The 144,179-nt window shown below is 36.4% G+C and overlaps 1 protein-coding gene across 1 annotated transcript; it reads right to left on the bottom strand.

Annotated features, from left to right (window-relative positions):
• Nucleotides 1–24,233: 24,233 nt before the first annotated feature.
• LOC149225803 (abietadienol/abietadienal oxidase-like) lies at nucleotides 24,234–142,721 on the bottom strand. The gene is made up of 9 exons (XM_089375150.1): nucleotides 142,458–142,721; nucleotides 140,835–141,162; nucleotides 140,584–140,733; nucleotides 25,704–25,946; nucleotides 25,477–25,563; nucleotides 25,257–25,335; nucleotides 24,971–25,086; nucleotides 24,766–24,884; nucleotides 24,234–24,550 (listed from the first exon to the last, which is right to left on the bottom strand). The coding sequence occupies exons 1-9, from the start codon at nucleotides 142,679–142,681 to the stop codon at nucleotides 24,457–24,459; spliced, it is 1,440 nt and encodes a 479-aa protein (XP_089231276.1). The 5' UTR covers nucleotides 142,682–142,721; the 3' UTR covers nucleotides 24,234–24,456.
• Nucleotides 142,722–144,179: the final 1,458 nt, after the last annotated feature.

Here is a 144,179-nt window from a genome sequence, read left to right as displayed (position 1 = left end):
GTTGAATTTCATGAGGAATGTTTGATGAAGATTTTTATGGAAACCTTAGAAGAAGATTCACGATCTTGGTATGAAGGATTACTAGTTGCTAATATATATTCCTTAAAGAATTTCCACACAATTTTCTTTGAACATTTTAAGGAATCTTATCCATCATTATTGTTGGTTCAATAATTGTTCTCAATATGTTGAAAGTTTCATTCAACATATGGAAAGTGTTTATGAAGATTATCAATTTATGGATGATGAGATTATAGAGGCCTTTCATGAGAATCCTTTTCAACATCAGGAGGAAATAGTAGAGGACAGTTTCCATGATATTAAGATTTGTCATCATAAGCTTGAGGAACATATTCAACAAATTTCAAATGATCAATAAAATGAAATAGACAGTCAATCGGTTTATTCATATTTTGGGTTAGTGATTGAAGAAGAGAGGATTACAAATCCTTTTGAAAATTCTTATTCTCAACAGAATGAGAATTCAACCCAAGACAATGAGATTAAAAATCTGTGACATAGAATTGCATCTTACTATGCCATTTATTGAAGAATGCACTAAAATAAATCTTTTTCAAATGTGTTTTAAACCTGTTGCTCTAGAAACTCTCAATTTAGACTCATAAAGGATTACTCATGCATCCATTTTCTCGAGGTGATACACATGAAGCTTTAGATTTTGAGGATGCTAGGCTTCAAATTGACCATCATAAGCTGCAAGAAAACAATGAAAAAGAAAGGGTTGTTCTAGAGCCTTTTGAAAATGAAGACTTTATTAAGGAAAATATATCTCTTGAAGTAACAAACATAGAATGTTTTGAAAATCAAGATCATATTTTTGCTAAAGCACATAAATATTTAATTCTTGACACTCTTGTTATACATGATGTAGCTGTTCCATTTGCAGTCTTTCAAGAAAATTCAAAGCTTTTTCTTGTGGACGAGAAGAGTGAAAAACATACTATTATTTCACTTAGAAATAATTATGAGTTTTATGGTGAAAAAGAGGACATAGAACAAGAAATAGTTGTAAAGGTGGATTTTGTGTTATTCATGAACTTAGGGATTCATTTCAGTTATCATGTTGCATTGTCATCAGCTGAATACAAACATGAGCTAAGAAGTCATTTACTTGATTGATTGCACTGACATTTTAGTATTGCTTGATTCAACAAATTTTTCGTAGCTTGGCGTAGGTAGGAGTGATTATGAATAAGATCATAGTTCTGAGCATCCCTTTTAGCAGTATGTAATTTAATATTGCAGTGGTAGCCTTTTCAGTTTGCAGTGTGCAATTGTGGTTTTCAGTTTGTACATTGATTTTGGTTTCAATGGATTTGGTTACATAATAAGTTGGTTGCAGTTAAGAGAAACAATCAAGTTGCAGGGTTATGATTGGGAATATCCCAAGGGATAGGCACATGGTATATGATGTTCTTTGGCACCTCACAGGGAGGATGGAATGCTCATTGGATCCAATGTTAGTGTCCTATGTTATAGTAATCAAAGACAAGCTTAGTCTTTTTATTATTTGGGTCATTTTGTAAATTCTTTCTATGATCTCTTAGAGATCAAGTTATTAGCATTTTGAGTGAAGATAATAACGGATTTGGATTTTTCATCATTGAGTCGAATCAATTGGTGTCTTGGTAAAATCAGTTGCAAGGTAAAATCATCAAATCATCATCATTACATGTTGTTGGTTCACTTTCCCTTTGCATTGTGCTTCTGTAAATCAAAGATTTTCTTGCTACTATGACTATCCTCAGGTTCCAAATTTCTATTTTCTAGTATAATTCATGTCATCTACTAATAGAATCATCTTTAGAAATTGAGGAGAGAACCCAATAAATCTTGCAACCCTCATAAACTTTAACTTGTTGCGCTACTGTCAAAGGATATCAAATGGAAGGAATAATAGTGTTATTGCTCTTCTTTTGACATGTGAGGGTTCAAAGGAAGTTTTTAAGGCTGAAAACATCATCTTCCAACTATTTTACTCAGATAGAGGCTCCAACATCTAATCAAACATATGCAAATGAAATTCATTGTGCTTTGGCATTGCGCTTCTTCTATAGGTGATGGTCTTTATGAATGGAAGTCTATAGTTTAGACAAGTGTTTTCCAATGGGTGTATGATGATTTGGGAGTTGTCTTCTACTTGATTGGCACATCAAGAAGTACATGGAATGATCATAAGTATGCAAAAGATGACATCATGGAGTTCAGTCGTTGTGCTTTCGACGCAGGGGATTTGCTATGTTTTTTACTTTTTTAGAAGTTAACTTCAAAATCGGATTCTAAAGAATTGGAAATGGATTTTGAAAAACCAAACGATTTTTTTGTCAAACACGAGATGAATAAAAAAAAATCCTCCTTTATTTTTGTAACAGGTATCATATATTGGATTATTCAAATGAATCTTTACAACCTATTTTGAATATTTCGCCATTCCTTGTTTTAATCATGATATTTGGGCACGGATTTCGAGGATCCAGAGAATAATTTTCAAAAATTGAGAGACATTTATCTTAAGTAGAAGATCATCTACAAAAACCTTCTTTGGTTTTTGTAACAAATTTCATGATTCGAGAGATATGATCTAATTTTTTACCCCTATTTTTCAGAAATTCGGTTCCTATTTCCTGGTAGACAATTTCTAAATCTAATGTAACTAACTCTATCTTTGGGGAAATGGTTGAGCTCAACCCCCTAAGTCGAGGGATGAGATAACTGTATATATTTCATGAATTTTAGTGTGCAAAAGGTTGGTTGGTCAGGGTTAGAGAAAAAAAAACACTTTGCATTGTACTTTTGTATTTAAACATTTTCAGGGAATGATGAAGGTTGAGGTCTTCTTTTTTGAGGGATTCATGTGTCAATTTATGATGATGATGTTTTCTCCTATGTGTGTGAGTTTCTCTCTTGTTACAATCATGATTTAAATGTTAGGTCTTCATGTTTAATTAAGCAGACTCTTTGTTTTAGAATTCACTTTTTAAGTGCTTTGTTATGGCTTATTGAACATTTTAGTGTTTTTCTTCCATTGTGACATCTAAAATTCATCCTCAGCTAGATTCTTTAGATGTTATCAATTCCACTACTCCCCTACTCACCTATCTACAATGAAATTTGACAAAATACCATAAGGATTTCCTACCTTGTCCCTATATAAGGTTTCCTCATTTCCCCCATCATATCACTGAAAATCATAGCTCCGTATGACTCCATGCCCAATGGATTTTCCCTCCTCCCTGCCATCAAACTGTTAAACGTGTTCCTCTCTTACCTTAATACCTAACCTAAGACCTAAGTGACTAAATAATCATATAGAGATCCCTATCTAAAACCAGAAGAGCTAGATTCCATTTTTAAAGTGTTTTGTGATTACCTTTGGGTTCCTCCCCTAAGTCTAGAGAAATTACGAAGTGCTAACAAGATCAACAACAACTATGTAGTTGACTACACTGTGCATATAGATTTTATCTAATCCATGTTTTTAAGGTATGGATATGCAGGTGGTGTGGCTTTCTAATTTGATATTTATCTTACCCTTTCATGGGTTTATAAAGTAGCATCACATTCAACTAAAATATATGGCGCCATATCAACGGAGTTGTTCTTCCTCAATTGCTTTAAAATGGAATTTTGTTTTGCTTTGATAATACCATCCTCTAAATCAACACCTAGTTTTATCATTTCCCCACATCATTTAGAACTTTCAATATGATGTTCAACACTAACCACGGTTTGTCCATAATTATCAACAACATTTGATCTCTTCCTCTTATTATTTAAAGGATTTTTTTAGACAATAATATATATATATATATATATATATATATATATATATATATTTTTAACTGTAACGGTTATGAATTTTATTTATTTGAAAAAGAAAGGAGGGGTCTTTGCCGAGGCAGCCCCAATTACACAGTCAACATCCAGCAAATTCAGCTTTTAAATTGCATCATTTTCAAGGAATTTGAGAGGAATTATCATCGTTTATAATTAGCTGCCCTTTCATGAGAGAGCATCCTTTGTTCACCATCTGGTTCGCTTCACTATTCAGGTTTCTGAGGATATGATAGAACTTGCAGGAGGTGAAGTCTTGAAGAACTCTTTTCAATCTGCCCAGAATTTTGTTGAGACTAGCGTTGCTGAAGAGATCCTCAGAGTTTAATTTTTTTATTAGAATCTCAGAATCTCTGAAAACTTGGAGGTCTTTGACACCCTTTTCTCTTGCTATGAGGCAAGCTTTGAGAAGACCAAATATCTCTGCTTGGTTGTTGGTTTTCTGGCCTAAACCCCAGCAGTAACAGTCTCTTGAACTCCCATCCGAAGCATAAATGACCCCTCCAGCGCCAGCAATCCTGGGGTTTCCTTTGGAGGCCCCATCGAAGAAGATTGTGGTTAGATTTTTGGACCTCCACCAGTTTATGAAAGAATCCTCAGAGTCTCGTTTGCACCAATCAGGATTTGCTATTTGAGGAGTAAGAAGGAACTTTCGGGGAGAAGGCTCAAGGGGGCGGAGCCATCTCCTTTCCTCGGGGAGGAGCAAAGAATCTTCTTTGAAAAACTGCTGTTGGGCTGCTTCCAAGAGAAAGGCTTTAGCTTTAACTGCGACCTGTAGAGGGGAATGTCGAACTCCGTGAAAGATCTGTTCATTATGGACTAACCAGAGCTGCCAACAAACAAATTTGGGAATAGTTGTCCACACTTTACGCTAGAAAGATTTGATGGGGATGATATGAGGATAGTAATTGCTCCAGGAGGTGAACAGGTCAGCAACAGAACTCTGAGGGAAAGCGGAGATCTGAAGATCCAACAGAGTAAGACCCCACACATCCTTAGCAAAATTGCAATCCAAGAATAAATGTTGGGCAGTTTCAAGGTTGCTTCTGCATAGCTCGCATCTATGAGGCCCTGCAATGTTCCTTTTCTCTAAGTTGTCTCTTGTTAGAATTTTGTTATGTACCAGAGTCCAGAAAAAGAAATTCACTTTTGGAAGAGCTAGATTGTCCCAGACTAGTTTCCAGAAGGCCGGAGTGTGACTGCTGTTCTTTGAATCCTGAAGAGCTTTGTAGCCTGCTGCTGTAGAGTATATGCCTGACTACCCCCAAGCCCATCTGTCTTTCATGTATTGATTTTCAGGAGTAGATTCTTCCAATAGCTCGATCAACAGATTTTTTTGGGGCGTTAACCAGTCAGGGACACCATGGAAGTCCCATCCGGCCCATTCTCCCCGGTGATCCCAAATAGAGAGGTCGTATAAGTTGTTGATACCTGCACGGGTCAACCAATCTCTGATGTCTGAAATATCCTCATTCTCCTCCAAAGGATTGCGCCCCATGATTCGGTCATGCCACAGATTGGTTCGCTTGCCATTGCCTGACATTCTGTACAAAGATTTTTTAAAGAAGGTGTTGATTTTACAACAGAGACGCTAGACCTGCGAGCAGTTGACAGACGGGTCAAAATGCAGGTTTCTGAAAGACAAGTTGTGGGCATATTTGGACAGCAGAGTTTTGCTGATCGGATGGTTGGGCTCATGCGCCAATTTCCACAGGATTTTTCCTCCCAACGCGAGGTTAACGAGGAAGGGATCACATATTTGGAGGCCACCATCTGTGATCGGCCTTTTTACCAATTCCCAATTAGCTAAGTGCATTTTTCTTTCGTTACCTTTCCCTCCCTGCCATAAAAAATCTCTTAAAAGTTTAGATATCTGATCCATAACGTTTCTGGGGGCTAATAAGAATGCAGCTTGATAAATTGGGAGCGCGGACAACAACGACTTGATTAAAATAACTTTGCCTCCTTTGGTTAGCCAGAAGCCACCCCAGGCAGTTATTTTAGTTTTGATTTTGCATATGATGTCCGTCCAGAGCAACCTCCTGTTAGATCCATTTGTGATGGGGAGTCCAAGGTATTTGATCCGATCCCAGTGAACATGTCCTCTGAACCCAAGGAGGTTCGAGATGCTTATGAGCTCTTGTTGATCAATGTTCCAGCTGTAGATTTCACTCTTACTCTCGTTGACCAGAGCCCCTGAAACTCTACAGTAGCTTTTTAGGACAGTATCGAAAGCTTTGGCAATTCTGGAAGACGCACCTCCGAGGAGTAGTGAGTCATCTGCAAAAAGCGCATGGTTAAGAGGGTCGGCACCTGTGGAGGGTTTAAGACCAGGAAGAGAGCCAACAATTCTTTCAACTGTGAGTTTTCTACTGAGGGAGTCAGCCATTAAGATATACAGGAAGGGAGAGAGAGGGCATCCCTGCCTGATGCCTCTCCGAGCTTGAAAAAAGTTTGAAGGGCGGCCATTGACAAGGGGGGCGATCCACGGATTGTCGATACAGGCATTTATAAGTTGGACAAAGTGGGGAGAGAAGCCAAAGGAGAGGAGAACTTTAATGAGGAAAGAGCGATTTACTCTGTCAAACGCATTCGCCATATCTAATTTTATCAACATGCCTTTCTCTTTTCTCTATTTGCTGGAGTGGATTGTCTCCTGAACTTGAATGACATTGTCGAGGATATGCCTACCTTCCACAAAACCACCTTGGGGACTGGAGATCAGCCTTTTGAGCAGAGGCTTGATCCTATTTGCTAATAGTTTGGCCAGAATTTTGTAAGATGCATTACAAAGCGATATAGGTCTGAATCTAGCAAATGTTTCAGGATTGGATTCTTTGGGGATTAAGGCTAAATAAGTGGAGTTGGTTCCTCCTCCGATCTTGGCTTTTTTCATGAACCCCTTTATCATTTTTTGGAGATCAGTTTTAATGATATTCCAACAAGCTTTGTAGAAATGTATTGTAAATCCGTCTGGGCCCGGAGCCTTGTCTGATTCCATGGACCAGATAACTTTGATGATTTCCTCCTCTGTTACCTCGCTGGAGAGAGCAACATTATCTTCAGGCCTGATGAGGTGAGGGATGTTAGAGAGGAAGTTTGTTGTTTCCTCCTCAAAGACCTGGGGTCCCTCACTGTATAAATTCCTGAAATGGCTATCAGCAGCAGCTTTGACTTGAGTGAAGCCTTTGCTGACATGGCCCTCTGCTGTTTTTATTTCTGAGATATGATTCCTGGACAACCTTGCTCTGTATTGTCTGTGAAAGAAGGAGGTGTTCCGATCCCCTGCTTTTAGCCACAAACTTCTGGACTTGATTCTCCAATATTCTTCTTCTTTTCGGAAGGATCGGTAGGTTGAGCATTGGGCCTTTATTTCTTGTTCCAACAGGTCCGCTGTGATCTCTTTGTTTTCCATGTCGGCTTGCAGGGTCTCCAAAGTATGCACTGCTTCTTTTCTTGTGTTGGTTGGAGTAGGGACTAGTTTCCTTATCCAATCCTTTAGTGCATGTTTTGTGGCCTTAAGTTTTTGCTCCCAAACGAAACTTGAGGACCCTAAGAAGGATTTGGCCCAAGCTTCTTTCACAGTATCATTGAAGCCTCCTATCTCAATCCATAAGGGGCTGAAACGGAAAGGAAGAGGGCCAAAATATTCTTCATCCTCAAGGAGAAGCTGAATCGGCTTATGGTCAGAGGTCAGCTTGGGAAGGATTTTGGTCTTGATAATCTTTTTGTTCATCATTGTTATCGGGAAAAGTGTCTATTTAGAACGACTCTATCCCACTAAGGTGTGACAACTACCTTAGAAACAAACAGAGAAAACTACTTTTGTATTCTTCTTTATGAACTATAAACAAATAGGAATAGGATGAACCAACCTGTGTCTTGCGCTAGTCCTTTGATCCAATCTCTCTCCTCTTTGACAGCTTCCAGCTACCTGCTCTCTCACTTGCCCAGCTTCACCAAGTACCTGTAAGATCACAGAAGAAGGAAACTATACAAAGACATGGGTTTATATTCATAAATAACTTAGGATCAGATTTAAGTTAACCATACAAATGTAACAAGCATCAATGAAACACAAGCATGGAGAAGAAACTCAAATAGTTTTATTGATATACAAGAAGATCCAGGAGGAGTTACAACCGATGATTCCTGACCCAGCATCAACCTCCCAGCAAAGAAGTCCCTTCTTCAACCCCAACAAAGCATAGATCACCCAATTCTCTGATATGTATCTCAAAACCAACAACAATTCCTTACAATGTGCAAAATTCCAGCCTCTGGATCTCTGGGATGAGGGATCCATATATAGATGTATGCAAGGAGGATGAGTCAGCTCATGAATTGATTAGTGGCTTCTCTCTGTCAGTTCTTGCTTCCACTTGGAGACTGAGAGCCTCTTACTCATCCTTGGTTGAATTCAGTGAGGCAAGTGTCATTGGGAAAGATTCTGTAAGCTTCCATTGTCTCTCCACCTCGTGGAATGACTCTGCCACTTGTCATTTCCCGCTCAACGCACCTTGGTAGTGCATTTAGGTGCGTTGCAACGCACCTAGCTAGTGGACTTAGGTGCTATGCAACGCACTTGGCTAGTGGAGCAGCTGAAATGATCCTGATTTGACTTATTTTGAGCAGTTTCTGGTGGAGAACTTCTGGGAGAAGCTGTAATTTGTTGACCTTGTTCCTTTAGGAGTTAGAACAACACTTTTAGGGACTTAGGAGCCCTTGATTTATGGACATTTCATGCTTAGAGTTGTAAGGCACAAAAATGTCTATAACAGTTGCCCCCTAAAGTATGAGGCTGTTTATTGGGTGAAATGCTTTATTAGGAGGGTCCGAAGTTATTTCAATGCTGGGAGGAGACCTGTAATAAGATACAATACAATACATTATCTTCATATTGTTTTCATGATCTAGCTGAGGCGGGCATTCCCATGCTCAGCTTTATAAATTCATTTTCATGTACATAGGACAGACAATTGTCTGATGGTATACTGATGATTCTGATAGAGCCATCATCCTTTTAGTAGGATGATTATCTGTGCTGCAATGTTGTACATTTCAATGTCTTTATTTTCCTGAATATATATCGCAGCCCGGATGGATGAAACTAGATCCGGGGTCTTCAATCTCGTCCGATCTTCACTCGAAGTACAAGTCGATCCATGTGAGAAATGTTTTGAAGTCGAACATGGAAAGACATCGCTTGATTACCAGTCAATGATGCAAACTGTTAACAAGCGCGAGAGGAATCACCGATAATGATAATGACCCTCAAGGTACTGCAGTACAATTCATGTGATGTGAATAAAGGACTTGGCGTCGAACACCACGCAAAATCTTTTGGTCGAAGGTCATTGATGTATACCTGTCGCCGGAAGTGAGAAACTTGCCATTGAGGCATGCAAGCTTCAAAGTACTGAATGGGGTGTTCCTAGATCAACTTCTTGGATAATGAGCTGATGTCGACAAGAAGTGATCCATCATAGGAGGGCCTTAATGAATCCCACATCAATGACATGGAACGGAGTAAATGATTTTGATGGAGGTGAAAACAATCTGATGATATATGGTTCAGGGTGGCGGTCATGAAAGAATGGAGTATAATGTATGGTAGTGGGCGGGACACAGGTGGCCTCTCTGGATGACTTCTCTTGAACATGTCGGCGACACTTATGTGATGGATTGGTAGCATTAACCCCAAATGTGGATGGTATGGCGAGACCATGGCGATGTGACCGGTGAATGAAACAACCCAACCCGACTCGGGCACGGAGTGGAAGTGTCATGTTCAAGAGCGACTTGCTACCAATAAAGATTCTTTGAGTTTTCTTCCCAATTTTTCCCCAGTCATTGCTGACCAGTACCTCTTTATTTTTGTCAAGCTTGAGGAGGATAACATATGCTTGTTCTATAATTTGCCCTTCGGGCAAACCCATCGTTATGTTTTAACAAGCCTAGCGATAGTGAAACTCGTTCTCGTCTAAAGACAAGTTTGTCGCTATTAATCTTTTTAACGAGTCTAACGACAAAGATAACTCGGTCCTTTTCATCTTTAGAGAGTCTGAAAAGGTACGTAAAGGTAACTCCAAAATTCCTTTTTCATCATCTAATCCCTTAAGTCCGAAAAAGTATAAAACAATACAGAAGGGATGAATTTTCGATTAGCTTTAACGAGCCGAACAAAACAAGCGCTCGATCTTTTTGTGCAATAATCCCTCAGGTCCAAAAAGATTAAAATCTAGAGGAGGGATAGCACTTCCTGTCGCTTTAACGAGCTGGAAGGCCAAAACTCGGCAATCTTTTCATATTTTATGAGTCAGTTGAAAAGAGCTTAAAGAAGACTCGTCTTTTGAGGAACGAGTGATAAAATGGGTAGCAGCGGATTCCAGGTAAGGTTTGGAATTTTCCAATCACGGCAGTGTTACAAGGATGCCTAGTGAAATCACTCTTCGCAGCTGTTCCTCAAAATGGGTAAACAATCAAATGGAGGTGAATGATCGGCCAATGGAAAAGTGGAGGTGATGGTGCAAACACGACCAAGGCTTTAATGGCTGAAATGCTACATTCACGGTGATTATTTACCAGGGGATAGTTCATTTTTTAACGAGCTTAAACGTGGGTAGAAACATTTGATCAGTGCGGGTTTATTTTTTAACGAGCTTGAACCTTGCGGTAACACTGCTCGATTAATCCAGTCATATGATAAGAGTGTCTCATATAAAAATGGCAATTTTTAGATTTTTGCCCCACATCCTTTCTTTATGCAAGTTAGGTGACGACTAATCCTACGAGTTTAAAGGGTTAGAGGTCCTAAAAATTTAAAAAATAAATAGCCGCCCATCGCTTGCACTCCAAAAGGTTTGCATGCCCCCAGGTATAAAACAGAGTTTCGAGGTCTCCCTCTATTCGAGCTGACAAAACATTCGTTTAATCAGGAAGGGTCACCCTTTATTCGAGCTGACAAAACATTCGTTTTATCAGGAAGGGTACTACCTCTTACAGGTTACCCAAAGATTGTTCTATTTACGGCGTAAACAAAACACTTCTCCGGCGATGTCTACCAAGATAAACAAAGGTGAGTGGCGGCGCTCGCCAACTCACATAACTTTGACAAGAGAATCCTGTACTAGAATAAACCCCTCTTCCAATTACGGACGGGGGTACAGACTAGGCATATTCTCCCGCGGAAACCTACTCTATACCCGAAGTTTTCCTGCCGAAGCAGACCAGGACGCATGCCCCCTGGGTTTCAGTCATATCCCTCCGAATTACTCGCGCTCATCGGGAGGATGGACTGGGGATTGAGACATTTCTTACGTGAAAAGACCATTTAGGGACGGTATATGACTATTTTCTATGCGTGATCCGGGAAATGAAAGCTGGTCCACAAGCTTGACCACTCTTCCTTCGTGCGGAAAACACATTACTCTAAAGAGTGAGGAGACAATCGCTCCCATGCAATAAATATAGTCTCGTCCAAGGAGTAGGTTATAATCCAAGGGTCCTTGAACTATCATTACGTTCATGCGAACTGTCTTCCTTCTCAATGTTATGGGCACACCGGGAAGGATCCCTAAAGGTCGACTGGTTCCTTTATCAAAGCCTGTCAGATTTCTCATCTCAGGCAAAAGCGATGGCGAACCAAGCGCTTTCCAAGCAGTAGAGGAAAGGATACTCATAGAAGCCCCCTCATCTATGATGGTACCAACCATAACCATTCTATATATTTGGACGATAATTCGGAATGGTACACTTGCTGGTAAGCGGGGTTTGCCTAGTTGATTCCAGTCGAAGGAGACAACTAGGTTGCTTGGAGATGGGACCGAGTAGACGGTCGGGTATGGCTCTGACGAACTTCCTTCCTGCGGTAAAGGAATGGGTAGATTTCCCCCATGTTCGTCGGATTCTGTGTTTATGAAGAGAATTTGGATGGTGTCATCCTTGTTCTCTTCAGTGATTGTATCATCTAAAGATAAAACCTCTGAAGGCAAGACCGGGTCAACTGCCGCCTCGACCTTTTGACTTTCGTCTGGTATGGATTCAGTCGGTTTATCTTCAATGATAGGCGCTTCAGCCGACCACCTGAGCGGGCCAGCTGGATTCTCAACCAGTGACGGACTCGGCAAGAGTTTTTTATATCCAGGAGGAAGTCATAACGGTGAAACCGGGCGATCATCCAAAACTCTTTTAGCTTCGTCTAAGAAGGGACAACGGTGGAGGGCATGATTGCCTTCGCACAGTTTACAAGGAAATCTAGCTTTCCCTTTTTGTCCTGGGGCTTCACTTTCACTAGTCGACGGTGTGCTTTCAACATGATCACCAGAGGTTGACGACACCGGGTTGTGCAAATGAGGAGACCAGTCCCTTAGTATCCGGGGGATGCAAGGACAATCTCTGTGAAAGTGGTCTCCTTTGCAAATGACACATGGCGATTTAGGCCTGGTCAGTGCAGTGTGTGGATTTTCGTTAGACGACACTCATTTTCCCCCATTCGCCTTTGGCTCCTTCTTCTTTTTCTCTTTCTTCTTCTTTTCCTTCTTCTCCTTAGGAACTTGGCTTTTAGCTTTACCAGTTCCATCAAGGGAAGAGGAAGGAGGAGAGGAATAATTAGAGGAAGGAGAAGGCTGGTGGGCAATTCTGGACTCGTCTAATTGCTGATTCGATTGTTCAGGAATGGTGGTGTTCTGAACGACATTGGTTGAGAAGAGCCATACTGGCAAGCCAATTGTCAGTCCTGGAAGTGACAATGTGGCCATATGGGGCGCACCAACATCTCCCCAAGAGGAGAAGGGACTAGGATTTCCACCAAGGGGAATTCCTTGGTTGGTAGGCTCCATTTTCTCAACCCAAGATCAGGAAAAGGGTATGAATATTCCGTTTAAAATAAATTTTAACACGCTTTGACACAACTTGTTTTTTCAGTTTTTAAGAGTCGAGAAAAAACAAAAGATGACTCTAGTCTCCTTCGATTTTTAATGAGCCTGAAGTGACAAGTGCTCAGATGGACCTTTTCCGTTAAGGAGTCTGAAAAGGAACGAAAGGGACTGCTCTGGAGGTCTAGGTAGAGGGAGTACCAAACCAATCGCAAAACTGCAGAATACTTTTTACGGTACGACAGTCAATCTTCCCGAATTTTGTGTTCGGTGCATTGCGATCAGTAGGGCGGCTGACACGGCTTCCTATGGATAAAGGATTTAAGCCTATAGGGGTCTCCCAATATATACTCGACAGTACGTGGGAACACAAGTCCGTACTGGCACTTATCGTTTCAAAGTGGAGGAATCACCCAACCATCAGTGAGGACAATAGTTACCAGGCTTTACGACGCCAGAATACGTCTCTAGCCTAGACCTCTAAATGTTGTGCGTTAAGTTCCAAAGCGTTGTTAAGTTCATTGGATTTATTTTAAGTTGATCTTTCTTATGAAGTTTGCCTTTTGGGATCACCACGAGATGTAGATGTAATTCCTAAAATGCAATCTAAAGATGATAAACAAACTTTTATCTCTTTTCAGCAATGAAAATCCTAGCTACTAGGGGAAAAGAAAGACACAATCTTTTCGCAAAGAGCAAAGAGGACACTGTAAATGCACTTTCCTAAATCAAGCCAAACAGATTGCCAATATGCAAATGCAAATGCATGTGTTTTGTTTTTCACTTTCTTAATATTGATGCCTAAAAAGAAAGTTGTTGTACAAATCTGAATTTGCTTTCAAGTGACAAACACAAACAAGCTTCTTTTCGAAATCAAAAGGTAGAGATGATTACGACACTTTATGATTTTGAAATAAATACTCGTTTCGACACTAGAAAGTCACAAATTCACACCAAAGGCAAAAGTAGAAGCATAATCAACTATCAACAGCAAATAAACTTTCTCCTATGATAAAAATCGACACTTGCGACAGATCTAAATCAAAGGACGACAGTACGACTATTCTACTTTTGTAATGGAAAACTGTAAATGACGCAAAAAACACATAAAAACATCTACAATTTCTTTTGTACAACTGAGGTGGAATATCAGTAAGGAAAAGGGGTTTGAAACAGTGAAATACTGATCACAGGCTGCAAAAATCAGAGACAAAACTGGAAAAAATGAAGCAAAGAACCTCAGCTGCACAAGGCTAGGCTGATCAGCGCACCTGTTACACAGAGAAACTGCATTGCAGCACAGGTAGCCCTCTCGGGAAGTGCGTTGAAATGCAGAACCTCTTCACAGAGCCTGCGTTGGGGCAGAAACGAGAATTCTATCCGGTTTCTGGGTCTTTGTAGTTTAATCTTTGGTTTTTGGCCGAGTAAAAGCAATCAGTAATGCACAATCAGAGGTAGATCTAAGGGGGGTTCTAAGAGCTATCACAAGGGCAATCAGTTAGTTTATGAATCAGCTGTTCAAATCATAAACAGATCCAGTGAATGGATTGAAGCAGTAGATGTCTACTTTGCATTTGTTAATGGCAAATGCAGTTCGATTGCTACTTCTAAGTTTATGAAACAAACAACAAGAGAAACACAAACAAACTAACTAGACACGATCCCCAGCGGAGTCGCCATTTTGTTATCGGGAAAAGTGTCTATTTAGAACGACTCTATCCCACTAAGGTGTGACAGCTACCTTAGAAACAAACAGAGAAAACTACTTTTGTATTCTTCTTTATGAACTATAAACAAAGAGGAATAGGATGAACCAACCTGTGTCTTGCGCTAGTCCTTTGATCCAATCTCTCTCCTCTTTGACAGCTTCCAGCTACCTGCTCTCTCACTTGCCCAGCTTCACCAAGTACCTGTAAGATCACAGAAGAAGGAAATCGATCCAGGCGGGCTAAAATGTGATCCATCCCAGTTCTATTATTTGACCAAGTGAAAAGACCACGGAAAGGATTGAAATCTAAGAGGTCCCATAGCTATGAGAGCTCTTCCACAAAGGCCAACATAGGGTCTCTGCTGCTAGAGCCGCCCCTCTTCTCTTTTGTTTTCAAGACTATATTGAGATCACCTGCTATGATTATGTTACTTGGATTATGCTGTTCTAAAAAAGCTGAGAGAGAGTTCCAGCATTCTCGTTTTTCAGAGTATATGACAGGGACATAAAGATTAAACAGAGAGATGGTCAACTTACTTGCGCAGTGTGTCAGCTCCGTGAAGATCCAATGCTGGGTTTCATGGGATTTTTTTAGCTGAAATAAATCTTCTGTCCAAAGAGTTGCCAGCCCTCCGGAAGATCCCCTTGAGCTTACTGCTTTGCCTGCACTTTTCTTCCATTTTGACTTGCTGATATCTAGAAGAGCTCGCCCTTCTATCTTCGTCTCTTGGAGCATGAGAATGTCTGAGGGTTCTATTTTCAGGAGATCCATAACTACTTCAGCTTTAGAGGCGTTCCCCAGTCCTCTGCAGTTCCAAGAGGCGAGCTTCATTATTTACTTGTGGGGGGGGGATAGGGCCTCCCTTAGAAGGCCTTGGTCTGGTATTTCTTCCAATGGACATTTCTATGGTGGACTGACTTCCTTGAACTTTGAGCCGTTCAACCTCCTCTTCCCTTAGTTCTTTGCGAGATTTCCTGCCTGCTCTTTTGGAAGGACGCTCGAATTCGTCCTCTGATGAACCTGAGCTTTCTGCTGGCTTTTTCCTTGTTACTTCAGCATATGAGGGGTTGGAGGGGCTACCTTGTGAGGCATCGACCTGTATTGCTTCTTCTCCATCTTTGTTGGGAGGAGGGACTTCTATGTGTTCCAGATTTTCCTGGGTCGAGCTTGCAGGATTGGTCTGGGCTTTTTCTGCACCGTTCGGGGTTGCATCCTTTTCTTGATTGAGCTTGGAACTGCTTGGAGCTCCGGACGTGTTACCTTTGCCATTTCCTTTTTTTTGATGGGCAGTTTTTTGGACTAAAGTCCATTGGTCCTCATTTGTTTTGTCTGTCTGCTCCTCGACCTTTTTCTTGCAGTGCTTTGCGAAATGACCATGGCCATGACAATGTCTGCATTTGAAAGGGAGTTGTTTGTAATCTAGTTCCTGAACGTGAGTCCACCCAGCGACAGTGAGATTTATTGCTTCAGGCAAACCCTCTTCTAGATCCACTTCTACACAGATTCGGGCACATGAGTACTGGTCTTTTCTTGCAGCTTGGTCTATGTATTTTCCTAGAGCACTACCAATGATCTAAAGAGTTTTTTGGTTCCAATAGTGAAGAGGCGGGTGGGGAAGATGAACCCAAACCGGGATAGTAGAGGGGACGTCCTGGGAGGGATCAAAATCTGGGGACCATTTGTTTAGATACAAACCTTGCGGTCCCATAAAATAAGGACCATTTCTGAAGATTAGGCTTCTATCATCCAGGCTTTCGAAAATGAATACGAAGAATCCTTTGCCCACAAAATAGCTTTTAACCCCCTCTTTGATCAAGGGAGACCAGTTTCTTTGAGTCCAGTCCTCCACCGACTTGGGGGAAGGCCAGAGGCCCGTGAACTGGCCTATTAGCCCTCTCTCAGCTAGATTCAGAGCAGCTTTGCAAGTTTCTTCTTCAGGGAGGGCAACCGTGGGAATAGAGTCTAATTTCTTGACAAATTTCTGCTGATTGGCAGAGGGAGGGCGCTTTGAGCTTGCAGCCATCATAGCTTTGAACGTGACAACCTCCGGAGGCGGGATGAGGGGGGTGGCAGGGCCCCTGCTGGACTCCATGAGGAGGAAGGCTCCCGAGAGCCCAAAAGAACACTGGTCTCACACCGCATGCAGATCTTGGGCAGGCACAGAGCGCCGCGCCAATGCGTCACGCCACCCAGAGTGCCGCGACACCCTTCCTAAGTGCCGCGCAGGGACAGGAGAAGGAGCAACGATTTCTGACACCTATGAAATGTGTGGTGGAGCCCTCTAGGGCAGCTTCCAGAGGGCCGAGGCTAGCCTACGACCACAAACGCATAGCAGAGCAGCAGAGGCGGCAGCTAGGACCGATGTCCTTTCAATGTTCCAGAACCTGTTGAGAGCTGCGGGGCCGATGGTAAGCAGATCGCGGGGGTTCCAGAAGCCCAGCAGTAGGGGCTGCCAGGCGGGGGCCTGCTGAGAACGTAGGGCCGAAGGGGAGCAAGGCGCGGAAGCTCCAGAGCGCGCACGCGAAACAAAGGTAATGAAAGACAATAATATTTTCATAATAAATAGGAATGGAAATATCTTTGGGCATATTCATTTTCTGTTTTTAATATTTTTTCTTTTCAAGAATATGTTGTTCACTTTTTCGATCAAGGAAAAAATTCAACCTCATATGGTTTATTTCCATATTCCCTTTATATTTTATAGAGGCGGTACTCCTTTATTGACCACACTTTGATATGCATATAACTTGAATATTAAAGATAAATAATTTAATAAATGTACTTGTGAGTGGACCAAGTGTTTTTCAAAGTAAAAATAAAATAAAAGTGAAATAAGTTATATTCATACAAATTCATTCTGCATTTTAATCCATCAACATATATGAGGAATCATGTTTGAAGAAAATTCAGATAGACAAAAATAAAAAGTAATGGTCCATACACTCAGAGAACTATAAAATGATATTAAAACTATAATAGCATAGGAAAAAATTTACAAGATTCTTACTTCTTATTTGGAAATTAAAGTTTCAAAATCTTAAATGAAATAATTTCCTAAAATAAGCTCTCTACGAGAGTCAAAAAATAGTTTACAAAATTAAAGTTTTAGAATAAAGTCAAGCACCTAAAGCACAGTCACAAAATCATGTTACTTAAATGTAAAAATAAAATTATTCATCCCTAAGGGATTGATATTGGGCTCTTGTTGACGAATAGTAATTATAAAGGAACTTGGAAGAAAGAGAGAAAATAAACTCAGGGATTGACTTTCAAAAACATCAAATAGTTCAATAAAGTCAGATTAATTGAAGTGTGAGAAGAGAGTAGGGAATTGCTTCAAAGGAAAACAAACACTCATAAAATTTTAGAAGGAGCACATGTGGAATGAATCCTCTCTCATGCAATTGTTGTAGAAAAAGTTAAATAAAATCATCTCCTCGATTGTTAGTTATCCTTACCACTAACGTAGTTATTTTGGATCAATGACTTCGTTGAAGAAATTCTTGACTGATTTTTCAATGTAATCTTTCATAGGCAGGATGGTTATATTTTGCTTCACTCTTAAAGTAAATATGTCATCTTCTATTTCTTTAGAATATAAATGCAGCTGCAAAATATTAGCCATTTGGTCATTATTATCATTGATGAATGTGACTATCCACTTCTTGATTTGAGCTTTAGGAAACTTTGTTAGATTTTTGAAGTTAGCCTCTAATGGGAAAATTAATTGTCTTAATAAAAAAAATCAATTGCTCACACACAAATTATCAACTAGGATAAGTCTATTTATTTCAAGGTTATCATGCACACTATATGTAGGAATTAAAAACTAACATTGACTAATTCCTAATTGTTGCTAAGCTTTCCTCTAAAAGAACTTGGCACTCAATCAAACCAAAATTTTTTGTAACTCTTCATTCTTGCATAAATGGAAATCAATTCAAAAAAAATCTGATTGTCAAACCCTCATTAGTATGAAAATGACACTCTGCACATGATGCTCGAAATGGAATCACACTTGCAAAATAAAGTAGCATTCATGTACTCTAAGATCACTCTTGCGGGGAAAATAAATAAAACTCCTAGAAATCAATTCATCACTAGTACAAAATTATTCAACCATAAACACACACAACCATCAATCCTTATGTTAACAATCGAAAATCAATCCGCTCATTACTTGCATAACACATTGTATTACTTGTAACAACAACTAACTAATATTTTTTTATCAACAATAGAATATAGATATGTAGAATCAATTAAACTATAATAGCAACACACAATTAGTAAGGATCAATCTAGGAATAACCATGATGACACATAAGCGATCTGTATTACATATTCTGCAAGCCAACTTAACCAAATAGTAGCAACAATACATCAAGCAAGAAATTTGAGACAACATTAAATTTAACTGATAAGAATTAAAATACCATAACCTACAAGTGAATGAAAATAAATTAAATAAACTACCTCTACAGACACAACGATCCCTGTTAAAGATGAGGGCCCTTCCTCCTTAGTAGAGAGTTGGTAAAATCACAACTCACATTAGCACAATGAATCATAAATGAACCATGAACCTATAGAAGATTCCATTAGCACTAAAAATGAAATACAAGATGGACAGTCTAAAAATGATGATGCCATCCCCCAAACAAGGTAGAGGGATCTTGTGTTATCTGTTTATCTTTTTTCTAATCTTGGTATCAAAATCATGAACAACCATGAGAATATTTTGATTCTTAGGATTTTCAAACTAAAAGTATTTTTAAACAATTTACAACAAATTACTGTAATAAAAGTGATGCAATAATGGTGCCTTGTTTAGCGAGTAGCTAAAATAGTGGGGATTATGACTGTTACAACTGAGTTGGCCGCTTTGTCAAGAGAGGTCAAATATTTGTTGGCACAATAGTCTTTGTTGACCTTGTTGAGTAATAGAATACACATCAACTCTCGAGGATGGCAACAAGAAAAAATAGTGCATATCAACACAAAACAGAGTATCAACATCAGAATAACAATTGAGCTATTGGTCTAGTGTGACAACGTCACATTGGAAAAGAAACATTGCATCATTTGGGAAAAAGGGAGTAGTAGCATCATAATTAACTGAGTCATCCTATAAACATCCTTCTGTATTATTTTGTCAATAAATTCACCCAAAAACAATTATCATTTCTTCAAATGCAATAAAAAATACATAAGTTATAGTGACATGAAAGAGTGCCATACTTTAGTAAAAAAGATAATCAATTTAATAAAAGGATGTGGTTATAAAGGAGAAAATGGTAAAAAAGGTAAGGAAATAGTGGTGAAAAGGATGCCAATTCTTAGACCCAACATATCCCCACAACTAAAGCAATGACATGTCCTCATGTAGACCCATGAGTCGGCCTTTAATGCATGCTATGAGTGTAACTCAGTGAAATTATAATCCTTTTCTAGATCCTTAGTGATAACCTTGTATCCATCGAAAGCAATCAAATCTAGCCACCTTGTTTCTACCTTTCCGGGTTTCAACTGAAAATAATGATGATACTTAAGTGATGGAAGGTAAATCAAAGGAAATCAGAACTTCAACCCAAGCCAATTAGGACCACAAAATTTGATACAGTCGACATACACTGGTATTATTAAAAGAGAATGTATAAAATTTGGGTAGCAGCATGGATCTTTTTCCTTCTACTTCTTATCACACACCTCCCATATTAATTTGCTACCTTCCAGTGCACCCTGTCTTAACTACTCAGTACTTCTAGAACATAGGTCCAAAACTTTTATGTGGAGCTGACACACTGCATCCATTCTATCTGGAGATTGATCAAAGTTCCCATAAGTTCTAACCATTTTGCAACAAAACTTGGTTCCTCTCAGATCCACAACACCTTATTCTCTTGGTTTTTTGTTACAACCTCATGGATAATTTCCAACTTACGTAATTTTGAGAAAATGAAGGGAATGCCCTTAGTTGGATGTCTCCCACATAAGGTGGTAGATTGAAACTCTTTTCTCCATAAAAAATGAACTCATGTAGATACAAATTGCACAACAAATTATGTTATGCAAAGTTCCTCGACATAATAGTAGTTATCTTATATGGCCTTCTTTATTTAATAGTTATTAACTGAAAAAATAATGAATTGTTCATGAATAAAGAAGGGGTAATAAGGAGAAGTATTTATACAACTCAATAATTCATGTACAAAATTGTAGATCTTTTCTTTCTCGTCTTGTATCTTTTGGACATTTTTCTTGAAGTTCCTACACTTGTTTCCTTTCTTTCTTCCTTTCCTCCTTCACTTTGTCTCATCTAAGCCTTTGGTTCATTAACTCTTTTTCACTAGCCTCCTTAATATTATGAATGTTTTTCCTATGCTCACTCAGTGGAAATGCCTCTTTTTGGAGCGATAAAGCTAATTGTCTCAATTTACTTAATTTTGAAGTAAAAATACTATGTCCAAGTGATCATCATTCTCCATTTTAGGCCATACAGTCTCAGCTACACATTGTCTTCATTTTTTTTTGTGAATTCTCCTGGGTCTTTGTTTTCTTTTCATTTTCAGGTTGTACTACCTCAGTTATTGGTTCTTATGTTATAATAGAATCGTCGACAGGTTCTTGTGTTCCAACAAATTGATTCTCTATAGGCTTCTCTGCCTCAAATGTTGGTTCTTGTGTGACAACAACATCATCGACAAATTCTTATGTACTTGCCTGTTGGTTCTCCATAGGCTGCTCTACCTTAGATGTTGGTCCTTGTGTGACATCAACATCATTAGTAGGTTCTTCTATACCAACCTGTAATTCCATATCTTCCCCCTCAAGTTCTATTTTTACTCCCACCAAGACAAAATTTGGCTTTTGTAACTCATCACATGCATACCCAACCTCACTATGAATCTCTCCACAAACTTCACATACTAATTTTTCTAGTCCTTTTAGTTTTGGAGGGGAAGAATATGCATTCATCATTTCAACAACCCCAACGAGGGTTTCTAACCTTGAGGGTTTCTTAGGTTGAGTTTTCTCTCTTAATATTGCAAGTTGTTTTCTCAAATCATCATTTTATTTCTTTAAACTATCAACTTGTTTAGACAAGGGGGGTCAAATTGGACTTACCAGAAAGAGAGATGTCAAACTTTTCCTGCTTGAATTCCTCCTTCTTGGGTTTTTCTTTCATCTCATGTATATCAGTTGACATTTGAGATTGTTGAGCTAGTGACATTGTTACAATAGTCCTAACCCTTATTTTCGAAAATCTGCCACCCACATGATTTTTTAGTGATCTTTTCTTGATTCTTTTCTGCATGGATATTCCTATACAATAGAGAAGGCCCCAAATTCCAATTTTTTTGACTACCCATTGGTCATGTGGACTGGTGTGTTAGCATGAAGAACTTCATCATCACAAGAATATATGTAATGTGTATCAATAGGGAGACCTTCATCAAGGATGTCAGCACAAAAGTTCCTAGCAGGTGTATCAATAGGAGAATTTTTAGCATCATTCCTTTTGCTCATTCTTCTCGACGTCCTCACTTTTTTCTTTTGATTCATTCCCTAATTCTTCTTGATCCAACCCTTTGCTAGAGACCAACAATCCTTCTCTTGTTCTCCCTTCTCATTCCAATGTATCAACAATAATGACCTTAATTATGGTTTGCTACAAACCTTTCTAGATGCTTCACTTACTTAACAACATTGGCCATATGCTTCAGTGATTCCAGGGAAAAATATGGGATATTGATCAATTTCCCATGGTGGAGATGGGCCAACAACTGGAAATGGTAATTGAAAACTACTCCAAAACAACCTTCACAAGTGATATACTTCTAGAGGAAGAATGCTACATCCTCCCATAGATGTGGGAGTGAAGTTATATCTACATCTCATCCATTGCTCTTAAGTTGTTCCCCTTTTTCCAAAAAAATGGCTTTCATTATGGAAACCAACATCTTCCTGTTGAACCAATGCATTCTAGTTTGAGGCAAGGTTGTAACTCTAGAACTTGCCTCATCTATAACTGTGATTTCAACTCCTCTCACAGTTGAGCACTGTTCTATCAATTTTTGCGCAAATTCAAGGGAAATGTCTTCGTTAAAGCCTCTCATCTTGTTAAAATACACCAACCACCTTACATTTTGAAAAATCCTATAGACTCTCGAGTGATCGTGTAGTGAATCAGTTGAGTTTGGCTCATGACACACAAAAACTCCTCCCACGGCTTCAATTTTAGATAAAGATGCTGTTGCAATGTCAACAATTGCAATTGCGGAGAAGAATGCCAAGTTTGTAGAATTTGGTAAGCTAAGTTGTGGTAGAGTTTTTAATTGGTATATAGGGCATCATAATTGGCAAGTGAGCTAGGATATACAAATGAATTTCAAAATATTGTATGGGAGTCAGGACGACAAAAAGGTGATAAATGGTGATACTGACAGTGGTGATACATATGTTGAGATTGATTATGTAGCATGCCAAGTCATGGTATTGATGGTGTGGCACGTGGTGTATCACATGATAGTTTGATGTGAAATCTCCCCCCCGCCCCAAACTGAAATGGAGGTTGTCCTCAACCATCATGGAAGGGTGGGTCATGTCATAAAAAAAATGTAGTCATGCAAGCGAGAGAGGTATATCTATTAGGTACTCACTAAATGTGGTGACGCAACAACTAGTTCAGGATAATGTTGACTCAATAGGAGGTTTATATGATCAACCAGAAATCCAAATGACCCCTATAAAAAAATTAGAATAGTTTGGATGATCATTATTAGAACATGAATGCCATGATCATGAAACACATGATAGGGTCCTTACATTTTGAAATAATTGTGTGTTTCCTTATAAAATGAAATAACCACATGCATCCTTCAAGTTAGATAACTTGAAAGTGATTCACTGCGTAAGAGTTGAGAACACGTTAACCCAAGCTAAAGAGGTTTGTTGTACAAGAGGGGAGGTTAATGGCTTTAAAAAGGATTTGATTATTGTTTTTCAAAGAATTAATGTACTTTGTCATGTTAAGTGTAATAATGGGTTTTAGAATTCCCTCAACATTTGAGTGGCATTAAAGATGTTGACTTTACGTGCATTCACTAGAGTGTGTAAAACCTGGTAACTCTTTTCCTCTATATTTTGATGTGGTTTGAATACAAATCTTAGAGAAATCCAAACATAGCACAATTTCATATATATATATATATATAATTTTGAATTTAACAATTTACATAATATTTTATAATATAATGATCACTAATTTCACTAGGCATATTAAAATATAATAATTAATCAAAATAGTTTTTAACCATAATTATGAAATACATAATATTCCTACTTCCAATTTAAAAACGTAAATTTATATATAAAAAATAAACAATTACAAATCACATTCAAATTAAATATATACATACAAGTGCATACATACACATACATATAAATTACCTTATGAACTTTTATGATAAGGGTAATGTTCAGTTTTAGTTCCCCCTAACTCAATATAACTCAATTAAACATACAACCTTAACCCTTCAAAGCTACACATGTCTATACATCTAACCCACACTACTAGTAGCATGCTACATATGGATACTATATGCTTACATACCATATAAGCCACCCATTAGTGTTATTATTGTGCATTTTTTCATTATATATAAACCAAAAAAAATATCAAATACAAAGTATGGAAATTTTTAGATGTTTTGCCATAGTGTATATAACTCACTTTTTCTAACATGCCCACACTACTAATAGCATGCTACATATGGATACTATATGATTACATACCATATAAGCCACCCATTATTATTATTATTGTGCATTTTCTTATTATATATAAACAACAAAATATCAAATACAAAGTATGGAAAATTTTAGATGTTTTGACATAGTGTATATAACTCACTTTTTCTAACATGCCCTTAAATGGAGAGAAACATTGAATCCCTTAGACAATTTAGGAAATTTTTTAAATGTTTTGACATAGTGTATATAACTCACTTTTTCTAACATGCCCTTAAATGGAGAGAAATACGGAATCCCTTAGACAATTTAGGAAAGGGAAAATACGAAACATGGTCATTTCCAAGCACATCCCATCTGCAAAATTTATAATAAAAGATATTATAATTCGTTTTATAAAAAAATTAAATATAAATATATATTTAAAAAAAGATATTAATAATTAAATGAAATAAGATAATAATACCAATTGTTGTAAAGTATTGTTAATATACAAAATGAAACTTATAATGGTTAAATATTTATTAATGAGTTTTAAAAACATTTAATTGTGTTGAAATAGAAAAACAAACCTGAATCTTGTGACAAACATGTGAAGAAAAATAGATAACTCAAGTCTGGTAAGATGATGTCCTGGACAAAGTCTAGGCCCAACTCCAAAAGGTATAAATAATGGTTCATTTGAAATGTCCTACAATATGAATAAGTTTAATGAACTTATTACTTGAAAAAATATTACTATTTAAATCTTAAGGTGCATAATAACTATTTTCATACCTGATTAAATTCCCATCGCCATGGATTAAATTCATGAGCTTTGAAGTAGAAGTTTTCATCTCGATGTGGGGCCATGGTTGAAATAAAAATCAATGACCCTTTAGGAATATCATAATCTGGAAATAAAAGGGATAATATGAATACATTACAATTAATGAATTAGAATCAATAAAATTAATGATACTGAGTACGAAAAATATATTAACCTTAACTGTTTTACATATGATACATATATTTTTAACAAAACCTTTCACAATATAACACTTTTCCATATATTAGACAATACCTTTCACTTTGATGTCTTCCTTATTTTCCTTGTACACACCTTGAGCAAAGTTTTCCAAACGAAGTGTTTCATCTATAACCTACAAAGGCCAACTTCTATATCATTGCAATATGTTTTTATAATGTTTGTATTCATTGAGTTTTCTTTAAAAAAGAGAAGAATAACATTTTTCATATATATATATATATATTTTCATGAAAAATAATAATGTTTTACTCACACATTGAGTGAATTTCATTGATGTGTAGTCATTCCAATCAAGTTTCTTATTATCTCCTTTGTTCCTTAGTATTGTATCATGCTCTTCCTGCCACGACAACATCGAATATTTCATTTTTTTTGACTTTCTAAATTAAATATGTAATATTTTATTTATAATGTTCTAAACTAAATTTTTTAATAAATAAATACAAATGCAAATGAGAATGGGAATTGAATGATGCATACCCTCAATTGTGCCAATGCCTTAGGACAATCACTCAAATGTTTGATGGTAAATAGCATGGCTTTGGAGGAGGTCTCATGGCCAGCTAAAAGTATATTGAGAATACAGTCACAAATAATTTCTTGTGTATTTGCAATGGACCCTTCTTCAAGAATTCGTGCCAACATATCACGATGAATTACTTCTGGATGTTTCCTTCTTTCTTCTATAATGTTTGAAATTTTATTTATGAGGATTCCCCTTGCCTACATGATCACACACCAAAAATAATTTGATCAATTATACAATGATTTTTATGCTAAAAACATACTCTTGATTTTACTATAAAAGAGATCCTTTACATCTTCATTTATAAATTGCATCAATTAAAATGGAAATAATTTGTATTGTTTTGATAACAAAGTAAATAAGTTATCTCCTTGAAGATCAATCTTCAAGGCATCTCCAAAATCTATCCCTTTTATTTTGAATCTTCTTGTATATCATCCCTCCTTTATGGATTGCAAATTGGTGGAAAGATGTAGAGATACCATGAGGTTCACTAATATATAGATTCCATCCATGGCTAAAATGACTCAGGATTCATCTCAATAAATGAACAAAGAGGAGTTTGGAGATATTTTCTAGGCCTAAATGAGCTTGAGGAGAAAATGGAGAACATTCTATAAAATAATAATTCTAGAAGAGAAGACAGCCCCTTATTGGAGAGGAAGCTACACAACTTCAAACTCAACTAGTTGAAAGAGGTAGGTAAGAACTCATTTGGAAGAAAAAATCTAGAATTCAATGGTTGAATGAAGTTGAAAAATATACCAAATTATTTCATCAAATACATGATTCAACATATAAAAAACAAAATAATATCCACCTTCAAGGATAATCAAGTAAACAAGCTCAAAGCCCATGAGGATATTGAGCAAAATTTTGTGACCTTCTATTGGAATATCCTCTTGGAACCTAGGATAAATCATGGATCATTGATTTAAAAGATAACATAGCACATTCCAAGTATATTTACATGAAAATAAAATGATGTCCTCTTAAGTGAAATCACCCTAATGAATTTTGAACAAGTAATCATGGAAATGAACAAAGGAAAGTATCTAGAGCCATATGAATTTACTATATAAAATTTTTCCATGCATGTTGGAAAATCATAAGTCTCAAAGTTTGAGAGATTCTTGAAGACTCCATCCACTTCTCTATTATCCTTCCTAGTATGAATTCTACCTTTATCACCCTCATTTCCAAGGATAATAATGCTAAGGACCTCGATAAATTTCAACCTATTTCCTTTGCAATATTCTCTATAAAATTATTACAAACTTCATAGCGAACCATCTTAAAACACAACTCCCCTCAATTTTTTCTTTGATATGGTTAGGTTATATCAAAAGGACAACTCTAGCCCATGAGATGGTCCATTCATTGAAATTAATCAAGAAACCAAGAATTCTCATTAAGCTTGACAGGTCCAACGATTTTGAGAAGTCGAGTTGGAAATTCATTGAATTGTTAAAGTTATGCTTATATTAGGGTCGTTGAATGTTATACAACCAGCTCACAAAATAAGAGAATTAGATAGATCAATGACTTTAAAAGTAGCTTCTTTGAGGGGGAAACCTCCTTTACATTACAAAAATGAACAATTCTTGGATGACACAAATGACAAGGCCTCCTTTATATATATAGGAGTCTAAGGGGTCACAATATAATCAGAGACGACATAACGATAATAATGTAAGGGCACAACAATAACAATAGTGGGCTTCTATGGGGCACAATAATAACAATATGGGGACACCATGGGCACAAAAATAACAATAAGGGGCTACGATGACAATAATAATAAGGGAATATGTTGGGTCCCTATAATACTAGTGATTACCCCATTACTATTGTAGTTATACCCCTTATTTATATTGTTGTGCCCCTATTACCCCCATATTGTTATTTCTGTGCCCCATAGAATCCCTCTATTGTTATTTTTGTGGCTTTATATTATTATTGTTAGGTCGGCTGGATTATATTGTGACTCCCTAGACTCCTATATATAGAAAGGAGGTTTTGTCATTTGTATCATCCAAGAATTGTTCATTTATGTAATGTAAAGGAGGTTGCCCCCTCGAAGAGGCTGAATTCTAAGGTGTTGATCTATCTTTTCTATCTTTTCTTGAGCTGGGTTCATAACATTTGGTATCAGAGCTTTGGATTCTAGGGTTTCGCTGCTCCAAACAGGTCATCGTGGCATTTTCGCTATAACTTTTTTTCTGTGACGTTTCAGAAGTCGCAAAAAAAACCCATTTGAGAAGAAATCGCGCTGAACCTTGGGTCCGAATTTCAGAGCTTTTCGGGCAATATTTGCGGAGATATGATCTGAGGAAGTTGGTCTTTTTGCAGACTCCTGAATTACATTCAAAACAGGTGACCTGGGGAAAATCATCATAACTTTCTCTCTGGGGATCGGATTGAAATTTCGTAAGAAGGTACAGAAAAAGGACGGATTGTAGTTTCTTTTATGTGTGTTTCAGATTCAAAGGTTGAAACAGTGACTCGTGGCACGTCGTACAAGTTCGCTCTACTGAACCAGTCTAAAAATAGGTCACTGTGGGAGATTTCACATAACTCTTCCTTGGAGAATCCAATTTGGCTCAGACTTGTGGCATTGGAAAGGGGACGCAGAAGGCTACTACAGGTAGCAATTTCAGAATTGGATGATCCGAAATTACAAAGATACATCAGATTCAATATCAGGCTTCTATAAAGTGAAAAAAGGTGTGTAGTTTTTATTTTTTATTTTTGTGTAAGCTTGGTTTAACGGAATTCAAAGGGCATAGTAAATCATTATTATAGGTAACTGATGCCCTGAGGAAAGAAAATGCAAACACCTAGTAAGGAACCTGAAAGCTCTAGCATGACCCATGAAGAAGAGGAAGAAATGCTACATGATATATCAAAATTACAAGAACAAGTGCAACAAATGTCACGCTCACAAAAGCTAACAGAAGCTAAGATAAGTGGCGTGGAATCTAAGATAAATGGCGTGGAATCTAAGATAAATGGAGTGGAATCTAAGATAAAGGGCATGGAAGCTAAGATGGATGATTCGAAGACAGATTTGAAGAGAGACATGGCAGATTTGAAGATAGATATGAAGACAAACATGGAAGAATTGAAGAAGTTGCTACAAGAAAGGGTCACTAATGGTGAAAAGGTAGTAAAGGAAACTCATGATGAGAACAAAAGAAATGTTAATCATGATTCCATAGACGCTAATTTTGGATCGAAGAATCACCATATTCCAAAAATCGATATGAGGAAGTTTGATGGCAAGGATCCCACCACATGGATATTACAGATGGAGCAATTCTTCGATCTCAATAATGTGCAAAACGCACAAAAGGTACGTATGGCAACTGTATATTTGGAACCAAATCAGTTTGTATGGTATCAATGGCTTTGCTCTCGTAAACAATTTATCACTTGGGCAATTTTTACGGAAGAATTGATAGCACATTATGAAGATACAAAAAACAACACTTTTTTTAGCCAATTGATAAGTCTCAAACAAAAGGGTTCAGTAATGGAGCACATTGAGGAGTTCCAAAAATTGAACATAAGGGTAAAAGATATTCCAGAGGAGCATAGGATTGATGTGTTCATAGGGTCTTTAAAGGATAATATCCAACATGATGTTCGCCTTTGGGAACCTGATTCATTAGAGAAGGCATTCAGGTTAGCAAGAAAAATGGAAAGCAAAATTATGGCAACCAGGAAGCATACCACTCACAACTATAAAGACGGAAGTGTTGTTGCCCCTAGTCTTCCACAACCTATAAGGTTGACACCACAACAATTGGAAGAAAAAAGAGCAAAAGGGCTTTGTTACACTTGTGATAGCAAATACACTAAAGGTCATAAGTGTGCTGAGAAGAAATTATTCTACATAGATTGTGAAGAGGAAGAAGAAAAGGAGCAAGAAAGGTCAAAAGAAGAAGATATACTTCAGGAACAAAGCCTAGATGAAGAACAAATAAATCCGACCATATCTTGTAATGCATTGGTGGGAATTACCACTCCTCAAACCATCAAGATAGAAGGACAAATCAAGAAGAAAAAGGTAATAGTGTTGATTGATTCAGGAAGCACCCACAATTTTATTCATTGTAGGGTAGCAAAAGAATTGAATTGCTTCCTATATCCAGCACCAGAGTGTCAAGTGATGATTGCAAATGGAGGAACAATAAATTGCTCTGGAAAGTGCCATAATATCAAGCTATCCATGGGAGAATATGTATTGACTAGCCCAATGCTTTCCATTCCAATGGGAGGTGCGGATGTTGTACTAGGAGTCCAATGGCTACAATCCTTGGGTACAATAGCTTTTAATTTTCAAGAACTTTTCATCAAATTTTCTACGGAAGGAAAGGAAGTTGAATTAAGGGGTATTGCAGGGAAACCAGGAAAGATAATCAGCTCTCATGGTATGACAAAGCTTCTAAAAAAGGAGCAAAGAGGTGTAATTGCACAATTATGCTCGCTAGATGTTTCCACATTGGAATCATCTATTTCTCCAGATCTCCAAAAAGTCTTGGACAATCATTCCAAGGTATTTGAGACTCCCAAGGGTCTCCCACCTATGCGTGATCATGATCATGCTATTCATCTGATTCCAGGAAGTGTTCCTCCAAACATCAGGCCGTACAGATATCCCTATGTCCAAAAAAGTGAAATTGAACGTATGGTTGCAGAAATGCTAGAGGCTGGTATAATTCAACCGAGTCAAAGTTCTTTCTCAGCTCCAGTAGTATTGGTGCACAAGAAGGATGGATCATGGCGCATGTGTCCGGATTATAGGGAGCTCAACAAGCTCACTATTAAAGATAAGTTCCCCATTCCTGTTATTGATGAATTACTTGATGAATTGCATGGATCAATTTACTTCACCAAGTTGGATCTTCGTTCGGGATATCATCAAATCAGAATGAAGGTTGAAGACATTCCGAAAACGGCATTTAGAACTCATGAGGGTCATTATGAATTTTTGGTCATGCCTTTTGGCCTTACCAATGCACCTTCAACATTTCAAGGTTTGATGAATTCAATTTTAAAACCATTCCTTAGAAAATTTGTGTTAGTATTTTTTGATGATATACTAATCTACAGCAAGTCTTGGAAGGATCATGTTGAACATGTTGACAGGGTGCTACAACTATTGGAGGAGAAACAATTATATGCAAAAAGATCCAAATGTTTCTTTGGAGTCCAGGAGGTGGAATATTTGGGTCATATTGTATCTCATGAAGGAGTTAAGGTAGACCCTAGCAAAATTAAAGCCATTAAGGAATGGAAAATCCCCACATCCATAAAGCATCTGCGAGGATTTCTTGGGTTGACAGGGTATTATCGCAAGTTTGTTAAGAATTATGGGAGAATAGCAACACCTCTAACAACATTATTGAAGAAAGATTCATTTTCATGGACTCCGGAAGCAACAAAGGCCTTTGAACATCTTAAAGAGGCAATGTGCCAAGCACCGGTCTTAGCTACACCGGACTTCACAAAAACCTTTATTGTGGAATGTGATGCTTCAGGAAATGGAATTGGTGCTGTTCTAATGCAAGATGAAAGACCCATTGCTTTTGAAAGTCGTCCAATCAAGGGAAAGTTTTTAAGCAAAGCTATTTATGAGAAGGAAATGTTGGCAATACTCCATGCACTTAAGAAATGGCGACCCTACCTAATGGGAAGACACTTCAAGGTAAAAATGGATCATGATAGCCTTAAATACTTTTTAGAACAAAGATTATCCTCTGAAGAGCAACAAAAGTGGGTCACAAAGATGTTGGGTTATGACTTTGAAATCATCTACAAAAAAGGGAAGCAAAATGTGGTGGCAGATGCACTCTCAAGAAAGGATGAGGATGTGGAAGCATTGTTGTGTGCCATTTCTATTATCCAACCAGATTGGATAAACGAAGCAAGGGAGGAATGGAAGAATGACGAAGAAGTGTGGGCACTTATTCGAAAGCTACAACAAGATTCTAGTACTTCTGATACATTTAGCTGGCAAAATGATTCGTTATGGTACAAAGATCGCTTATACCTCTGTAAGAATTCCCAGCTAAAACAAAAGATTCTTATGGAATTGCACACTTCTCCCTTAGGAGGGCACTCAGGATTTTTAAAAACTTACCACAGGGTTAAGAAGGAATTTTTTTGGGATGGCCTTAAATCAGATATTCAAAAGTTTGTGGCGGAATGTTTGGTTTGCCAACAAAATAAAGTTGAAACAATTAAGACACCGGGTCTATTACAACCTTTATCCATTCCAAGCCAACGTTGGGAGGAGGTTTCAATGGATTTTATCACATGTTTACCCAAGTCTGAGGGAAAGAGTGTCATCATGGTGGTAGTTGACAGACTTACCAAGTATGCACACTTTTGTGCATTATCACATCCACTTAAAGCCAGTACAGTTTCTACTGCATTTATGGAAACAGTTCAAAAGCTACATGGAAACCCAAAGATTATTGTAAGTGACAGAGATCCCATTTTCACTGGAAATTTTTGGACAGAATTATTTTCTTGTCTTGGTACTCAGTTAGCTCATAGCTCATCTTATCATCCTCAATCTGATGGGAAAACTGAGATAGTAAACAAATGTTTGGAAGGATATCTTCGTTGCTTTGTATCTGATAAACAGACACAATGGGTCAAATGGTTACCTCTGGCTGAATGGTGGTATAACACTTCCTTCCATACAGCAACAAAAATGACCCCATTTATGGCACTTTATGGGTATCAACCACCATCCATCACATCATATTTAAGAGAAAATTCTAAGGTTCAAGCAGTGGAACATCACATCGAACATCAACAACAAGTCCTCCAACTCTTAAAGGATAACCTCGTGTTGGCACAAAATAGAATGAAACAATAGGCAGATCAACATCGCAGTGAAAGAAGTTTTGATGTCGGTGATTGGGTATTCCTACGGCTACAACCATATAAGCAAATGTCCCTAAAGCAAGCTAAGAAGGATAATAAATTATCACCAAAGTATTATGGTCCATACAAGGTGTTGCAAAAGATTGGTACTATGGCATACAAATTGGAGCTTCCTGCAGCTTCTCGATTGCACCCAGTTTTCCATGTTTCATGTTTAAAGAAGGTTATAGGTGACAAGCTCCCAATTCAAACAATATTGCCAGAACTTGACGAGGAAGGAAAAATTATATTGGAACCGGAAGCAGTCACAGAAACAAGAACTCGACAGCTACGAAATCGATCAATTTCAGAGTATCTTATCAAGTGGAAGAACTTATCTGTTGAAGATTCCACATGGGAGGATGAGAATTTTATGTAGAAGTATCCAGAACTACTCAAGTGTTGAGGACAACACTTTTTTTGAAGGAGAGGGGCATGTTGGGTCCCTATAATACTAGTGATTACCCCATTACTATTGTAGTTATACCCCTTATTTATATTGTTGTGCCCCTATTACCCCCATATTGTTATTTCTGTGCCCCATAGAATCCCTCTATTGTTATTTTTGTGGCTTTATATTATTATTGTTAGGTCGGCTGGATTATATTGTGACTCCCTAGACTCCTATATATAGAAAGGAGGTTTTGTCATTTGTATCATCCAAGAATTGTTCATTTATGTAATGTAAAGGAGGTTGCCCCCTTGAAGAGGCTGAATTCTAAGGCGTTGATCTATCTTTTCTATCTTTTCTTGAGCTGGTTTCATAACAGAATACACTAGTATTATAGGGACCTAACATGACCCTATCCTTAAAAAGGGTGTTGTCCTCATTGCTTGAGTAGTTCTGGATACTTCTGTATAAAATTCTTATCCTCCCATGTGGAATCTTCAACGGGTAAGTTCTTCCACTTGATGAGATACTATGAAATTGATCTATTTCGTAGCTGTCGAGTTCTTTTTTCAACGACAACTTCAGGTTCCAATATGATTTTTCCTTCCTCGTCAAGTTTTGGAAATATTGTTTGAACTGGGAGCTTATCACCTATAACCTTCTTTAAGCATGAAACATGGAAAACTGGGTGCACTGAGGAAGATGCAGGAAGTTCCAATTTGTATGCCATAGTACTAATCTTTTGCAACACCTTGTACAGACCATAATACTTTGGTGATAATTTATTATCCTTCTAAGATTGCTTGAGGGACATTTTTTTGTATGGTTGTAGTCATAAAAATACCCAGTCACCTACATCAAAACTTCTTTCATTGCGATGTTGAGTTGCCCGTTGTTTCATTCTATTTTGTGCCAAAGTCAGGTTATCCTTTAAGAGTTGGAGAACTTTTTGTTCATGCTCGATGTGATCTTCCACTGCTTGAACCTTAGAATTCTCTCTTAAATATGATGTGATGGACGGTGGATGATATCCATAAAGTGACATAATTGGGGTTATTTTTGCTACATTATGGAAGGAAGTGTTATACCACCATTCAGCTAGAGGCAACCATTTGACCCATTGTGTTTGTTTATCAGATACAAATCAATGAAGATATCCTTCCAAACATTTGTTCACTATCTCAATGTGCCCATCAGATTGGAGATGATAAGATGATCTATGAGATAACTGAGTACCCAGATAAGAAAATAATTTTGCCCAAAAGTTTCCAGTGAAAATAGGATCTCTGTCGCTTACAATAATCTTTGGGTTTCCATGTCGCTTTTGAATTGTTTCCATAAATGCAGTAGCAACTGTACTGGCTTTAAATGGATGAGATAATGCACACAAGTGTGCATACTTAGTAAGTCTATCAACTACCACCATGATGACACTCTTTTCTTCAGACTTGGGTACACCTGTGATAAAATCCATTGAAACCTCCTCCCAACGTTGACTTGGAATGGATAAAGGTTGTAATAGACCTGGGGTCTTAATTGTCTCAACTTTATTTTGTTGGCAAACCAAACATTCTGCCGCAAGCTTTTAAATATCAGATTTAAGGCCATCGCAAAAAAAATCCTTCTTAACCCTATGGTAAGTTTTTAAAAATCTTTAATGCCCTCCTAAGGGACATGTGTGCAATTCCAGAAGAATCTTTTGTTTTAGTTGGGAATTCTTACAAAGGTATAAGTGATCTTTGTACCATGACGAATCATTTTTCTAGATAAATGTATTAGATGTACTTGGATCTTCCTGCAACTTTTGAATGATTTCCCACACTTCTTCGTCATTATTCCATTCATCCCTTGCTTCATTTATATGATCTGGTTGGATACTATAAATGGTACACGACAATGCTTCCACATCCTCATCCTTTCTTGATAGTGCATCTGCAACAACATTTTGCTTCCCTTTTTTGTAGATGATTTCAAAGTCATAACCCAACATCTTTGTGACCCATTTTTGCTACTCTTCTGAAGATAATATTTGTTCTATAAATTATTTAAGACTATCATAATCCATGTTTACTTTGAAGTGTCTTCCCATTAGGTAAGGTCGCCATTTCTTAAGTGCATGTAGTATTGCCAAGATTTCCTTCTCATAAATAGCTTTTTGTAAATACTTTCCTTTGATTGGATTAATTTAAAAATAAATGGGTCTTTCTTCTTGCATTAAAACAACACCAATTCCATTTCCTGAGGCAACACATTCCATAATAAAGGTTTTTGTGAAGTCTGGCATAGCTAAGACCGGTGCTTGGCACATTGCTTCTTTAATATGTTCAAAGGCTTTCCTTGCTTATGGAGTCCAAGAAAATGCATCTTTCTTCAGTAATGTTGTTAGAGGTGCTATTATTCTCCCATAATCCTTAACAAACTTGTGATAATACCCTTTCAACCCAAGAAATCCTCGCAGATTCTTTATGGATGTGGGGATTTTCCATTCCTTAATAGATTTAATTTTGCTAGGGTCTATCTTAACACCTTCATGAGATACAATATGACACAAATATTCCACCTCTTCTACTCCAAAGAAACATTTGGAGGTTTTTGCATATAATTGTTTCTCCTCCAATAGTTTGAGCACTCTATCAACATGTTGAACATGATCCTTCCAAGACTTTTTGTAGATTAGTATATCATCAAAAAGAATACAAACACAAATTTTCTAAGGAAGGGTTTGAAAATGGAATTCATCAAAGCTTGAAATGTATAAGGTCCATTGGTAAGGCCAAAAGGCATTACCAACAATTCATAATGACCCTCATGAGTTCTAAATGTTGTTTTCAGAATCTCTTTAGTCCTCATTCTAATTTGATGATATCTTGAACGAAAGTCCAACTTGGTGAAGTAAATTGTTCCATGCAATTCATCCAATAATTCATCAATGATAGGAATGGGAAATTTATCTTTAATAGTGAGCTTGTTGATCTCCTATAATCCAGACACATGCGCCATGATCCATCCTTCTTGTGCATCAATACTACTGGAGCAGATAAAGAACTTTGACTAGGTTTAATTATACCAACCTCTAGCATTTCTGCAACCATACGTTAAATTTCACTCTTTTGGGCATAGGGATATTTGTAAGGCCTGATGTTTGGAGGAACAATTCTTGGAATCAAATGAATAGCATGATCATGATCATGAATAGGTGGCATGCCTTTGGGAGTCTCAAATACTGTGGAATGATTGTCCAAGACTTTTTGGAGATCTAGAGAAATAGATGATTTCAATGTGGGAACCTCTAGCAAACATAATTGTGCAATTACGCCACGTTGTTCTTTCTTTAGAAGTTGTCATGTCGTTAGAGCTAATTATCTTTCTTGGTTTGCCTACGATACCACTTAATTCAACTTCCTTTCCTTCTGAAAAAATCAAGAAAAGTTCTTGAAAATTAAAAGTTATCATGCCCAAAGATTGTAGCCATTAGACTCCTAGTACAACATCAACACCACACATTGGAATGGAAAGCATTGGACTATTCAACACATATTCTCCCATGGATAGCTTGATATTATGGCACTGTATAGGGAAATTTATGGTTCCTCCATTTACAACCATCACTTGACACTCTAGTGCTAGATATAGGAAGCAATTCAATTCCTTCGCTATCTTACAATGTATAAAATTATGGGTACTACTCGAATCAATCAACACTATTACCTTTTTCTTCTTGATATGTCCTTCTATATTGATAGTTTGAGGAGTGGTAATTTTGGCCAATGCATTACAAGATTTGGTCATATTCATTTCTTCTTTATAGGGTTTGTTCCTGGTGTGTATCCTCTTCTTTTGATGTTTCTTGTTCCTTTTATTCTTCCTCTTCACAATCTATGTAAAATAATTTATTTTCAGCACACTTATGACCTTTAGTGTATTTGTTATCACAACTATAAAAAATCCCTTTTTCTCTCTTTTCTTCCAATTTTGTGGTGTCAACCTTGTAGGTTGTGGAAGGCTAGGGGAAACAACACTTCCATATTTATATTTGTGATTGGTAGGCTTCCTTGTTTCCATAATTTTGCTTTCAATTTTTCTTGCCAACCTAAATGCCTTCTATAATGAATCAGGTTCCCAAAGGCGAACCTCATGTTGGATGTTATCCTTTAAAGTCCCTATGAACACATCATTCCGTTGCTCCTCTGGAATATATTTTACCCCTATATTCAATTTTTGGAATTCCTCAATGTGCTCCACCATTAAACCATTTTGTTTGAGATTTATCAATTGGCTAAAATGGTGTTGCTTTTTGTATCCTCATAATGTGCTATCATTTCTTCTGTAAAAATTGCCCAAGTGACAATTTGTATACGAGAACAAATCCATCGATACCATACAAACTAATTGGGTTCCAAATATAAAGTCGCAATGTGTACCTTTTGTGTGTTTTGCACATTATGGAGATTGAAATATTGCTCCATCTATAATGTCCATGTTACGGGTTCCTTGCCATAAAACTTAGTTATATTGGTATTTGGAACATCGTGGGTCTTCAATCCAACGTTAGAGTCTATGAAATCATGACTAACATTTCTTTTGTTCTCATCATGAGTTTATTCTACTACCTTTTCGCCAGTAGGAAGCATTTCTTGTAGCAACTTTGCCAAACCTTCCATGTCTTTCTTCAAATCTTCAATGTTTACTTCTAAAACATCCATATTAGATTCCATGCCATCTATCTTAGCTTCCACGCCATTCATCTTAGCTTTCATGCCTTTCTTTAAACCGTCCATCTTAACTTCTATTACTTTTTGTGAGAGTGAAATTTGTTGCACTTGGTCTCATAATTTTGATATATCATGTTGCATTTTTTCCTCTTCTTCATGAGTCATGCTAGAGATTTTAGGTTGCTTACTAGGTGTTTCTATTTTATTTCTTCGGGGAATCAATTAATGATAAATATGCTTCAATGTTACCTTTGAATCACTTCAAATGAAATTTTCAAACCAAACTTATGCAAATTTTGTAAAAAGAGTACACACCTTTTTTCTCTTTGTAGGAGCTCGACTATTGTATATCTGTAATTTCGGATCTCCAAGGTTTGAAATTTCGTCTTGTGATAGCCCTCTATGTCCTATTTCCAATCCCACAAGTCTGATCCAGATTGGATTCTCCGAGAAAACGTTATGTCAAACACCCCACGATGACCTGATTATAGACTGGTTCAGTAGAGTGAACTTGTACGAAGTGCCATGTGTCACTATTTCGAACTTTGGACCTAAAAACGATAAACATAAAACAAAAGTCCATTATCTTTCTGTTATTGTTTATGAAATTTCAATCTGATGCTCAGAGAAACAATTATAACGATTTTCCCCTGGTGACCTGTTTGAGATCAAATTCGGGAGCTTGCAAAAACCTTAACTTCCTCAGTTCATATCTCTGAAATTATAGCGAGACAAGATATGAAATTTGGTCCCGAGGTTCATCACGATTTCGTTCAAATGGGTTTTAATTTTAGCTTCTGAATCTTTGTAGAAAAATAGTTATAGCGACAATTCCACGATGACCTGTTTGCATCAGCGAAACCCTAGAATCCAAAGCTCTCATACCAATTGTTATGCAACCAAATCACAAAATAGAAGAATGAGATAGATCAACAACTTCAAAAGTAGCCTATTCAAGGGGGAAACCTCATTTACATTACACAAATGAATAATTCTTGGATGATACAAATGACAATACCTCCTTTCTATATATAAGAGTCTAAGGGGTCACAATATAATCAGAGCCAACATAACGATAATAATGTAAGGGCACAACAATAACAATAGTGGCCTTCTATGGGGCACAATAATAACAATATGGGGACAACATGGGCACAACAATAACAATAGGGGGTTACAATGACAATAATAATAATGGAATACACTAGTATTATAGGGACCTAACATTGAGTCTGTATAAGATCCCCCCCACCCTCTTTTTTTTTTTTAATGAGTATTCATCAATCACTCGTTAACTTCAAATATTAAATGCATCTAAAATTAAATCACAGTACACAAAGTTTAACATGGAAACCCTAGTGGTAGAAAACCAAAAAAACTTATATCTATAAATGTTTGTTAGGAACTAACCTTCTAATATAAATCTTGTAGCCACCCACCTAATAGAATTACCAATCTCCTAAGCTAAGAACCAACTTATCAAGATATTATGTATGCACCAACCTACTAGAGATACCAATCTTCTTGGCTAAGCACCAACTTAGCAATATATTATGTATGCACCAACCTACTAGAGATACCAATATTCTTGGCTAAGCACCAACTTAGCAAGACTTGTATAGGCACTAACCTAAGGTCTTCATACATAGAGAGATTCTAAATTCATATGCATGCTTCATACTTCATGTACTTCATATCATCATCATATTCATATGCATGCTTCATACTTCATGTACTTCAAATGCACTGATATATCCTTTATTTCTAGTGTTTTTGCATTCACTTATGGGTCCAACTTGTAAAATTGGCTAAGAAAACTTGTACTTTTTGGCTAGTACAACTTAGAATCTTTCATATATCCTCATTCCTATGGAGTTATAGGGAGTGAAATATACCATTGGATAGGTCTTATAATAATATTTTCAAACATATATCCTATGCTCCCATTTGAGCTATATATTTAGATTAAAAATTTCTTCAAATATAGTGTATATAAACAGGGCAATGAAATTCGAAAAACAATATTCAAACAATCTCCATCTTACAATCTTTATTTTGGAAATTTTTTGTCTCCCCTATCTTTGACATCAATGACAAAAGTATTTCTAACAATATCCCCCTTTTTCATTGATGTAAATGCTTAGTCAATTTCAAAACAATACCACACTACTCCCTTTGTCTACAACTCTCATTGTATGTACAATTCTTCCTCTATTTGTAACTTCTCACCCTTTGACATAAATGGAAAATAGATACTCCCCATGGGATTGTGCTTCCCTTTACCTGTGAGATGACAAAAATATCACTTCCATATTTTTTTTGAGATAGTTAAATGTTTCTATAGTAAGGGGTTTGCAAAAAATTATCTACAACATGTTCCTTGATGGCAATATATTCTAGCTTGACACTTTTTTCAACTACCTAGTTTCTTAGAAAGTGGTACTTGATGTGAATATGCTTCACAATTGAGCGAATAAAAAAATTATTTGAAATGTTGATTACACTTATGTTGTTACAGATGACTGATATTGGATAATAATATTCTACCTTGATATCCTTTAGTGTTTGCTTCATTAAAGAACATGTGAGAAACATGTTATTGTTGAAATATATTAAACTTATATTATGGATAGAGAGATTGAAGTTTGTTTCTTTCTCAACCATCATACTAGAAAGGTCCCTAGAAAGAATTATCCCCCGCTTGTACTTTTCTTATCATCAATACTTCCTTCCCAATCTACATATATATATTCTATTAGAATGAAGTTCTTACTTCTTGAATACCACAAGCCAAAGTCCAATTTTCCCTTTAGAGATTCAAATATTCATTTTGATGCTTGCATATGTGTCTCATTTGGTGCAAATTGAAATCTTGCAACCAATCCTATTGCTTGCACGATTTTTGGACTTTATGTTGGGACATGTAGTAGGCTTCAAATCATTAACATGTACAATGTTTGGTTTGCTTACGGGAAGTCATCATCTTTCCTCAATTTAAATCCTATGATCATGGGTGTACTATAAGTGCATAGTTTTCTGTTCTAAATTTCTCCAACATCTCCTTGATGTATTTGCTATGAGAAATGAATATGCCTTTACTAGATTAAGAAATATTAAAACCTAAAAATAATTATAGTTCTCTAAGCATGGACATTTCAAATTCTTTTTGCGTTTCTTTTGCAAACTTTTGGCTCCTCTATCAACATTACTTCCAAAAATAATATCATCCACATAAACCACAATTATTAACATAGTTTCATTTTTTGTTATAATGTAAATATTGATGTCCATAACTCCTAGTTTGAAACATTATTGTTGTAGGTATTTGTCAAGTCTTGAATACTAAACTCTACGAAATTGCTTTAGTTGATAGAGTTCTTTATTCAGTCTGCATACATGATCTTCATTTTTTGACAATTGAAATCCTTCTAAGTTTTCAATACTTACTCTTCTATATTTCCATTTACAATGGATGACATGAAAACCATTTGATATACTTTAAAGTTCTTGAAATAGGAAAATGCCAAAAACACTATGATTGCATCTAATATTGGAATTGGAGAAAAGGTTTGTTCAAAGTCAACACTCTCAACTTGAGCATACCCTTACAAACCAATATTTATTTATTTCTTACTACTTGTCCATATTCATTCAACTTGTTTTTGAGGACTGATTTGGTGCCAATCATATTCTTTCCTTTCGGTATGGGAAAAGGTCTCATGTCTCAATTTTCTCAAATTGATTAAGTTCTTCTGCCATAGGATTTTGTAAAGTTCTTGGGCTCTATTTTAGATAGTAAAGAAAAGATTAATTTTTTGGTTTACTTACCAATCCTTATCTAGTTTGAAATCATATATTAATATCACCAAAAAATTGATCTTTTGGATGGTACCTTTAGAGAAATATGAATGGTTTCTTTGAATATTGGCATTCTATTTCTTCTTTTTCTTTCTTTTCTTTCTTTTCTTCTTCTTCTTCCTTTTCCTTTTCTTCTTCCTTTTATTTTTCTCTTTAGATTGTCTCCTCTGGATCTTCATTTTTTTATGGCTTTTCTTTTTGAGGTATTGCTTCATCTACTCTTACATCAATAATTTCTACAATCTTTCACAATATTTTGTTATAACATTTGTTGGCCCTACTTCTAGATACATAGCTAAGAATGATACCTTCAAATTGTGGAATCAAACTTCCTTAATTTATCTTCATTTATCTTTATATAACACTTTCTCCTTTATACTTTGAACTATTTTACTGTAACTAATATAACTTTCCTTAATTCCTAGGGTATCTTATTGTTGTGCACTCTAATTATTTTTGTATTCATAAAGCAGACTACTATGCTGACAACTTCTCTCTAAATTGTGTTAGTTTGGCTTGATTTACCATTGTCCCGTCAACTTCCTATATAATTATATTCTTCCTTTCTACAACTCTATTTTGTTTTTGAGTCCTTGCTACTGAAAAATGTCTCTTGACTCCATGACTATCATATAATTCATCAAATTAATTAGAGGTAGCCTCACCTCCTTTGTTTAATATTAAGCACTTGATTTTTAAATCAGTTACATTTGCAAATAGGGATTTGAAATATATAAACTTATCAATTGCTTCAAATTTTTCTTTCGGGAATGCAACCCATGTCATTCTTGTGTAATAATCAATAAGCAACATAAAATGCCTCTCACCTTTTAAATTTTGAGTACTTGTTGGCCCATAGAGGTGTATGTGTACATGTTCTAATGGATTTCATGTTGAGTACTCCTTTGTTTTAAATCAAAATCTTGTCTTCTTACCATGTTTATAGGGCTTGAAAAATAGTGTATGTAGGTTTTGATATCCCTGACATATCTCTTACTACTTGTGTCTTGCTAAGTTTTATTAGATTATCAAAGTTTGTATAATGCATCCTTCTATGCCATAACCAACTTTCATCTTCTTGTCCCATACATCATTTTTCTCCTTTGAATTCATCAAGGATGTATACATTGCTTAGGGTTCTGTATGAATTTTCCACTAATCTTCATAAACTTTCTTTCCTTATCTCACATCCTTTAGAATGAAATGTGAGGTTGTAACCTTGGTCATGCATTTGATTGACACATAGAATATTATGTTTTAGCCCTTAAACATACAAGAAATTCTATGTTTTATTCTTTCCATCATCAAGACTGACCATACATTTTCCAACTATCCTTGCAGAAACATTATCCCCAAAGGTAACTGACAATGGCTTTTAATTACCTTTGTAATTTCTTAGAGAGACAACCAAAAGACCGTTCATTTAATTTTCAACCTAGGGTTTGTAGGGGAACTTTTAAACTATTGTGCACAGTATATGCTATTACAATAGTGTATGTGCCTTGAAGTTGCATCTACTAAATTATTGTCACATTTCAAGATATAAGGTTTCTTTTACAATTAACCAGGTAATAGTAATCACACCTTCAATCCAATCCACACTTGTAGGAATGTAAAGAAAACTATCTAATCTATGTTGTAAGAAATTAAATTGCAGGAAAGTAAATCACACTTACAGGATTAAGTAAATCACACCAACATCTAAAGGTGACTTGGTCAAGTGTTAAGAATGGCCCTGATTGTTGTAACTAATATGAATTTTCACATGAAATGGAAATTCATTCTATCACAAACCATTAACTCACATTTTCTTGTAAATAAATTGAAACCATGAACCAATGTGTAAAATAACCAATCGAAATTTTCCAGGAAAATATAACTATTAAGATTTTGAGAACAGAGTAATGTTAAATCTACAACAGAGTTGCAACAACAACCCTAACTCACACAATGTTGTAATTCCTTCAAAAAATCACTTACTGAGTGAATAAAGATAATATTAACAACTCATTTGTAGCAATACACATATAGTGAAGAGTTGTAGCAATGTGATCTATCAAAGTTGTAAGAATTAGTAATTTATTGGAGTTGCAATAATTAACAATTCAAAGTTGCACCAAAAAAAAGAAAAATTACATATAGAGATAAATGGAAATAGAAATTATAACTACAACTAAGTTATGGATATAGACAATAATTGATTAAGGAGGGGTCCCTACCTCCTTAGGTGAGGCACTGGTTAAAAAATGTTAAATTTTTAGATTGTTCTATTTTATATCAAATACTTTAGCCCAATTCAATAGTTCAATTAGCAATATTTCCAAGTACAATTAGTCCTTCCAATCACCAATCGTAATTGAAGATAGAACAATAAATGAAATTACAAAGAAGAGAACCAAAACATCAACAAGAGACACCAAGTTTGGTCAAAGACCAGGGAAAGACCCACTATGGGGAAAACCCTTTGAAATTCTTCTTCTATTAGATTGTTATAAAATGTTCAACAAAGAGTAAAATTAGCCCAATACAATATCATCTAGAAAAATAACCCAATGACATTCAGTAATATGTTTCTAGCATCAAGATATATCAGAGACAACGTTTCCTTCTGCGACCAATTGTGGTCAACTTCGGCCTTCGGTCAAATATGAGTCAAACTTCCTAGTCACATGGAGGAGGAGTTGTGCGAGAGACTGAAATATTCTAGTCACATCCTTGAGCTTGAAAGACAATGACTGTGGTCTAAATTTCCCTGTGACATGCTTGCGATTGTAACCCAAAAACCCTAAAATGGATGCAAGCCTCAAACCCTATAATTTCGAACATTTGTGAACTTCTTTTGTCATCCCAACATTAGACCTATGCAAACCAATCAATTAAGAAGGTAAGAGGAAGATCTTGGTGATTTCCAAATGAGCTTGAGGTCACTTGTATTTATAGGCTTCCAAGGGTGACCAATTTCCTGTTAGGGCCTACTTGTCCAAATGTGCATATGTGGGCTTTCCTGCATAAGTACACTTTCCTTTATCCAATTTGAGTGATATTTAGGTCAATTTTGGTCCTCTTGAAAAGAGGAATTAAATGCAATCGTCATCTCCATAAAATGAGATGTCCAAAGTGGAATTTGACCGTAGTTTCATAATTTAACAAGAAAAGTGATAAAATGTGAATGCATAGCATGCCATTACCTGAACTAGAGAAATTGAATTGTAGAAATAAAATCCCTAGTTATGATTACAAATTACAAGGTTCAATCTTATAGGTTCCTCTCTCCTCACTCAAGGAGAGGTGGGGGATTTTATGCAAAAGATATTTTATCTAAAACAAACAAAATAGGTTGATGGATAACTATGGAAATTAGGTTGTTCATCTTGTTACATCGATTTCTTCAGAGAATGCTAAAAATAGGCATTGTTTGGCTCAATTCAGTTGTGCAATAGTTTGTGGCTATATTGGATCTTTTTCTTGGTCATCCAATTGTAGAAAGTCATTTACATATGTTAGAAACTATTTTTCTACCCATCTGACCGGTCAAAAATTGAAAATTAGATGATCGAGTGTCGTGTTCACACAACAGGCTTGAAGATGCAATATCGTCGCCAAAGTTGCATCAATGTGCAAAACAAAGAGTTTCAAAGTCACACCACTAGTAGGGGCAGTAAAATTTTTAGCAATGATGTTAGGTATTTCATGAGTCAAAATAATGACCATCACATCAACAATGAGGAGTTATAGTAATAATGAAGAGTTGCAGCAAAAATGAAGATTGTAGCTATTGTGAAGAGTAGTAGCGACAACGGAGAGTTTCAACAATTGTAGTCACATTTTGGAGTTGCAGCCACTAAACCTTACTTGAGCAGAGAGAGTTGCAATGTTGCAAAACCTTCGAGGAGTTTTAACAACTTCAGGAAGTTGAACCATCTATGGGGATTTGTAGTGACTAGCAAGACCTTGTGTTGAGAACTACTTGTGTAGTTCTTGAATCCTATAGGCCACTGTTAGTATAAAAAGGAAATAATTTCCCAAAAAATGCATACAAATAAGAATTAAAATGGAACATAGAAGGATATTCATACGTTGAACAAAAATGTAAATATATAGATGAAAAGGTAATAGGAAAGGGATGAAAAATGGGGAAATGGTGGGCAAGAAGGTATTATATGCAATGAAGATATGCAAATTTAAGAACTCGTCATCTCTCCCTAGACAAACTCGTTGCATGTCCTCATGTAACCAACGACAAGTCCAAATATGAGAAGGATAGGGTCCCATGGAGGTTACTAAGGTTGTGATCAGTCTATCTTTCCTAATATACATGAAAAAAATCCCCCTCTTGCTTAGATTTCCCTCCAACAAGCTACTTCTTCCTTCTTGGTCAACTTATAGTCCTTCCTATACTCCCTAGTTGATAGCCATATCATAGGATAGTGGCATTTTAACCAACTCCATCTAGTACAATTACTACCACAATTCTCCATGCATTTAATGCACTTTTTCACTCTTTCCAATGCTATCTTCAAATTATTGGGGTTAAAAGGGTCTCTTTCTTGGGTGTATTCTATGGCTTACGTCCATATTTCCACACATCCTTCCATGACTATTTTCTCCATTATATTGATCCGTGCCCTGGAATTGTGATGGATACATGCCTATTCTTAGATATAAATTATACATGACGGGCAGAGGAAACCCACTTCTAATGAATGTTAATGACCTATAAAAGCATGTGATATTCTCCTCTGACCAAAAATTAGTAGAAATATTATTTTGTGTAATCTTATGGGCTACAACCCAATAAACATGGTTATTAAGGTAGGACACAAATTCCATCAACTGTACATTCAAATTGATTGGGTTTCCAAACAAGTTCATCAAATAAGAAGACATTGTGCAGATAAATCTTATAAAGGATGTCCTTCTTCTCATTTCTGCAAGCATAGAAATCCTCTAGAAATGTAGTTGGGCTTGTGATTTCAAATGGCTTACTAGTCATGATGGATTTTCTTTGGAACATTATGAATTTTTCTATCAAAAACATGTTTTGATGTGGATAAGGGACCTTCAAACTAAGGATAGATTCTACTAGCAGGCCAAGTTATATTTTTTCTATCTCCAATGCATTGACTTGATTCTCCAACTAAAATAACTTCTTCTTCTCTTTTTTTTCTTCCTCCCATATACTCATGTGGGTTTCATAGAATTTATCCCACTTTTCTCTCATACTTATGACAATTTGGTGATGCTCCTTAATGGGCATCACTCCCTCCTCATATGAAGCCAACAATTGGTTCCATTTTTCTTCCTTTACCTTTATCCATTTTTTGGGGTTATCTACTTTTATATTCTTATCTTCCATTATTTTATGTTCATTTTGAGTGATATCATCAATAAAAATAGCCATGAGTTCTATTTTCCATAAAAATATATTTCATGTTTTTTTCTTGGGGATATGAGTTATCTCTATGGCTCTAGGGTGTGATTCCTTTTCATAAAAAGGGCCTACTACCCGAGCAAGGACGTCAAGCTTCTCAAAGGACCTTATCTCCCCAGACACATCTGTTAGTGTTTCGGTGGTGACTTGAAGCCTCTTATTTACCATTTCTAATTCTGTATTTCCTCTTAAAAGATATGTGTACAATGGAAAAAAGAGAGTGTATTTATTTTCTTAGACTTCCCGACTTTGGGTGTTGCAACAACAATTTCCTTAAGAAAAATAACCTTTTTCTTTTCTTCTTCTTCTTCTAAATAGACTTCTGTTCACGATGTGGGACCCACCAACATGCCAGGGTATCTCCTCAGTAAGAAGTCCCAACAAGACCTCAGACTGTTTGGAGTAGGTGTCCCAACGGTGGGTAGTAAAGTAGTGCCTTGATCGCGGTAGCACGCAGAGGTAAGTATGATAACTTTGTCGAAAGAAATTGTGTGACCTCGTAGCGAGTCAAGTGAGATGCATGGGGGTTATAACACACATAAGGGAAAAGGAAGTGTGTCCCTTAGAAGCCTGTAATAGTATGCAGCTTGAAAGGAACACACGAGCAGAATGACATCATATGCTGGAAGCGGAATAGTCCACAATCCAAAGTGACGGGTTAATACAAAAAAATGTCTTCAACAAGATTCATACAATTGCATACAAAGTATTTCATACACAAATGTGTAAGTTAAACAACATACATTGTTAAAGAAACTAGAATAGTCGAACTACAATAAAAACATATGCATGAAAACATGGTGGCCCAATTATATTATTAAGTGAAAGTTCCATCCATACATACACCATTGACAACTACTAGCTCCAATAGTGGAACATTATAGTCAACATTGCCTGCTCCTCCAAAGATATGTACTCACTCTACGTTGTGGAGAAGCCAAGGCTCATCACAATACTCTCGAAGCCTTCTCTAAGAAATGCATATCCAAAATCTTGGCTCCCAAAAGCTTGTTCTATGAGTTATGAGGTTCTATTTATAACAAAGGTTTGGGTGACCCTTGACATTTCCCTTTGTGACTCTTCGCCTACCCTCATGACTCTTCAAATTCTTTACAAAACTCATTACATTACATAGTGATTGTTCACATTCCACTAGTGACACTTGGGATTTCACCTACAACATATTCACAAATACTATACATTTTGCACATGTACCCATGTGAGAAAAAATAGGCTAGATACAACCCAACAAGACAAACACCATGACTCCGAAGTTTGGGGAATACCAACTCAGAAACCTCCACTTGATGATTCTCGGCCACGTATTGATGCCAAGCTTAGTACTACGCGATGATGTCCCCAAATTGCTTGATGGTGTCTTTCTGATAGCATACTCTTGCCTCCATAGCTTCTAAGTATGTGGTCTTGGAACCTATGTCCAACTCATCTGGAAGCATGTCCAGCATGGTGTTGACCATGAAAGGACCACCAGTGTGCTTCTGCATGTTTGGTACGCTCAACTCCAAGTCATCCCTAGTGGCCTCTCACCTTAGTTGCTCCATGTACTTGTTGATCTCCAACCAGACTTGGTTCTTGTGCTTAGCTTTAGTGAGGGAACCTGCATCTATTCAACCTCTTCTTCCACTGTTGGTTGTTCCAACTGTTCTAACTCATCTACCTGTATTGGGATTGTTTTCTCTGTCACTGCACATTACCTTTGTTCTTCTTCCTGTGTCTGCTTATTTTTCTGTTCTCTCCTTCTCGGCTCTTGTTCTTCCTTCTGTTCTTGTTCTGCTTACTGCGATCTCAGTTCTTCTACCTGCAAGCTTTACTTTTTTCTATTCCTTTGCTTCCTTTTTCTTCTATTGTCTAAGCTACCTGCATGAAGATTGAATTTGCTTTCAGTCTGTAGCTTTGTTCTCCCTCTGTTATGTTAAGAATTCCTTCTTTCCCTGATTCCGTATCAGATTGTTTCCTTCCGCCACTGTTGTTGGTCTTTCTTCCATGTTAGTGTTGACTCATTTTCTGTAAACAGTTGGGCATCTGCATATATTGGTAACTAAACTAGTGCTTGCTCAACTGCTTCCCTAATATTGCTTTCAGTGGTCGCTCTTGAAACAACTCTCTTTGGTGCCATGGTTCAATGACTATCGGAGAGAAGTGCTTCATAAGTGTGGTACCTTTGGGACAAAATGGACACTCCTAGAAAGCAAACATTAGCTCTTACAAATATAACTTCACAACATGATCAAGGAGAAACTAGGGCATCTAATGAGAGGATTTACACAATTTTTACTGACAGGGGTGATTGAATGACTATGGAAAATATGCATTGTGCAGCCACAATAGTCAATGAGGAAGCTTGATGATTAGAACTGCACAATCCGCAGTTCAGTGTGGAATAGGACTCAGGAGAGACTTCACATTACGCAGTCTTAGTGACCAAGTTGGGACACTGGCTCTTGGAACTACGTAGTGTGCAGTTGGAGCCAACCTGGGAAAGACTCTACACAATTCCAGAAGCCAAGGTAGAGGCCTTGAGCTCGTAGATTGTGCAATGCATGTAGTAGAGTGTGAGATCCAGGCAAAGGGGAGACCAAACCTATTCATGGGGAGTGTGTAGACAAGAAGATCTGAAGGATGGTGTGTTGTTGAGTGCAGATCTGATTGTGTATATGTATGCATGTGAAACAAGTGCAACAATTGATTAAACTGAAGGAACACAAAGTGTGTGAAGGGAGTCACCACAACGACGATTGTTGGTGCAAAAACGAGAAAACTCATGTGACACTCAAGAAAGGAAGTCTATAACTTGAAAAAGCACTTCTACAAGCTAAAACAAGTTAAAAAATGAGTGGTCATTCAAAAAAAAAGTGAAACAACACTCTCACAAGCTAAATCAACAAAAGTGACAGAAAAAGCGGCAAAAAAGCGATGATAATGCCTTGAAGGCTCCTTGATCTCCTAAGAAAGCTAGAGCTTGATGATCGAATGTATAAGTAAGCTCTAGAAGTGTCCATTACATAGATTTTAGAAAAATGGAGTTCATGACGTGTATGCTTGATATCAAGGAAAACAACGACATTTGAAAGAAACTTCTAAAGATGTCAATGTGTCACCTTCGAGAAACTAATAATAGATCCCTACTTCCCAGGGATTCTTTTCCTCTTAGCTTCTTTCTTTTTTCGGGAAAACTTCCAAGCACTGCCTGAAAATATTGCATAGTTCCAGGAAGGACTGGGCAACTCTCTGGTTCATGCACTGAGCAGTTTCTGAGCACAATATGTTCTACGCAATTTTTGGGATGAGTGGCTCTGGGCTTCTTGTCAGGCTCTGTGAAATTTCCCAGTTGAAGGCAGGTTATCAGTTGTCTCTATGAAATTCTGGAGCTGAAGGCTCACATGATTTCTTGGACTGCTCTGCGTAGTTTCCCAACTAAAGATAAGTTGTGAGCATCTACACAATTCTGGAGCCAAAGTTCATAGCTGGGTTGCACTTCGCATTTCCTTAGAGCAAGGTTGGTTTCCCTTGAGGATTGCACAAGTTATCGAGGCAGTGCTAGATCTTAGGTCCCTATAGCAATAGGAGTCATAATTTTGAATGACTAAGGTTAAGCCCTGTAATATTGTACATACCTTTACTTTCTACCAATGTTTTCCATATTAAAAATTAAGAAATGTGAAGAGGGTATGTCCTAAAAGAAATATCAAAGGACAAAAAGAATAAGGGAAGGTCAAAAAATGAAAATATATGAACTCCAAAAACAAAAAGAGACCATGAAAGTGTGCAAGTCTAAATGCCACTACTATTTACTTTTATGCATAAAAATGATTGTGTGTAGCTTGTTATTCATGCCAAAATCCATGGTAATCAAACTCTTTAATCTTGATTATATCATGCTTTGAATTTTATGTTTATAATTAGAGAATAAAATCTGACCAAATAGTTTAATATTGGTAGATCATTAGATAGGTAGAGAAAATAAAAGGAGCTCATCAGTTTAATCTGAGCCCTTGGATAATATAAGATTAGAATTAGATAGATTACTTTTCAAAATAAAAATGGATGATAAGGGTTTGCTAGTCTAAATGCACCCAAATAAATGAAGAAAAAATGGTAGGGCAAGTAATGGGTAAGTAGAAGAAAGGTTGTTAAAGTATAAAGTTGATTGGATCAAAACACGTGCATCATGCTTAGACACATATTTAAATATGTATGATCAATTATGGAAGCAAAAACAAATGTTTGCAAGTTAATGTGATTAACTCCCTCTCATTTATTTTCCCCCTTACTTACTAATTTTCTATCCACAAGTAAGTTCTAGTACTTTAAATCCTTCAAGTCAAAGAGGCTCAGAGCATTTCTCTGAATTTTGGTGGGACCAGACCCTCAACTTAATGACTTATGGACATCAAGTGTTAGAATGCCCTTCATAAGATTCATTTTTCCTTCATTACCATAATAAAACCCCTTTCCCTAAGGATAAACTTCATTTTCCTAGGAAAAGTGAAAACCCCTATGTAAATTCTATTTCACTCAAAAAACCTTATCTCGACGAATAGATAAATCCCATCATTAAACCACGCCCGAATGATTAAACCCATGATTAAGTATTAATTAATCCCAAACCGTCGAATATTAAATCCTTGGCACCCTCCGAAGCCCATGCTCTTATCACATGCGCACCTCCCTTGCCTAACTGTCATCCTATCACCATCTCCCTCATCCGACGGTCCACATCCATATCGGTTGCACCTGACGGCCGACCTTTACCCGCCCGATAAGGTGGTTTTCCCCATCCCCCCAACTACTACATGTCGATTGATGGAGTAGATTGGGTGACCCCTCCGAAATACCACTCCCTCCATAAAAGCAGTGTGATGGCCTCGAAAATCGCCTCCCTGCTCAACCCAATAAACCACCTACTATTCATTCATAAAATTGCCTGCCAAAAAGTAACCGTTTCTTAATAAAAGGCCGAGAAGCCCTTTTTCGTCTTTTTTTGCTTGAGCTCTTTGAAAACCTCTAAAAACCTGAAAACTACCAATTAGCCCCATTTCAGTCCTCAAAGAAGCTTTGGAGACCACCGTCAAAGCTCTCAGAGCCCTTTCAACCTTCTACTATCGTCTAGAACACCAATTTGAAGTTAATTCACTAAACTCCAGGTATTTTTGAATGAAATACCAGACACCCTTTCAAAATTTGAAAACGTTCACTCTTAAAGTGCTTTAATTAAGTAAAATTAATCCAAAAATACTTTCAAAGTTAACACCACACACCCAAGCCCTTCTCAAAGTTTCCAAATTTCCTTCCAACCCTTTGACTCTACCCTGCCAAATTCAAATCCACAAGAACTGAATTATGGCTGCCCCTGTTGCCATGGATGTCAGATCTATCACAACTCCCCATTTAGACCTAGACCACCTCCCCCTAGTGGACCGAGACTTTTGAATTAGAGATACCAGTGCATATGAGGTCTTGCTCAAACTTCATTGTTTGAGTAGCGACATATATCTGAACCAGTCTGATGACATTGGTCTTTGGGAATCCAATTTTCCCAAATACCAAATGTCCCCAAGTACATGTTTTTACTGAAATTGTCCATATGTGTCATACCTACTAGATTCCCATCCAAAGAGCTATAATGTCCCCTGACCAAAAAGTCCTGTTTACCATCACAACTAAATCAATCAATGAGATGTTACAAGTCCAACCATGTCCAAAACTAGCCCCACTCTAAATTGGAGATTTGTTAGACCAGTACACCAAGTTGAGTCCATCAAAACTAGCCCAATTGTTTCAAACTTTCATTGTAGAAGAGCAACACATTCCCAAAGATGCCCCTCCATATGTTTCTGCCATTTTTTCTAAAAGAGGCAAGCATATTGTCACTATGATATCATGTATTTTGGGTTGCACCACTGATGAATTTGTTGATGAGCTCATCCTAGCCTTCATGTCCATTTTCACCCCAGGAAAGCCTCTTGCTACTATATAGAATTATGCCCAGTTCATAGCTGATAGGATACATGAACAGTTTACCAGAATGCACAATGAGAGAGTATTCAAATACTCATCTGTATTATATCATATGTTTTTGTATTATCAGTCAGACAGGTTCCATTTCACCCTCTAGAAGCTTGATACTAAAGGCCAACCGAGGTCTGTCAAATTTTGGACACCATTATTCCACAATTATTCCTCACCATACGCTTATACAGACTTCATTGATTCTTTTGTACATCTAGTCATGACCATGCTGACAGGAAGTCCTCGACCTAGAATAAGTCAAGATATCAAAAGAGTCCTCCAGTTGTCCAAGAAAAGTAAAGTGGGAGATTGGTACCTTTACCAAAACCACACCGAAATAAGAATCTATGGGTGCTAACTTGCCCCATACAAAGTCCCCAAATACCTCCCCATGAGGTTATTTGCTCTAGAGTATTATATGTAAATAATGAATTCTGATGAAGTCAATTTTGTCCCAGCCAAGAAAAGAACATAGTTCAGAGTCAAAAACCAGTTAGGCCCTTTCATTTGCAATTCTAGAGAAGCAGGGTAGGAGGCAGATCTGATTCTGCAACAAATGAAGTTTCAAAATAGTTTCATGTGGAGATATGACCCTCAAGGGTTTATGACCAGACTTAGACAAAAAGTCAAATTGGGGATTTACATTCATCACCCCATACCAGAGATAGAAAGATATGCCAATCAATATGAGTGGTTGGAAAATACTCTTGTAGGTAGGGATAGTACAAAGGTAGATGTTGAAAATACCTTGATTGATCTAGAGAGACAACTTGATGAAAACTCATTCCTGCAAGTACCACAACAAGAAGAAACCATGGGTACCCCTACAGTTTTACAGACCCCTCAGAATGAGGAAAGGAATCCCAAAAGGAATAGGGAGGGAGCCTCCACTTCAGCCATGGACACATCCAACGTGCAGTATGAAGGTAGCCAGAGCAAAAGACCAAGGCTCAATCTTGTTTCAGAACTGGAAGACACAAAAGGCTCAACAGAGGTAACTAATATTGAGTTTGACATGAGCAAGCACACAGCTCCATCTGGAGAAACACAAGAGCCATCCACATCACAAACTCAAATGTTGGAAAGGCATCTCAGTGTAGAGGTCTCCTCGGTCAGTAGGCCTACTAATAAAGACAAGGAAATAAAGGACAGATTCAATGAAATCAAAATGAGAAATGAGAAACTGAAGGCATAGTCTTATGCTCAGTATCTCAAGCTTACACCTACAAAGAAAACTAGATTGATGTCATCTTTTGACATCAAGTAGGGAAAGATGAAAATGTCCTTTGTAAAACAAACTGTACAATAGCCAAGGACATCAACAGATTATAAAAAGATTGATTTTTAGGTACTGCCAAGGGATATTCATCCCATTGACCAAATTGAATTTCACAAATAGGCTAGAGAAATGATTTACTCCACCATTACAGGTAAAGCCATAGCTGCCCATCAAGTCCAGAATGCTTTGACCAATATCTCAGCTCAATATTAGTTAGAGAAGGCCTTGTCACAGGCCAAAGATACGAAAATTAAGTATTTGGAAGACATAGTGATTGAATTGGGACATGATCCCAAAGACATCAAAGCCACTGAACAATTGATCAAAAATAAGAATGATGACATTGCAACACTCGAAAAGAAATTGAAGATACCTCAGTTGTAGCATCCCTAGACATAGGAAGTCTTGGAGAGCCAAGTTAGACATGAAGAATTGATGGACATAGTCCTCAAACTCAATGATCAGTTAAGGGAAACTGAGAAGGAATTGGACACTTTAATTCGATTGAAGCAAAGTGATATTGCTATCTGTAAATGTCATTCCAATAGTCTCAACAATTGTCCCTTCTACATTGACAGCCTCATTGGTTCCCATAGCTCCTATGGCCACATCAGAACAGGTTTCAACACAGTCTACATCAGCAGCAGGTACATCATATGAAGAAGCAATGAAGTTGGTTAGAGCTATGGAGGAAATGTCCATACAGGCTACATAAATGAATAAGCTCAAAGAAAAGGTGACAAGCTTGGAAACTTATTGCAAGCTTGCCAAAATCATGCACAAGGAAGAAGTGAAAAAGGCTGTGAGAATGAGTGGGAGATTAAAGGCCATGGAGAAGGACCTAACACTAAAAAAACCTTTTGGACAAGCTAAGGAATTGCTATTGGCCAATATCATTGACTCTGTCAATGATATTTGGCCATCTATTCAGGTGATTTTTGAACAGACAGATTTAATAAAAATGGCTACAGAGGCCATCCAAAGAGTGAAAGAGGAATTGGGAGAGATGCTCGAAGATGCCACCAAAATCATCCAATTCCTTAACAGTAAAAATAGATATGAGCTTCATGAATTGTAAATTGAGGACAAAAGTGAGGAAGGTGCTTTCCAAGAGAAACTTGATGTTAAACTTGGAGGACAAATGTCAAAATATGCAGGTAGCCATTGATATATTTATGGCTAAGTTTCAAATTTTGAGAGAAAGGGTTACCCAGTACCTTATTCATAAATGAAAAGCTCATGACACAATAGGATTACAATAGCAAACTCAGAGGGCTAGCAAAATACCAAGTGAACACATCTTCAATGAGGGCATTGTCAACAGGCAAAGTACTATACCTGACGTTTGAAAACTTGTTTTACCTCCAGCATGAGGTAAAACACTTGTTTATACAAAAGGATACAAGGCAGATGAAATATACAAAAGGATTCTGAAGATCCAATTACCTGATGTTGAGACATGGGAGATATTGACCGACTTACTATGAGAAATATGCAATAAGAAGGTTAGTGTACAGTAAAAATAAAACAACCAGGTGAAAAGATGAAGATAGGTCAGCAGAGTCAAAGAGTATTAGTGTCAAAGAGTATCAGATGAAAGCGAAAATTAGATGAAGCTTCCAACATAAAAGATCAAACAACAAAGCATCATAAAGGGCTAAAATCAAACCATAAAGGCCAGCAATACCAAAATAAATGGGATAGCATGAAAGCAGTTCAATAGCTGTCTCTATTGAGATATTTTGTAATAATTTTTGTATAAATACTTCACAATTCAAAGTATGTGTTGAAGGCTCGAAAATTGTTTCCTCAAGAATGGGGATAACCACCCGGCCTGGACCTTAGGACAACTCCTTTTCCGTTTTGAATAGTGACTCCGACTGGGGATGATGGGACCAGTTTCCCAATCTATTTTTCTGCTTGTGCTAATGGGATGATATTTTTGAGATTTTGGAGTAATACTTAACTTTAAACTAATTTAATCTAATCAATAATCATATACAATTTGTCCTAATAAAAAATATTCATCTAACTATAGCTATCTCGGGAGTAACATGAAATATGCGATCTAAAATGATGTCTAAAAGTAATTGATAATAAAGATCATTCAATTATGATAAGAAGTGAATCCGTTTGACAATGATTGTTTCATATAAAAAGTTAGCAAAACGATATGAGAGATATATCGCATAAAAATCATTCATGTATTTAGCATAAACTATAAATCATCGTCATGCAATAATGCAATAATGACAATCTAAAATTCAAACTTTCATACATAAATAACTTGAAGATAATGTATTGCTTGACGCATAAGTAAAAGGAATTAAGAGATAGAAGTACCATTTATAATATGTTCTACTCATGTGCTCCAACAATATTGATCTAATTTCAAATCACCCAACATCATCTAAGAGTACAGAAGTGAATTTCAGTAGAAGATGTCAAATTCAAGTAGAAAATGAATCCTGTTCCATTAATCTCACCAGAACTTCCTCAAAGGGAGCAGAAGTGCATGTTCTGAAGAATGTTTCTGATAAAATTTCTGGACCCCTCTCTAAATGCATGAGAGGGGTTTAAATACTAACTTATGAAACTAAAAATAGATTATTACAAAAAAAGTTGAGGAGGTTTAAACAACCTTCCTCAATTTAAGCAAAATAAAAGAAAAATAGAAATGTGCATAATGACTAATCCTGCATGCGATCTTTCAGATCGCAAATATCTAGCATGGTCCTGAGGAGTGTAGGTTGGCTGACTTTGGCTTTCAATTGTCCTGTAAACACGACATTGATGAGTGTTGGCACCATTTTCTCGGTAGAAACAATTATGCATTTCAGGGTCATGAATTGGTTGTGCGGTTTTACCAGATATTGCCAATAAGCCTCCCAGTTTAACCTGGTTACTTTCCTAATTACTTCTGTTCTTTCTTCTGCTGCCTGCTTCCACTGTAATTCAAGTTGTTTTGCATTTGGAAGGAAACCAAGGGTGGTTTCTACCACAAGATTAACATTATGAAAATTTTCATTTACATTTTCAGTGACGTTGTTTGCTAGTAGTAAAATATTACTTTAATAAATGGTGACCCTTTCAAAAAAATGTGTATATCAAAAATTCAATCCTAGTATGTAGATATTTCTTTCGTTTTTGGAATAATCAAGGTATCAAACAAAACCTCCGAAACCCTTAAAATTCTACTTTTCCATATTTAGCATGAAATGCATCTCAGACAATACCTTTATAACCCACCGCGATTTACGATAAAACAGTCGAAAAAGTAAATCTATATTCGAAAAATGGTGATAATGTTAGAAGGTTCTAAAAAGCTTCTTTAAAAAGCCAAAGTCTCGCATTGCAACATAACTATTTATAAACGAATTCTCTTAAGAGGTTACCCCAAAGTATTGTGATCTGTGAGATTGTGATGGTATAATAGCTTTCTCCCATCACATTTCAATCATACGACACATGTCTTGACCTATTATATGCCGATGTTGTGATATGCGATCTCAACCTGAACCTACCTCTTAATCTTTCCACCAACATATACGGAGGTCTATTATTCGTTAAAAAAGAAACCCGATAATTAATGACATTTGTTTCTCGCATCTCACATCTTCCCCAAACTCAAAAAGTGGGAAGATAAACAAAAAACAAATTATACGATATAGCAATTTGCGATATTGCTTTGCAAATTGAAAAATTGCTATCATCGCGGTTTAAAAGCTCAACACCCTAGGAGATTGTTTCCCGATTCACGATGTGAATATTTATGGACATTTAAGTTAAAAGATAACAGGTCATTAGTGGGCATTTACGAAGAAGTAACTGCATTTATGTGTGAAATGCAATTTAGAGTGATTTGATATCAACTCACGAGATTTCAAATAAAACACCTTTATCACCTTTACTAGTTTTCTTTATCGATTCATTCCTACGTTTAGTATCATTTTTATCCAATAAGTTGTTCCTATTGAAAATTTCAGGAAAAAACTGTAGAACAAGGATCCAAAAGCAATGGTGAAGAAAGGAAAAGAAATCCCCTCTGAGAAGTCAGAATTGACTCCGCTGTTCACAGATACTACATGTAATAAGGAATCAGGGATGCCTACATGGGAAACTATGTATCAGTTACTAGAATAGGAACAACCAAGGATTCTTGAGACAAAGATTACAATCGATGGATGCGATTCCTCTGATGCTTCCCTAAATGAACTTGCATGCTCATTCCTGCACCTAGTAGCCGCGTGACCAAAAATAATCCCCTATATCAACATGGTTAAGTGGATCATTGACGACATTGATATATCTAACAGAGAATTCAAATTAGGAGGCTAGGAAGTTATAGGATCTTTCACTCTAGATAACCTAAGGCTTATGTACCATTTACCAGAACCACAGGTTACCTACAACATGCAATTTGTTGAGAAATTCGTCAAAGAAAATGAAGACTCAGCGGACTGCGCAAAGAATTGGTCAAATAATGAAGAAAGAATCAAGAAAGACAAAAATGGTATGTACGCCATCACATCTGTTTGTTCCCATTTCTATTTTGCTGTGGCTATGCTATGTAGACTATTCGAAAAACCTGACAATAACAAATTTTCCTCAGAATGGTTGCCCTTAATAGATGTAGCCATTAACGCAACAATAATAGATTGGGCACAAATCCTGTCTGACAATTTAGCTAAAGCAATTATAGAGTATAGAAGGAAAAGGAGTATTGCTTTGAGGGTTTACCCTCCATTTTTCATGTGTGCTTATGTTATGGACGCTATTTGTTTTGGTTCTAAATTCCCTCTTATGGGGTGGAAGTGGACTATTCAAGATCCACTTCCTATTCACATCCACCACAAAGATATGTGGGAATCCAATTTTGAACCACATTTTTTCAAGATTTGCCACGGGGTTATGCTTCCCATCCATAAACGAATCTATAACCGAGATGCCCCTAGATTCTCTCAAGAAGCCGAGATAGACATCCTCCCAGTAGCCCGATGGTTCGGGGAAGAGACATTTACATATATCAGAGTGTTTGGCAGCATCGCCTCTCCCCATGTTCTCCCTTTCTATGTTCCAGATAAATTATTAGCTAGAGAGATAGCCTATCAGACATGCAGTGAAGGAGGGATAAGCAAAACACTAAAGGATTCAAAGAAGGCCATTTTTCCTTAATTTCCTGTATCATGTGGAGTGTTTGCATTACATGACCTTGAACATGCGTTCAGGGAAGTAGATAATATGTTATCTCTACGACTACCTAAGTTCCCCGGAAGACAATACAACCCATTAGGTATTGTCAAGGATTTTACCACTATGGTCAAAGTAAAAATATTAAGCCATGAGAAGGACCCATTTGATGATGTTTTCTTACAGAATAATACCTTCAAAGAAGTGAAACATATGGCTCAGATACTTTTTGATTGAGAGGGTCTGGAAACATTTTATAGCTACAGAGAAAAGAGATTATCAAAGGTCCCATTGGACCAATTGATTATTGAACCAATAAGGGAGCCCACTCCCAGTGTAAGCATAGATGGTGACCCTAAGGAAAAATCTAAAACCAATTCTAGGAAGGCATCTGAGAAGTCTTCAGAAAATAAGAAAAGTAGGAGCAGAGAATCAATCTAGGACACAACCCAGTCTACAGCAAAGACAGATGAACAGACTTCGACCATCAAGCAGACTGAAACCCATACTCCCCCTATACCACTAATAAAGCCTCTGGCAATTGATTTGGAAGAGGAGTGGGATAATTTCAACAGAAAACTCAACATAGAGGAACAAGCACTGGAGACACAAATGACACATCAAGAAACAACTCCAGAAATCATAACAGGGGGAACAGTGAATGCTCAAGAAATAGAACACATTCCTGTTACCCCCACCTCTGAGATTGTTTTAAGGATAGAAGAAATTACCCCTCTTAATATATTTTATAGCCCATAGCACAAGGCCGTTGTGAAGAGACAAAGAAATAAAAGAAAATTGGAATCTATAACTACTACCACTGTAGACAATGAGTCGATGGATGTCCTATGGAAAGACTCATCTACTGACCCATCAGCCAACCTCACTAGGCTCTCACAGTTCACAGGCGCATACGTTGCGGTTGTTAGTGTCAGTGTCTTCACACTTCCATCAGTGATCAAATTTCCCTTTTTCATGCATATTAGGTGTCTCATTCGATCAGCTGCATTCCATTAGGTCATGGACCAAATGATGGTAGTGGTTTCATGTCGGTTTCCCTCATGACATCCACCTGCTGACCTGTTTACACATATTTTTTAGTCATTCACAGTCATCCTATTTCATTTCATCTATAACAAATAGTCCTAGGTTTTAGTTCCATTAGGTCTTAGGGTTTGTTAGTCATGCTCTAATAAAGAGGTGAAAACAGAGTTTTTTCATTTTTGTAAAAATTTCATGTAATTTAATTGTTTCTATATGTAATAAGCACTTCAGCAGCTGTTCCTGGTGACAAAGTCAACTCCTACCACTGCAAAAAGTCAATGTAATAAGTCCACCTGCAAAAAGGAAAAATTCAGATGTAAGTGAAACAGAGCATTTTGAAAAAGCTATCAAAACTATAGAAGTGTGGGTCTTGGTTAATGAAAAATTAAAGGAGAAAGGTATAAAGGCCATTTCAAGTGTTTTTTTATTAACTTCATTGTTGAATTGGAGAGCTAAGGAGAGGGGAAAACGTGATTTTGAGCTAAAGTAGAGAAACAGAGGAAAGTTTCCAGTTTTCTCCCTGGCACTACGCATTAAATCGGCACTGCACACCTATGGCAGGTTTCCAGTGCAAATTTGTTCAGGCACTACGCATTAAACTGGCGCTAAGCACCTATTGGTATGTGCTGCGCATTTGTTGGGAAGTTTAAAATTCATCAATTGGGTTATCAAATCGTCTTCTAAGCTACTCAAAGCTCATGCCAAGTAAGTATAGCCTATTATCTTGCACAAGAAAAGTTGTTGCTTGAGTTTTTGAGTGTGATTGTCATCAGTTCATGCAAACCCTATTAGCATTCAGATTTCCCTCATAAACCCTATATAAGCTAATCTACCTTTCATAAGCCATTAAGGATCATTTGTGGCCATTCTCCTCCATTTACACTTAGTTTACCAACTCATTTTCACTTTTCATCACTCAACAAGCTCTATTCCACTAAACCCTAATTTCTACATCAAACCCTAGCCCCAAATTCCCCATTCCCAAACTCCCAAATCCTACATCCTCATTACAACTACTTCATTAACAAACCCTATTCTCACATTTGAAAACCCTACTCCCTCCCTCATTTCCCCCATTCCTTCATAAATTCTTTACCCTAATTCCTTCAAACATTCACCCTCAGCTTACATTTCACTTACTTTATATTTCAAAATCTCTTCATACTCATCTGTTTTCACTACAAACTTCATCAGCCATCATATTACCAAAAGCATGGAGAGAGATTCAAATTATGAGAGGGAAGAGGAAAGCCTCAGTGATTCTTCTAGAGAAGCTCATGTGCCAAGAAAGCCACACAAAGGGGGAAAATCATTCGGGAGGAGCCCACCACTCTTACAGAATTGCTTGCTTGCCCTCTTGCTGTAGCTAGCTTTAAACACCAATCCTGTTATCAGTTTTGTGAATGGTAGAGAAGGTAAAATTTCATCATGAGCTTGCTAGGTTGTTTGTTATCCATCTCCATAATGGCCAGGTGAACCTTACTGGTGTCTCTTTCACCTTGACACCTGCCAGCATTTCAGAAGCAATAGTCATCCCTAATGTAGGTGAGCAGTGGAATAAGGGGCAGTATGTGGGCAAAGAACATTATGAGCCTTACATTAAGGCTAGATATCGCAGTCAAATCAGCAGGGTTTTTCCTTTCAAACACTTGCAGAACATTTATGATCCTCTCATGAAACTCATCATCAAGTATTTCACCTATGAAGGAAGGTTTTCCTACCTATATGCATATCATATCAGGTTGCTGATGCAGCTCACAAGAGTAAGGATGATGAACCTCCCTTACTTTGTATACAGGAATATTTAGAAGATGGCTCACTATGTGCAAAGGAAACCTTTTCCTCAACAACTCAGTAGTATTTACCACTTCTCACTGATCAAAATTGTTGTCTTGCATCAGCTAAGCTTGCTGAACATACCATGGGATACCTTTATTGCCCATGAGATTTTCAAAAGGCCCTCAGGTGATTCCATTAGTGTCTCAAGAGGAAGGAGGGCCATCAGGATAGCCAGGTGTTCATGAGATCAAGACTACAGGTGTGCCAGTGTTTGTTACCTATGCGAGAGGCACAAGGAGGCTTTTTGCTACTGCGAGGCGAGTACTATCTTCACCAGGGGTGGAAGGGGTCTCGCCTTCTTCACCAGACTATAGGAAAATGCTATCTCCACCAGGGGTGGAAGGGGCTTTGCCTTCTTCTCCAGCTATATAGGTTGGCTAGTAGTCAAAGAGTAAAGACAAAGGGAAACAAAAAATGCATGAGGAGGGCCCTACTGAAGGGCAAGACAGGGATTTTATTTTGATTGAGGAGGATGTCACTGATTTGGGCTCTCAAAGCTCAAGACTCAAGGACATGATTATCAAATAGAAGGAGGCTGAAATACAAGCCTTATCACTTAACCTTGAGAGGTTCAAATGGATCATCAACTTTCTTGACTAGGAAAACAAGCAATTGGCAGATAAGCAAGCTATTATGGATCTGCAAATAATTAGGGAAGATAGGCAAGAGGTAAAGAAAAGAAAGATCGAGATGACCTCCCTTGAGTAAGAAATTGAGAATGATTGAGAGACATGATTGGAAAGGGTGAACGTTCACCTTGAGAAGTTGCTTGAGAAAGCCAATAAAGAGAAGAGAATGTTGCGCCATATGGCCTATCACTACCTAACATGGAACAAGATTTGCAAAACAAGGGTAAAGAGGCTAAAAGCTAAGTTAAAAAGAGCTTTGAGGAGCAAAAAAGAGCAAGATAAACTCAAGATCTTAGTTGAAGCATCATTAGCCAATCAAAGCACCTAATAAGGATCATTGATGCCAAATTTCAAGAAATTTGGAGAAAATTTTGTCATTTTTGTATTATTGAATTGGAAAAGCAGGTTTTTCCAATAGGTGTGCACTGCGCTTTTATTGGGGGAATCCATTTACAAAATAACTTATATATTTGGAATCAACATGGAAAAATAAGCAAGCTCAGAAATAGTGAGGAATTTTGGACAAGTTCTAGGTCTCCAAAAGGGCAAAAAAATCCCAAAAAGTGCCCTCTCTACCACTTTTTTGCCACACAGGAAGTAGTCTTGGGAGAATCAATTTTTGGAGGGGCAAATGAACTCCAAATTCAGAAATTCAAGTTGTTCCAGAAAGTATACTTGACAATATTTCTAACGAGCTATCCTGTGCTTGATTTTCACTCCAGGAAGGCCTCCAAAGTTGGCCTAGAAAAAGCACTGCGCATTAAATTGATTTTGCCAATTTTGCCTGATTTTCAGATTTTTCCTAGTTTTCTTGGGAGATCACTCTTTCCTCATTTCTTGGTAAATGTAAGCATGGTAAAAAATGAATTCGATGTAATTATGGATGAAAATCACTTCATAGGGTAGATACATCAAGTTCCAAGTGGTTTTGAGCTGTAATGAATTGGTTTCCTTGGTTTTAGAGGCAAGCTGTTCCACTGCCTATATCCCTGTTCTTAGTTTAGATATGGTTGAAACAACCCCTCTTCTCATGGATTCGACCTTGATAGCTAGAATGAGTCGTTTCCTTGCCTATATTATGTAATTTATTAGTCATTTGAAAAGGTTGGACTTTGGTAGAAGTGGTGGCACTCACTGAACATCTGTAGCAGCAGTTTGGCAAGGAATAAAACCAGGTTTCACAGCTATTTTTGTGGAATTCTTGTGACAGTGAGTTTATGTATTGTTTCTTCTTTGTAATAAGTTTTTCATATGTTTTATATGTATTCAAATCCATCTTTCTCTTCTAAAACTAAATTAATGAAGGTGAATGGACAAAATACACTGCTGTGCTTTGTCTTGGGAATGCATTTGGTTTTCAATGTTTTCAACTGTTTGAAGAGGATTCATAGTTTCTTTATGCCCTCCTCAACTCCTCAACTATCTTAATCTACCATCTTAATCCTTTTCTAGTACATAAACCCTTGTCTACCTCGCCCCACAGAACATGACTGTATCCCTGAGTTGATTTCCCGGACCCAATCTACCTTCTCCAATTGATCCAGCAACCAAAACCTAAAAATCAAACTTGAAACCCTGAGCTACTATACCTAGCCTAAAATCTACATTAAATTCAGTCATCTCAAGCCCTAATTGCCAATATCCTAATTGAGATTGACAAGGAGAGAGCCCTCTCCCGACCTGGTAGGGCTAGCTACCAGGTTAAGCGTGGTTTGATGTTACCCTAGACCTGCCTTCCTTTAGCCTGAGGTAGATCAAGGCACTAACATAGTGGCGACCATACTAGGGAACGTAGTTTTATGTTCCTTAGGAAAATGTATCAAGTTTAGATCTGATTTTTGATGGTGGACAACGATCAGACACCGGAAGGCTGAATTCATTCACCTGGAGACTCTACTGTCGAAGAATCCCAAGGTTCAGAATTTTTATGGCAACTCCACTCTTCAAGAACCAGTAGCTTGAAGAATTTCTTGGTGAATTAATTGTTATCAAAATGGATTTGTTTACTCTAAGGTATGCTCCCATGAGCCGAGATCACATTTTAGGTTTCCCAAATAAAATTCTGAAGGTAGATTGGCAAAGGAATTTGCCTATGTTTAAAGATGATGATATGAATGATGCTGCTTTACATCTGGTTAGATTTCACATGCATATTCACAAGGTGAAGGTTGATTTTACTGAAGACTACTTGATGAAGATATTCATGGCCACTCTGAAAGGTGAAGCCCGATCTTGGTATGAAAGTTTGCCGCCTGCTAGTATTTACTATTTGAAGGATTTTCATACCATGTTCTTTGAAAGGTATAAACAATCTTGTCCATCCTAAAATTAGTTCAGAACTATTGTGGACATGCTTATATTTTGATTGAAAATCTTGAGAAAGTTTATGAAGATGATGACTTCATGGATTATGAGATCATGGAAGCCTTGTATGAAAATCCATTTTAGCAGCATAAAGAGAGCGATACTTATCAAGATGATCAGGAAAATTTGCAACAGGTTCAAGATCTTAGTACAATTGAAAATGATGAAAGAGAAGGTCTTACTTCCGATTTGCTCATAGCAGAAGACAGTATGCAGGGAAATCAAGTTTCAATTTCAGATTGTGATAAAGTCAAGTTGACTAATTCAGATCTAGATTCAGATCATGATGATGAAGAAGATTCAGATCGTGATGATGAGGAAATCATTGAAACCAGTCACTTTGTTACACAAGATCATAATTAGCATATAGTAGCTTCTTCTTTGCTTGAAGATGAAGGAATTTTGCATCTTGATAGTCAACATGAATCATATAAAATGAATCAGCAGTATGAGGAAAATTTGTATACTCCTTTGTTTGAAATTAATGAAGACAATCACTGTTTGAGCAAAAGAAAACAAAAAGTATTATCTCCTCTGTCTGAAGATGAGATAGATCAACTCCTAAAAGGTCATGTTACAGCCCAAGCTAATGCAGGTTTGCAGTGTGCACATGGTCAAGAAGGTGTTGGTGAAGCTTCTTCCACTTTTGAAAATGATGATAGTCTTGAAATTAGCTTTATAGATCAGTGAACAAATAATATTTTCCTTCATGAAGATGATATGGCTGTCATGTTTGATAATCTTGAAGAATATTTCTGTTTAAGAAAGGCTTAGATTATGACATTGAGGAGTGTGAGCCTAAGAGACACAGTATACCAGAATTCAAGTCAGAATTTCTCATGGTCGAGGAATTTACAGCTAGCACTCAGATAGCAAAAGCTTATACTGCTCTATGCCTTCCTATCAATCAGCAACCAATTGTTCTTTCAGATCAGAATGAAGGGAGTACTTGTATTTTTGTTGCTGGATCTCAAGACAAGCTAGTGCTTCAGGATTTTCAAGATCCCTTTGGCATTCTTTTGAAAGCATTAGAGAAGATGAATGTTGCCTGGTTCATTAGCATAAGCCTTGGTTTCAATTTTTATTGTGAGTTACCTACACGTACATCATTTTGCCTACTCGATGAAGGTGAGAGCAGAATTTTAGTGACTAGCCATCTATTGGATTGGTTACATTGGAAGGTCCACTTCACATGATTGTACATATTTCATTAGTAGGCAGGTGGTTGTCATCATGATTTGAAGCCCTAAAATATCGATGGACTGTTGCCATTAAAAATCTTTGTAAGTACTTGTTTTAGTTAAGTAATTCTTGAGTCATTTTTTGTTTTCGTCAGTTTCGGCTGCTGAGTGTCTAGTTTCAGCTGCTGAATGTCTAGTTTCAACTTTTGAGTGTCGGTTGTTTGAGTTAGTTTCAGTTGTTAGTTGGTTTAGCTATGAGTCTTGAGTCAAGGTGTTTGTTTTGGTGTTCTGAAGTTATTGACTCCATATTGCCCAATTGATGAAGGCACTAGTTTGCTTTTCCAAAGATCTATGGTTCTTGGCACCTCCCAGGAGCTATCATCCCCATTAGAGCGAATGTTAGTGTCAATGTCTTCACACTTCCATTAGTGATCAAATTGCTCTTTTGCATGCATATTAGGTGTCTCATTCGATCAACTGCATTCCATTAGGTCATGGATCAACTGATGGTAGTGGTTTCATGTCAGTTTTCCTCATGACATCCACTTGCTGCCCTGTTTACACATTTTTTTTAGTTATTCACAGTCATCCTATTTCATTTCATCTATAACAAATAGTCCTAGGGTTTAGTTCCATTAGGTCTTAGGGTTTGTTAGTCATGCTCTAATAAAGAGGTCAGCAGGCACATGAAGGTTCATAAAGTTATAAGTTTACTTCTGATATGCTCAATAAATATTTTTCACCTCAAAACTTTGTTTTGAGGTGAAAACAGAGTTTTTCCATTTTTGTAAAAATTTCATGTAATTTAATTGTTTCTATATGTAATAAGCACTCAACAGTTGTTCCTGGTGACAAAGTCAACTCCTGCCACTGCAAAAAGTCAATGTAATAAGTCCACCTGCAAAAAGGCAAAAGTCAGATGTAAGTGAAACAGAGAATTTTGAAAAAGCTATCAAAACTATAGAAGAGTGGGTCTTGGTTAATGAAAAATTAAAGGAGAAAGGTATAAAGGCCATTTCAAGTGTTTTTTTGTTAACTTCATTATTGAATTGGAGAGCTAAGGAGAGGGGAAAATGTGATTTTGAGCTAAAGTAGAGAAACAGAGGCAAGTTTGCAGTTTTCTCCCTGGTGCTGTGCATTATCTCCCTGGCGCTACGCATTAAATCAGCGTTGCGCACCTGTGGCAGGTTTCCAGTGCAAATTTGTTCAGGCACTGCACATTAAACTGGCGCTACGCACCTGTTGGTATGCGCTGCGCATCTGCTGGGAAGTTTAAAATTCATCAATTGGGTTATCAAATCATCTTCTAAGCTACTCAAAGCTCATGCCAAGTAAGTATAGCCTATTATCTTGCACAAGAAAAGCTGTTGCTTGAGTTTTTGAGTGTGATTGTCATCAGTTCATGCAAACCCTATTAGCATTGATATTTCTCTCATAAACCCTATATAAGCTAATCTACCTTTCATAAGCCATTAAGGATCATTTGTGGCCATTATCCTCCATTTACACTTAGTTTACCAACTCATCTTCACTTTTCATCACTCAACAAGATCTATTCCACTAAACCCTAATTTCTACATCAAACCCTAGCCCCAAATTCCCCATTCCCAAACTCCCAAATCCTACATCCTCATTACACCTACTTCATTAACAAACCCTAATCTCACATTTGAAAACCCTACTCCCTCCCTTGTTTCCCCCATTCCTTCATAAATTTTTTACCCTAATTCCTTCAAACATTCACCATCACCTTACATTTCACTTACTTTATATTTCAAAATCTCTTCATACTCATCTGTTTTCACTACAAACTTCATCACCCATCATATTACCAAAAGCATGGAGAGAGATTCAGATTATGAGAGGGAAGAGGAAACTCTCAATGATTCTTCCAGAGAAGCTCATGTGCCAAGAAAGCCACACAAAGGGGGAAAGATCATCCGGGAGGAGCCCACCACTCTTACAGAATTTCTTGCTTGCCCTCTTGCTGTAGCTAGCTTTAAACACTAGTCTTGTTATCAGTTTTGTGAAATGGTAGAGAGGGTAAAATTTCATCATGAGCTTGCTAGTTTGTTTGTTATCCATCTCCATAATGGCCAGGTGAACCTTGCTGGTGTCTCTTTCACCTTGACACCTGCTAGCATTTCAGAAGCAACAGGCATCCCTAATGTAGGTGAGCAGTGGAATAAGGGGCAGTATGTGGGCAAAGAACATTATGAGCCTTACATTAAGGTTGGATATCACAATCAAATCAACATAGTTTTTCCTTTCAAACACTTGTGGAACACTTATGCTTCTCTCATGAAACTCATCATCAAGTATTTCACCTGTGAAGGAAGGTTTTCCCACCTATATGCATATCATATCAGGTTGTTGATGCACTTCACAAGAGTAAGGATGATGAACCTCCCTTACTTTGTATACAGGAATATTGAGAATATGGCTCACTATGTGCAAAGGAAACCTTTTCCTCAACAACTCAACAGTATTTACCACTTCTCACTGATCAAAATTGTTGTCTTGCATCAACTAAGCTTGCTGAACATACCATAGGATACCTTTATTGCCCATGAGATTTTCAAAAGGCCCTTAGGTGATTCCATTTGTGTCTTAGGAAGAAGGAGGGCCATCAAGAAAACTAGGTGTTCATGAGACCGAGACTACAGGTGTGTCGATGTTTGTTACCTATGAGAGAGGCACAAGGAGGCTTTTTGCTGCTGCTAGATGAGTACTATCTTCACCAGGGGTGGAAGAAGTCTCGCACTACATGAAAATGCTATCTCCACCAGGGGTTGAAGGGGCTTTGCCTGCTTCTCCAACTATACAGGTTGGCTAGTAGTCAAAGAGTAAAGATAAAGGGAAACAAAAAATGGATGAGCATGGCCCTATTGAAGGGCAGGATAGGGATTTTATTTTGATTGAGGAGGATGTCACTAATTTGGGCTCTCAAAGATCAAGACTCAAGGACATGATTATCAAACATAAGGAGGCTGAAATACAAGCCTTATCACTTAACCTTGAGAGGGGCAAATGTATCATCAAATTTCTTGAGTAGGAAAACAAGCAATTGACAGATAAGCAAGCTATTATGGAGCTGCAAATGATTAGGGAAGATAGGCAAGAGGCAAAGAAAAGAAAGATCAAGATGACCTCTCTTGAGCAAGAAATTGAGAATGACGAGAGACATGGTTGGAATGGGTGAACATTCACCTTGAGAAGTTGCTTGAGAAAGCCAACAAAGAGAAGAGAATGTTGCGCCATATGGCCTATCACTACCAAACACGGAACAAGATTTGCAAAACAAGGGTAAAGAGGCTAAAAGCTAAGCTAGAAAGAGCTTTGAGGAGCAAAAAAAAGCAAGATAAACTCAAGATCTTGGTTGAAGCATCATTGGCTCATCAAAGCACCTAACAAGGATAATTAATGCCAAATTTCAAGAAATTTGGAGAAAATTTTGTCATTTTTTAATTTTTTAATTGGAAAAACAGGTTTGGCGTTGCGCTTTTATTGGGGGCATCCATTTGGAAAACAGCTTATATATTTGGAATTAGCATGGAAAAATAAGCAAGCTCAGAAATAGTGAGGAATTTTTGACAAGTTCTAGGTCTCCAAAAGGGCAAAAAACACTCAAAAAGTGCCCTCTCTGCAACTTTTTTGCCACATAGGAAGCAATCTTGGGAGAATCAATTTGTGGAGGGGCAAATGAACTCCAAATTTAGAAATTCAAGTTGTTCCAGAAAGTAGACTCGACAAGATTTCTAACGAGCTATCCTACACCTAATTTTGACTCTAGGAAGGCCTTAAAAATTGGCCTAGAAAAATCGCTACGCATTAAATTGATTTTGCCAATTTTGCCTGATTTTCAGATTTTTCCTAGTTTTCTTAGGAGATCACTTTTTCCTCATTTCTTGGTAAATGTAAGCATGGTAAATGATGGATTCGATGTAAATATGGATGAAAACCACTTCATAGGGTAGATACATCAAGTTCCAAGTGGTTTTGAGCTGTAATGAATTGGTTTATTTGGTTTTAGAGGCAAGTTGTTCCACTACCTATATTCCTGTTCTTAGTTTAGATATGGTTGAAACCACCCCTCTTCTCATGTATTTGACCCTGATAGCTAGCATGAGTGGTTTCCTTGCCTATATTATGTAATTTCTTGGTCATTTGAAAAGGCTGGACTTTCGTAGAAGTGGTCGCAGTCACTGAACATTTGTATCAACAGTTTGGAAAGGAATAAAACCAGGTTTCACAAATATTTTTGTGGGATTCTTGTGACAGTGAGTTTATGTATTGTTTCTTCTTTGTAATAAGTTTTTCATATCTTTTATATGTAGCCAAATCCATTTTTCTCTTCTAAAACTAAATGAATCAAGGTGAATGTACAAAATACACTGTTGTGCTTTGTCTTGGGAATGCATTTGGTTTTTAATGTTTTCAACTGTTTGAAGAGGATTCATAGTTTCTTTATGCCCTCCTCAACTCTTCAGCTGTCTTAATATACTATCTTAATCCTTTTCTAGTACATAAAACCTTTTCTACCTTGCCCCACAGAACATGACTGTATCCCTGAGTTGATTTCCCGGACCCAATTTCCCTTCTCCAATTGATCCAGCACCCAAAACCTAAAAATCAAACCTGAAACCCTGAGCTACTATACCTAACCTAAAATCTACATTAAATTCAGTCATCTCAAGCCCTAATTGCCAATATCCTAATTGATATTGATAATGAGAGAGCCCTCTCCCGACCTGGTAGGGCTAGCTACTAGGTTAAGCGTGGTTTGATGTTACCCTAGACCTGTCTTCCTTCAGCCTGAGGTAGATCAAGGCACTAACAACGAAAACCATTGACAAAGCATCAGAGGTACAACTGTTGCTCAAAGAAAAGGAAGACAAAATTTTGTCACTAGAACAGCAGTTATAGCAAGCCAAAACTAACCAACAAGAAAAAATACAATTGGCTAAGCTACAACAGGAGTTCCAACAAATGCAAATAGAACATCAAAGCAACTTGGCAGGTAAGGAGGAACATATACAGAGCATAACAGATCTGCATAAGGGCAACCCAAAGATTGATCAGTTTGTCACTGAAACACTCAGCCTCAACTCCCTGCTCACACACCAAAAGGTATTTCTATGCCAAAAAGTATCGCAGTGGAATTCTCACTGTGAAATAAGTGACAAGTTAACAGGCCAAGTCGTGGAATTGCGACTGGAATATGATGAAATTCTTAAGAAGGTTTCTGATTTCATAACTTGGCAAAATTTTGAGAATGGGAGAAGAACCGACATGCCCAAAATGGATGAATCACATAAGGAGATCTTATTCGCGTATTGGGGTTCTCGGCTCAAAGAGGCAGAACAAGCAATAGAGGATGCGGCAGCAACAACAAATAACATCATTGAAAATGTAAATGAAAATTTGCATAATGCTAATCTTGTTGTAGAGACCACCCTTGGTTTCCTTCCAAATGCAAAACAACTTGAATCACAGTGGAAGCAGGTAGCAGAAGAAAGAACAAAAGCAATTAGGAAAGTAATCAAGTTAAACTGGGAGGCTTATTGGCAATCTCTAGTAAAACTGCACAGCCAATGCATGACCCTTGAATGCATAATTGTTTCTACGGAGAAAATGGTGCTAGCACTCATCAATTCTGTGTTTACAGGACAATTGAAAGCCGAAGTCGGCCAACCTACAATCCTTAAGACCATGCTAGATATTTGGGATCTGAAAGATCGAATGCAGGATTAGTCATTATGCACATTTCTATTTTTCTTTTATTTTTCTTAAATTGAGGAAGGTCATTTAAACCTCCTCAATTTTTTTTGTAATAATCTATTTTTAGTTTTATAAGTTAGTATTTAAAACCCTCTCATGCATTTAGAGAGGGGTCCAGAAATTTTATCAAAAAAATTCTTTAGAACATGCACTTCTGCTCCCTTTGAGGAAGTTCTGGTGAGATTAATGGAACAAGATTTATTTTCTACTTGAATTTGACATCTTCTACTGAAATGCACTTCTGTACTCTTAGATGATGTTGGGTGATTTGAAAGTAGATCAATATTGTTGGAGCACATGAGTAGAACGTATTATAGATGGTACTTTTATCTCTTAATTTCTTTTACTTATGCATCAAGCAATACAATATCTTCAAGTTATTTATGTATGAAAGATTGATTTTAGATTGCCATTATTGCACTATTGTATTATGTTGATTTATAGTTTATGCTAAATACATGAATGATTTTTATGCGATATATCTCTCATATCATTTCAACTAACTTTTTATATGAAACGATCATTGTTAAACAGATTCACTCCTTATCATAATTGAATGATATTTATTATCAATTACTTTCAGACATCATTTTAGATCGCATATTTCATGTTACTCCTGGGATAGTTATAGTAAGATGAATATTTTTGATTAGGACAAACTGTATATGATTATTGATTAGATCAGATTAGTTTAAAGTTAATTATTACTCCAAAAATCTCAAAAATATCATCCCATTAGCACAAGCATAAAAATAGATTGGGAAATTGGTCCCATCATCCCCTGTTGGAGCCACTATTCCAAACGGAAAAGGAGCTGTCCTAAGGTTCGGATCGACTGGTTATCCCCATTGTTGAGACGACAATTTTCGAGCCTTCAATAGTTACCTCGGTCATTTTCTTTCTTCTAATAAATTCTAGAGAAATTTCTGAGTGTTAACATAGTGGCGACCATACTGGGGACCAACGAATCCTCAGTCCTAATAAAGCTTTAAGAATTTTCTGAATCTACATTCTAAGTCTCTTAAAGTCATTTGTTAGAATTTATTTTGAAAACATTTAACAAAAACAATTAAATTTTTTGAAATTCTAGCTTCTAATAAGACTCATTTTACTAGTGCTAATCCAAATCCAAACCATGCTACAGTAGTTGATAATCCTATCCTAATTTCAAGAAAATCTAAAAAAGAAGAAAGTTCAGTTAGCTAAATACCATTAGTTAAAGCTAATTCATGTCCTAATGAGTGGTTATCTTTAGAAGAGCTTCCCTTTGATGTGCCATTTGATCTTTCATTATTTAGAACAAAATCTGAAAATGCAATCGATGAAACTGTTCTAGATTCTGATTTTATTGCAAACCTTGAAATTCGACAGGCCAACAAATCAATTGATGAATACATTCCGAGATCTCCACAATCATCCATTAATACTACCACGACCCCTAAGCTTTCTGAACAATTGTCCATTACTTTGAATTCACCATTGTTCTCTTTAACCTCAACAATAATACCTTCTGAAGTCCAATCTTCACCACAATTTATATCTACACTCCCTCACCCACCTATCATTACTCATTCATCATCTACTAGCCCTGGTTCTTCGTCCATTGCTGCATCATCTCCAAGTACTTCAACCCCACATCTCAACCTCTCCCAACTTACAACAATGGCAAACAGATATGCCACTCTTGTTTTACCTGCCCAACTTCATGTTATGCCTATAGATTATCAGATTAAGATTTTCCTATTTGATGCTACTGTTCATTACACTGCCCAGCATCATGTAAACATGATCTCTAAATTTTTTGAATTGCATGAAATAGATGAGGCAAATTCCCAAATGAGACTCTTTGCCCAAACCTTAACTGGTGATGTCAAGAAGTGGTTCAAAGCCTTTCCTGCCAACCATATTGTAGACCTATCAAATTTCCAAAGGTTGTTTATTGATAGATGGGAAAAGAAAAAGAATCCCTTACAAATCCTTTCAGAATATGAGAATATTAGACTAGGGCCTAATGAAATTGTTCAAGATTACTGCACTAGATTCAATAATATATAACGCAATCCCACTTAACCTTAGACCCCCACCTGACTTAGAATTAATAAAGTTCCCTGATGGTTTTTATACAGATATGGCATATCAACTTAGGGAAAGAAACCCCCCAACATTAGAAGAAATGCAGTGTAGTAGTTAGTGTAGAAGCTAATTTGTTAGCTAAAAGGGCTAGAGTTAGAAATGAAAGGAGAGGAACTACAAAGGATGAAACTTCACCATCTTACATTAAAATAGATAGTTTAGCCAAAAGTATGGAAAGACTAATGGATAGAATAGAAAACATAGAAAGGAAACCCCAATGAGATAACCAACAAGCACCTCCAGCTAGAAACCCAAATTTTAGAAAAAACCAAAACATTGGGAAAAATGGACTGAATCAGAACATTAGGCTTTCTTTTCAAGAAAATTATGTAGAGACATCCAATCCAGAAGATCCAGAACAAGATACAAAAATTAAACTAATGGGAATAAATGATGAGGACACTGTTTTTCTAACCCAAGATGGGCATGAATGGTATATGCTGCAACAATTATAATTACAGTATGGGGAATCATTTGATTACAAACAGGGATATGATTCAGCCATATTTGAAGCTCATCAACAGTATAATCTAAGAAGAAAAAAGAATGCTAATTTCCTTGACCAAAGTAAGAAAACAATACAAAATCAACCCAAGAAAATAAAAGAAGTCCCTGTTTCAAAAATCCTCCAAGTTCTCCCTAGGGAAAACCCAAAACCTTCTAGCCCCACAATTCTAGACATAACCTCTGATCAACCATCCACTTTAATTCCACCTAAGGAACCAGTGGACAAAGCAAAAACATCAGATTTGAAAATCCACATAAGGAGGTCCCCAATAAAGGAAAAGAAGACAAGCCTACTCAAATCCCTGTTGCAAAAATTCAAAACCTTAAAACAGAAAAAGTCTCTTTGCCATTCAATTTGGGAGTAGAGATAGCAAAGCTAAATATTTTAGTTCCTTTAATAGAACTAATCAAGAATGAAACTTATAAATCACAAATAACCCAGACCTTAAACATTGTTGAAAATGAGGATTCAATCAACTTATTTGATGACCAACCAGAACTCATATTTGGTCTAGATGTTAATCGCAAACCATTAGAGGGAGGAGTTCCACCTTTCTACATTAGCCTTAGTATCCATGGCAAAATTCTACACAATGAAATGCTGGATTCTAGGGCCTCTCACAACTTAATTCCCAAATCAGTGATGGAGAAATTAAACCTAGACATTTATAAAGACTAATTATCTTTTGACTCCAATCAGGTAAAGTGTCTGGGATTGATTAAAGACTTGTGTGTCACTTTAGTCCAATATCCTGCCAAAAGCATCCTTATGGATATTGTAGTTGCTGACATCCCACCAAAGTATGGCATGCTATTATCTAGATCATGGGGAGCCAAACTTCAGGGATCCTTACAACTAGATATGTCATATGCAACAATCTTTGTTTTGGACAACCTAAGAAACTATACCAAGAAACCTTAATGAAATATATGGTAAGTAGCCAAGATCAGCCTCAAAACTTTCCCATCTACTCCATACACTCAGATATCAATTCTTTTATCTTGTATAATGCTGATCAAACACAAGAAAAAATTTCAGATAGTACTAATACAGAACCAAAAGAAATTGCAGTTTCTACACAAAATGAAACTGACCAGAATACAGAATTGTTCAATGAACAAGACGATCAAACTGATATAAATGATGAAAAGTTTTTTGCACCAGATAGTGTAAATATAGATCATGAGATGTTATGGCATTTAGATTTTGATGGATCAGTCAATAGGTTAGGAGCAGGAGCAAGAGTGTGGATATATAATTTGGAAAATAATTACTCAGAAGGCCATGCATATAGATTGAATTTTAAATGTACAAATAATATGGCCGAGTATGAAGCATTAATTTTAGGTCTTAAGCTAGTAAGGAATCTAGGAGCTAAAAGAGTTTCTGTCGTGGGAGACTCTGAACTAATTGTAAAACAGATTGATGGTGTATATATGACAAAGTACCCTAGATTAATTTGTTATAGGGGAATTATCATGGAAATACTTAACACTTTCCTAGAATCAAGGCTTGCGGTAATTCCTAGAAAACATAACATGCAAGCCCATAGTTTAGAAATGTTTGCTAGCTCTTGAAAATTAACCTTCCAACCCAATCATTAGTACACTGCTGAAGTTACGCATATACCTGCAATTCCAGATAATTTGAAGAATTGGCAAATAACTTCCGATGATAAACAGATAAATAACTTTTTAATTTCAGAAGAAGAGTTTACCAATAACAATATAGATACTGATACATCAATAGATCTTGACACTAAGGATGAGATAGAAATAAATGAGATAGAGGTTGATGAAATAGATAGACTCAACCCAACTAAATTTACCAAATTAGATGTAGATAACTTAGAGAAAAATGAGATTGATGAAATAATCAGTGAACAAACCGAAGTAATTAATCTCAAAGATAATTTCTTACCAAATGGATTAACCCATCTAGAAGATTTATTTGATTCAAATGATGTTCCTAGGAAACCTAAAATGGAACCTTCAAGGTCTGATGTAGAGGAATGTAATATGATGAAGATCCTAAACTGATCAAACTTTCAAAATCATTACCCCCAACTGAAAAAGTGAAATAAATTGAGTTGCTAAAAGAATTTTAGGATGTGTTTGCTTGGAGTTATGAGGACCTCAAATCCTATGATACCAACATAATCCAACACACAATTCCTATTAAATAAAATCAAAAGCCTTTCAAACAAAAACTTAGAAGGATTAATCCTGTCTTATTACCCGCAATTGAAAAAGAAATTCAGAGGATGTATGATGCCAAAATAATTGCACCAATCAGATTTTCTGATTGGGTCTCAAACTTGGTGCCAACTAGAAAGAAAACTGGTGAGATTAGACTCTGTGTGGATCTCAGAAACCTCAACAAAGTGTCACTGAAAGACAATTACCCTATCCCCAAAATTGACCACATTTTACAGAGAGTAGATGGATCAACCAGAATCTCATTGTTGGATGGCTTTTCTGGTTACAATCAAATCTTGGTTCATCTAGATGACCAGCCTAAAACTGCCTTTACTACTTCTTGGGGCACACTTATGTATGTGAAAATTCCTTTTGGGCTAATGAATGCAGGAGCCATTTTCCAAAGTGATATGGATATAGCCTTTGCAAAAGAAATTCATGATTTCCTTGTGATATCTCTAGATGATATTACTATATTTTCAAAATCTGACAATCAACATTTGGATCATATAAGGCAAGTTTTTATTAAATGCAAGAAATTTGGAATCTCCTTAAACCCCCAAAAGTCCTTGTTTGGGTTAGAAGAAGGAAAGTTGTTAGGCTACATAATTTCAAAAGATAGTATAAGAATAGACCCTGCTAGAATAGAAGCCATCCTGCAAATAAAACACCCTAGGAACATTAAAGAGTTACAAGTTTTCTTAGGAAAAATTAATTTTCTTAGAAGATTTATATCTAATCTGGAAGAGTTAATTAGATCACTAAACAACATACTGAAAAAGGACTCCACCATAAAATGGACTGTTGAGGCTAAAAAATCCTTTGAAGGCATTAAACTAGCCTTGACTAAAACACCTGTGTTAATCAGTCCTAAATTGGAGAGAGATTTCATCTTATTTTCGTTTGCTTTTGAGCACACAATTGTTGCAGTTCTATTGCAGAAAAATGACCAGGGCTATGAACAACCCATTGCTTTCTTCAGCAAAGCCCTAAGAGATGCCCCCTTGAAATATAATATAATGGAAAAACAAGCCTTGGCTTTAGTCAAAGCCATTAAGGACTTTATGGTATACATCTTATATTCTCATATAGTAGCCTACGTTCCTAATTCAGTAGTTAAGGACATCCTAACTCAGGATGGTCCTGATGGAAAGACGGGAAAGTGGATTGCTACTATTTTATAGTATGATATAGAAATCAAACCTACTAAGCTAATCAAGGGCCAAGGTTTAGCCAAACTCATGGTTGAATCAAACTGTTAGGCCTTGGATATAAACTTTATTGTAGCAATAGATAATGAAGAGGAGATGACGACTCCACTAATCAGCCAAGCGTTTATTGAATCACCTTGGTATGCCATTATTATTTATGTTTTACTGAATTTACAAGCTCCTCCTGAATTATCTATGATTAAAAGCAGGTTTTTGAAGATAAAATCCTTGAAATTTTGTATATTAGACAATGCTCCATTTTGGAGAGATCATGAAGGTATTCTTCTTAATTGCTTATTAAAAGATGAGGTTGACAAGATTTTGTAAGAGTTTCATGCAGGTGACTGTGGAGGACACCTTTACTGGAAGACCACTGTAGATAAAATCCTTAGAGCTGGTTTCTACTGGCATAACTTGTTTGCTGATGTCAAAAAATATGTAACCTCCTGTCACAAATGCCAAATTTTTGAGGGGAAGAAAAAGCTCTTACCTTTACCCCTCAAGCCAATCTCTGCAGAAATTCTTTTCAACAATGGGGTTTAGACTTCATTGGTGAAATTCACCCAACCTCCTCTGCCCAGCACAAATGGATCCTCACAGTCATAGTCTACTTCAGAAAATGGATAGAAGCCATACCTTCGAGGCAAGCCATAGATACTATTATCATAACCTTCCTTGAAACCAATATTCTATCAAGATTTGGATGCCCAACTAAGCTCATTATTGATAATTCAACAACCTTTAAATCCAAAAGAATGATAGATTTCTACAATAAATACAATATCACCCTTGGCCATTCCACAGCCTATTACCCTCAAGGTAATGGACTGGAAAAATCCTCAAACAAAAGCCTAGTAAACATCATCAATAAGTTACTAGAGGACAATAAGAAAACTTGGAGTAAAAAGCTAGTCAATGCCTTATGGGAAGACAGATTGACTACTAAGAAATCAATTGGTACTTCTCCTTATAAACTATTATGGGATGGAAGCTATCTTTCCATCCTCTTTGGGAGTACCAGTAATGAAGATACTTCAAGAATTGTAGGTTGAACCAAATAGTATCCAAAGAAGAATCAACCAAACTATTCATATACAACAAACCTGAGAAGAGGTCTATGTCAGGTCTCAAGTTGTGCAGGAAAAGATTAAAAAGCTTTTTGATAAGAGAACCAAGGCTGAATATTTCTACGTTGGTGACAAAGTGCTTAAGTGGGATTCAAGGAGGGAAGACAAAGGCAAACATGGGAACTTTGATTTCCTATGGAAATGTCCCTATGTCATTTATGCTTACAGAGGAAATACTACTTTCTTCTTGAGAGAAATTAATGGTACAGATGTAGAAAGTGGGCCAGTGAATGGTCAAATGTTAAAATATTACTTTGAACCAATTTACTAATTTTCATTTCCCATTTGTACATATTTTGTTTCCAAAGTCTAGTTTGGATTGGATGGTAATATTTGAAATTGAAGCCCGAAGATAAGGCCCTGACCTTTAAAAAGGTTTACTGTCATAAGTATCAATAATGTAGATTCACAGGAGGACACTTTGCAAGGTAACATCAACAACAATTCAAAGACTACTGATATTTATTGTTCTTGACATTTCACTAGAAAATGCCATCCCCAAGTGGAGCCACTATTAGGTTCCTATACCAATAAGAGTCATAATTTTGAATGACTAAGGTTAAGCCTTGTAATATTGTACATACCTTTACTTTTTGCAAATGTTTTCCATATTAAAAATAAAAAATGTAAAGAGGGTATGTCCTAAAAGAAATATCAAAGGAAAAAAAGAATAAGAGAAGGTCAAAAAATGAAAATATATGAACCCCAAAAACAAAAAGAGACCATGACTGTGTGCAAGTCTAAATGAAACTACTATTACTTTTATGCATAAAAATTATTGTGTGTAGCTTGTTATTCATGCCACAATCCATGGTAATCAAACTGTTTAATCTTGATTATATCATGCTTTGAATTTTATGATTATAATTAGAGAATAAAATCTGACCAAACAATTTAATCTTGACAGATCATTAGATAGGTAGAGAAAATAAAAGGAGCTCATCAGTTTAATCTGAGCCCTTGGATGATATAAGGTTAGAATTAGATAGATTACTTTTCAAAAGAAAAATGGGTGATAAGGGTTTGTTAGTCTAAATGCACCCAAATAAATGAAGAAAAAATGGTAGGGTAAGTAATGGGTAAGTAGAAGAAATGTTGTTGAAGTATAAAGTTGATTGGATCAAAAACACATGCATCATGCTTAGACACATATTTCAATATGTATGATCAATTATGGAAGAAAAAACAAAGTTTTGCAAGTTAATGTGATTAACTCCCCCTCATTCATTTTTCCCCTTACTTACTAATTTCCTATCCACAAGTAAGTTTTAGTACTTTAAATCCTTTAAGTCAAAGAGGCTCAACAAATTTCTCTAACTTTTGGTGGGACCGGACCCTCGGCTTAATGACTTATGGACATCAAGTGTTAGAATCTCCTTCATAAGATTCATTTTCCCTTCATTGCCCTAATAAAACCCCTTTTCCTAAGGATAAACTTCATTTGCCTAGGAAAAGTGAAAACCCCCATGTAAATTCTATTTCACTCAAAAAACCCATAAAAGTGTTTTATCCTAAGTATGAAATGTATGTGAATAAAATGTGCAAATTTTACGTTTATGCTAAGGGTATGCTCACTCCGCTCATTTCATATTAATTTTTAATTTTATTATATAAATCCCCATATAGCTTTTCCCGTATATTAAATAAATATCCCAACCTTAGTTTTAATATAAACTATACCATTTACCCCATATCTCGAGGAATAGATAAATCACATCATTAAACCCCACCCAATTGATTAAACCTGTGATTAAGTCTTAATTAATTTCAAACCGATGAAAATTAAAGCCCTGGCCCCCACCAAAGCCCATGCTCTTATCACTCGCTCACCTCCCTCACCCGACTGTCGTCTGATCACCATCTCCCTCATTCGACAGTCCACAGCCATATCGGTTGCACTAGACGATTAACCTTTACGCGCCCAATAAGGTGGTTTTCCCCGGCCCCCCAACTGCTACGTGTCGATCGATGGAGTAGATTGGGTGACCCCTCCGAAATACCACTCCCTTCACAAAAGCGGTGCAATGGCCTAGAAAACCACCTCCCCACTCAACCCAATAAACCACCTACTATTCATTCATAAAATTGCCTTCCAAAAAGTGACCATTGCTTAATAAAAGGCCAAGAAACCCTTTTTCATATTTTTTCACTCGAGCTCTTTGAAAACCTCTGCAAACCTGAAAACTACCAATTAATCCCATTTCAATCCTCAAAGAAGTTGCGAATACCACCGTCAAAGCTCTTAGATCCCTTTTAACCTTCCGTCGTCATCTAGAACACCAGTTTGAAGTCAATTCACCTAAACTCCAAGTATTTGTGAACGAATTACTAGACACCCTTTCAAAATTTGAAAACATTCACTCTTAAAGTGCTTTAATTAAGTAAAATTAATTGAAAAATACTTTCAAAGTTAACACCACATACCCAAGCCCTTCTCAAAGTTTTCAAATTGCCTTCCAACCCTCTGATACAACCCTACCCTGCCAAATTCAAATCCACAAGAACTGAATTATGGCTGCCCCTATCACCATGGATGTCAAACCTATCACAACTCCCCATTTAGACCTAGACCACCTCCCCCCAGTGGACCGAGATTTTCAAATCAGAGATACCATTGCATATGAGGTCTTGCTCAAACTTCATTGTTTGAGTAGGGACAAATATCTGAACCAGTCTGATGACATTGGTCTTTGGGAATCCAATTTTCCCAAATACCAATTTCCCCAAGTACATGTTTTTCCTAAAATTGTCCATATGTGCCATACCTGCTACATTCCCATCGAGAGAGCTATAATGTCCCCTGACCAGAAAGTCTTGTTTACCATCACAACTGAATCAATCAATGAGATGTTACAAGTCCAACCAGGTCCAAACCTAACCCCACTCTCAATTGGAGATTTGTTAGACTAGTACACCAAGTTGAGTCCATCAAAACTGGCCCAATTGTTTCAAACTTTCGTTATAGAAGAGCAACACATTCCCAAATATGCCCCTCTGTATGTTTTTTCCATTCTTTCTAAAAAACGCAAGCATATTTTCACTATGATATCATGTATTTTGGGTTGCACCACTAATGAATTTGTTGATGAGCTCATCCTGGCCTTCATGTCCATTTTCACCCTAGGAAAGCCTCCTGCTACTATATACAATTATTCCTAGTTCATAGCTGATAGGATGCATGAACAGTTTACCAGAATGCATAATGAGAGAGTATTAAAATACTCATTTGTACTATATCATATGTTTTTTTATTATCTGTGAAACAGGTGCCCTTCACCCTCCAATATCTTGATACTAGAGGCCAACCTAGGTCTATCATATTTTGGACACCATTATTCCACAAGTATTCCTCACGATACACTTATACATACTTCATTGACTCTTTTTTCCATCCAGTCATGACAATGCTGATAGGAATTCCTCCACCTAGAATAAATCAAGATATCAAAAGAGTCCTCCAGTTGTCCAAGCAAAGCAAAGTGGGAGATTGGTACCTTTACTAAAACCACACAGAAATAAGAATCTATGGGTGCCAACTTGCCCCATACAAACCCCCAAATACCTCCCCATGAGGTTATTTGCTCTAGAGTATTATAGGAAAATAATGAATTCTGATGAAGTCAATTTTGTCTCAGTGAAGAAAAGAACACAGTTCAGAGTCAAAATCCAGTTAGGCCCTTTCATTTTCAATTCTAGAGAAGTAGGGCAGGAGGCAGATTTGATTCTATGACAGATGAAGTTTCAAAACAATTTCATGTGGAGATATGACCCTCAAGGGTTTATGACCAGACTTAGACAAAAGGTCAAATTGGGGTCTTACATTCATCACCCCATACTAGAGATAGAAAGATATGCCAGTCAATCTGAGTGGTTGGAAAACACTCTTGTAGATAGGGATAGTACAAAGGTAGATATTGAAAATACCTTGATTAATCTAGAGAGATAGCTTGATGAAAACTCATTCCTGCAGGTACCACAACAAGAAGCAACCATGAGTACCCCTACAATTTTACAGATCCCTCAGAATGAGGAAAGTAATCCCAAGAGGAACATGGAGGGAGCCTCCACTTCAGGCATGGACACATCCAACGTGCAACATGAAGGCAACTACAGCAAAAGACCAAGGCTCATTTTTGTTTCAGAATAGGAAGACACAGAAGGCTCAGTAGAGGTAACTAATACTGAGTTTGACATGAGTAGGTGCATAGCTCCATCTGGAGAAACTCAGGAGCCATCCACATCACAGTCTCAAATGTTGGAAAGGCATCTCAGTGTAGAATTCTCCTCATTCAGTAGGCCTACTAATAAAGACAAGGACATAAAGGACAAATTCAAGGAAATCAAAATGAGAAATGAGAAATTGAAGGCACAGTCTTATGCTCAGTATCTCAAGCTCACACCTACAAACCAAACTAGATTGATGTCAGCTTTTGACATCAAGGAGGGAAATATGCAAATTTCCTTTGTAAAACCAACTGTACAATAGCCAAGGACATCAGTAGATTATAAAAAGATTGATTTTGAGGTATTGGCAAGGGATATTCATCCCATTAACTAAATTGTTTCACAAATAGGATGGAGAAATGATTTACTCCACCCTTACAAGTAAAGCCATAGTTGCCCATCAACTACAAAATTCTTTGACCAATATCTCAGCTTGATATCAGTTAGAGAAGGCCTCCTCACATGCCAAGGATACCAGAATTAAGTATTTGGAAGACTTAGTGATTGAATTGGGACATGATCCCAAAGACATCAAAGCCATTGAACAACTGATCAAAAAGAAGAATGATGACATTGCAGCACTCAAAAAGCAATTGAAGATACCTCAGCTGCAACATCCCCAGACACAGGAAGTCTTGGAGAGCCAGGATAGACATGAAGAATTGATGGAGCTAGTCCTCAAACTCAATGATCAGTTAAGGGAAACAGAGAAGGAATTGGACACTTTAATTCAATTGAAGCAAAGTGATATTGCCACTACATATGTAAATGTCATCCCAACAGTCTCAATAGTTATACATTCTACATTGGCAGCCTCATTGACTCCCACAGCTCCTATGGCCACATTAGAATAGGTTTCCACACAGTCTACATCAGCAGCAGGTACATCAGGTGAAGAAGCAGCGAAGTTGGTTAGAGCTATGGGGGAAATGTCCATACAGGCTATAGAAATGAATAAGCTGAAAGAAAAGGTGACAAGCTTGGAAACTGATTGCAAGCTTGCAAAAATCATGCACAAGGAAGAAGTGCAAAAGGCTGCCAGAATAAATGAGAGATTAAAGGCCATGGAGAAGGACCTAACACTAAAAGAACCTCTTAGACAAGCTAAGGAAATGCTATGGGCCAATATCATTGACTCTGTCAATGATATTTGGCCATCTATTTAGGTGATTTTTGAATAGATAGATTTAATAAAAATGGCTACAGAAACCATCCAAAGAATGAAAGAGGAATTGGGACCTTAACAGTAGAAATAGATATGAGCTTCAGAAATTGGAAATTGAGGACAGAATTGAAACAATTTTGGAAGTGATGAAGGTCCTTTCCAAGAGAAACTTGATGTTAAGCTTGGAGGACAAATGTCAGAATATGCAAGTAGCCATTGATAGATTTATGGCTAAGTTTCAAATTTTGAGAGAGAAAGGTTTACCCCGTCCCTTATTCATAAATGACAAGCTCATGACACAATAGGATTACAACCTCAAACTCAGAGAGCTAGCAAAAGACCAAGTGAACACATCTTCAATGAGGGCATTGCCCATAGGAAAAGTACTATACCAAATGTTTGAAAACTTGTTTTACCTCCAGCATGAGGTAAAACACTTGTTTATGAATAAGCCTACTTTTGCCAAGTACACCAAGGCAGATGAAATATACAAAAGGATGTTGAAGATCCAATTACCTGATGTTGAGACATGGGAGAAATTCACTGATTTACTGTGAGAAATATGCAGTAAAAAGTTTAGTGTATAGTAAAAATAAAACAACGAGGTGAAAAGATGAAGATAGGTCAGCATAGTCAAAGAGTATTTGTGTCAAAGAGTATCAGATGAAAGCCAAAAGTAGATGAAGCTTCCAACGTAAAAGATCAAACAACAAAGCAACATAATGGGCTAAAATCAAACCATAAAGGCCAGTAATACCAAAATAAATGGGACAACATGAAAGTAGTTCAATAGCTGTCTCTATCTTCTTGCAAGAAGATATTTTATTTCCTAGATTAAATCTCAAATTATATTAAGATATTTTGTAATAATTTTTGTATAAATACTTCACAATTCAAAGTATGTAGGGTGGATTCTTACACATTTCTATAGAATTTTGATAAAAAAGATTGTAAAGATATTGTATCATTGACTAAGCCAACAAGTTGGATTGATGAATAAAGACAAGATATTTCACAGGATTCATGTGTTGAGAAAAGTGTAGACAAGTATTTTCATTTGTTATAGTTATCTTTCTTAAATTTTTTCCACAATCTTTAATGTATTTCTGAATCTGAATGCTATAACTGGAACAATATCTCATAAGTTGTTTAATTACACTGTTTAACTAGTTATGCATATAAATATTTTCAACTGATATCTAAGTTAAGGAATTCTTAATTGCTCCTTAGTTTAGGTTGTTTCTTGCTAATCTAGATCAAAGGATTCTTAATTGCCTTTTCTTTCGATTACCCTCTATTCCTCGTTTATATTTTGGTCTGAGAACCCTTAATTACTCTCTCACCATGATTAAAACCATTCCACCCCCTATCCTAAAGACCTGTGCTTTACTTTGCTAGCTTGCCCTTTGAACATTCCCTTTAGTGAGTTGATCTAGTTCTGCTACCCTTCTGTTGACTCCATAGCCCAATGGTCTAAAGACATCATTTTATCCATCTATTTCAAGGATCCCACCACCCAATCTTGAATATAAATCAAAAACCCCCAGAACATTCACAACTAGCCTGAAACCCAAGCAAACAAAGCTAAATCATATAGAGAGAGCCCTCTCTGAGCCTAGGTTGGCTAGAGCCTATGATCTAAAGTTGGTTTGTGGTTACCTCAGTCATTTTCTTTCTTATAATAACTTCTAGAGAAATTTTTGAGTGATAACACTAGAACCGGTTTCCAACCAAGTCACGGGGTCAGATTGTGGTTAGACAACAAAGAAAGTAATCAAACACAAGTTGTAAAGCGAAAGATAAAACTCAATGAAAGCACAAGTAGATGAGCAGTGTAAGAAAAGTTGTTGATATTTTAGTAGGGAGGCTCCAAAATGACGAGTAGGAAAAATTTTGGAGGGTGGTTGTAGCTGCTACAACAACTTCAAAAATAGTAGCAAGCCCTTCCCCTAATGCTTCTATTGCTAGTTCTTGTGTTGTACCAAGTTATTTTGTTCTTAGATCCTTTGTAGGGTTAACAACAAATTGATTTTCCTCCATATCACCTATTGTTTCTTATGTGTCAGAATGGTATTCTTATTCAAGCATCTCTTTTGGTTCTTATGGCAACAACAAAGGTCTCTCTTGGTGTTGCAACTCCCTCATCTTTTCCCTTTGCTAGTTCTTGTATTGCAACAAGGATTTCTTGTCGTTCTTGCAGAGTTGCGGCCATAGGGGTGTACCTTCTTGGGAACATAACATGGCCTGTTTGTCATCCTCCATAATCCTTTAGTAGAGGGGTTGTTATTGAATATATCCATATCATTTTCCTCATCCCTTATGGAGTTGTAGCACTGCCTTCTAACGTTTAGTTTTCAAAAGGAACAAGTGGGTACTTAGTGGCCAAGGGAATTTCAATAATGTATTACTAGGTTGTATCTCCAAGGGTGGTAGGAACTATGATTTTTAAATCTACAACATTGTCATCTTGTAGTAGATTTGTAGCTTCTACTCGTCCTGATAGTGTATTTGTAACTTCTGCGATCCCTACTAGTGGATTTTTATTTTCTATGATCCTTGTTGGTGGAGCTACGAATTCCATAATTTTAGTAGATTCTTGTTGAAGCCCCGAAAATCGGGTCTACAACAAGGGGGATACCCACGCGGTCCGGACCTTGGTTAGCAGCTCCTTTTCCGTTTGGTATAGTGGGTCCGACTGGGGATATGGGACCAGTTTCCCAATTTATGTGTGTGTGTGTGAAGAATTGATATTTCCCTTCTAAAAGTTCTTAAGTGAAATGCTCTAATTTTAACTCTAATCTAATAACATGCAAATTTTATTCTAATAAATAGAAACATCTAATTCTACACTAACCTGGGGTGTAATCCTTCTGTTATGCGATCTAAAATGATTTCAGATAACAATTGGTAATAAAGATCATTCAACTGTTATGAGAAAAGAATTCAATAAAGATGAACCATTTCGTATAAAAAGTTAGACGAAACAGTTGTGAAAAACATATCGCATAATAAGCTATTCATATATTAAGCATAAATAAATAGCTATCACCATACAAAAGTGCCAAATGATAACTCAAACATTCACACATCAATATATAAACAACTGAACTTGAATATCACTTTTAACACAAAGGCAGAAATAGTTAAGAGATAGAAGTACCATTTATAACTAGTCCTACTCATGAGCCTCAAGTGATAATGATTTATCTCTTCTTAATCCAACATCCACTAAGAGTATAGAAGTGCAACATCAGTAGCAGATATTAAATGCAGATATCAATAAATATTGTTCCATTCATTCATCAAAACCTCCTCAGAGGGTACAAAAGTGCATGTTCTGGGGATACGTTTTTGACAAATTTCAGGACCCTTCTCTAAATGCATGAGAAGGGTTTAAATATTACTAACTAAATCTAAAAATAACTTATTACAAAAATGTAGGATGTGGTTTAAATGACCATCCTCATCTTAGGCAAAAATAAAACAAAATTTAAACTAAAAAAATTAAAATTACTAACTAACTGTGTATCTGATCCTTGAAATCGCACGCGTTTAGCATCTGTTTGAGAAGAGTCGGCTGGCAGACTTCCGATTTTAGCTGTGCTGAGAAAACATAATCGGTGAGAGCTGGCGCCATCTTCTCGCCAGAATTGATGATACACTTGAGAGTCATGCACTCGCTGTGTGGTTTTATCAAGTACATCCAGTAAGAATACCAAATCAACTTGGTTAACCTTTGGATTGATTCTGCCTTTTCTTGTGCCTTCTATTTCTAGTATGTCTGTAATTGTTGTTCATATGTACATACCATTTTGAAGATATTTCTGACAAATACCATTGGTTTAGGATTCAAGTTTTAGCTTTTTACCTCTATCGTTGCTTCCTTACAAATTTTTGGGCTGACAGGTGACTGAGCAATTAGGAGCTTTCCTTTTCGAGAAGTTTTGCTCAGCGATGCGCGATTAGCTAGGCACTAATTGCGCATCAGAAATTGCCTCCATTTCTTGATCCGGGCTTCCTTGGTGCGTTTTTCACCTTTTGCACTTTTTCTTATAGCGAGTATAAAGCTCCAAATTTGTGAAAATAATGATTCCGTAAGCTCTTGACCTTGAGTCTTAAATTGTTTGTTTCTGATATCAGCACTGTCCAGTATCCATTTAACCATGTCTGTATATGGAAGAATTTTGGGCCTCGCAGCTATTTGGTGTAAGAATGAATAAGCTAGTTCTGTGATGGACGCCTCAAAGGAACTATATGAGCCTGCAGTAGCCTTGACCTCCATTACTATGGGATTCTCTTGCTTAAATAGATTGTACATGCCTTCCCAGGTAGCAATACTAGCGTCTCGGTTGCAGGCAGTGTTTGTATATAAGGGCGTCATTTCCTTCTCTTCAGAGCTCGGGGCTTTGCCTTTCTTTCCCATAGTATCCTGTGTACTACTTTGTATCGTTCTCTATTCTTTGTTCCTGCAATTTACAAATGAGATGAGAATAATGATCAGGAAAAGGTGACATGAAAGCTTTAAATGTCGAAGACATATAAAATACACCACCTTACGTGAAATGATTTTTTGATAAGCACGAAACCCTATTCCATTAATTACTGGCAACTAACTCATTAATTGGCATTAAAGCGCATAACCAGGTCTCGGTTTATGGAAACTACTTTTTTGAACAACGAGCCCGAAAGATCTGCGATGAAGCGATTTTGCGATTTGCTTCGCAATATCGCAGATCACAACATCGCATAATCATGACATTGCTTGCTCGCTATATCGCAAACTTACAATATCGCATTATCGCATTGCCACTCAATCGCGAAATCGGAACATCGCAATTTCGCATTATCACATAATCACAATATCGCAATATCGCAATTTCACAGGAGTGTGGCATATGACAATTTTTGTTAATCTGTTTTCTGTGAGATGCGATTTGCGATATGCACCATCACATATCAGTAATTTAAATTTTTTCAACGTAAGCGGTCTTTGATGCATGCGATGCGATATATGTTCGTAGTCCCGTATCGCGATCTCGCAGTCTTAGAATTTGGCTTGCAAGGAGGTACCCTATTATCCTTTTGCGATGCGATATTTCCTAAGGAATAATCCTACTTTATCATAAAAATTAGGATTTTTTGATTTTTTAAGGGTATTCTCCTAAGCTTAAGATGGTAAGTTTTATTGAAAAAGGAAATATAAGCACTAATTGTTTTTTTTTTAATTTTGACTAAGGGTCCCCACTTATTTGGTATTAGTAATAACACCAAATAAGAAGGGGGGTTGTTGCTGGCCAAAACAATTGGCGATTCACTTGGAAGAACCAGTTATCTCTGCTTTTCTTTTGAATTTTCTAAACTTCCAAAACAAAAATTTTTCCAGGAAATTAAACTTTATTATAGAAAGACAAAGTACATTATGCTTTTACCTATCAATGATATTTTGTTTCTTCTATTTTCAACTTTTGATTATTTACTCCCTCAAGCTAGTCCTTGTATCTACGTCAATCATTACTTGGTTTATACAGTTAATAACAAGGCCTTCTCTATAAATCAGTTTTGAATATGCTCATTTGTCGTAGGTAGAGCCTCTGCTGCCAGTAGGCGTTTATAGCCTCGACAGGGTTACCTGTTACCCAACAATGATCCTGTATCCTACTTAGAGAAATTTACAATTTTCAAAGAGAAATCCATATCCACACTTATTGCTTTCATTTTCTTTTTTACCCTTAAAGAACAATGTCTTGGTTTGATAGACAATTTATGATACAGTCATTCACTGATTTATAGCTTTGCTGAACAAGCTGGCTCGTGATGTGACCCCTTGTCTTTTGATTGCAACAATCTTGAGTCATTGCCCTGTTGTGGTATGCAATATTGGCAAAGTCAGCAAGCTATAATATCTATGATCATGATAAGTCAGCTCATGATGAGACCTCTTACTCTTTAAGTTAAAGTGTATCTTTGGATCATTCTCTTAACATTGTAGCTTCCTAGGTGGGGAGGAAGTCATTGTTTCCTTAAGATAGCTCTGGACGATAGTGATAGAGTTTTTGGAAAGAGCTTTTCTACAGAGAATCTTCATTTTCATTATTGATACCTTTCATTGGACTGATATAAAACAATTTCTCACTAAAGGTCATTTTTTATCAAAATTTATACAGTTGAAACTAGTATCATTTCTAGGCCTAGAGTCTTTAACTGTATCTTTGAATAATAATGATCAATTTTCTAAAAGAATTCTATTTATACAAGTGAAAAAACAAAATCTAAAAGAGAATTTATGTCTTTTTCGTGAATTCTGAATGTAACCATTTACAACCAGTTTTATTATGAAACTAAAACAATTACTCTACAAGATAGAAGAATGATCTCCTATGGAAAATATTTTTTGAGGATCTGACCGTTAACAGGTAAAGAATCTCTTCTTCCTGTTAAATCCTGTAACATAAATGTAGACGGACCTATGACTTCTATGATTTGAAAAGGGCCAAGCCACATTCTTTTAAATTTTTTATGTTTCCCTTTTTCCTCATGAGCCTTGTCCCATTTTAAAACTAAATCTCCCATTTGAAAATCTTTTCTGGATATCATGTTGGAATCAAAAGAGGCTTTTACTAAGGCTTGATGATGAGCGTGAGTTATCTTGGCCTATTCTCGTTGTTCTTCTAACTTGATTATTTCCTGTTGCCTTAGTTGTAAGGAAGAAGTTGGTGCTTCATTGATATATTGAACTAAGGCTAAAGAGGGAATTTCCAAATGAGTTGGAAGAACCACTTCTTTCCCATAAACTAAATTAAAGGGAGAAGTACCAATGGAGGCTTTCTGCATTATTCGATCTGCCCATAAAGCATATATTAAAGACTTATGCCAATTTTTATGATTTTGGTCAATGGTTCGCTTAATAATTCTAATTAAGTTTTTATTTGTAGATTCAGCTAACCCATTCCCTTGTGGGTAATAATTGGCAGAGTATTTAAGTTTGAAACCTCTTTTGAGTGCAAATTCGGTCATTGCATTACCAGAAAAATATGATGCATTATCAAACATTAAAGCAGAAGGCAACCCAAACCTGGTGATTATGAACTGATCTATGAACTCGATGATATTTTCAGCATTAGCCGTCTTGAGTGGAACTGCTTCTACCCATTTAGTAAAGTAATATGTTGCTGTAAGGATATATCTATGCTATTTAGAAGAGTGAGGAATGATCTCACCTATTACGTCCAATCCCCACTGATCAAAAGGCTGCTCAATGTTGACTGGTTGTAGTGGCAAGGATGGTTTCTTTTGTCTCCCAGCAGCGGTTTGACAGACTTGACATTTCCTCACGTAGTTATGTGAGTCTTTGAATAATGTGGGTTAGTAATAGCCTGCGCGTAAGATTTTATGAGCAGTAACATCTCCAGCATAGTGTCCGCTCGTTGGCCCATCGTGGAGTTCCTGCAAGACTTTTTCAGCTTCAGATTTCTCAAGACATCTAAGGAGAACATAATCATAATTTATTCTGAAAAGAACATCATTTACAAGTTGATATTGTTTGGCTTTCAACCTTAGAGCTCTTTTCTTGGTATGATCGAGGTTTGAAGGAGCATATCCATTCTTTAGATAGTAAATGATATCAGTGTATAATGACTTAACATCGTTTAGGCTTACCTCATACATTTGTATCTCTGCAGGTGGAATTTCGGACATTAGTGATGCTCCTGCCAGCATTTTGCAAAAGCCTTGACCTTTTACAATATTTGCTGGTTTGATTTCCACATCATATTCCTGTAAGGCAGTAACCCAATTGGCTCTTTTCTCACCCACATCTTTCTGTACTAGAAGATTTCTTATCGCTGGAAACGGTACTATGATTTTCGTATGTGTTTTGAGTAGAAAAGGTTTGAAATATTTAATTACTTTGAAAACAGCATAAGCTTGTTTCTCCACATCTGAATAATTCAACTCAGCTCCTTGTAAATTGGAACTGAAAAAAGCAATTGGGGCTTCTACCTTTTCTTGATTTACTTGAGTGAGTATCACAGCATATGACCTATCAGAGGCAAATGTATATAAAACAAAAGGATCGAAAAAATTTGGAGTTGCTAAGGATGGAGCATTAACAATTGCTTGTTTGATCAGATTGAATGCCTCATGTTCATCTTGGCCCCATTTAAAGTTTGAGTGCTTTTTAATCATTGCTTGTAAAGGAGACATGATTCTTGAAAAATCTGGAACAAATCTCTTTACAAAGTTAATCTGGCCAAGAAAAGATTGCATGGCTTTCTTGTTGTGAGTAGGGGTACTGCAGAAATCTCCTTGATTCTGTCAGGATCAATATGAATTCCAGATTTTGACACTATGAATTCGAGAAGTTTTCCTTCACTTAATGCGAAAAAAGATTTTTTGGGGTCAAGTGAAATTCCATACCTTTGACAACATTGGAAGATTTGTTTTAAATCTCTAAGATGATTGTTGTGTTTCTTGGAATATACAGTTATACCATCCAAATATATTACCACTGATTTATTAACTAACCCTTTGAATGCGATGTCCATAGCTCTCTGAAATGTGGCACCAGCATTGATCAGACCAAATGGCATCTTTTGATATGCGTATGTGCCCCATTTAGTTCTGAATGTGGTTTTTAATTGATCATCGGGATGTACCAACACTTGATTGTATCCTGAGAATCCATCCAAGAAGGACATCAATTCTGAGCCCGCGACCACCTGCAGTATTTGTTCCATGGGAGGCAAAGGAAAATTGTCCTTTTGGCAAGCTTTGTTAAGATTTCGAAAGTCAATGCAGATTCTAATGTCTCCGTTTTTCTTTCTAACAGGGACCATATTGGAAACCCATTTGGAATGTCAAACGGGAAAAATTATTTTGGCTTTCAATAACTTATTGAGTTCAGATTTGATCTGGTTTTCTAGATTGGGATGGATCTTTCTCAACTTTTGTTGGACAGGTTTTTCATTGTCTATCATTGGAATAGTATGTTGGATGATGGATGTGTCGTACGTTTTCAATTCATCGTAATTCCAAGCAAAGACACTTTTGTACTATCTCAAGAGACGAATATACGCTAATTTTTCTTCAGGAGCTAGACCAAGGCCTAGATTGATATTATGTGGTTTGGTCTCAGTTCCTAGATTTACTAATTCATAGTTCAAAGTTGAACTTTGGAGTTTTGAATTGGTAGATCTTTTAAACCGATCTTTCAAATCATAAAGATCTTCTAACTTGACTACTGACTTTGGTATAGCATTGTTAGTGCTATCTTGTTGCAATTGTCGGTCATGTTGATTTTCATTAATTATTTGATTGGTGTAGGATCCTTCAGATGTTAGGAAACTCACAATATCAGGATCATCGTTGAAAATCCTCCAATTGGTAATGTTATCAGGAATAGATGGTCTAAAAATTAATTCAATTGAAAATCAATCAGGGCTAAAATCTTCTGAAGGAATGAGTTTGGAAGCTACGTTGGTTAAGAGGTCTGCACTAGCATTCTGGAGTCTGGGAATTGGTGAAATATTAAATGCTATAAAGTGTTCAGTCAAATCCTGAACTAAAGATTGGTAATGTTTTAAATGACCTAATAAACAATGTATAGTATTACGTACTTGTTTGATTACAATTTCAGAATCTCCGAAAACTTGAAGGTATTTGACGTCTAATCCGATTGCTTTGTACAACCCTTGGACTAAAGCCTCGTATTCTGCTGTATTGTTGGTGCAATCAAATTCGAGTCTGCAAGTTAGCATAGTCTTATCTCCCTCTGGACTTATTAACACGCATCCTACTCCTGCTCCTTCGTTAGACTTAGAACCATCAAAAAATAATTTCCAAAATAAAGATTTATTTACAGGACTATCTATAAAATTAATACATTTAGAACTATCTATTTGAGAGAAATTTTCTACTTGAGATAAAACAGAATGTTCTAGGTAAGGTGAGGTATGAGCATTAAAATTTCCTAGGAAAAAATCTACTAAATAGTTTCCAATGATGTTAGAACTATATGCTATTGGTTCATTTTCTCCCTCGAGTTCTGTTACTATGTATTTTTGATGTCTTTCTTGCTCAACTTTTATTCGATTTGGTTTACCATTGTAAGGGAGCCACATGTGCGACCAGTCAGTTGCAAAGTATCAGTGAAGTTTTTCTGACCAATCTCTGCTAAGAATTAAGCCATAAAATTCCGGAATATCAGCAACTAAAATATCGATTACTTGACATACCTTTGGGTTGGATGACAGCCTTATTATAACCTGATTTAATTTACCAATCACTTCGACTTGCAACCGATCTAGTTGAACTATGTGCAAAGTGGATTTCTGTGGTTGAACGTTCAATTTTGCACATATTGACTTTGGTAAAATATTCGATGAAGCTCCAGAATCCACTAAGCAATTATGCAATTTTTTTTTGAAAATTTCATAAGTAAGAAGAAATGGGGGAGTATGAGATCTCGATCTTCCTCCAATTAAGGTGATATCGTTTGGATCAACTTTATTCATCGCATTAGTTGGAGGTCTTCCCATGTCACAGGAAGCTTGAGAGATTACAACGGCAGTCAAAGGTGCAACTGGTACAACATGTAATTCTTTCAAATGTACCTTTTGCTGGTGTTTTAACTTGCTCAATTCGTAAAGAGTGATATTGGCCCTAGTCTTTTTCATGTCTTCTATGATATTATACTCAATTTCATCCGAAACGATCAGCGTTTTAGATGGAGTTGATGGGTATGTTTGGACTGGGCTGGTTTGAGTTGCTTTAGGTGACGTCTTCTTGGCTATGACTTTATCCTTAGTCATTGAGCTTGCGCTCTTTATCTTAGGTGTAGGTTGAGGAGGATCAAGTTGATTTTTGCTGTGAGTACTAACCGGGGATGCCTCTTGATCATCTTCATCTGGGAGGATGAAATCCCACATACCTCGTAACTCTACAACTTCTTCTTCATCGGTATGTTCATCGGTAGCGATTTCCTCTTCTTCTTCTTCAGATTCAGCACTTGTAATAGCGTTAGGGGGTTTGGAATCTGTCGAAGGGTTTCTTTTAAAAGGTTTGTATGGCTTTTTAGAAGAAGTTTCTGCCACTTGTTTCTTAATGTCGACCATCTCGTTAGACATGGTCTTCAAAACTTTTTGCAATCCTTCTAAATCGAATGGATCTTTCAATTGTTTTTTCTTGGGGTCTTCCTTGAAAGTAACCTTCTTGGATTTTCGTTCTTCTATAGCGTTTTTCTTTTCTAGGGCTATAATACGTTTCTCTACTGCTATTGCTTCTTTCATATTTTCAACTAAAGTTGTTTTGTTAGCCCTATCAACAAAGATTGCTATGTTTGATGGTAAAGCAGTAATGTACCATTCACTTCGCACTTCTTCGCTAGGCTGGGAAGCAGCAGGAATTTTATTTAAGATTTTATTGAAACGTAAATTGAAATCTTTGATAGGTTCTTTTGACTCGGCCCTAAGGTTAGACAGGTCGTTGATCAGTGTCACCGTAGACCTATCATCACCAAACTTAATCAAGAATTGTTCTTGGAAAATCTCCCAACTAGTAATAGATCTAGACGGTAATGAGAAATACCATGATCCAACTGTTCCTTGCAGAGTATAAGGAAAAAGTCGAACAACAACGTCTTCATTGGTAACTCCATTAAGATTTATGGATAACATAAAGTTATTTATATGTTCTTCCGCTAGCATGCCTGCTTCAGGATTAAATTTAGGCAGCCATTTTTCAGGATGGGCCGGTAACTAACTCAAGGGCGCAGGCATTAGGACTGTCCCTGGGTTATTCCATGGAGATTAGGCCATTACTGATATGCTAACAGAGGAAATCGCAGAAGATGATCCCTGCGATTGAGAAGATGAGGATATTATAACTCCAGATGATTGAGAAGAAGATGTGGTAGTGCCGGTGGACTGATGGACAATGATCTGAAGTGGAGGAGTTGATGGTTGACTTCGCGGTGAGGAGGTTGAGATGGATGACGATGATGAAAGAGTCTCGCTATCGGACCCTTTAGGAGATTTCCTTGCTCTCTTCCTTGTAGGTAGAGGTAACTTGGTTGGCTGAACACCAAACTTTTCACTCTTTAATCTGGTAAGAGGATGATCAGGGTTATATTGCGAAGTCACGCTACCTTGAGATTTATTATATTTCTGAGGAGATATAGAAAATCGTTGAAGTTTGTGAATCAAAGATTCAACTTCGGGAGGTTCAATAGTAGATTTTTCTGAAATGTCAGGGTTTGTAGCAGCGGCTGTTACTCCTGCGACTTCTGGCTCTAGATTTAAAGATTCTAAATGTGATGGAGAAGTCGGGGGAGATGGTGAGGGTGATTTACTCTCAGAATGGTTTTAGATTTGGATTTACTTGCCATTCACAGTTCGAGGCCCTCCTTCTAGCGCCAAATATGTTGAAGCCCCGAAAATTTGGTCTACAACAAGGGGGATACCCACTCGGTCCGGACCTTGGTTAGCAGCTCCTTTTCTGTTTGGTATAGTGGGTCCGACTGGGGATATGGGACCAATTTCCCAATTTATGTGTGTGTGTGTGTGTGAAGAATTGATATTTCCCTTCTAAAAGTTCTTAAGTGAAATGCTCTAATTTTAACTCTAATCTAATAACATGCAAATTTTATTCTAATAAACAGAAACATCTAATTCTACACTAACCCGGGGTGTAATCCTTCTGTTATGCGATCTAAAATGATTTCAGATAACAATTGGTAATAAAGATCATTCAACTGTTATGAGAAAAGAATTCAATAAAGATGAACCATTTCGTATAAAAAGTTAGAGGAAATAGTTGTGAAAAACATATCGCATAATAAGCTATTCATATATTAAGCATAAATAAATAGCTATCACCGTAAAAAAGTGCCAAATGATAACTCAAACATTCACACATCAATATATAAACAACTGAACTTGAATATCACTTTTAACACAAACGCAGAAATAGTTAAGAGATAGAAATACCATTTATAACTAGTCCTACTCATGAGCCTCAAGTGATAATGATTTATCTCTTCTTAATCCAACATCCACTAAGAGTACAAAATTGCAACATTAGTAACAGATATTAAATGTAGATATCAATAAATCCTGTTCCATTCATTCATCAAAACCTCCTCAGAGGGTACAAAAGTGCATGTTCTGGGGATAAGTTTTTGACAAATTTCAGGACCCTTCTCTAAATGCATGAGAAGGGTTTAAATACTACTAACTAAATCTAAAAATAACTTATTACAAAAATGTAGGATGCGGTTTAAGTGACCATCCTCATCTTAGGCAAAAATAAAACAAAATTAAAATTACTAACTAACTGTGTATCTGATCCTTGAAATCGCATGCGTTCAGCATCTATTTGAGAAGAGTCGGCTGGCATACTTTCGATTTTAGCTGTGCTGAGAAAACAGAATCAGTGAGAATTGGAGCCATCTTCTCGGCAGAATTGATGATGCACTTGAGAGTCATGCACTCGCTGTGTGGTTTTACCAAGTACATCCAGTAAGAATACCAATTCAACTTGGTTAACCTTTGGATTGATTTTGCCTTTTCTTGAGCCTTCTATTTCCAGTCTGTCTGTAATTGTTGTTCATATGTACATACCATTTTGAAGATATTTCTGACAAATACCACTAGTTTAGGATTCAAGTTTTAGTTTTTTACCTCTATCGTTGCTTCCTTACAAATTTTTGGGCTTACAGGTGACTGAGCAATTAGGAGCTTTCCTTTTCAAGAAGTTTTGCTCAGTGATGCGCGATTAGCGCTAGGCACTAATCGCGCATTGGAAACTGCCTCCGTTTCTTGATCCGGGCTTCCTTGGTGCGTTTTTCACCTTTTGCGCTTTTTCTTATAGCGGGTATAAAGCTCAAAATTTGTGAAAATAATGATTCCGTAAGCTCTTGACCTTGAGTCTTAAACTGTCTATTTCTGATATCAGCACTGTCCAGTATCCATTTAACCATGTCTGTATATGGAAGAATTTTGGGCCTCGCTGCTATTCGGTGTAAGAATGAACAAGCCAGTTCTGTGATGGATGCCTCAGAGGAACTATGTGAGCCTGCAGTAGCCTCGACCTCCATTACTCTGGGATTCTCTTCCTCAAGTAGATTGTACATGCCTTCCCAGGTAGCAATACCAGCGTCTCGGTTGTAGGTGGTGTCTGTATACAAGGGCGCCATTTCCTTCTCTTCAGAGCTCAGGGCTTTGCCTTTCTTTCCCATAGTATCCTGTGTACTGCTTTGTATCGTTCTCTGTTCTTCGTTCCTGCAATTTACAAATGAGATGAGAATAATGATCAGGAAAAGGTGACGGGAAAGCTTTAAATGCCGAAGACATATAAAATACACCACCTTACGTGAAATGATTTTTTGATAAGCACGAAACCCTATTCCATTAATTACTGGCAACTAACTCATTAATTGGCATTAAAGCGCATAACCAGGTCTCGGTTTTTGGAAACTACTTTTTTGAACAACGAGCCCGAAAGATCTACGATGAAGCGATTTTGCGATTTTCTTCGCAATATCGCAGATCGCAACATCGCAGAATCATGACATTGCATGCTCGCTATATCGCAAACTTACAATATCGCATTATCGCATTGCCACTCAATCGCGAAATCAGAATATCGCAATTTCGCATTATCACATAATCGCAATATCGTAATTTCGCAGGAGCGTGGCGTATGACAATTTTCATTAATCTGTTTTCTGCGAGATGCGATTTGTGAGATGCACCATCGCATATCAGTAATTTAAAGTTTCTCAATGTAAGCGGTCTTTGATGCATGCAATGCGATATATGTTCATAGTCCCATATCGCGATCTCGCAGTCTTAGAATTTTGCTTGCAAGGAGGTACCCTATTATCCTTTTGCGATGCGATATTTCTTAAGGAATAATCCTACTTTATCATAAAACTTAGGCTTTTTTTATTTTTTAAGGGTATTCTCCTAAGCTTAAGATGGTAAGTTTTATTGAAAAAGGAAATATAAGCACTAATTGATTTTTTTTTTAAATTTTGACTAAGGGTCCCCACTTGTTTGGTATTAGTAATAACACCAAATAAGAAGGGGGTTGTTGCTGGCCACAACAATTCCCTAATAACCTCATCCCATGTTCTTCCTTCTCAGTTCAGGGCTCATACCACTAGTAATTTTATCAAGATGTGATTGGAAAAAGCATCTCTAGGCCATCTAGATTTATGTACTTTCACTATCATGTTTTGTATCATTTTGAAGATGTAGTATGGCATGTTGATGAGTCTTCAATTCATTAGATGGTCCATCAATCAAATATGTTGGAGATACACAAATCCACGATGGCTCTCATAGGTGATATACCTATGCACGACTAAGGCTACATCCTCCCATGGGTGTTGTAGTGACCTCTTATTGAACCTTGTCCTCTTCTTAACCATGGCTTCCCTAGGCTCCATGAAATACTCCATTATTTATGGATTTGACCTTCTCTTATGGTACCATCTCTCTTCTATCTGGTAACCATGTCACCTTAGCCACAATTTCTTTGTGACCTCCACAATTGTGCGTACCACCAATAACCAATTTTCCACAAAATTAAGAGCAAACTACAGGGATGCTTCATCATTATTCCCTTGCAAGCTTTGGATATATTCAACCCAACTCCTTGTTGAAATATTAACCACATTTGATGATTTTATTATAGTAACAAATATTCTGTAGGTTCTTTGGGAATGAGGGTTCCTCACATGGTTTCATTTCTTTCTTAGAATTCAAACTACTAATGTTGTAGTCATAATGAATAATTCAGTATTGAGTATTTCTGATTATGGTAAGAGGGACTTCATGATTAGAGATTATGTCATTTGTGATGGTTTTAGTAACTGTCAGACACCCAACCCCCTAATCCTTTTATGGGTCAACACATTTTTCTCAAACTAGGTCCCTTAAAACTTGATTAAGAATATGAGGTATCAATTTTTTTTCCTATTTATTTTGTGCTTTGATAACACAACAATTAGTTTTGATTTCAAGAAAATTCAGGATACCCAAATTCCTCATGGAATATCTTCAAAATTGTAGTGAAAAAATATCTGAAAATTCTACCATAGGTACCTTTGAGATACCTTCTCCATCTCCTCCAAATCTCAAGGTCTAAAACTTCAAATAAATAAACTTATAGCAAAAATACCATGTTCACTTGTTTAAAGTTTGATTTTAGAAGCATTCAAGATATCTGAATCCCTAAAAGCATATCTTCAAAATTATAGTGAAGCAAGATCTAAAAATTTAACCAAGAGTTTAGCGATATTTACCCTCATTATGTTCCATGTTTAAGCATCTAAAACCTCTTAGAAGAAAAAGTTATAGCGAAAATGCTAAGATGCCCTGCTTGAAGAAGCATTCAGGAATCCCAGCTTAGCTTATATATCCGAAAATGTAGTGAACCAAGATCTAAAAATTGAATAAGATGTTCAGTGTGATTTCCCCTCACTATGGTCCAGGTTTTAACCTTTGAAACCTACCAAAAAATAATTTATAATGAGGAATCCAAGATGATCCGTTTAACCCATAAATCACATTTGGCTTCCACCTTTAAACTCCAAGAAAGACCTTAAAAATTATCCTTAATTTCTCTTTCACACCTCAGAACTCTTTAAATCAGAGGAAAAATTTATGACCTATAGCCTGTAGAGAAAATTAAAGAAAAAGCAGCATGAAATTAATAAGGAAGGTGCACATGCACATTACCAACCCGTGAATTTGAAAGTTTATTAATATGTTCTCTACCATGAAGAAAAGATTGCCCAAATCAATTGAATGTATTTACTTAGAGGTTAAGAAAACAATTAACATGTTTACCCACAATCAAATTCATATCCCCTACATGTTTACTTTTCATAAACAAATCTCATTAAAACTAAGAATTCTGTTGAGAATAATTAATTTCAAATATTACAATTTCACACATATATTGTTGCAATAATAAATTTCATTTACCAAGAACATAAGTGAGTATTTGATTAAGAAAAAGTGAATTTGGAACTAAATAAGGGTGAGCCACTCTCCACTAAACCATCAACAAGACAACGCTATAGTTTTTCTTGTATCTAGCCACCCCCGACCTGGATTCTTAATGCCTCGAGAGAAAAATAAACACATAGATTTAGCACACAATTTTCAGATCCTATTTAACTTAAAATTGAAGGCCACTCTCCTTCACACAAAGGAAAAAATTAGTGTTAAGCCTTTCCATCTTTTACCAAGATCATAAACATTCACAAAAAGGCCATGCAAGTTTGTATAACACAAGGAAATACTTCTATAATCTCTACAGTCCCTCGTCCCTCCCCTCTTTAGTGTTGTATTTGTTATGCATAAACAAGACCATTCCTAGTCATTGGAACCATCTATTCCAAAGAAAAAGTGTTGCAACATATTCACTTCATATCACATAAGCTTTCACTCGTAGTTCTTAACTAGTCACATTATATGAACGTCTATGAGTTTTGCCACCAACTCTCTTTCAAATTTGAATTTCTAAGAGGGAAAAGAATGCATGAGAGAGAAAATGGAATAGGTTGAGAAGCTAAAGGAAGAAGAATCTATTTATTGATCTTCCCTCTTGTTTTTACACAACACACATTGGCTCTTCATCTTCCCAACCTCTTCCTAGAAGCTTCTTGGGAATATTAACCATCTCATCAAAAGGGAAAATTCAATCAAGGAAAATTATCCTCTCATGGCATCATAATATATTGGATATCCCCCTTCCTTCAACTCTAGTTTTTTTTTTCTTTTCTTTTCTTTTCTTATTAATAAAAATAAACATTACATCACATAATAGTGTTCTAAATCATAACATCAATGTTGGTACCCCAACATTATAAGCTCTCAATTACATCATAGAATTGAGAAAATAAAAGGGGTGTCACAATTCCCTCCACATTTAAGGAACCCATTTCTTGATGTTCTATTATTATGGAGAAAAAAGGTAAGGATATGCCACTCTTGTGGTATCCTCCAAGTCCCAAGTGCCTTCTTTTACTCCATAGTGCTTCCATTATAATTTAACCTAAATAATGGTTTGGTTCCAAAGTAGTGTCTCTTTCCTTCTTAGTATGCAGTGTGGTTCTGGTTTGAACTCTCTTTCTCCCAATCAAAAACATGATTAGAATCACAAGCATACTTTTCAAGCAAGGATACATTATATGCATCATGAGATTTAATGTTTGGAGGTAAGGCAAGCATGTAAGCCACTAGCCCAACTCCTTCCAAAATATCAAATGGTCCACAATAGTGAGGTGTTAATTTGACACAAGTTCCCATTCTCAAGGAACTTCTCTTTGACTTAATCCATAGATACACATGATCTCTAAATTTGAAGTCTTTGTGAACTATGTTCTTGTTTTCATAACTCTTCAGAGGATCTTGGATTGCCGTCAACTTCCTTTTATCAATAAAATTTCTTGCTCCATACCTTGTAACATTTCAGGTCCAAGAATAACTCTATCCATTGGATGATCCCAACTAACAGTTTTATGAAATTTCTGGCCATACATTGCTTCAAAGGTACTCATCTTCAATGATTCCTGACAACCATTATTATAAGCAAACTCTACCAATGGAGAATAGTACTCCCATTCACTTGGTTTTCTCATTACATAGGTATGGAGCATGCCTTCTAAAATATAAATTGTCCTTTTTGTCTGTCCACCTGTATTAGGATGATAAGTTCTAGTGAATTTCATCTTTGTCCCAATTCCTTTAAATAAATATTTCCAAGATCTTAAATTAAATTTAGCATCTCTATCAGACATGATTACCTTTAGCATGACATGAAACCCAAAGTTTTCTTTAATAAATATCTCAACAATATCAATTGATTTGTGAGTGGACTTCACTGGAATAAAATGTGTTGCTTTGCTTAAAATTTCCATCATAACAATGATAAAATCACGTTGTTTACTTGTCTTGGGAAATCCATGGTTATAGTCTCCCATTTCCACTCTATAATTGGAGGAGGTTGCAACAAAACCACTGGATGCTTATGTTCAACCCTAACTTGTTGACATTTCAAGCATATATCAATGTACTTAGTGCTCTCTCTCTTCATCATGGGACAATAATAATGCTTCCTTATTTCTACTATCATTTTCTGATATCCCGAGAGTCCAAAATATGGTTCTTTATGCAAGTAATCCATGATCAACTTCTTTAATTGCTTGGTATTTGGAGAGGAATTTGGAAAATAAAATCTTGTTATATAACAACATTACATCCTCTATTAGTTGTTATCCCACACAACTTGAGCCTTATTTTCCTTGTTGCATACATTTATTAAATTGTTGAGAGTGTTAATCATGTTATAAGGCATACTTTATCATATATCTCAAGCTAGTTTCAATGGAACTAATTACTACAATTCAATTATCACGCAAACTTCAACTTAGAGCATCTACTGCATAATTTTCCTTGCCTTTGATGTGCCTATTTTGAAGTCAAATTCATGGATCAACACCAACAACCTGTGACAACCCCAATTAATTTATATTTATATATGCAATGTAAACATTTTGATAAAAAAAGGATTGAATAATGGGAAACAAATTCCAAGGGATAGGTTGATTTCTTGTTGGGGATAACATTAAGGTCTAGGAAAATTTAAAACAAAGAATGGGTAGGATTCCATTTGGAAACACGTGTTGGCCACTCATTGCAACAAATAAAACAACATTTAAACAACCCAGGGAATAGCTAGACAATTGGCATATTTTACATTTGCTAACAAGATTTTGTTGGAAAGAGTTAATTTCTGGAGGAGATAAGCCAAACAACAAGAAAACATCAAGAGACAGGAAGGATAGCATGGCAGTAAGAGAGGGGACCTATTCCAACTACTAAGGGCACCTTAAGAGACAAAGCAAAAAAGGAAAATCAAATTTCTAGAGAAAGGAAAAAGAGGAAGGAGGAATTTGATCTGATTTAAGGGAGAGAGAGAAGGGAATGCCAAGGAAAAGAGGAAAGGAAGATCTGAAAAAGAAGAGAGTGTAGGAACACAACAAAGGAGAGAAAGAAATTAAATGCTAGGAAGAAGGTTGAACAACAAAAAGGAAAAATGTTTTTGGTAGGAAAGAGAGCACGAAGAAATCACTACATGGGAAATTGATTGCCTCTTGAATCCTCGTTGGCCAGGAGGGTGTAGATGACATTTCTCAGAACTCCATGATGACTAGGGTGGAGGAATTATTTCTAGAAAAGTCCTAGAGGATTTCTATATGTTTCCTTATTGTATATTGATTTTATTGTGATTTCTAGAATCCTTGAATTAGGTGGAACCGTAGTGTTGAGTTCTAAAAGGTGAAGATGGCTAGTCTCTAGACTCCCTTTGAACTTTGTTGATTTTAACTCAGCTGGTGGGCGAAGGTGGAAGAATATTTAGTTTCTATGGTTCAACTAATGGATGTGTTTAATCCCTGAATAAAAATCTCCCTCAGCACCTGGAATCTGGCTCACCAGAGTGATAACTGCAAGTGAGACTTGGTTGTAATTGTCTATGATTGGGTGGAGGGTCATTGTCGTAGACTCAATTGCACATTAGTTGTTGAGATAAGTATTTCTCATATTCTCAATAAATAAGGAATATATAGATATATATATATATATATATATATATATATATATATATTCTTCGTCTAAAATGATGTTTATTGATGACATGGTTTATGATGTTATTAGCTACATGATTGAACAATTTGTTAATGTCACTGTTTCAAAGGTAATAAAACAACATGTATTTTCATTGGCTATGTTCTTGTAGAAATCAACATGGAAAATATTTTCTTATTGCAATGATATGATTTTGTTTGTTACAGGCTCTTACTAGCATTGTGCATTTTTGTTGTGTGTAAATTATTGATTACAAGTTACATGAGGATGCGAATGCATGATTTCATGAGATAAATGGTCCTATACTAACATTTTGGATGCAAGGATTATTTCACTATGATGGTGCTACGTTTCATTAATAGAAGTGTTTGCTATGTAATATTAATGATCATTGTTGAATGGTTGGTAATCTTGTGTTATTTACATGCTTGAATTATTGCATAAGTTTTAGTAGACTTGTTGCATGATGAATGGTTCATTCAAAATTGAAGGGAAGAAGGATTTATTGTCATCCCTTGTAGCCACATTGTTGATTAGACATGCATGAAACGTTGATTCTTGTTTACTTCTTTACTCAGTGGATAGGGTTGTTGAGCCAATAGAGTGGGTATTTCTAGTCTGTAATGAGTTGTTACAACTCTCTGTATTTTTGGAAGAAAATGTGCTTGAAAATTATATTGACTTGCTGTCATGCATATGATTGATTTTTTCTCAAGTCTGGTCATGAATTCTTATGAATTTTGTTGGCTTGAGGGGTCCTGACCTTGATTCAAAGTTAGCTGCACCAACAAAAAAAAACCGTAAATTGCTGGCCCTTTTGGCAACAACCCTCATAGCACACGCTGCAATCTCACCTGAAGTAGTATTGGGGGATGACAGAACTAGGTTTCTGCATCTAGAGGTCTGTGTGATGGATTTTTGTTACTTCTAGGGTTTTATCCCGACCTTTACGAACCCTAATCCTTAAAATGTAGAAATCACAATAACTTACATAAAATAGAATCTAACCCTTTGCAAAAAAATTTAAACATTCATAGTATCAATTAAACATGTATATCTATGACTTTTGCACATCAATTAAGTGTGTCTTTAGATAAATGCAAAAGATAGAGCGAATACACATAAATTGCATAAGTAAATATGAAGGCACAAATATATAATTATTTCTCCAAAATAATCTTTATTAGATATAATCCTTTTGTTACAGACTCTTCTTCCCTGCACACACAGCTGCAGGGGCCCACGTACTCAGCTTGCGAACTTATCAAGGTCTCCGTGCACAGCTACAGGAGCCTTTCCCTTGTCCTAAGTATAGAAAAACAAACTTTTCTTCCTCGGGCTACTTACCCACACAATGATCTTCAATTACTATTTGACTTCCTATGACTCATTATGACTCCTTTATATATATTCTTTCATATAATTCCATGGTTCACGAACCATGGGTGGGTCACAAAACTTCCTATCTTCTACCAACTAAAGGACTAAAGTCCCTTTTGATTCCTATGACATTCGCGCTCTGCTCCCTCAAAATGTGGAGACTTTACATAATTAACAAAATTAGTTACAAAATTTACCCCAGGGGACCCTATCCCAACAAATTTGTTTTCCATTAGGTGTTGGGAACAATACTTGAAAATCCTATAAGGATAGAAAAATAGAAGCATTGTCAAAGTGTTAGAAACTGGAAAAAGTTCAAGTTAAAAGTAAATTATTTTGTTAACATGTCGGCCAGGTTAGAGGTTTGGTAGTGGGCCAAAAGAGTTGGAGCTCCAGCGGGCTTTTCCCAAACCCACGGTGGGTCGACCCAGCAGTCATGACCTATAAGTTGGGGGTCACGAGGGGTCAAGAGATTAACCAGGTCAAGGGTTGGACCCATCCTGACCCAATGTGTATGCTGCACTAAAGGGAATCAGGCTGCCTCGGCCTAGGTCAAAGGTCAGGGGTCAGACCCAGATTTGGAAAATAAATTCGTGTTACAACAAGGAAGGGGCTTGATCTTGACCTTCCTTGGGAAATTTGCCTACCATGTGGAGCTTTCCATGATGGCATAAGAAAGTGCATCCATACCTAGTGGGCCACTGTGGGCCTGCCACATGGAAGTCATGATGACGTGGTGGGGTGGAAATGGTCTATCTTTAAAGGGCCATAAATTTCAATCTGCAGGTTGGATTGAGATGAAATTTATATCATCAAAATTGTCTCGATGAGACAAACACAATGATGTTATCCATTTGGAGTTTTGAGAAAGTTGGAAAAAAGTAAAAAAAATTAGATCCCATTCCCATAGTTGTACCTTGGGAGTTGGGTCAATAGAGTAACCACCTCTTTCTAACTCTGGTTGTGTTCTAGGGTTAGGGAGGTGTGTTTACAGGTGGTATCAGAGCATCCAGGTTCAACACTTAGACTAGATGGGCTTTATCAGGGCAAGTAACAATAGGTTTCCAAAATGGAGTCTTATGTTGATTTTTTAGGAAAGTAATAAGACAAGAATTCAGGTTTTAAAAGCCAATGTGTAATTAATTGGTTCCATGCATGATTGATATATTTTTACTGTTATTTAGGAACTAACAATTTATGTTGACGGATATATTTTTCTAACTATGCATGCATGTACATTGGTCCTAACATGGTTGTTTGTTACAACTGGAATTATCATAACAACTCTGCAAAAGAAAGTTCATGGCATGATTTATCGTCATTAATTTACTTTATCATGTATATAACAATTGCATGTGAATGAAAACACATCACAAGTAAAAAAAGATAGGGAAAGGCTAAGAAATAAGGACAAGAATGGTACAATGTAGTTCTAACCAGTCATAACATAGGTATGAAGAAGTAAGGGTAAATGAAGAAGAGAGATCAATTTTCCAGGGGGAGGAGAAAACTCTCTTCACTAGATGGATACTTGAGAATGATAAAGGTTGAGATCTGAATCTTCAAAGCAGATAATGAAAGGTTGATAAATACTTAAGAGAGGCAAGCTGAGGTGAATGTAGTCATACTGCAAAGCCTCTCAGAATTGTAGAAACAAAGGCAACATAAGTTTAAGACTAGTCATAGAGACATTCATAACTCTTCGGGGTCAGAAGAGAAAGAAAATGGGGTAGATGGTGGAAGGTCTAAGAATATGCACATAAAATATAGTGAGGAAACTAACAGAGGAGATGTACCATTAAGCACCAGGGAAAGAAGAACTAGCACTGATGAGAATTACTTAGGTAGACATTCTAGATCTGCTACTAGGAGGTATCATCACCATTCTCATCATCATGATCAAGGAAAAAGAGAAGGGGACTATATGGATGAATAATTTAAGAATGCCAAACCACCTACATTTGAGAGAGAGATGAAAAAATGTAAAGATGTAGAAGCATGGTTGCTTGGCATGAAAACTTTCTTGAAAATCCATGATTATTCTGAAAATATGAAAGCAAAAGTGGCCACCTATAGTTTGAAAGGAAAAGTAGACATATGGTGGGAATATTTGAAGAATGTCAAAGGCATAACCAAAGAGAAAATGACATGGAGTGAGTTTTAGGGATTCTTCAGACACAAATATTTATCAGAAATATATTATGACAACAAGGAAAAGGAATTTTATGAGTTGAAAATGGGACAGCTGTCAAATGAAGAATACATTACCAAATTTATGGAATTGTTAAGATATGTTCCATATCTCACGGAGGAGAAGGAAAATTTTCAACGATTTATCAGTGGGATTCCCATGTCATTTAAATATCACATCAAGTTTTACAAACCTCAGACTTTGGACGATGCCATAAATAAATTAAAAAATTGTTATGAACAAGCAAAGAACATGCCAAAATTTAAAAGTGATTGGAAAACAAGGAGAAATGTTAAGGATAAGAAAAAATGGCCCAAGAAAATTGTGGACATGAAGGAAGCAATTCACACATCTAGTACGAATCGATTTTAACATAAATTTAGTTCAATTGCCTAATGTAGTGCACATCAGTAGAAAGGAGAGAAATGAAGATCTGAAAGTAAAGAGCCATTGAAATGATGGACTTGTGGGGAAGTCAACGAAAGAGGTATTGCCCACACTAGAAAAATGTAGGGCCAACAATTTATAGTGCTTATGAAGCTCAAACTATGGGGGATGTGCCATAGAGTCTGCCCAAAATCTACACAAATATGGATAATCTCTAGGCAAACCACTAGGCTATTGGGAATCATGATTTTCATTAGACCAAAACCCATAAGTGTTATTAATCGATGACACTGCCAAAGATAAGGATCCACAAGAGGCAGTTAGTCCATGTCACGAAACACACGGGGAGCGTTGGTTTATCCAATGTCCAAGAATCTTCCCCCCAACGTGAGTTGGGTGTATATCGAACTTGTGACCTATGCTCTAATACCTCTCCTTGAGAATCAAGATTGTTGTTGGACCAAAACCCGTAGGTGTTAGTCAACGATCGAATCGCTAGAGATAAGGATCCACAAGAGGCGGTTAGTCCATGTCATGAAACAAACAGGGAGCATTGGTTTATCCAATGTCCAACATAGGCATCCATAATTGAGATGGAAGGTAAGTTTGTGCAATTATATATTTCTATTTTAATTAATCCAGGTTCTACTTATTGTTATATTAGTCTAGAGCTCGTGGAAGAATGCAAATTAGCCAAAGAATTTCAAATAAAACCATGGTTAGTTCAATTGGAAACATGAACAAAGTGAAAAATAAATTATTGGGTGAAATTGTGTGCATTTAAGCTCAGTGACATGCCAACAACAACACATTTAAATTTACTACCATTGGGTGCATATATTATGTTATTGGGCATGGGATAGGTACACACATAGAACCAAATTTGACTATTTTGAAAAGGCAATTGAATGCCCGAATGACGCTGGAGAAAGAAGGATTTTACAGGGTAAGAAGAAGCCAACTTTAGTACGACTGATCACATACATGTAAGAGAAGCACAATTTCCAAAAAGCCTGCAAATTATTTGCTGTGCAAATTTCCAACTATGGAAAAGCCAATGAAATCACTAGGTAAGAGGAAATAAAAGTGTTGGAGAAGCATCCCATGTTGTAAAAATACAAATATGTGTTTCCAACTGATATTCTAGGACTACTTCCTCACAAGAAGTTGATTTCTCTATTGAATTGGTACCTGGAGCAACATCAACATCCAAAGTACCATACTGGATGAGTGCACATGAGCTGGTTGAGTTAAAATTGTAGCTGAAGAGATGCTTGATAAAGGTTACATACGACCAAGTGTGTCACCTTTGGGAGCTCTAGTATTATTTGTGAAGAAGGATGGGACACTCAAGCTTTCCATTGATTACATGTAGCTAAATAAAGTGACCATCAAGAACCAGTATCCATTGGCACAAATTGATGACTTATTTGATCAGTTGAGAGGAACAATGATCTTATCCAAGATCGATTTTGAGGTATAGGTATCATTACGTGTGCATCAAAGAAGAAGGCATCCATAAAACTACTTTCTAGACAAGATACATGCACTATGAGTTTGTAGTGGTACCCTTTGGGCTTACTAATTCCCCTGCCACTTTCATGTGTTTAATTAACAATGCGTTGCGTCCTTACTTGGAAAAATTTGTGATTGTATTCATTGATGACATATTGTTATACTCGATGACTGAAGAAGAGCATGAGAAGCACCTAGCTTCAGTGCTACAGTTGTTGAGGGAATACAAGCATTATGTAAAGCTCAACAAGTGTGATTTCTTCCAGTCATAGATACACTATTTGGAGCACATTGTCTCCAAGGATGGGATATTAGTTTATTTAGAAAATATCAAGGCCATAATGGAATGGCCAACACCAAAAAATCTGAATGATATCAAATCATTCATGGGATTGACAGGCTACTACAGGAGGTTTGTTAGAAACTTATCCAAGATAGGTTACCCTATCACATCCTTGCAAAGGAAAGGAAAGAAGTTTGAATGGACAACTAAATGTGCAACTCACTTTAAACAGTTGAAGCAATTTCTCACTAATGAATCCATGTTGAGGATTACAAATCCGGAAAAATATTTTGTTGTTTGTATAGATGCCTACAAGGAAGGGCTCAGTGGAGTCTTGATGCAGGAAGGGTAGGTAGTTTTCTATGAGTCATAGAAATTAAATCAACATGAGACAAACTATGTGACCCGCGACTTAGAGTTAGCTGCCATTATTCATGCATTAAAAGTGTGGAGGCATTACCTCCTCAACAAAAATTTCACGTGTTGGCATTATGGCACAGGTTTGGAGCTATGGCACAGGTGTTGTCCTTGATGGCAACTCTCTTTGGTAACAGATCTCAGTTCAAGCTTTCAGAATGAAGGAAAATACATATACGCAGGTTCATCTAGATGAAGATGCGTATACACACGGGTTAGACGTTACAAAGGTGTGTATGCGTATACACGCACTTTCACGCAAGGAAAAGTGCGTATATGTTGGAAAACTTACCTTTGGTCCATGGTAGTTAGTCCTTGGTACTTGAACTTATGGTTTTGGACCATGGTATCTCGTCAGAAGTGTTGATCCCAAGTATTCGGTCCATGGTATTATGTTATTATGGTTTTGGACTGTGGTATTGTGAAAGGCCTAAGACTATAAAAGAGGAAGGAGATCATTTGGCAAGATACATCTGAATTAATTGAATATCTAATAAAGTGCTAGATGTAAAATATTAGTGATTGGGGTTATGGTGCAGATCTAGATCTGAATGAAGGAGGAACCTTAGCGCAAAGAGAAAGATAAGTTCTATTGATGGGTCATAATCTTAAGGCTTGAATGATAGTATCTTTGTATGATTTTGATCTGTTATATGTGGCGCATGCTTGATCTATAAATCTGATACTCTGGGCTAATCAGTGTCTGAATTTTTTTGAAAGAGTGAATTATCCTTTATAGATCTATACACAAGTTCAGTGAAGCGAAGGCGCGTATACACGCAGGTTTGGTAAGGAAAAGAAGCATATACGTAGGTTGTCTTTGACACAGAAGCGTATACACGCAGGTTTCAGAACAGTGAAGTAGCGTACATCTCTTGATTTATGTTCTAGCTGCTTCTGTTTATTGCTGCAGTGTTCTAGGTTCAGAATTGGTGTGTGGTTTACAGTTACTGTGTTCTAGGTACAGCTGTCAGAAAAGTGTTTATTTTTTATTCAGTTTTGATTGGTAAAAAGGTGATTGGTTGATGCAGAAATTCTTGATGATTGATTGATGTTCATGGATCCAGTCTGAAAATTTATGAAACTTGGTCCCTGGAAGAAAGAGAAGGTTATAGCCTTCTGTAGGCCAGCACCTACGTACTAGTATCTTGGCTAGTGCAAGAGCTAAGGGGGTTGTAGCTCCCTTCCAGGAGAAGCTGGAGAAAGAGAGGGTTGTAGCTCTCTGTAGGTTGCAGCCTGCGTACTGGTAAATGACTGCACCAGTACATTGTAAAAAGAAGTTTCTAATTTAAAGAAGATAGAGACGAATTGCAGCAGGTGGTTTTCACCCACATTGGGTTTCCACCTTATATCTTGTGTTCTTGTGTGTGATTGTCTTCTGCTCTATTTTACTGTTTCTGGTTACTGGTTATTTAATTCTGACACACAAATTAACAATCAACATTTGAAAGATAAAGTAAATTATAATTTTACATTGTATATGCGGGTTTCCTTCTACGTAGTTGCGTATATACGCGGGTTTAATGAACTGAAGTAGCGTATATTATCTAGATTTGAAAAAGGAAATATTTGACTTGATAATACTGATTCACCCCCCCCCCCCCTCTCAGTATTATTTCCAACATCACGCTCATAACAGATAATGATGGACTCAAATATTTGTTTATTCAACCTAAGTTGAATGCATGAAAAGTTAGGTGGCTAGCTATAATTAGTGAGTTTGACATTGAGATCAAGTACATCAAAGGAAAAAAGAACAAGTTTGTTGATGCACTCAGTAGAAGGATTCAATTGGATCACATGGCGTCTATAAGTTCCTATGGAATGTACCTAGTAGAATAGATCAAGCATGGAGGGCAACATGATGAGAAATATTAGCAAGTGAAGGAAAAGCTATAACATTATAGTGAGGATGAGGGATATCATATCACAAATGAGGGTATAATTAGATTAAAGAACATAATATGTGTAACAAATAATGGTGATTTGAAGAGGCTTATAATGAGAGAACTCCATGCAAAACCATATTTCAGCCATCTAGGATACAAAAAGACTCTCACAACCATCAAAATGTTTTATTATTGACCTAATTTGAAGAAATAGGTAACTTCTTTGTTGCTAAATGCATAGAATTCCAGCAGGTGAAGGCCGACTGTAAAGATCCAATAAGCTTATTAAAACTTATTCCCATTCCAGAATGGAAGTGGGAAGTGATCTCCATGGACTTCATCACTAGATTTCCAAAAACCTCAAAACAACATGATGCAATTATGGTGGTGATTGATAAGTTGAGCAAGGTAGTGCACTTTGTAGTGGTTAAATCGACCAACTTAGCTAGTGAGGTGGCTCAAACTTTCATAACAGAGATTATGAGGTTGCACAGAGTTCCCAAGAAAATTATTTCAGATAGCGATGCCAAGTTCACTTCCAAGTTTTGGAAGGAAATGTTTGTGGGATTGGGGACAAAATTGGCTTTTAGTATAGCTTATCATCCATAGACATATGGTAAAATAGAGAGGACAAATAGAATCCTCAAAGACATGTTGAGGATGTATGTGATGCACCAGAAAAAGAAGTGGGAAGAGTATCTTCCACTTGTATATTTTTCATACAACAATGGCTACTAGGAGTCTCTAAAGATGAGCTCATTTAAGGCATTGTATGGAAGAAGTTGTAATATTCCTGTTAGCTAGAGTGATCTAGTGAACATGGTCCTTATGTAATATACCTAGGGGGATAATATGGGGTACAGAGTAAGGTACCCAAGAGAATAATATGATGTAATGATTAAGGATGATAAATATATGGGTCATAGTTTATAAATAAAGTGGTTAACCCACATGATGTAAGGGACCACAAGTAGTTAGAAACTAATGTGATAATCCCTTGGTATTGGATGTATGGTATTTAGAGACCCATGATAATGACCCATTGTATTGTATGTATGATGCCTATATAGAGGCTAGATACTTTCCATTGAGGGATGTCAAGTTTTGTGTATTCACAATTATATGGCTTGTGGAGTGTTCTCATTTCTTAAGGAGTAGTTGTATGGTGTTACCCTACCTAAAGGGTTTTGATTAATAAAATATTTTTGTTCTATCATCTCTTGTTTGATTTCTTGGGAATATTTTCCATTTTAATATATTTTCAAGTCGAATTTACTACAAGTAATATTAGAGCACTTTCTTGGGAAAAGAGGGGGAGATTTTTATTTTTATTTTTATTTTTCGAGCAATTTTTTGGGCGTCGAGTTTGCAAATCAGATATGAAACTTTTGGTGAAAATTTTCCCAAAAAAAATAGCAGATATAAAATCCTTGCAAAAAATTACCCAATTTAAAAAAACAATTAGTTGAATCGGAGTCCAGATAAGGGATATACTAATTTAAAATCAGTTGTTTTGCATAATTTTTCTGACGATAATTCATGGACGAGGGCTTTCCAATAAATGTTCGTAGTTTTTGTGGGGAATTTTGGGAAACTAATTGCATATCTAAGATATTCTTTAAAAATCACCCAATTTCAAAAAAAACAATTGGTCCAATAAGCGTATGGATGAGGGAGATATCAATGATTTAAAATAAGCCATTTTTTCATTTTTTTTTGTGATGGCAAGATAGTTGCAGCGCGAATCTAAATTTTGAGAGTGCCCAGATCGGGGTTTCAATCACATGGGAAGATGCAGAATGGCCATTTTGTTTCTGAAAACATGCTATAATAAGGATTATGAGCCATATTGACCAAGTTGTGGCCATTCAAATTTGTCGCACAAAGTAAGTGATTTTCTTCAAAACCCTTACTCTGTTTTAGGGGTTCTAGCAAGATGAAGTTTACAGGAAAAGATAATGGGCCTACTATTGAAGAATTGATGCAAGATCGTAAGTATAAATCTCCATATCCATATGTTTGGACATGCTTACTAGGGCTTTTTATAAAATATGAGGCATATAACTGGCGGGACTCACTTGATCGTTCAGTGTGGAGATTTCCTGGGGAATAACTTGAAAAATTCCTTTTGGACAAGTGGTCTCAAGCCGGAAAGAAGGACACTAAGAGACATAAAGGCTTTATACTAATATTTAAATATTACAAGTTCATGGAAGTATTCAAAAAGAGAACATCATTGTGTCTATCATTCCTAGTTGCAAGCATAATTTTATCAATGTTAATTTGGCAAAAAAATTACAAGTCCCAGCAAAACATATTGAAAACACACATGTTGATAATGAAGATGTTCAAATTTATAAAGATTTGAAGATTTATATGGATAAGTATGTGTTGCATTCTGATTTTTATGCTTCATATATCATTGATGTGGATGTTGTTTTGGGATACCCTTGGATGGAATCTATTGGTACTATCATTATTAATGTGCAGAAGAAATTCCTGAAGCTCTAGTATAAAAAGAAAAAAGCTACATTATAGGATATTTCCATCCATAAATAGGTAGAGCCCAAGGAGGCCCAAATAGAAAACTTTGCAGGTACTGACACATAAGATGAGGAGTCTGTGGTGGAAGTAATAATGGAAGACAAGCAAAAACCACAGACACCAATAATGGAGGTACCAGAAAAAGCACTAGACACCACTCAGGCACCAATAGTAGAGGAATTGACGAAGGATATTCCATCATTTAAAGCTTCAACATATCACCACCTGCATCACCCAACAAGACAACAACTAGAAAGGTGGCAATGAATTAGCAACAAGGACAACAACCCCAGGACGACAGATAGAGTGGTGGGATGATCCATCCACAACACATCAACACAGAGGAACCTCCAGGATCAACTTCCATCTCAAGCGAGTGAGGCACCGACTAGATCGAGTGTTCACCTTTCTCTGGGATGGTTAGATGCACTTGCATGGTACCAATGGACTACTCTTTTTAGTAGATCTTATTATTTGTGTTATTCTCATGTTTTAGGGATGAAACTTGTTTAAGGGGGGTGGAATGTAGTATACCTAGGGGGATAATATGGGGTAAAAATGGAGGTACCCAAGGGAATAATATGATGTAATTATTAAGGATGATAAATAAATGGGTCATAGTTTATAAATAAAGTGGTTAACCTGCATTATGCAAGGGACCAAAAGTAGTTTGAAAATAATGTGATAATCCCATGGTGTTGGATGTATGGTATTTTGAGAACCATGGTAATGACCTACGAAGCCCATATAGAAGCTAGAGACTTTCCATCAAGGGATGTCAAGTATTGTGTATTGACAAGCATATGGCTTGTGGAGTGTTCTCCTTCCTTAACGAGTAGTTGTATGGTGTTACCCTACCTTAAGGGTTTTGATTAATAAAACATTTATGTTCTATCATCTCTTGTTTGATTTATTGGGCATATTTTCCATTTTAATATATTTGCAGGTCATATTTACTACAAGAGATCATAGAAAAAAAATATTTTATTAATCAAAATCCTTGAGGTAGGGTAACACCATGCATCTACTCCTTAAGGAAGGAGAACACTCCACAAGCCATATGCTTCTCAATACACAATACTTGACATCCCTCAATGGAAAGTCTCTAGCCTCTATATAGGCTTCATACATACAATACCATGGGTCATTACCATGGGTTTGTAAATACAGTACATCCAAGACCATGTGATTGTCACATTATTTCCTAACTACTTGTGGTCCCTTGCATAATGTGGGTTAACCGCTTTATTTATAAACTATGACCCATTTATTTATCATATTTAATTATTACATCATATTATTCCCTTGGGTACCTCCCTTTGTACCCCATATTATCCCCTGTAGGTATACTACATTCCACCCCCCTTAAACGTGTTTCGTCCCTGAAACATGAGAAGAACACAAATAATCAGATCTACTCAAAAGAGTAGTCCACTGTTACCATGCATGCGCATCTAGCCATCCTAGAGAAAGGTGAGCACTCGATCTAGATGGTTCCTCACTCGCTTGAGATGGAAGATGATCTTGAGAGTTCCTCTATTTTGATGTGTTGTGGGTGGATCGTCGCACCGCTCTATCTATCGTCCTAGGGCTGTTTTCCTTCTTGCTAATTCGTTCCCACCTTATTGGTTGTTGTCTTGCTGGGTGATGCAGGTTTAACCACTTTATTTATAGACTATGACCCATTTATTTATCATCCTTAATCATTACATCTATTATTTCGTTGGGTACCTTCCTCTGTACTCCACATTATCCCCCCTAGGTATACTACATTTTTTGTAATAGATCTGACCTGCAAATATATTTAAATGGAAAATATGCCCAAGAGATCCTACAAGAGATGATATAACAAAAATATCTTATTAATCAAAAACCTTAAGGTAGGGTAACACCATAAAATCACTCCTTAAGGAAGGAAAACACTTCAAAAGCCATATACTTGTCAAAACACAATACTTGACATCCCTCAATGGAAATTCTTTAGCCTCTATATAGGCTTCACACATACAATACCATGCATCATTACCATGGGTCTCTAAATACCATACATCCAATACCATGGGATTATCACATTATTTCCTAACTACTTGTGGTCCCTTACATAATGTGGGTTAACCACTTTATTTATAAACTATGACCCATTTATTTATCATCCTTAATCATTACATCATATTATTCCCTTGGGTACCTCCCTCTGTACCCCATATTATCCCCCCTAGGTATACTACACCTTATTGGGTCTAATATTCTAAAAGAGATGGAGTAGTAAATGCAAGTCATTAGGGAAAATTTGAAGGTGGCATAGGACAGGAAAAATAGCTGTGAAGATCATAGAGTGCATAAGGAGTTCCAAGTTGGGGAACATTTTCACTTAAGAATTAAACCCAAAAAAATTTCCTTAAATATTGGATGATGTTCCAAGTTGGCACCATGGCTTTGTGGACCTTTTAAGATAATTGAAAGGATATGACCAGTGGCCTATAGGTTGGCCATACCTCTGTCAGTCAAAATCCATGATGTTTTCCATGTTTTTGTGCTTAAAACATATGTACAAGATTCTAGTCACGTCATTGATTGGTATGTGCTACAAGTGGAACAAGAGGGAAAATTTCAGCTAGAGCCATTATGTATCTCAGATCAGAGGATCCTCATGGCCTAGAATTGAGAAATAAAGAAAGTTAAAGTGCAATGGAGGCACTTTGGAACTGATGAAGCCACTTGGGAAATGGTTGATTCAATGAGGGCAACATATCCTTTTTTTTGTTGGTTGAAGCAAATGTACATCAATTGTAAATATTGTATAAATATATGTATATAAAGCTCCATAAACAATATGTGTTTGTCTTTAAGCATGTTTTATATGTTTCATATCGACGAAGAACACCGAGAATGATGTTCCCCCAATGGGGAGGGGTTTGTGACAACCCCAATTAATTTATATTTATATATGAAATGTAAAAAATTTCCTAAAAAACTGGGTTGAGTAATGGGACACAAATTCCATATGGTTGGGATGATTGCTTACTGGGGATAATATTAAGCTATAGGAAAAATTAAAAGAAGAATGGGTAAGTTTCCAATTGGTAACATGTGTTGGCTACTCACTACAGTTAAAAAAAAAATACCTAGGGAGAAACTAGACAAGTGGCATATTTTACATTTTCTCACAATATTTTGTTGGTAGTAATTACTATCTAGAGAATACAACTCAAACAAAAAGAAAAGATAAAGACATAGGAGGGACAATGTGGCAACAAGAGAGGAGGGCCATTCAAACTGTTGGTGGAAACATAAGAGACAAGGCAAAAATGAAAATAAAATTGTTGGAGAAAGGAAGTAGAGGAGGGAGGACTTCGATCTGATATGAGGGAGGGAGAGAAGGTAATGTAGAGGAAAAGAGGCAAGGTAGATCTGAAAAAGAAGAGAGCGCAACAACAGAGGAGAGAGAGAAATTTAATTTTAGGAAGAAAGCTAAAAAATAAAAAAGAATAATGTTTTTGGTTGGCAAGGGAGTAGGAAGAAATCACCAGGTGAGGAATTGATTGCCTCTTGATTCCTCATTGGCGTAGAGGGTGGAGATGATGTTTCTCAAAAATTCTTGAGGGCTAGGGTGGAGGAATTATTCCTGGAAAATCCCTGGAGGATTTCTGGATGTTTCCTTGTTGTATCTTGATTTTCATATGAGTTTTAGAATCCCTGAATTTGGTGGAACCATAGTGTTGAGTTTTGAAGGGTGGAGACAACTGGTCTCTAGAATCCCTATGCACTTTTTTGATTTCAACTCAGCTGGTGGGTGGAGGTGGAAGAATATCTAGAGACCTTGGCTCAACTGATGGATGTGTTTAATCCCTGAAGTGTTAGGTTCCTATAATACTAGTGATTCCCCCATTACTATTGTCATTGTACCCCTTATTGTTATTGTTGTGCCCTTATATTATTATTGTTATGTCAGCTTTGATTATATTGTGACCCCTTAGACTGCTATATATAGAAAGGAGGTTTTGTCATTTGTATCATCCAAGAATTATTCATTTGTGTAATGTAAAGGAGGTTTCCCCCTCGAAGAGGCTGATTTTGAAGTCATTATCTATCTTTTCTTCTATTTTGTGAGCTAGTTACATAGCATTTGGTATCAAATCTTTGGATTCTAGGGTTTCACTATTCCAAACAAGTCATCATGGAATTTTATCTATAACATTTTTTCTACAAAATTTCAGAAGCAGACATTAAAACCCATTTGAGCTGAAATATCACTGAACCTCAGGTCTTAATTTCAGATCTTTTCGCGCTATATTTTTGGAGATAAGATCCATGGAAGTTAGGATTTTTGCAGGCTCCCAAATTATATCTCAAACAGGTGACCTGGGGAAAATCATCATAACTTTCTCTCTAAGCATCATATTGAAATTTCGTAACATGTTATAGAAAGAGGACAGCTGGTAGTTTTCTTTGTATCAAATTCAGGTCCTAAGGTCGAAAAAATGACACATGGAACTTCATATAAGTTCAGTCTAATGAACTAGTAAAAAATAATCAGGTCATCGTTGGTGATTTGGCATAACTCTTCCTTGGAGAATCCAATATTGATCAGAGTTGCAAGGTTAGAAAGAGGACTCATAGGGCTACCACAAGATGCAATTTAAAACCTTGGAGATCTAAAATTTCATAGATACAATAGATTCAATATCGAGCTCCTACAAAGTGAAAAAAATTGTGTAATTGTTTTAAAATTTTGCATAAGTTTGAAGGAATTCAAAGGGCATAGTGAAGAATTATTATAATTAATTGATGCCCCGAAGAAAGAAAATAGAAACACCTAGTAAGAAACTTGAAATCTCTGACATGACTCATTAAGAAGAGGAAGAAATGAAACATGATATATCAAAATTACGAGACCAAGTGCAAGAAAATTTACTCTCACAAAAAGTAACAGAAGCTAAGATGGATAGTTTAAAGAAAGGCATGGACGATAAAATGGATAGCGTGGAAGCTAAGATGGATGGTTTAAAGAAAGGTGTGGAAGCTAATATGGGTGGTATAGAAGAAAAACTTAAAGGCAATATGGAATATTTGAAGACAGGTGTGGAAGCTAAGATGGATGGTATAGAAGAAAAAATTAAAGGCAACATGGAAGATTTGAAGCTAGATTTGACAAATTTGCTACAGGAAATGCTTACTAATGGTGAAAGGGTAGTAAAGGAAACTCATGGGGAGGAAAAAAGAAATGTTAATCATGATTTCATAGTCTCTAATGGTGGATTGAAGACCCACCATGTTCCAAAGATCGATATGAGAAAGTTTGATGGCAAGGATCCCATAACATGGATACTATAGATGGAGCAATATTTCGATCTCCATAATGTGCAAATCACACAAAAGGTATGCATTGCAACTTTATATTTGGAACCAAATAAGTTTATATGGTATCAATGGCTTTTCTCTCATAAACAAATTGTCACTTGGGCAATTTTTACGGATGAAATGATAGCACATTATGAGGATAAAAAAAGAAACACATTTTTTAGTCAATTGATAAATCTCAAACAAAAGGGTTCAATGATGGAGCACATTGAGGAATTCCAAAAATTGAATATAATGGTAATGGATATTCCAGAGGAGCATAGGATTTATGTGTACATAGGGACTTTAAAGGATAGCTCCAACATGAGGTTCGCCTTTGGGAACCTGATTCATTGGAGAAGGCAGTCAGGTTGGAAAGAAAAATTATGGCAACAAGAAAGCCTACCACTCACAACTATAAACATGTAAGTGTTGTTGCCCCTATCTTTCCACAACCTACAAGGTTGACACCACAAAAATTGGAAGAAAAAAGAGAAAAATGGCTTTGTTACAGTTGTGATAGCAAATACACTAATGGTCATAAGTGTGATGTGAAGAAATTATTTTACATAGATTGTGAAGAGGAGGAAGAAAAGGAACACAAAACGTCAAAAGAAGAGGATATACATCAAGAAAAAACCTTAGATAAAGAAGAAATGAATATGATCATATCTTGTAATGAATTGGTTGGAATTACCACTCCTTAAACTATTAAGATAGAAGGACATATCAAGAAGAAAAAGGTAATAGTGTTGATTGATTCAAGAAGTACCCATAATTTTATTCATTGTAAGATAGCCAAGGAATTGAATTGCTTCCTATATCCAGCACCAGAGTGTCAAGTGATGGTTACAAGTGGAGGAACCATAAATTGCTCTGGTAAGTGCCATAATATCAAGCTATCCATGGGAGAATATGTATTGAATAGCCCAATGCTTTCCATTCCAATGGGTGGTGCGATGTTGTACTAGGAGTCCAATGACTACAATCCTTGGGTACAATAACTTTTAATTTTCAAGAACTTTTCATGAAATTTTCTTCGGAAGGAAAGGAATTTGAATTAAGGGGTATCACAGGGAAACCGGGAAAGATAATCAGCTCTAACGGAATGACAAAGCTTCTAAAGAAAGAAAAATGAGGCGTAATTTCACAATTATGTTTGCTAGAGGTTCCCACATCGAAATCATTTATTTCTCCAAATCTCTGAAAGGTCTTGGACAGTCATTCCAAGGTATTTGAGACTTCAAAAGGCCTCCCACCTATTCATTATCATGATCATGTTATTCATTTGATTCCAGGAAGTGTTCCTCCAAACATCAAGCCTTACAGATATCCCTATGCCCAAAAGAGTGAAATTTAACGTATGTTTTCAAAAATGCTAGAGGCTGGTATAATTCAAACTAGTCAAAGTTCTTTCTCTGCTCCAGTAGTATTGGTGGACAAGAAGGATGGCTCATGGTGCATGTGTCCATATTATAGGGAGTTAAACAAGCTCACTATTATAGATAAATTTTCCATTCCTGTCATTGATGAATTATTGGATGAATTGCATGGATCAATTTACTTCACCAAGTTGGATCTTCATTTAAGATATCATCAAATCAAAATGAAGACTAAAGACATTCCAAAAGAAACATTTAGAACTTATGGGGGTCATTATGAATTTTTGGTCATGCATTTTGGCCTTACCAATGCACCTTCTACATTTCAAGGTTTGATGAATTCCATTTTCAAAACCTTCCATAGAAAATTTGTGTTAGTATTTTTTGATGATATATTAATCTACAACAAGCCTTGGAAGGATCATGTTCAACATGTTGACAGGGTGCTCAAACTATTGGAGGAGAAACAATTATATGCAAAATGCTTCAAATGTTTCTTTAGAGTACAAGAGGTGGAATATCTTGGTCATATTGTATCTCATGAAGGTGTGAAGGTAGACCCTAGCAAAATTAAAGCCATTAAGGAATGGAAAATCCCCACATCCATAAAGCATCTGTGAGGATTTATCGAGTTGACAGGGTATTATCGCAAGTTTGTTAAGGATTATGGGAGAATAGTAGCACCTCTAACAACATTATAGACGAAAGATGCATTTTCATGGACTCCATCGCTAACGAAGGCCTTTGAACATCTTAAAGAGGCAATGTGCCAAGCACCAGTCCTAGCTACGTTCACAAAAAACTTTATTTTGTAATGTGATGCCTCAAGAAATGGAATTGGTGTTGTTTTAATGCAAGAAGAAAGGTCCACTACTTTCAAAAGTCATCCAATCAAAGGAAAGTATTTACACAAAGCTATTTATGAGAAGGAAATGTTGGCAATACTACATGCACTTAAGAAATGGAGACCCTACATAATGGGAATACACTTCAAGGTAAAAACGGAACATGATAGTCTTAAATACTTTTTAGAACAAAGATTATCTTCAGAAGAGAAGAAAAAATGGGTCACAAACATGTTGGGTTATGACTTTGAAATCATCGACAAAAAAGGGAAGAAAAATGTTGTGGCAGATGCACTCTCAAGAAAGGATGAGGATGTGGAAACATTTCTTTGTGCCATTTCTATTATCCAACCAGTTTGGATAAACGAAGCAAGGGATGAATGGAAGAATGATGAATACATGTGGGCACTCATTCAAAATTTACAACAAGATCCCGGTACATCTGATACACTTAGCTGGAAAAATGATTCATTATGGTACAAAGATCGTTTATACGTATGTAAGAATTCCCAACTCAAACAAAATATTCTTATGGAATTGCACACCTCTCCCTTAGGAGGGCACTCGGGATTTTTAAAAACTTACCACATGGTTAAGAAGGATTTTTTTTGGGATAGCCTTAAATCGGATATTCAAAAGTTTGTGGTGGAATGTTTTGTTTGCCAACAAAATAAAGTTGAAACAATTAAGACCCCAGTTCTATTACAACCTTTATCCATTCCAAACCAACGTTGGGAGGGGGTTTCAATGGATTTTATCACAGGCTTACCCAAGTTCGAAGGAAAGAGTGTCATCATGGTGGTTGTTGACAAACTTACCAAGTATGCACACTTTTGTGCATTATCACATCCATTTAAAGGCACTACAATTTCTATTGCATGTATGGAAACAATTCAAACCTACATAGAAACCCAAAGATTATTGTAAGTGAAAGAGATACCATTTTCACTGGAAATTTTGTGACATAATTATTTTATTGTCTTGGTACTCAGTTAGTTCATAACTCATTTTATCATCCACAATCTGATGGGAAAAACAAGATAGTAAACAAATGTTTGGAAGGATATCTGCGTTGCTTTGTATCTGATAAACAGACACAATGGGTCAAATGGTTGCCTCTGGATGAACGGTGGTTTAACACTTCCTTCCATAGTGCAGCAAAAATGACCCCATTTATGGCACTTTATGGATATCATGCATCGTCCATCACGTCATATTTAAGAGAAAAAACTAAGGTTCAAGCAGTGGAAGATCACATCAAGCAAAAACAACAAGTTCTCCAACTCTTAAATGATAACCTCACTTTGGCGCATAATAGAATGCAACAACAGGAAGGTCAACATTGCAGTGAAATAAGTTTTGATGTAGGTGTCTAGGTATTCCTACGGCTACAACCATATGAACGAATGTCCATCAAGCAAGCTAAGAAGGATAATAAATTATCACCAAAGTATTATGGTTCGTACAAGGTGTTGCCAAAGATTGGTACTATGGCATACAAATTGGAGAATCCTGCAGCTTCCTAAGTGCACCCAGTTTTCCATGTTTCATGCTTAAATAAGGTTATGGGTGAAAAACTCCTAATTCAAATAATATTGCCAGAACTTGACAAGGAAGGAAAAATCATATTGAAACTTGAAGCAGTCACAGAAACAAGAACTCGATAGCTACGAAATCGATCAATTTCGGAGTATCTCATCAAGTGGAAGAAGTTACCCATTGAAAATTCCACATGGGAGGGTGAGAATTTTATACAAAAGCATCCAGAACTACTCAAGCATTGAGGAAAACAATTTTTTGAAGGAGAGGGGCATGTTAGGTCCCTATAATACTAGAGATTCCCCCCATTACTATTGTCATTGTAGCCCTTATTGTTATTGTTGTGCCCCTATTTTCCCCATATTGTTATTATTGTGCCCCATAGAAGCCCACTATTTTATTGTTGTGCCCTTGTGTTATTATTTCTATGTCAGCTTTGATTATATTGTGACCCCTTAGACTCCTATATATAGAAAGGAGGTTTTGTCATTTGTATCATCCAAGAACTGTTCATTTGTGTAATGTAAAGGAGGTTTCCCCCTTGAAGTGGATGATTTTGAAGTTGTTGATCTATATTTTCTTCTATTTTGTTAGTTGGTTACATAACATGAAGTAAAAGATCCCTCAACCTCTAGAATCTAGCTCTCGGGTGATAGTTGCAAGTGATACTTGGCTACCATTATCTATGGTTGGGTGGAGAGTCATTTTCCTAGACTCATTTTCCCATTAGTTTTTGAGATAAGTGTTTCTCATATTCTCATAATATAATGAATACACACACACACACACACACACTTACGTTGTTGGTTTGAAATGATGTTTATTGATGGCATAGTTTATGATTTCATTGGCTACATGATTGAACAATCTAATGTTGTCCCTATTTTAAAGGTATTGGAACAACATGTAGTTGTATTAGCTATGGAACTAGCATGGAAATTATTTTCTTATTGTAGTGATATGATTTTGTTTATTACAGGCTCTTACCAACATTGTGCATGTTTACTGTATGTAAATTGATGATTACAAGTTAGACGAGGATGTGAATGCATGATTTCATGAGATGAATGGTCCTACACTAACATTTGGATGTAAAAATTATTTCACTATGATGTTGTTGGGTTACACTAGTAGAAGTGACTTCTCGGTAGTATCAATGATCATTGTGGAATGGTTGGTAATATTGTGTTGTTTACATGCTTGAATTACTGTATTAGTTTTAGTAGACTTATTGCATGCTAAATGGTTCATTCATAATTGAAGGGAAGGAGGCCTTGTTGTCATCCCTTGCAGTCACATTTTTTATTAGACATGTGTGAAATTTTGAGTCCTTTTTACATATTTACTTAGGTGATCTGGTTGTTGAGCCAATAGAATAGGTTTTATTTGCTCCATAATGAGTTATTGCAATTCTCTGTATTTTTGGAAGAAAATGCACTTGAAAAATGCTATTGATTTACTATCATGTTTATACTTGATTGTTTCTCAAGTTTGTTCATCAATTCCTATGAATTTGTTGGCCATCATGTGCTGGGAAAAATGCTTGAAAAGATCATAAAGATAGAAAAATAGAAGCACTGTTAAAGTGCAGGATACTGGTAAAAATTCAAATTCAAATTAAATTACTTTGTTAGCAAGAAGACTAGGTTGGAGGTCGAGCGGTTGGCCAAAAGGGCTAGACCTCTAGTGGGCTTTTCTCTGACCCACAACAAGCCAACGCAACAGTTGTTACTTGCAGGTCAGAGGTTGGGAGGGGTTGTGTAGTCAAACAAGTTGTGGGTTTGACCTGCCCCAACCAAATGTGTATGTCATGCCAAAGGGAATTAGGCCAAACTTGACCTAGGTCAGAGTTTGGGAATCGAGCCTCACTTTGGAAAAAAAACTTATGTTGCAGCAAGGAAGGGGGCTGACCCCAAACTTTCTTGGGCCATGTGCTTGCCCCATGGACCTGTCCATAGTGATAGAGTAGATACATCCCTACCTCGTGGGCTACTGTGGGGCTGCCACATGGATGTCATTATGATGTGGCAGGGTGGAATATTTCTATATGTAAAGGGCCATAAATCTCTATCGTAGATTGGATTGAGATGAAATATATCATTGGAATCATCTCGACAAGATGAACACAACAATGTTATCCATTTAGAGTTTTGAGAACATTGGAAAAAGTAAATAAAAATAGATCTCGTTCCCATCGTTCTACATTTGGGAGTTGGGTCAATAGAGTAACCTCTCCTTCTAACTCTGGTTGGATTTTGAGGTTAGGGGGGTGTGTTTACAAAACCTAACTTTCCTAGAATTCAAGCAAGGCTAGTCAAATAAATACTTCGATCCACCTTGATCTAAAATCAAAATAAATATACTCCCAAGTAGATAATGTAATCACATTTTGAGTGCATGAACAATGGAATCTAACTCTAAACCATGAGTCACATAATTCCTCTCATGATTATTCAATTTTAGGGATTCATAACATATCACATACCCATCTTACATGAGAACTCCACTAATTCCTTCCTTGCAAGCATCAATGCATACTAAGGATTTTTTTCTTGGGTCCATTATTCTTAATAAAAGTGCATTGGTAAGTAAGTATTTTAGCTGTAGAAAATTTTCTTCACATTCCTTCGACCAAAAAGCTTCACCCCCTTTATTTGAAATGAAGTAACTGGATGAACAATTTGAGAGAATCCTTTGATAAATGTCTGGTAATAACCAACAAGTCCCATGAATGATGTAACTTTTGTGACATTTATTTAAGCATGCCAATATATGATGTCCTTTATCTTAACAAGATCCATAAAAAAGCCTTTCCCTTAAATTACATGTTGCAAATAATGGATTTATTTATGGTGGAAATCATACTTTCTAAACTTGGAATATACCTTGTTTTCTCTCATCTCATGCAAGGTTCGAATATTCTTCTCATGCTCTTCTTTTGTCTTTGAGTAAATAAAGATATCATCAATGAAAACAAAAAAAAAAATTCTAAATACTTACTGAGGATGTTGTTCATCAAACACACGAATGTAGTTCATGCCTTAGTTAACCCAAAAGGAACCACCACAAACTCCTGATTCCCATATCTAGTTTGGAAATATGTTTTATGAATGTCTTTGTTAGTTTGAAATTTCTTGGAAGGTGTACCAAAAACACTTCAGTAAGTTGATGGTCAAAAGTGACCCTAACAACATTATGTGGTTGTTTACGCTTCAAATTTGCAATAATAAAATGAGAAAACCCTGCGTTAAAAATATATATGCGATCCAAAATAGAAAACAACAATAGATATCCAATGTAATAACCCAAAATGGAAAGACTTTTAAAATGAATAAATCTTTATTGATAACACTTGGTAAAGGGGATCTACAACATGGGTCTACAAATCACCCTCCGTGGGATGGATACTTTGATGTCCTTGTGCTTTAGCAATCGATTCTCTCTCTCAATGTGTGAAAGACACAAAACAAATATTAGAACTCAAGTGGGAGATCAAATGTGAGAAGACGATAATGATGAAAATGATAATGATCATGGTGAAAAATGAATGGAAACCCTTATTATTTATAAGAAAGTATTGGGTTGATCTCGAAAATGGAGAATAATAAAATAATATTGACCAAATCAAGATCTAACCGTTAGGAATATTTTATTATTTTTTTTGGAGAAGGAAAAGATATTCAAAATGGTCAAATAGCTTTTTTAGAAATAATTAACAAATAAAATAATTTATTAATTATTTCACTAGGATTAAAAAAGGTGTGAAATTGAAATAATTATTAAATAGTGATTTAACAATTATTCCAAAAATAGACTTAAAGAATAATAAGAGATTTATTTAATTATTCCAAGGTCAAATGTGACAAAGAATTATTATCAAATAATGATTTAATAATTATTCTTACATAAAATTAAATAAATAATGATTTATTCAATTATTCTCATAGGGTTTTTAAATTTTAATCAGAAATAATTTAATAAAAATGGTTTATTAAATTATTTCTCATGGTGAAAGTTATTTTTCTATGATAAAATTAATCCTACATGGTGTATTTCGATCCACCTAGTTAGAAATGACTAGGTGATCATTTTTTGGTGATAAAAATCTTCATCTTTGATTCGAACTTGGTGATACCCTAACCTTAAGTCTATCTTGGAAAACACTATAGCTCCTCTTATTCGTTCAAACAAATCATCAATATTGGATAGAGGATACTTTTTCTTAATGGTTACTTTGTTTAGATACCTGTAATCTATACATAACCTAAGAGTATCATCTTTGTTTTTCACAAATAAAGTTGGTGCTCTTTAAGGAGATACATTGGGTTTGATATACCCTTTATCCAACATTTCCTTCAACTAAATCTTTAAGTCTATCCATTCAGGAGTATTCATCCTTTAAGGTACTTTGGACATTGGTATTAATACTGGCATAAGATATATGGATAAATCTATATCTCTTTTAGGAAACAGTCCCAATATTTCTTTTGAATATACATCTTAAAATTATTGCAACACTTTGAAGTCTTCAAGCTTTTCTTTTGTATTACCTATTGATTCCAATACATTTATGGAATACAACTAACATCCTGTTCTATAACATTTCTTCAGTTGCATTACCAATACTTCTCTTATAGTTACAAGTCTGGCTATGCCTTTTAGAGTTATGGGCTAACCATTCTTATCCACACCTCCCGATGTCTTATGATAGAAATCCAAATTAACCTAACATGCCTCTAACTAATCCATGCCAATCAAAACATCATATGATCCTAAAGGCAATATATCCAAAGTTACTAGTGTTTGATACCCATTCATATCAATTGGGCATGCTTCCACCATTTCAATTACCTTTCTCTTTCTTCATGTAACTAGTTGAACTAGCCATGATTTCTTATGCTTACTTATTTAAAAACACATGCATCAACAACTTGAGGTGCAATATAGCTAAGGTTGTCTCTAAAATCAATCAATATGAAAATAGGACAATGAGAAATTGTACCTTCTAATTCAACCACAAATGCTTGATAATCTTCTTGTCTATTATTCAAGGCCACATGAATCTTAGGCATTGCTCATACTACTTCATTGACTCTATTAGCCTCTTTTACTTGGTACACCTTTCTCTTGATGTCCTCTTCTTTATGGGGGTAGTCCCAAAGTAAGTGCTCTTCTCCAGGCCCAACATTTTAAAGGCCACCTTTTCTGATTCCCCTATCTTTCCTTCCACATTTGTTGTTGGCTCCACCTAACTTTTCATAAGATAGTTCCGTTGAAGCTTACTTATTGCCAAAAAGCTCTTATTTGAACTCTTTACATCAGATTTATGATGCTAAAATATTGAATTCCTTTCATTCATAACATCTTTATCTTTCCTCTTCCAAGAATTTTGTTGTTCTTCTCTATGTTTTGACTATTCATAACAATAGTTATACTTTCTTATGGTTTCATCTATATTTTTTGGCTCATACTCTTTTTAGTCTTGGTAAGACTAAGGAAATCCATTGATGAATGTAACAACCCCGGTTAAAAATCCACGTAATAATGCTAATAAAGGAAAATGAGACCAAGGTCGTGGGACATGCATTACAAGCTGAATGTTGGGCAAAACATCCTAGTGGGTGTTCATTTGGTTTATTATGGCTAAGGGAAAATTGGCAAAGGCAAAGAGGCATTATTTGACATTTATCTATGAAAATAATGGAAATTAAGAGAAAAGGAAGGTGGAAGGTCACAGGTTGCATGTGAGGAGGAAAATGAAGGAAAATAATAGAAATTGAAGAAAATAGGGGCCTCATTGATAAAAAAAGGCTTCTGAGGATCAATTCATAACCGTTTTTCCATTCAGTTTTGGAGCTCTCTCTCTATTTTCTCTCTCTCATAGTCTTGTACACTTAGAGCATTATTGGAGCACTCTAGAATTAGAGAAAGGAAGGCAAAGGAAGGACAAGAAGGAAAAGAGAAGTAAAGATCAAGCAAGGAAGAGTTGGACCAAGTGGCTACAACAGGATTACTTGCATGTATCGAGTTGCATGTATGATTTCCTTACTATTTTTGGCATGCATGGTACATGCATGTGTGTATTTAGTTCTCTTACTATCATTGGCATGGGTTTTTTTGGATAGACATGGTGTGATGGGGTTCTTTTACTTGGTTAATCTAGATTGCCAGATGGTTTCGAAACTGAGTGAGGTGGTCTTAGGAAAATTCCCAAAGGCCTAGAAATCCTTGACTGTTATATGGCAGGATATGCAAGAAATTCTGAGGGTGGAGACAGGGAAATTCCTCATCGGGTAGGTGAAGAAATCCATAGGCATCCATGCTTATTTAGGGCCTAGTGATCCCTTGGTTGGTATATGACAAGATTTCAATAAAGCCTGGTAGTGTATGTTTCTTGATTAGGTCTAGGAATCCCTTGACCCGTAATGACAGGATATACTATAAAATCTTGGTTGTATAGGTGCTTACTTCGGGCCTAGAAATCTTGGACCGATTTGACAGGATATGTGGTAACGCTTGAGAGGCATGGTATTTTTGTTGTGAGTCCCATATTCATGCTTGGGATATGGCACAGGGGTGATTGGCTAAAAGAAAGATTTGGTTCAGCCCAATCTATGGTTGGGTGGTACGTGGAAGTCCATGACTTGGTTGGATTTTTCATATGTTAATAAGAGCTCTTTTACTCTTGTATTTCATGAGTATTTATAACTTTTATTATGTGGCTTTAATGGTTGTTCTATCATTGTTATTATTTTTGTTATATGATGGTTATAAGCATGGTTTATCAAAAAATTTAGTTATGGATCTCATCATGTTTTGATTAGTAAATGAATGGTTAATGAATATATGAACTAATAGATGATAATGCACCTATTGTGAGAGGACATCAAACCTTCTTGAGAATTCTTAGATAAGTATGAGATCGCTATGTTCAGATGTGTAATTATGAATTGTAGATTACATGTTCATGATGTGTTTGTGGAACAACCCTAGTGAAAAGTTCATGTAATAAAAGTAAATAAAGTAAACATAAGACCATGGTTAAGGGACACGTATTCCAAGTTGAATATTGGGCAAAGATATCCTAGTGGGCATCATTGGATGTGTGTTCTTGCCTAAGGAAAATTGGCAAAGGCTAAGGCAAAGGCATTAAAAGGAAAAATTGAATTTTTGGCACATTTATTTATGAAATAAAGGAAATTAGGGGAAAGGAAGGAAAAAGGTCATAGGTTGCATGTGAGGACAAAATTAAAGGAAAATAAAGGAAAATGAAGAAATGAGAGGCCTCATGCATAAAAAGGCTTATGAGGATCAGTTCATGGCTTTTTTCAAGTTCAAGTTTGGAGCTCTCCCATTATTCTCTCTCTCTCTCACTCTCTTGGTCACTTAGAGTTTTCTTGGAGCACACAGAAAAGGGAAAGCAAGAAATGATAGTGAAAAGGAAAGCAAGATCATGCAGCTTTAGAAGGAACACTTGCAGGTAAACTTTTGTATGTGTGATTTCCAACTGGTTTGTACATGCATGGCTTTGAATGTTGGTGTATGATTCTCTTGCTATCGATGGCATGGTCTTGCTAGGTTATGACAATGGTTTTCAACCTAGCCTAGATTTTTTCCAGATGCCATGGTATGTTGGGATGTTTATTTCAGTTTTTGAGCTTTGGTTTGCTGGATGAATTTCAAAATCCAGGGCGGAGGTTGTCTCAAGGTTCATTCCCAAAGGCTTAGGAATCCCTTGATTGATTTTGGTGGGATACACGGTAAAGCTTGATGGATAAATCTTGGTTTAGGGCCTAGTGATCTAGATTTGGATTGCGATAAAGCCTGAGAGACAAGGAGATGGAAAATTCCTCAAGGAAAGTGATGGATTCCAGACGACATTCCAAGTTGTGATCAGTGGTGATTGGAGCACCGATTTTGGTGTGATCACAATTTGGTGAGGGTGGAGGTCGTTTAACCTCTGGATTCCCTTGGTTGTTCTTGGATTGGTTGTCCTATGAGATCCCACATTCATGCTTGGAATATGGCATGAGGTTGACTGGTTGAAAGAGAAATTTGGTTCAGCCATGTCTATGTTTGGGTGGTACGTGGAAGTCACGAACCTAGTTGGATTTGCCTATGATTAATAAAATCTAAGTTCTCTTAATTTTTCATTGTTTTATATGTGAATTTAATGGTTTTCATATCTATGATATTTACATGGTTTAATGCTAGTTATAAGCATGGTTATGTGACTGGTTTATGCCATGGTTATTTCATGTATTTACTTGTGACGATTAAATGGATGGATGCAAGACCTAATTGATGATCTAGTAGCATAATGGAGAAGGAGGTGATCCTTTTGATGATGTTTCATAAGTTGTTTCAGTCATTTATACCCTGTCTTGTATCCTAGACCTATAGGTTGTGTTGATGCCAAGTGTTTGATAGAATGTCAATCTCGGTTGGAGATTCTCAAGCCTAGCCCTGAGGGTGATTTTAATTGATGAACATGGTTATCATGTTTTTAATGATTTCTAAAAGTTACAACAAGTTTTGGGCAGAGGTGAGGATTATGAGATAGAAAAGTGGCTCAAATCCTGGAGTCACTGGTAGAGAACTGGAATTTTTGGACCACAGTGACTGGCAGGAAAGCCTATGAGAGAAGCTTTGAGTTGTTGGTCGCTCCCTTGCCCATATCATGAGAGTGATTGAGAGCTAAGACCTGTAGAATAGTAGTGGGACCCAGGGATAGGTTGTCTGAGTGGCTGACTTGTCTCCTGAGGGGTCTATTGATGATGTTGGATGATTATATGTCATGTTTTGTCGATTCCACTTCCTTAAGGTGACATAGGAGGTCGAATTTGATTGTAGTGGCATCTCTCCTCATGTTACCCTGGTTTGCATGGTTACTTTGGGTAGGTTTGGGAGGGGGTGTTATAGTTTGGTGGAATTTCTATCATCGTTAGGCCTGGTTATGATCTAAAATGATCATATGTTAAAACTGAATTAGAATTGGTTACGCCAATAGTAAATTGAATGTTAATTTAAAGTGCTAAAACCGTGAGAACTTCTTGAGAAGAAATACTTTATGACAACTAATAAAACATAATTAAGATGCAAAACAGAAGTGAAAACAACAAACACACAGCAATACTAGATAACAAGATTGATTAATGGTGGTTGAATGTCTCTTTTTTTATGGTTGTCAATAAAAGGAAAATTTCTAATCTAGCATAACTTAATCAAAGGTAGTTTCTAAGGATCAACATATTGTCATGTCTATTGCATGAAGGAGTAATCTACAAACCATCTTCTTTGTACTAGTTTGTTTGCAAGCAACCTTTGGAACAAGAGAAAAATTATCTTAAGAAAAATAGACAGAAATCCAACTAGCTTACCTAAAACCATAACCAATTTGAGAACATTCTAATTTTCAATAGAGCATGGAAACTTTCCTCAAGATTTCTACTCTAGGAAATCTAGAAGGAAAGAAATAGAAGAATCTTTAAATACCTCTTCACTTGTGATAGATATAATCTAGGATAAGATATTGTTAGAAATAAAAGAAACAATCCTCATTTCCCCTTGGTATAATGAAGACTGTTTTTGTAATGAACAAGAAGCTATAATATTGAAAGCCCTCAAGCTCCAACCCAATAATGTGTTCTTGACTAAATGTCCCATAAATCTATTTGGAAATATCCTAAAAGAATGGTTTCCTCCACCCTATAATTTCATCAAATTAAATTTTGATGGTGCCTCGATATATGCATTGAAATAAGATTGGTGAAATAATTTGAACATCAAAAGAGCCTTCAGAAATGAGATAGGTGAAATACTTTGAATTTATGTCAGACATCTAGGTACATATAATAATAATGCCACAAAATTTTATGCTTTAGAATACGAAATCCATGTGAAGCTCGTGAAGGATTTTCTAAAGTGATCAATGAGGGTAACTCTCAAATTATAGAATTATGACCAGATTTATTGAATTTTTAGCTCTGTTTCTCGAGTGACTACATTACAAACAAGGGACGCTGCGAGGCAGCAAGTCCCTGAATTGAGTAGGTTCACCTCCTTGGTAACCAGTTGGCACTTCATCGAGTACAATAAGAATGGAAAGGGTGGGATTAGCTTTACACTGAACTCTGATAAATGCTTTTCTGTGGCAATGGGCATATCTAAAAGTATGCTAGGCTATAATGCTTGACACTGCATGACAGAGGCGCCTTTATGGTTATCCCCAATCGATTGAAGGTGGACTGAACGGGATAATGTTTAAACAATTTTCTATAAGGCGTATTATGAAGTCATAGTTAGAATGTGATCATATATAAATCAGATATTGAAATAGAGAATGTCATTTGAAACAGAGGCTTATTGTTTGTAATCATCTGAAGATTTAGAGTTGCAGAACAAATTAATTGTGAAATAGAGAATGTGCTAGGTTATATCAATGAACGGTTCCAGCTTTAATCTACCTTGCAAAGTAATCATCACTTTGTAATTTTGAGAGATATCCATAAGACTCCAAATGTAAAAACAAGTTCAAGAAAAACACCAAATGTAAAAACAAGTTCAAGAAAAAGGATGCTGGCGTTCTAAATAGTTAACCTTGCAAAGTAATCAGCTCAAAGTGTTGCCTCAACTCAGCTCGATCAGCTGATACTGCTTCGCAATGGAGGCCTTACAAAGGCATTAATTGCTTGCACCATTATTTCATAGAGCATCCCACATGAGAGGATTGGAAAGAGCACAATGATTGAGGAGAGTGTGTATACACTTAGGCAGCTTTTCGTGGGTGATTGTGACAGGACATGTGAACTAACTATTGCTTCCAGAGATACAGATAAATGTTTTTATGTGGAAATGGGCATATCTAAAAGTATGCTAGGCTATAATGCTTGAAACTGCATGACAGAGGCGCCTTTATGGTTATCCCCAATCGATTGAAGGTTGACTGAACGGGATAATGTTTAAACAATTTTCTATAAGTCGTATTATGAAGTCATAGTTAGAATGTGATCATATATAAATCAGATATTGAAACATAGAATGTCATTTGAAACATAGGCTTATTGTTTGTAATCATCTGAAGATTTAGAGTTGCAGAACAAATTAATTGTGAAATAGAGAATGTGCTAAGTTATATCAATGAACGGTTCCAGCTTTAATCTACCTTGCAAAGTAACCTTGCAAAGTAATCATCAAGGATGCTGGAGTTCTAAACAGTTAAGCTTGCAAAGTAGTCAGCTCAAGGTGTTGCCTCAACTCAGCGCGATCAGCTGATACTGTTTCGCAATGGAGGCCTTACAAAGGCATTAATTGCTCGCACCAGTATTTCACAGAGCATCCCACATGAGAGGATTGGAAAGAGCACAATGATTGAGGAGAGTGTGTATACACTTAGGCAGATTCCAATAGATTTTTCCATATCATTGTTGTATTTCAGAGATTCAGTTGCTGCCCAACACTGAAAAGCAAATAAAAGACATGATTATAGTCTTGTGTGACAAGACATGTGAACTAACTGTGCTTTTATGTGGCAATGGGCATATCTAAAAGTATGCTAGGCTATAATGCTTGAAACTGCATGACAGAGGCCTCAATATAAAACCAAAGCATAATGAACATCTAAGCCCAGAGTATTTTTCAAAGGGAAATTATGGTTGCATCTAAGTTTATAAGCTATGAATGCGTTGGGATTGCAGAAACTTTTTTTTATTGGAAACGCTTTTGCAGAGAACGCCTTTATGGTTATCCCCAATCGATTGAAGGTTGACTAAACAGGATAATGTTTAAACAATTTTCTTAGGCATATAAATTTTCTTTGTATTTCCTCACGAGGAAGTATTGTCTCCAGGTATTCTTATCGTTTGAGGATCCAAGGAGATTTCTATAAATCGTATTATGAAGTCATAGTTAGAATGTGATCATATATAAATTAGATATTGAAACAGAGAATGTCATTTGAAACAGAGGCTTATTGTTTGTAATGATTTGAAGATTTAGAGTTGCAAAACAAATTAATTGTGAAACAGAGAATGTGCTAGGTTATATTAATGAACGGTTCCAGCTTTAATCTACCGTGCAAAGTAACCTTGCAAAGTAATCATCATTTTGAAATTTTGAGAGACATCCGTAAAACACCAAATGTAAAAACAAGTTCAAGAAAAAAACCAAATGTAAAAACAAGTTCAAGAAAAAGGATGCTGGAGTTCTAAATAGTTAACTTTGCAAAGTAATCATCACTTTGTAATTTTGAGAGATATCCATAAAACACCAATAGAAAATTCAGATCTTCGAGAAAAATATAAATGTGTAAAGTGTAAATGAAGCTACAGAATCTAGATTTGAAGCAACATTTGGAAAGGGCACAGATTCTGCGTATACAACTTGACTTTGTAGACTTTGTAAAATTAGTTCAATATGTGCATTAATTTGTAATGTTGCATTACCATTGTCACTTATAACGATGTTTCCAGAAAAGAACTACAACAAAATGCAACATATTTTTGAGCTAGAATACGAACCTCAAGGTGTTGCCTCAACTCACGAGTCTCATTATAGCAATAAGTGTGAACTAGATGTTGAGAAAGTGCCACTCCTGCATGCTAGGTTATATCAATGAATGGTTCCAGCTTTAATCTACCTACAAATGCTCCAACATTGATATACATTGCAGCATTGATATTGCATTGGCATTGCATCGTTTTGATAGTGCAAACAAAGTTGGTTGCAACTTTTTGGTAGAAGTATTACAAGCAGCGTTGAGTTGATTTTGCAAGGAGCATTGAGTTGGTATTACGAGCAAAATTGGTATTAAAATTGTAAGCATTGTTGGTGAGAGAGGAAAACAATGTTATTATGAATGCACTTTTGAATTAAGGTCACTGGCACTGATTCTTTTGAAAGAGCGGCCTGAACATAACATGAAATAAGTATGAGTCATCCAAAACTCTATACAGCTAATAATCACTTATAACGATGTTTCCAAAAAAGAACTACAACAAAATGTAACATATTTTTGAGCTAGAATACGAACCTCAAGGTGTTGCTTCAACTCACGAGTCTCATTATAGCAATAAATGTGAACTAGATGCTGAGAAAGTGCCACTCCTGCATGCTAGGTTATATCAATGATTAAATGTGAACTAGATGCTGAGAAAGTGCCACTCCTGCATGCTAGGTTATATCAATGATTAAATGTGAACTAGATGCTGAGAAAGTGCCACTCTTGCATGCTAGGTTATATCAATGAGATCAGATTTGAAGATTTCTTTCACCAGACCTTAGAGAATTGAATATACATAGTTCATTGCAGAGAACTATCCACACATCAATGAAATTAGCTAATACACACAATTCACTCCATTAGAATTATTTGTTATCCAAGCAAAGTATAAATCAAGCACTGTTCTCTTAATAGCAATAAGTGTGAACTAGATGCTGAGAAAGTGCGACTCCTAGATGCTAGGTTATATCAATGAGAGAGGAAAACAATGTTATTATGAATGCACTTCTGAATTAAGGTCACTGGCACTGATTTGCAAAGTAATCAGCTCAAGGTGTTGCCTCAACTCAACTCGATCAGTTGATACTGTTTCGCAATGGAGGCCTTACAAAGGCATTAATTGCTTGCACCAGTATTTCACAGAGCATCCCACATGAGGGGATGACTCTGGGCCCCCTACCGACGAATCTGGAAGAGGCCAACAAGGAATTGGTTTCTTTCCTGTCCAGAGTTACCAGGGGGTGGGGGTAGGCACCAGCGAGATCTCCCCGGACCAGCGAGGAGAGCAAACTAGATAGAGGAGGACACCAGCACCATAAGCATCCCTATCCTGTTTGTTGGATGATTTACCTTCCCTTCTCCTTCCCCTTATCCTGCCCTTAGCTAGGATTTTGTCAATGTATTATTCGCCCATGGTGCCAGGGATGCCTTGTTGGCTATTTAACAGTCTAACTTCCCTGACAGTCAGCTCTTCCCTATGTTGTTACTATGAGATACATAGTCAGCTCCATTGCCTGTTCAGAGAGTCTCAGAGTAGATACAAACTAGCTTCTTCCAGTGCCGGTTCATTTCTTCTTCCGGCCCACCTCCTCAAGCAGCCCATGGTGCCAAGGATGCCCTGTTGGCTGTCTAACAGTCTAACCTCCCTGATCCTCCTCCTTCCAGAGCCTCCTTCCTTACTTCAGAGATAGATTTCCCCCTTTATCACCCTTCCTTAGACCCCTCCTTATACCGCAAGCCAGGGAAGACCTGGCAAATCACCTTGAACCCATGCCAATCCACAAGCCGGAGAAAACCACCCACCCAAATATGCCCATACCATTGCCCACAAGAAAAGCCAAAAGGTAGGATCCTTGCGAAGTATGGTACCACCCTGATTGTCAGCCCTTCCCTGACTGTCAGCCCTTCCCTGACTGTTAGCCCTTCCCTGCACTGGCCCTACTTGCTTGTTAATAGCTTGGACTTGACCTGAATCGGAACTGAGCCTTTGGATTCCAAAAAGGGAGGGCAGCAGAAAGAGGAAACCAGGAAGGGAGGGCAGCAAAAGAATACCTGCACCATGCATGGACACCTACACCACCTGCATGCACACCTACACCTGCCAACCTGCAAATAAATGCTCAAACTATGCTCAAACTAAAATGCCAACCTGCAAACAAACGCTCAAACTTTGCCAACCTGCAAACAAATGCTCAAACTAATGTTAGCATTAATATCAACTGTTTGACAGCCATTAATAATGAACCGGGTAAAACAAAACAAACCTATGGTCCAGCCTCTTCCGCCTCGGGAAGAGGCCAAATAAGATGGCAAACAAGGTTGCATTTAAAAACTTTGGTTACTCCGGCAATGGCAAACAACATTGCATTTAAAAACTTTGGTTACCCCCCAATAATCAGCTTAAATTAATAACATAGCACCTTAAACTAATGCTATAGCAGCACATTTCGATTACTATAGTCCCTGGCCATTGCCAGATGGCAGGGACTAATAACACTCAAACTCGCTCAAAATATTTATTATCTCACAATACCCATGGAAAGAAACTTTGACATATTATTGGGGACCATATTTTATGTATAATTTATCTTCTGCTCAATAAAAACATGATAACTAACTTGAAAACAAAAACCCAATTAAATTAGGTAACATACATTTCCACATTTTGAATACTGTAAAAATTAAGATTTATATAACCTTGCAAAACAGACAGAGATTTATGCAACCTTGAGTCCCTTTGCGTGCGTGGTACCAGGAATCTTGAGAGGAATAGCAACGATTGCTCTGATAAATTCAACAAACAGCTTCTGAATTTCAGCAGTCCCTTTGGAGGGAGATAAACTCAGCAATTGCTTAGCTATCAAGTTGAGAACCATCTACAACCAACCAAGAAATAAAGATTTGTCAGATGAAATCAAAATATGAAGAACTAGAAGCACTTTAGAAAGTCAATCAATCATTCTGAGTGTAACCATGCCTGGGAAGTCTCATTCTGCAGAAAAATTTCTTGCATGTCTGCCCATCTATTGATAGTGGAGTCAAATAGACACAGTATCTCATCCATGAAATCAGCTCTGAGCCTCTCAGGCCTTAGCATATTCACCATCAATCCATGGAGCTTTCTCTGGAGTTCGCCATGCACTGCGAAAAACGCGTAGTTGCCTGTTAAATTTGTGAGGAACTTCGGAAATTTGGATTGAAATATCCTCCCGTCGTTCTGCATGGCATATTTATTGAAGTGGGGATCTGCTGACATGATCAACTCTTCCCCAAATATATGAGTTTTGAAAATGGCCGAATTATACCTGTAGTTTTCACCATTTCATGCATCAATAAAATTGATCAACTAATAAGAGAAATCCAGAAAAACAAAATTCAATTAACAAAAGTATGCAGATTGCTTTGCTTTGAGTATTTCCTTGTATTTCACAAGGCTTCCGGAAAACTTAAATTTGAACTTTGCTTCTTATATAAACTTCAGATTCGGTGCAACTAATAAGTTTTGTGGCAAATTTAAGTGTGAATTTTGCTCCATATGCATTAAATACTTGAATTTACAATTTACATAAGATTAAACTTAATCTCTGATATACCTATTAAATACTTGAATTTACAAGATTAAATTGAGGATTGGAGCCACTTATGAATTTTATATGGAGTGATTGAGGATTGGAGCTACTTTTATAAAGAGGTTGAGGATTGGAGCCATTTTAAGAAGAATTAAAGTATGCTAGCGGACATCCAAGCTCAATAGAATTTCACACAATTCTAGTGATAGTATCCCAATAATGGACAAATCAAATTCTATAAAGAGAGGATGAGGATTGGAACCCTTTGAAAGAATTAAAGGAACCACCTTTGAAAGAATTAAAGTATGCCAAGGGACATCCAAGCTTGATAGAACTTCACACAATTCTAGTGATAGCATCCCAATAATGGACAGATCGTTATTCCATTCAACAAATTTTATAGAGAGAGGTTGAGGATTGGAGCCACCTTTGGAAGAATTAAAGTATGCCAAGGGACATCTAAGCTCAATAGAACTTCACACAATTCTAGTGATAGCATCCCAATAATAGACAGATCGTTCTTCCATCTAACATTGTGGCTGCCCAACATTGGGGCTGCCCTGCTTAGGCTCATCAATTTTTAAAAAGAAAAAGAACACTAAAACTTATCATTGAGCTGAGAGGCCCATTCTACAGCCTAGTATGACCAGTCATCAAAATTGAAATTTTACTCATCTCAATAAAAAAAACTGAAAAAAAAATTTAACTATACAAAATGCTTAAATAATATTTGCTCATAAAAAAATTTACACATGAAAAATTTAGATCTTGAATCTCCTTGGCTCATATTAAATCCTTATTTAAGATGAATCTTTGATATTTACAAAATTGAAACAATGTTAATTATTTGTTCAGTTGATTATTTTTCGAAAATATTATTAAATGTTTTATCTTCCAAAATTTCAAATTTGGTGGAACCATTTACTGTTACGGGCTGCAAACAGCGATCCATTTAAAAATTTTCCCACTCTAAAAAGATATAACAGATAGCTGAAAATACGGATCACATCAAATGTGGGCGATTTTAGTACCTCTTCCTCCGATCTTCCATGAATTTCGATGGATTGCTGCTGACCAAGGAGCGATAATAACTCCATGTTTCGCCAATGAGCGGCCATCCAGTAGATCCAGGTGGCAGATGGACCTTCCTATTTTCTCTGCCATGACCCTTCCACCGCCTGCTAATGAGGCGGAGCAGCACCACCACTGCAGTCAACAATCCCAACACCACAGTTATTTGCTCTGCTAGTGCCATTAGTGGGCTCGTTGCAACAATTTTTGGATTTCTATGTGCATTTTCGAGATTGGCAACTTGCATATCCTTAAAACATAATGAACAAAGAAATTATTGACTTTAAATTGGCTCTTTCTATTGGTTGTATTGCATTTTCAAATCATTCCACCCTATCAAATTCGCTCCATGTGCATTTTCGAGATTGGCAACTTGCATATCCTTAAAATATAATAAAAAAAAAGAAATTATTGCTTTAAATTGGCTCTTTCTATTGGTTGTATTGCATTTTCAAATCATTCCATCATATTAAATTCGCTCTATGTGCATTTTCGAGATTGGCAACTTGCATATCCTTAAAATATAATAAAAAACAGAAATTATTGACTTTAAATTCGCTCTTTCTTTTGGTTGTTCTACATTTTCAAATCATCCATCATACAAAATTGGTTCTTCTGCATTTTCAAATCAAATAAAATTAAGATATTTTGTTTTTTCTGTATTTTCAAAACATCCCTAGTTTAAAATGGTGAGCCTTTGAGAGAAGATTAGTAAAATGATGGCATGAATAATGTGGTGTGATCTTTAAACAACTCAACACATAAAGGTGTAATTTTAAAAAATGATATGGATAGATAGTATTTTAGAGTCATCCCACAAAGTAAAAATTTTAAAATAAAGATAATATAAAAAATATTATTATTTTAGAGAAAATGTGAAGTGATAAAGAGTAGGAGGGAAAAAGAAAATTACGACATCATTGGAGGTGATTAACTCAAATCTTGAAAATGAAAAGTATCTTTTTTTATTGATTAATATTAAGAAAAAATGAACATTGTTAAAAAAGAACAAATTATCCTATGTTTCAAGGTGAACCTAGATGTTGGGCAATTTCCAAAATACCCTATGTTGAAGAGTTTGTCATCATTGAGGCACTAAGGGGATTGAAGTTAAAAAGCAAAATGTTCATCTTACACGCTTTCATTTAACTTTCAATTGTCACAGTGACAACCTTAATATTGAAGATAAATATATTTTCACTTAAATTTTCCATCTTATACTCACAATAAATCTAATTTTCAAAATATTTATCAAAATGTGTTCTTAAAAAGAAGTTAACAAAATTATGATAATAACCTTAATAAACATTAATTATACTATTATCATAATATAAATATCAAAAGCTTTTAAGATAAAAATAATAATAATAATAATAATAAAATAAAAAATCATCTAAAATTTTGTGAGAAAATTTTCAAAAAATCTAATGTTTAAATAATTTTCATAATAATAAAAAAAAATTCAATACCATTAAAAAAACTTTAAAATCGTGACAACAATAACATAAATTTCTAAATATTTTAATGAGGTTGAGTCAAAATCTTATCAAAATTTTCATTATTTTCTAAGTTCATTAAACAGTTCTATTGTCTAAAATTTTGTGAGAAAATTTTCAAAAAATCTAATGTTTAAATAATTTTCATAATAACAAAAATAAATTCAATACCATTAAAAAAACTTT

The sequence above is a fragment of the Pinus tabuliformis genome, chromosome J (genome assembly GCF_031772625.1).
Source record: "Pinus tabuliformis cultivar Carrire ecotype Pingquan chromosome J, CPIR1, whole genome shotgun sequence".
NCBI classification, from domain to species: domain Eukaryota; kingdom Viridiplantae; phylum Streptophyta; class Pinopsida; order Pinales; family Pinaceae; genus Pinus; species Pinus tabuliformis.
This window is presented reverse-complemented; position numbering and strand designations above follow the sequence as displayed.

Coding starts and splice junctions, on each gene's coding strand:
- LOC149225803 (XM_089375150.1), bottom strand. CDS start 142,681: ATGGCACTAGCAGAGCAAATAACTGTGGTGTTGGGATTGTTGACTGCA. Junction 25,947..140,583: donor CGCACGCAAAGGGACTCAAG/GTTGCATAAATC, acceptor GTGATCATGTAG/GCAAGGGGAATCCTCATAAA. Junction 24,551..24,765: donor ATGTTTGTCACAAGATTCAG/GTTTGTTTTTCT, acceptor TAAATTTTGCAG/ATGGGATGTGCTTGGAAATG.